At 37.5% G+C, this 123,435-nt stretch overlaps 10 protein-coding genes, 1 long non-coding RNA gene and 4 pseudogenes across 16 annotated transcripts; 6 read left to right on the plus strand and 9 right to left on the minus strand.

The window, feature by feature from the left end:
- The first annotated feature begins 949 nt into the window (after window positions 1-949).
- On the plus strand, window positions 950-3,779 carry LOC109052825 (annotated as a pseudogene).
- A 2-nt stretch (window positions 3,780-3,781) lies between these two features.
- Window positions 3,782-4,562, plus strand: LOC122144669 (annotated as a pseudogene).
- A 790-nt stretch (window positions 4,563-5,352) lies between these two features.
- On the minus strand, window positions 5,353-23,677 carry cgnb (cingulin b). 2 transcript variants are annotated; one of them, XM_042755789.1, is made up of 21 exons: window positions 23,513-23,677; window positions 17,037-18,062; window positions 16,458-16,558; window positions 15,713-15,782; window positions 12,415-12,539; window positions 12,173-12,305; window positions 11,794-12,006; window positions 11,438-11,565; window positions 10,612-10,638; window positions 10,029-10,125; window positions 9,712-9,924; window positions 9,353-9,442; window positions 9,010-9,252; window positions 8,422-8,592; window positions 7,991-8,152; window positions 7,740-7,829; window positions 7,582-7,665; window positions 7,258-7,376; window positions 7,068-7,176; window positions 6,751-6,914; window positions 5,353-6,399 (listed from the first exon to the last, which is right to left on the minus strand). In XM_042755789.1, exons 2-21 carry the CDS (start codon window positions 18,051-18,053, stop codon window positions 6,267-6,269), a joined length of 3,489 nt encoding a protein of 1,162 aa, XP_042611723.1. In that variant the 5' UTR covers window positions 18,054-18,062; window positions 23,513-23,677; the 3' UTR covers window positions 5,353-6,266. The 2 variants fall into 2 exon arrangements, with proteins under 2 accessions (XP_042611723.1, XP_042611724.1); XM_042755790.1 differs by lacking the exon at window positions 10,612-10,638.
- Window positions 23,678-26,384: 2,707 nt separating this feature from the next.
- Window positions 26,385-30,755, minus strand: LOC109052777 (annotated as a pseudogene).
- A 6,897-nt stretch (window positions 30,756-37,652) lies between these two features.
- Window positions 37,653-43,507, minus strand: LOC109094356 (protein S100-A1-like). 3 transcript variants are annotated; one of them, XM_042755819.1, is made up of 4 exons: window positions 41,862-43,507; window positions 39,812-39,867; window positions 39,380-39,533; window positions 37,653-38,601 (listed from the first exon to the last, which is right to left on the minus strand). In XM_042755819.1, exons 2-4 carry the CDS (start codon window positions 39,832-39,834, stop codon window positions 38,398-38,400), a joined length of 381 nt encoding a protein of 126 aa, XP_042611753.1. In that variant the 5' UTR covers window positions 39,835-39,867; window positions 41,862-43,507; the 3' UTR covers window positions 37,653-38,397. The 3 variants fall into 3 exon arrangements, with proteins under 3 accessions (XP_042611753.1, XP_042611754.1, XP_018963637.1); XM_042755820.1 differs by lacking the exon at window positions 39,812-39,867; XM_019108092.2 differs by having other exon boundaries at window positions 39,380-43,507.
- Window positions 43,508-43,660: 153 nt separating this feature from the next.
- Window positions 43,661-52,167, minus strand: LOC109093896 (protein S100-A16-like). Its single transcript, XM_042755818.1, has 4 exons — window positions 52,024-52,167; window positions 51,816-51,890; window positions 46,282-46,414; window positions 43,661-45,755 (listed from the first exon to the last, which is right to left on the minus strand). The coding sequence occupies exons 3-4, from the start codon at window positions 46,399-46,401 to the stop codon at window positions 45,381-45,383; spliced, it is 495 nt and encodes a 164-aa protein (XP_042611752.1). The 5' UTR covers window positions 46,402-46,414; window positions 51,816-51,890; window positions 52,024-52,167; the 3' UTR covers window positions 43,661-45,380.
- LOC122144683 lies at window positions 52,069-53,145 on the plus strand. The gene is made up of 3 exons (XR_006159814.1): window positions 52,069-52,197; window positions 52,767-52,937; window positions 53,062-53,145. It is a non-coding gene; the product is annotated as an uncharacterized LOC122144683 (long non-coding RNA).
- Window positions 53,146-53,620: 475 nt separating this feature from the next.
- On the minus strand, window positions 53,621-55,061 carry LOC122144670 (protein S100-A11-like; the record flags this gene model as incomplete). Its single annotated transcript, XM_042755795.1, has 3 exons — window positions 53,621-53,897; window positions 54,747-54,806; window positions 54,978-55,061. Coding segments are annotated over 3 exons (279 nt in total), but the record flags the coding sequence as incomplete, so codon positions are not given.
- A 1,927-nt stretch (window positions 55,062-56,988) lies between these two features.
- On the minus strand, window positions 56,989-64,430 carry LOC122144671 (annotated as a pseudogene).
- Window positions 64,431-75,756: 11,326 nt separating this feature from the next.
- Window positions 75,757-82,133, plus strand: LOC109052788 (LIX1-like protein). The gene is made up of 6 exons (XM_042755798.1): window positions 75,757-76,396; window positions 78,240-78,403; window positions 78,609-78,749; window positions 79,647-79,742; window positions 79,824-79,901; window positions 80,857-82,133. Exons 1-6 carry the CDS (start codon window positions 76,063-76,065, stop codon window positions 81,109-81,111), a joined length of 1,068 nt encoding a protein of 355 aa, XP_042611732.1. The 5' UTR covers window positions 75,757-76,062; the 3' UTR covers window positions 81,112-82,133.
- A 2,132-nt stretch (window positions 82,134-84,265) lies between these two features.
- mrpl9 (mitochondrial ribosomal protein L9) lies at window positions 84,266-88,621 on the plus strand. 2 transcript variants are annotated; one of them, XM_042755804.1, is made up of 8 exons: window positions 84,266-84,361; window positions 84,474-84,593; window positions 85,190-85,349; window positions 85,428-85,552; window positions 86,079-86,132; window positions 86,274-86,375; window positions 88,244-88,327; window positions 88,424-88,621. In XM_042755804.1, exons 2-8 carry the CDS (start codon window positions 84,486-84,488, stop codon window positions 88,535-88,537), a joined length of 747 nt encoding a protein of 248 aa, XP_042611738.1. In that variant the 5' UTR covers window positions 84,266-84,361; window positions 84,474-84,485; the 3' UTR covers window positions 88,538-88,621. The 2 variants fall into 2 exon arrangements, with proteins under 2 accessions (XP_042611738.1, XP_018925756.2); XM_019070211.2 differs by having other exon boundaries at window positions 84,298-84,593.
- A 1,606-nt stretch (window positions 88,622-90,227) lies between these two features.
- On the minus strand, window positions 90,228-95,595 carry prcc (proline rich mitotic checkpoint control factor). The gene is made up of 6 exons (XM_042755791.1): window positions 94,929-95,595; window positions 94,806-94,853; window positions 92,599-93,090; window positions 92,419-92,511; window positions 91,279-91,425; window positions 90,228-91,188 (listed from the first exon to the last, which is right to left on the minus strand). Exons 1-6 carry the CDS (start codon window positions 95,157-95,159, stop codon window positions 91,036-91,038), a joined length of 1,164 nt encoding a protein of 387 aa, XP_042611725.1. The 5' UTR covers window positions 95,160-95,595; the 3' UTR covers window positions 90,228-91,035.
- Window positions 95,596-96,843: 1,248 nt separating this feature from the next.
- On the minus strand, window positions 96,844-98,553 carry mrpl24 (mitochondrial ribosomal protein L24). 2 transcript variants are annotated; one of them, XM_019070212.2, is made up of 6 exons: window positions 98,393-98,553; window positions 97,976-98,162; window positions 97,595-97,690; window positions 97,403-97,506; window positions 97,181-97,311; window positions 96,844-97,075 (listed from the first exon to the last, which is right to left on the minus strand). In XM_019070212.2, exons 2-6 carry the CDS (start codon window positions 98,156-98,158, stop codon window positions 96,939-96,941), a joined length of 651 nt encoding a protein of 216 aa, XP_018925757.1. In that variant the 5' UTR covers window positions 98,159-98,162; window positions 98,393-98,553; the 3' UTR covers window positions 96,844-96,938. The 2 variants fall into 2 exon arrangements, with proteins under 2 accessions (XP_018925757.1, XP_018925758.1); XM_019070213.2 differs by having other exon boundaries at window positions 97,976-98,159; window positions 98,393-98,541.
- Window positions 98,554-100,807: 2,254 nt separating this feature from the next.
- On the plus strand, window positions 100,808-105,289 carry LOC109052795 (DNA-binding protein RFX5-like). Its single transcript, XM_042755797.1, has 9 exons — window positions 100,808-100,948; window positions 101,199-101,232; window positions 101,403-101,485; window positions 101,698-101,817; window positions 101,965-102,081; window positions 102,472-102,550; window positions 102,768-102,966; window positions 103,454-103,551; window positions 103,961-105,289. Exons 1-9 carry the CDS (start codon window positions 100,857-100,859, stop codon window positions 104,957-104,959), a joined length of 1,821 nt encoding a protein of 606 aa, XP_042611731.1. The 5' UTR covers window positions 100,808-100,856; the 3' UTR covers window positions 104,960-105,289.
- A 4,639-nt stretch (window positions 105,290-109,928) lies between these two features.
- On the minus strand, window positions 109,929-117,941 carry LOC109052796 (ubiquitin carboxyl-terminal hydrolase MINDY-1). Its single transcript, XM_042755799.1, has 9 exons — window positions 117,847-117,941; window positions 116,870-116,927; window positions 114,459-114,523; window positions 113,407-113,565; window positions 113,234-113,336; window positions 112,990-113,132; window positions 112,231-112,422; window positions 111,806-111,952; window positions 109,929-110,490 (listed from the first exon to the last, which is right to left on the minus strand). The coding sequence occupies exons 2-9, from the start codon at window positions 116,907-116,909 to the stop codon at window positions 110,422-110,424; spliced, it is 918 nt and encodes a 305-aa protein (XP_042611733.1). The 5' UTR covers window positions 116,910-116,927; window positions 117,847-117,941; the 3' UTR covers window positions 109,929-110,421.
- Window positions 117,942-123,435: the final 5,494 nt, after the last annotated feature.

A 123,435-nucleotide genomic window follows, 5' to 3' on the forward strand; every position in this document is an offset into this window, starting at 1 on the left:
AAGACAAGTACTTCTTTTTCTCCAGTCTGGATTTTGTACTTGCTATTAGTTCTGAAATTATGATTCTGAATATTGAATATTAAATATGGATCAATACTGTGTACATAAGAATTTCAATATACTATTTTAAATTCCTTTATTATGCAAGCACTGCCTAATGCAGCATCTGTGTTAAATCATCTTAAGTCAATGTCTTTTTAATTATACTGACACATTAGGATGTTTTGGGCTAGGTTTTATCTAGCACAGATGCTGAGGGGAAAATGTAACTGGCTATTGGGCATTCAAAAGTGCAGCTTTAAGCTTCCTTCAGCCATCAAATCAATTAAACAAATATAGACAATTTTACTTTAACAGTCTGTTCTCACTGCCAAAAAAAATCTTGCATCAGCTGAAACAGAGACACAGAGACCATCATTTCATCTTTGACTCTCAAGGAAGATGAATCTCTTTTAAAACACTGAATGAATGAACCTGTGTGTATTACAGTATATACTGTCTTGATCTGAGTTATTGTATCCCATGTTTTTAACAGTTTTATGTATTTAAAAATGAACCATGGTCTCCTTCTTTCATTTGGTAAATATTTCGTTTTAACAGACTCTTTTGAAAACAGAATGCATTATTATTATTACTTATCAAATATGAAGAGCAATACCTTTGATACGCAAATCCTGATCATGCACCCTCCTTAACCTTAGTACATCTTCCATAAGTAGACAAATAAACTATTTTGTAAGAGGTTTTTCCTAATGGTGAAAGATTATAATTTATAAGATATGTCTTACAGTCAACATTATAATTAAATATTACCCCATATAAAACTGCCAGATTCTGAAGCAAGAGATGGAGGACCCTGATAAAAGCAGTGGGATTCAAAATGAGGATAAACAAGAAGAAACTGATGGTATAGATATAAGTGTTCTAAATATTCTGAAGTTTTGAAGTTAATGAATAATTATGTTTATTTGTCTAAGCCTAATGATGGGTTTCTATTTCCAGCTGGTTCAGAAACGGATATATAAATGGCTTAACTTTGCATTGCAGACATAACTATGGAATCCTTGTTAAGGGATCTGGGACTAGAAAACCACCTGAAGAATAAACTGACTTTAAAGTCTGTGTTGAAATTAAGGAAACTGTCAGATGTGGTTGAAACTGCACATAGTCTTAGATCTTTGCCGTGGCTTTTTCCTCAGAAAGCTCATGATGGTCAGTTCATCAGCCAGAATTATAAAGTGTGCTTCAAACAGTAACCCTCAAACATGTGAAGAAAGCACCAACATCGATGAAGAAAGAAAGGAATCCATCCACTAGATTTGATCACAGCTCTGTTCCACTGTGCCGATCCTTTCCTCCAGCAAGAAATGGCTCTAAAAAATGTCATTGTGTCAGTTCTCTGTGCCTTTGCTGCTGCCGAATTGTGACACAGATCAGTTTAGAGGAAGGCAGTATTGTGCTGACTGATTTGCCCCTGATCTCTTTCGTCAGACTAAGAAAAAGCAGTATGTCCAAATCTGAGTTCTTAAACAAACTCCTCAGCAACAGACAGCATCATCATGACACTTTTTTCCACAAGCAACTGGACAAAGGGAACATTCCGAGAAAGATCTCTAATGGGCTTGTTGAAATGAGCTGGTATCTCCCTGGCTGTAAGAAATCAAATGACAAATTCAGAGCCAGTAGCTGTGGCTAATCTCCGTGGGGATATTTCTGATTTTATGGTGCAGTTCACTTTTCTGAGTCAAACGTCATCTGCAGTTTTTCTGTTCTGTGATGATTTGGACTCAAATCAGGTATTTCTGAATCCCCTGCAACTCAAACCAAAATTGGTTCTGGTTTGCACCACAAATTATCAAACATTACAAAACAAATTGGAACAAAGTTTGGCACAGATTAAGCTCAACACAGACTCAGTTATCCTCAAGGACAGGAACATGAATGATGCTAAGTTTGTTAATAAACTACAGAAGGCTGTTGCTAAACTACTTGCAGATTCTACAAAAGTGAATATTGAGTTGTCAGAAATTGCACCTGATCTGGGGATTCGTGTAGATGAAAACAATACCATTTGTCAAAAAGCAAAGGAAAGGGACATTGAAAATATACCTGAATATAAAATAAAGGAACTCCCTTTGCAAGGGAAACCATGGAAAGAGATATCTACACTGGAGAAAGAGATGTGCCGGCTTAAGGCAAAGAAACAAAACATAGTGTTCTACAAGAGTGAACCTAAAAGTAAAATCCACAATCTTAGAATGGAACAAGGAAGGCACGGGTTAAATGAAGCAATAAATCAATTCATCAATGGCTTGTTAAGATCCACGAATGAGCAACTGTACTTTCTCAAATGGATGAAATGAATTTGGATCATCTTACCAAAAAACACCTGTCCAGGCTTGAGGAACAATATAGGGAGGTATGTAGAAATCCCACAGAAGATAAAGAATGTTTGGATAATCAGTTTGCCAACAGCTCTTTAGGAGTCCAGCACTTTATGAGAGAGATAAGCCAACTCCACGAGTCTGCACACTTCCAAGGAAATTGGAACCACCCTCATCTTAAAAAAACTGCCAGAAATTTGTGCTCAGTTAATGCTAAATGGATTTCCTCTAGTACTTATTGATGGAGATGCATCAAATATGCCCATGACATGGATTAGAGATGTGCTTGTGGTACTCAACAAACTGACATCACCTAACAACAGAATATAAATTGTGACAGTTTTAGGAGTTCAAAGCACTGGGAAATCACAATGTTTGGAGTTCAGTTTGCTGTTAGCAGCGGCAGATGCATGAGAGCCGCCTTCATGCTTCTAATAGCCGTATCTGAGGAATTCAGATCAGAGCTTCAGTGTGACTATATCCTTGTAATCGACACAGAGGGATTAAAATCTCTAGAACTGGTGAAGCTAGCTGATAGTTAGGAGTATGAAAACAAACTTGCTGCTCTGGTTGTTGGACTGAGCGACATTACAATTGTCAACATTGCCATGGAAAATGCTACAGAAATGAAAGACACTCTGCAAATTGTTGTCCATGCCTTTCTCCGCATGAGAGAGGTGGGGGAAAAGGCCTGTTGTCATTTTGTGCATCAAAACACTGCAGATGTTGTGTGCGTAAAAAGATCTTGAGAGAGAAAAATATTTTCTTGGACCAGTTAGATGCAATGACTCAAGTAGCTGGACAAATGAAGAAAATGGGCAACAGCAAGAAGTTTACAGATATTTTAGAGTATAACATTGATAAAAACAACTGGTACATACCTGGATGTGGCTTGGAACTCCTCCAATGGCACCTGTTAACACTGGCTGCAGTAAAGAGGTGATTAACTTAAAGAACGGCATACATGACATTTTCAAGACAACAAAATTCTCAGCACAGGATTTTGTGGCATTTGCTGAATGGATTCGAAGTCTCTGGACTTCTGTTAAATTTAAAAAAAAATATATATTTTAAACTTTCGCAACACCATTGTCACTGAAGCGTACTCCAAACTTTGAGTTTAACACTTGGGAATGGGCTTTCAAGAAGCACATGATTGACTGGTACACAAAGTTTGAAACCCAAATCACCAACATGGATACAATGTCCATGAAGTCAATGCATGCCATTGATTTTAGCACACAGACATTTTTCCAGTGTTCGCTTTTAAAACAGCTGCTTCAGAATGATGACTTCAACAATATTTGTGAGTATGTGCAAAATTATGAGAAATTTGTAACTGAGTGGATTTTAGAGAAGAAAATTTTTCAAAGGAAGATGCCTTTCTCAAGTTAGAGATGAAGCATTTGAACATCATCATCACCAAAATCAGTGAAGCTGTTGTAAGTGCACAGAAAAATACATGCATCTTCCATAGCAATGACAGTGGAGATGAAACAAACATCCACAGTTTTATAACCAGTATCTTCACATATCTTGATAAAGCGTTGGTCACACCATCTGACACCCTCAATGCAACTTTGACTTTAAACAATTCTAATTCTACTGAGTTTGCAGATTGCCTTAAATTATCAATAGACAAACTGCATCAGATATTAGAAGATCAGCTACGCAGTGTAAGTGATGTGAGATATAAGTTAACCAGACTCTCAGTGAACAAACCTCAAGAGGAGCTCTTCAGCAGAGTGTTTGGCTGTGGGGAAATGTGTCCATTCTGCAGCTGGTGGAAAAGACCATACTGAACAGTTTGCCTCGGTTCATCGGCCAGAAGGTATTGGTTACTACAGCTGGGTTGACACAAACAAATTAGTCCCTGACTTATGCTCATCTCTCATCGCTAGCGAAAAACAATTCCAATGTAAAGACACAGGACATGAGTGGCATCCATAAAAGGAATACAGAGAGATCTATGCTGACTGGAGGATACAGCCTGACGATACTGTTGAAGCCACTGATTTCTGGAAGTACATCTTTACCAAGTACAACACAAAATTTGCTGAGAGATAAAATTTAAAACTAGTCGACATACCTGCTGATTGGCATTGCATCTCTGTACACCAGGCAAATGAATGCTTGGATGTTAAAAACTTTTTTGCTCAATGACAATCAGTTGAGAAAAAAGCCTTGAAATCAAGATTGAGCTTGTAAGCATCTATTAAAGTTTGTAACCAAAATATTGATTAACACAGTACAACATTTTAATTATTATTTATATTACTATCAAACATTGCTCGGATAAAACAAAATGAATGACCTTTTGTCACTTATGTCTTTCTCACACTGACTGTGGCAAATATTTTATACTATGAACAGTGTCAACATAAATTTTGAAATGTTTTATAATTTTACATGTGTGTACATCATGTGCGATAAAAAGCATTTAGGACCATTTACTAAATAGAATTATAGAAGTTACTTATAAAGAAAAACAATAAAGCTCTTAAACTTCATTAATTGGTCTCTGAAGTTTGACTTTTTAGAGTTGAAAGCACTGGCCTTATATGTTTCATAATATAAAGCACTTATCCATTTGCACATACAGTACACACAGTTTACAGTTTATTGAGCTGTACTAAAACTGCACTCAAACATATTTCATTTTTCAAAGCAGCAATAGTCAAAAAGATTCTCTACACCAAAAACTGCAGTCCTAAATAACAAAAATGGTTCATTTAAAGACCTATAAAAAAACATATATTCTAAATTCAACCTAATACTGACAAAATAAAAATGCTTGCAGTTTATGGTAAATATATATATATATATATATATATATATAAAAAAAAAAATCCTGCTTGCTGTCTACAGGAGGACACTGACCAAAGTTGAGAAATAACTGACAGTATAAAAGAGAGATTCAATAACACAAAGAGAGAAAAAAAACCCTGGCAGAGTAACATGACAAAAGTTTGAGTAATTCAAAACCTTTACTGTGTAGTGGAAGAATGAACTTTAAACAAATGATAGTATATACAAAACATATCTAATATTGTTCAGTGTAATATGAAACCGTGTTCCAAAAACATGGTACCTTACCATCGGACAGGTAAATACATTCTGATAAATCTGGAAAAATGGTCAAAAAGCAACTTAAGTTTTATTAGCTTTCTAAATGAAAATTGAAGGCAAATATGTTTTTTTCAAAGCCAGTACATCAAAAGAGTTTTCCTTTTTCTGTCTTGGCACAAAAGGTGTCATTCATAGTGCAAGTTTATTTCTCACGTTAAATCAACACAGAAAAGAATCCTTCTAAATATCCTTCATTATAATTTTCACTAGTGTGTAACATTAAAGATAATAAGGAGAACACTTACCACAGTGTTTCATTTGAAATTTCAATTGTCATTTAAAGGAATCAAAATCATTTTTTCAAATTTCACTTTCACAAATGAACTTGCAGGATTTATACATTCCATCATGTATCCTTCATTGATATTTTTTTCCATTACCAAAGGAAATTTTGGTAATATGATTAAGGATGTCAAAAACCCTACCAACATCTTATGCAAATTCAATTTACTGCGAGCATTCCTAAAACAAACAACATGACACTCATAAACAGAGTAAGAACAAGCAACTTTTCTTCAAAATTAACCAGTTTTAGCAAAACAATACTAAAGGAGCTTTTGGGTGACAACTCTTCACACTGACAGCTTTATTAGGTCTTCAAACCCATCTATCCCATCCCATCCCACTTTTTTTTTGGACTGTGTTGATGTCACACCAATTGTAACCTTCATGTCTCTTTCATTATTTTTACATTTACTAGAAAACTCAAATCAAATGTGTGCAACAAGGTTTTCTCCTTCTATAGTTGAGTCTTTAACAGCTGGTGGTCTGAAGTGGCGTTTCAGTGAGAATAGACCTGATGCTTTTAGAGTCAGAGTAACTGTCCTCTTCCTCAGAGCTCAAGGTGCTTTCCAGAGTTGGGCGTCGTGATTGCTGAACCTTCCTCCTAACAAACAATCACACACATTATAATAGAGAAACCAATATCAGCCATAGGCCTGTCAATAGTTTAGCATTGTAAGTGTACCCTCTAGTGGCCAGAATGTTCATTACAACTAATAAAATGGTTTATTCAACAAAACCGAGGCCTAAATGCATCTGCTGTCAATGGTGGGATGTAACTAGCTAAAGATAGTGACACTACTGACTTCTAAATTTTTCATTAGCTCAGATGTTTTCAAGACAGTGGAGCTTTTTCACATCAGGCACGCCTGACATATATGTGTATCTTTTTAAAATAAATATATTAACACATTATTCTTGATTTTTTGATGTGGATATTTGATAGAAAACTCACTTGAGCTCGTTCTCCAGTGCATTGGCTTTGGCCTGTTGCGCCTCCTGCAGCTCCCGCTGCTCCTCAAGATCCCGCAGAACCTTCCGCCTAACGCCCTCCAGACGCTCCACCTCCGCCTCGCTCTCATCCAGCTGCCGCTTCAGGGCCTTCACTCGCAGAGACAGCTATTAGAGACATGAACACACAGCAGCTGTTTAGATACACTGCTTCGTCCACACATCATTTATAGGAATGATAAATAACATCATAAAAAAATGACCTTTCTATTTTAAGTACATCAAGTACATAGCCTAATGTGCATGTATGTATGTGCTTACCTGGTCTCTCTGTTCAGCATGTTGACTCCGCTCCTGGTCCAGGGTGGCTGTCACTTCCTTAAGTTTCCTGTCCATTCTCCTCTGAGCTGCTAGAATGGTGTTTTTCTCTCTAAATGCACAAAAGACAGATAGATGCTTTATTAATATCCAGTTATGTGCTGATTGTGCTTGTGTTTGTCCAGTTGTTTACTTTTCTTCACTACGCAAACGGTCCTCCAGTTCCTGAATCTTGTTTTCTAGCATCGCAACTCCAGCAGAGGGACGAGTCTGAGTGCCCATATCAGCGATACGAGACTTTAACTCCTTCACCTGAGAGACCAAGAGAGATGATACATGAAATATAGAGGGATGACAGCATGTATGTGTTTTAAACACATACAGTAATAATCTATAAATGTGACTTAATAGTGTCAAAACATGCATTAAACTAATATTTTTCCTAATGTCTTGCTTTCACGGTGTGTTTTCAATCTTCTGATCTAAAGTCTATTAATAAAAAGGTGTCTGTGTGTACCTGTCTCTCCAGTGCACTCTTATCCATCTCAAGATCATGTCTGGCTGAACGTTCCTGCATGAGTTCAGAACGGAGCTGATCCACCTAGATTAAAAAACACATTTATATTAAGCTTATGTTTGCAAATGAATCAAACATAAATACGATAATCTGTGTACCTGCTCTCGACTGCGAGCAATGCGTTCATTCAGTAGCTCTGCTCCACTCTTCTCCTCATCCAACTCAATTTCTAATGTCTTCACTTTGTCCTGAAACAAAAATGTGCACTTTTGAACATATATTACTGAAACAGCCTATTTTTTAATTTCCCGTCACTCTTAAATCATATGGACATTCAGAAAAGCCTCTAAAAAGAAAGACTGGTTGCTGTCTAGTTGGAGAAGTCTAGGTGCCAGACCTACACAGTTACCTCAATCAGACGGATCTCTCTGCTGCGGTCCGTCTGTGAGCTTCTCTCCGTCTCCAGCTCGTTCTCCAGGTGTTTGAGACGGCTGCTCAGCAGTTCTTTATCCAGCTGAGCGCTGTCCCTCTCCTCTGAGCACGACAGTAGTTCTTTCTTCATACGAGACACCTGACAAACACACACCAAAGCACTGAGTATCTATGCTGTGATCTGAAAGGTTGTAAGTTCAAGCAAGAGCCAGATCAAAGGACCAGTGGACACTCATGTCCAAAGTCAATAACAATAGAGGTAAATGTGCTGATGGATAGAAGCAGTGGGAATATTCTCACAGAAAACGTCTTGATTTTCAGGAAGGATGTCATTTTTTTGCCCTATAAACACTGTGTTGTACTTTAGCACTATGTGTATACTATCTAGTGAAAGCTGGTCTGTCTCACCTCCTCCTGGGTGGTCTTTAGGAGGGCCTGCGCTCTCTGCTGCTCAACCAGCCTGTCTTTACTGAGTCTCTGAGCATCCTGCAGCTCTCTACGAGAACGATCCCTGAATTCATCCAACTGAGACTGAAGAACCTGCACCGACTGACGTGAATCTCCCATCATAGTCTCCATCTGAAAGAAGAAAAATGAACATAAAAAACAAATAAATGCTGTTCTTTTATAACTTCTATTCAAAGAATCGTTTCTTGAGCAGCAAATCAGCATGTTAGAATGATTTCTGAAGGATCATGTGACATTGAAGACTTGAGTAATGATGCTGAAAATTCTGCTTTGCATCACAGGAGTAAATTAGATTTTAAAATATATGTAAATAGAACACAGCTGTTTTAATTTTTTATATTATTTCACAATGTTACTGTTTTTACGGTATTTGAGATCAAATAAATGCAACCTTGGTGAGCATAAGAGACTTCTTTCAAAAACATTTTAAAAATATTGCACCAACCCCAAACTCTTGAAGAGCTGTGTTATGTAAATAATTAATAATAATAATAGAAACATTTATTAACTACACAAAAACACACACACCTCCTTATTGATCTTCTCCAGCGATCGGTCCAGCAGTCTCTTCTGCTCCTCAATGTCGCTTTTGCTGCGTCTCAACGCTTCCCGTTCTCTCTCCCTCTCCTCCAACCGTCTGCTGAGCTCCTCTTTCTCCTGACCCAGTCGAGAAGCGGCACGCCGGGACTCCTCCAGCTGGTTCCTCAGGCTCCGGTTCTCGTCCTCCAGAACATCTGAGGAGCTGTCAGGAACACTGGAGTGCAAGCGTGTCTGGAAATGAAAAGTGGAAGACTAAACTAAATCAGAAGAGCTGAATCATTATGCCAATCATTTTAAAGCAAAATGCTTAAGTGCAAAAGGGATGTTTTACCATGCGTGCTATTCTCTCTCGTAAGCGAGCATTGGCCTCTTGAAGTTCTAGGTTGCTTTCAGTACCTTGAGATTGCTCTGATGTGGAGGGCTACACAAACAAGAAGTCAATAGAATAAGGGAACAAATATAACATTATTTTAAAGTACTTTTTCTTTTCCTCAATTAAGTAATAAAGCTGTATAAAGTGACAAAATCCCAGTACATCAAAACATATTTAAAATTCAGCATATCGAGCGAGAGGTTCGACCAATGAGACGTAATCTTTTAAATAGGCCAGTTAAGACAAAAACAAATATGGATGAAATAGGATTTAATGCACCCTGATAGCTTTTTAATAATCATCATTTCAAGAATTACCTGTTGTGTTTTCTCCAGCACTTTCGTGAGTTCCTCTTTGTCTTTCTTTGATTGATTTATTAGTCTGTCAATCTCTGCCTTCAGCTCCTTCTCTCGATTCTCATTGGCTCTTGATACTGATTTAAGCTCCTCCTCCCTTTTTGCTGCATCTGCTTTCTGTTTTTCCACTTCTGAAAGAGCTTTCTTCAAATCATCCTGGCACCGCTGCAGCTCCTGAAAATGCAAAATAACTTTTATACCAGGCTAAAAAACATATCTAAGTCACAACGAACCATAGAAGAGATTAAACAGATTGTTGCATTGTATTTGTATCTTACCTTCATTAAAGCATTTGAATCAGTTTCATCTGGTTGTTTCTTAACTGTGTACAGCTTCTCTTCCAGTTCTTTCTTCTCCTGCTGAGCCCGCAGCAGCCTGTCCAATGAGACAAACACAAATTAAAACAAACCAACACACACTATCACATTCAGCTATTCACTAAAACAATTTCATCGAGTAGAAGAATCAACATCCTATAGAAGTCGGTTATATCAGAATTAAAATGATTTATGACATAAAAGAAAAGATTTGATAAAGATTTGTTTGAGCGTCCATTTGGATAACCTGCACTAGAACTTTTGACATATATTAGTAGAAGTGTATATGATGCACCAGCTCAGATAGTGAGATTAAAGGATTTTATTTTGATTAGTCTTAATTATAGCCGAGTAATTTTATAACCTGCAGCCAAACTGAAATCAGGTTAATAGATTCTAGTTTAGTGTGTCAGTTTTCACCAGGGCCAGATTTTACAACAAGTTACTGATTTACACTAAAACACTTCATCAGTTATAGTTAATTGATGATTAATTTCTGCCAGTGGTGTCAGTAGTTATGGCCTACTACAGGACTCTGTCTCACTTTTGAAATGCGCTGCACTGCCCCCGTCTGGCAAACAAGAACATAGAAACAGAAAGACAACAATAAACATTTAACAAGCACAGCTGACATGGACATGTAGCATGAAGCTCATAAAGCACATGAAAAACGCAAACAAACTAAGACAACATATAAAACAGATAATGAAACCTGTAGGACAAGATTATGAGTTATAGTTCAGATCAAATCCTGCTGTAAAAAACTAAATGTGCTTTAAAACATCTGTTTTCAGTGTATTTTTGATCAAATAAATGCAGCTTTGCTGAGCATAAGCAATTTTACAGACCCTAAAATTTTAAACAGGAGTGAGTGTGTGAACTGGATACAGGATTAATAACAGTATCTACATGTGAAGTAACACATCAGGCAAATGAAATGTGGATCTTTTATCCTACAGGACCAGAAGCCAAGCATGTATTAAACGTACTGAAGTCTGAATGTAGAAAAAGGGTGTTGTCACAAGATTGTTTGTATATGATTACAGATGATGAGTCTCTTAACTCCTTAGACAAATATGGACTTGAACCTTGGAGTGACACCTTAAGATCTTACTAAACAATTTATGAAATTATTAAACAATGTTTTATGTGATTCAGGCTGCATAGCTATGGTTATGTTACTACAATACTGTAATTTTAACTGATGGTTGTTAATCATAGTGCTGGATGTCCTAACGTTACTGGTGGGCTTCAACACTTATTTGCATAAAATTAAACATCAAGTTCACATCACATAACCGAGATTCACCAAAAATTTGGAATCACTATATAAATGTTTTAGAAGTTGATGTTCATGTGTCAGAGCTTACTCCCGGTTGGCTGAGCCAAGCTGCTCCTTCCATTGGTCGCTCTGCTCTTTGTATCCCTCCAGCTCCTCCTCCAGAGCCAAGATGGAAGCATTAACCTTCTGACGCTCCTCCTCGATTTCCAGCTGAGACTGTGGATAAGGCCAGAGGAAAAGACAACAGGTATCAGTGAAAACAATTCAAGATTGCAAAAAGTTCTTCTCACAACGGTTTGGACAACAAAACAGATCACACATCAATCTGAATCAATCCAGCCTAGGTATCAGGCATGATGTGACAAGTGATAAAACATTTCTCTGTGAGGAAGGGACTCAGAACGTGAGACACAGGCAATAATTTGTCTTGTAGTGTATGTTCACCTGTGAGACAGTCTCCATGCTGTGACGCAGGGCGTCCATGTCTTGACTGTACTGCTCTCTCAGGGCCTCCATTTCTTTATCATGTGACTCCACCTCATCCTTCAGGGCTCCTTTCAGAGCGGTGAGCTCTCGCTCTCTCTGCCTCAGGGTGTCCTCCAGTTTCTGCTTCAGCATCAGAGACTCTGACAGCTCTGCCTGCACCGTCATCAAGTCCTGCAGAGAAAAAGTGTGTTTAAGGGAAAACTAAATTTCAGTATCAAAATCAGGTTTATAAAGAATAGTATCTTACAAATGATTTTTTGATAGCTGAGTAAGGGTCATTAATAGCAGACATCGCAATCATTCTGTATCATAATCATAATAATTTTTGTGTGCGTACTAGCTGCATTGTGTCGGACTGAGGTGAGTTTTCCAGCGTTCGTCTGAGCTCCTCCTGGAGCTGAGCTAGCTGATCCTCCTGCTGCCGTAAGCGAGACTCCGCTGCCTCTCGATCCATACGCAGCTCCACCATTCTGAAGAGAGGAAGTAAATATTAGACAAATCTAATTCAAACTCCACAGGGTTATATTTTCTGTTGGAAATGCACATTTGCTTCTTGTTTTAATGCACATAGAGACTCACTGGTCCTGGTTTTCCTGTAGTTCTCTCTTGGCCTTGTCCAGGAGTTGCTGGAATTGTGTGTTTTTGTTGAACGCCTGCTCCAGTTCAGACTTCAAATTGCTGTCAGTCACTAAGATCTGCGGACCCTGTGGAGCACAAAACCCCAATGAGCTTTAACAATTACTGTAATGATTTGGGTTCAAAACAAATAAAGCTGTACTGACTGAATGCTGAAAATTCACACTTACAGTAATGCATTTACAATCAAAATCTATGGGTTTAAAATGCTCAAGTTTTCATTAAAACGCGTGTCAAAATGTGTGTCTTATGATCAGTAAAGTTATTTAAATTATCCTTGTAGCGATGGGGCTACTGTTCAAGGCAGCTGAGCAGGCCGTACATTGTTGACGTAAATCCCACAAAAACTCCTTCCTGTTGTCTTGCGTGCATTATGTGAAAGTTATAGACTTGGTTATGTCAGGAATTATAAGACTGAATAACTTTCCACAGACAAGATTGGTTAAGTGATTTTATCACACAGTCTCATGTCAACACCGAGTCAACTGGAATTAGCCTGAAGTGAACAAATATCCAACTTACATTGTAAGTGTTAAATCACCGTAAAATTAAAATAACAATAATAATAAAATAACATTTTTGCACGTTTTCACAAACCGAGGGGAAAAAAAGAAATCTTTAATCTACAATTCTCCAACATTATAAATAAATAGGTAAATATTAAATAAATACATGTAAAACAAAGACTTTCCTGATTTAAACATGAAATATATAAATGAAATAAAAATTACTACTGTGCTGGAACCATATATTAGGATTTGTTTCCATTTTTATTCATTTAACTATTGAACAAAAAGTCTTTATTAAGGCCTTATTAAACCAGAACACATGTAGCTTTGTTCCTACAAGCTGCAGCACCAAAACAAACATGCATATTTCTACAAAGGAGAGGTTCGGTGTCATCTTGAGGCTATGCATTTATCTTACAGCAATAATTTTTCTTCAAATAGCCCCTCAGGAATCACTACATTCTGTCTGAGCTATACATTACGCTAGTTATTCTTACTGTCAGTCACATGATTGTGACTCCTGATACAGATACGCCTAAATGAATCATCTTATATCTGCACATGGCTGATCTTAATTTAATGAGGAAACATAAAACACGAATAATTAGATCTGAAACATCCACACAGCCAGTAGGCAGCTGTGTGCTCCTCAAATAACCCAGTCCTCTAGGATATCGCATCAGACTATTCAACTGCTGTTGCCATCATTATAATGACCACACATGGCTACTGCGAGGTCATTTGAACTGACCTCTTGTGTTGCAGGGTCTTAAGTTACTTTTTGAATAAAAAAGATCTCATTAAATTACTATTAAAGTCATCTTATTAGAAGTAAACCTCCAACACCAATGTAAATCAGAACAATTAGACATGTAGATAATTTTAGGAAGAATACAACCTGATCAGTTCAACTGATCATCATACACTACCATACACAATACACTATGTTTTTAAAAGAAGTGTCTTATCACCAAGGCTCTATTTATGGGATCAAAAATAGAGTAAAAACATTAATATTGCTTAATATTATTACAAATAAAAGTATTTTTTTTTATTTGAATATATTTTAAAATATAATTTACTTCTGTGATGCAAAGCTGAATTTTCTGCATCATTCTCCAGTCTTCAGTGTCACATGATCCTTCAGAAATCATTCTAATATGCTGATTTGCTGCTCAAGAAACCATTTTTATTATCAATGTTGAGAGCAGCTGTGCTGCTTAATATTTGTTGAAATTATGATGCAGTTTTTATTTTCAGAACTATAAATGTACAAAAGAACAGCATTTATAGAAACAGAACTCTTTTGTAACATTATAAATGTCTTTATTGTCATAACTTTTAATCAAATTAACGCCTCCTTGCTTAATAAAAGTACCAACTTCTATCTGAACTTCTATCTCCAAGTGTCTGAAAAGGTGCACTCCATGCTAATGAGCTTAATTAACGACAGTCGCAACGTCTCCCAGCAGTACTGCCCACAACAACAACAACAGAGTTTATCATGCATGGACGAGCGCTCAGTGGGATATGACAGCATAAGAGGCTGTACACTGAGTGGCCATTAAAACCAAACAGACAGGTTGAGGGGAAACCCTCCATCTCAGGCATCCATTTTCATTGTAACTTAATTATTGATGGATCACAAAGAGCGAGCTCTCAACCACGTGGCCCTAATCAGCTTTCCTTGTTGAGGCGACGGTTGCCAAGAGACGGCAGGAGGATATTTCACATGCAGGAAGCTTATGCAAACACGTAGGCTAACAATATTATACAGACACACACGCCCATGCATGGGTGTACGTACAGGAAGATACAGAACCCGTCTTTAAATGGATATTTATTCTCCAAATTAAAATTATTTGCGTACTATCATTTTGTTCTAAAGCATTAAAGTATCATAATGTCTTCTGTAGTCATAAGATGGCTTTGTGTTAAACTTTTTTGAAAGTTGTTGTTGTTTATTGATAACCTGCTATGAGAACCAGATCAGTCCAATTCATCGCTCAGACCGGTTTTGTGAACTAAATGAAAAACATCCAATTCAAAAGCATGATTCGTTAACAAACTAGACAATGGACATCTCTCTCATCAACAGCATGCTAGGAAAAACAAGTGAATTTAATTTTAGCCTGAAATCTCTAGCAAATGACTTCAGAAAACTGAAATAAAGAACTTAAGTCATATGTACCACTTTCCTGGTATTTTCATGGTGCTTTTTGTCATTTTGGCAGGCCCAGTTAATAATTAAACTCAATAAATTATAATAAAACTCAAATTAAGAATTAAAATTATATTACACTGGCCAACAATTAAAAAAAAAAAAGTCACCTTTTGTGTTCCATGGAACAAAGAAATTCATATAGGTTTTGAACAACATGAGGCTGAGTAAATGTTACTGGAATTTCCCTTTTGGTGCACTGGCCCTTTAAATAAAGCCTCTTCTTAGCTGACCTACTTTTTTTTAAAAATTCATAATAATGATCATTGTCTCTTTAACAAGCATGCTAATTTCTTCACACACAAAAAAACTTGTCTTGTTGCTGTTATCTCCTCTCACTGTCTCAAAATATCTTTCTCACAATCATGCAAAACAGGGATCGATATGCAAACCATGGGCATACACACACACACACCCTCTCTAGATGTAGTTTCGTCATTCAGCAGACACTGCTGAGCACTATTCAGTGCTGGGAAATGCAAACTGATTTATTGAATAAAAGCGTGCTTACCTTCACCCCACAGAACCTTTCATGAATGAGGCTTGCTTTGTGTTTGATGGCTGACTCACTCTCAATAGACCTAGTGTTAGAAAATATGAAGGGAATATGAATGAGCCAGAGACAGACTAGATTATGGCATGCTCTAAAGAAAATGTAAGAGGTATATGCCAGGGCTGCTAGGGTGTTTTAAGTGGTTTTAAGCATGTTTTAGGCTATTCTGGTTGAATACTACTCCATGCTAAAGTGTGAGTTGTATTCAGCATGTTGATATTTGTTGAAGCCCATATGAGCAACACATTTAAAATAGTATAAGTTTACAAAATATTATTCAGTTTATCTCTCGAGTCACTCCTACAATATTACAGCTGTCATCAGTAACATTGTTGTGTGAAATCAAGCCAAGCCTTTCAAAAAAAGTAGCATAATGTATGTCTAATAATGCTAATTCTCAGTATTAACTAGTTGCTTATTAGCATGCTTATTATTAACATATCTGCTGTTTATTAGTACTTATAAAGCACATATTCTGCATGACCATACTCTACATCCCTAATCCGACCCAATAACTATCTTACTATTACTAAGCAGCAAATTAGGAGTTTATTGAGGTAAAAGTTGTAGTTAATTAAAATAAAGACCTTAAAATAAAATGTGACTGTATGTCTTTATGAATGTACTTCACCAACCGGATGAATATTGAGAAATACATTTATAGGCAACTTTAAGGCTCTGTAAAATAAGAGAATTATCATACCCCTCTTTAAGTATGTTGTAAATGGCTTGTTTGGTCTGGGTATCCTCTCCATTTCCGTTCTCTGCCCTCGTGGTCTGGCTCTTTATGAGGTCAGGGGTCACCTGGAAAAAAGACATATCAAACATGTGTTACTTTTGAAATACCATACATAAAACTGCTCCTGAAATAGGTGCCAATCAAAAAACTTTGAGGCAGTTCTCTAACCAAAGGTGTATGTTTAGCGCCTTTCAAAAGCATGCTTGACATCTTCAGCAATCCCGTATGTACAAAATGATTAACAAGCAGAAAGCATTTTCAATTGGCTGGGGAAAAAAGCATGAATATGTCCCCCCCAAACATTTTTTCCAATGTTTACAGATTTTTAAAGCATGCTTTTCCAAAACCACTTTTAAAGTTACAATGAAAATAATGTGGTAACAGATCTTCTCTTTCATACTGTGAAGAAAATCGGAATGTAATGGACTACTTTTATAAGAAAAATGTAGTGTGGGGACTTAGGTTGTATTGAAAGGTTCCTGATTGGATTTTTAAGGTGTGCCAAATTTATGCAAGAAGAAGAACAATATCTTGAGGACTCACTGGTTTCTTTGGTAGAGCAGGTGGTGCTTCTTCTTTGGGCACAAACAATTTTGGAGATTGGCTGAAGGTGACGGGTTTGGAATTGGGCATAGCGGCCACTTTAGCCACAGAGGTGGAGTCTCGTCCTAGACTGCCGGTTGATGGTTTCGGTGAGCTAAGTTTGGGCACTGTAGCTGGAGTAATAGGAGCATAGGGGTTTATCGTTGGTGATGTTGGTGGGGGCTCATCTGTAGGTTTATTGAGGGCATCCACACTGTGAGACCGGACTCTGTTATCTAGGTGAATTCGAGTTCGGGGTTCTGAGTTTGAAATATCACCAGAACTAGCACCACTAAACCGGCTAATGAGTTTATTAATTGGAGCCAGTGACTTTGTGTCTATAGCTGGGACTTTGTCATCATCCAATGAGGGTCCATTTAGCCCCATCCCTTTCATACTACTCCCAATACCATTCTGCCTGACCTTCCGAAGACCTGCTTCGTTAAAACAATCATCGTCCTTCTTGTCCACCTTGGGAGCCAGAGCAGAAGGGGTGAGATGTTCTGTAGTCCTGGGCTCAGCTTCTCCTTGAGTCCCTGCCTGTCCGTCACCAGGTGGCCTCCTTAAGGGGCTCCCAAAATCCTCATCTGGAGAGCTAGGTTGGTCAGCGGGGATATAGGAACCCTGGGGAGTCCGAGCCCCTTCCCTTTGTCCCAGATGCAGGGTGTTGTATGGGGAGGTTCGAGAGACAATTGGAGCTGAGCTCTGGATTTGTGGTTGAGTCTTCAGTTGTACCCCGTAAGAGTCCCCCTTTTCTCCGTCCTTAAGCACCACGTATGGTTGTCCCGAAATGCCTTGCACCCGCACAGCTACTCCATACTTAGACGGTGAAGGAGTCCCGTTATTGTTGCCACCAACTCCACCAGCCAGTCGACTCCTGTCTGGGAACCCTCCGCCATCGTCATCCAAATCTTTGATGAAGCGAATCTGGACACCATAGTCCAGAGGGGGCTTCCTGTCTGCTGAGAGGGAGCTCATTGTGACCTGCTGTGGTGCCAAGACAAAGAATTTAATAAATCAGTGCACTAGCCCATTTAGAGACTAAACTAAAAGGCTAGATTGTTTGGTGGACTATTTGAGGAGACCAAACAGGGCACAGACACACAAAAAGCCGCAACATGAAAAACAAAGCAATAAACCAAAAAAGGGGAAACTCCATATTTACATTTTCAAATGAAAACAAGGCTGTGTGGGATAGATTTACAGTCTGATCAAAAGATTGTAGAATTTTTAGGTTCAACAGGAAGTGACACTTCATTTTCACAACCTACATTCTCTGGAGTTTTTCTGTCTACTGGAAATTCTTTACAAAGATGTTTTTTCAAAGACAAGTCACCTGAACATTCTGCTGTTGGTTATAAAGTTGTCCAACCCATTGAACATGCTAGTGATTCATGTAAATCACAACCCTAACCCTAACCCATGGCATGGAGTTTAGGGCCCACAAAACATTCACAAGCTAATTTTAAAACACAAAACATCTTCTCAGTGTTGTTATTCTTAACTAAAACTAAAACCATTAAAAATAGTTTCCGTTAATTGACAAATAAAATAAAATAAAATAAAATTTGTTGAAATTGCTGAAATGTTGGCTTGGCAACTAAACTAAAATAAGCAGAAGTACCAAAATTACTAAAACTAAATTTAACACTATGAACACAAAAAAAGCACATACTGAAGCACTGTACTAACACCTTTTTGTATTAATTGTATTTTTTTTACAGTCAGAATGGCAAGCAATTCATTCAAGCATCTAAGCTTTTTCAGAAAAACACTTTGTCCTATTAGATTTGATGCTGTTTTGCTGCTTCCATCTTGTCTCACCTTTCAAATATATGTTGGACTATTAATATTTCCCAAGAGACCATTTAACAAACCATTCTCAACTCCTTGATATAGTGTCACACTTTGGTAAATGGAAATATGAAGCAGTTTTGTACATGACACAGCTATCAGGTATCGGCACAGGTATTGAGAGTCTTCTCACATGTGAAAAGAGAAAGACATTGTTTGTGTGTGACAAACAGGTGTGCCTGCTGGTAGGAGCAGGTTCTAGCACATTCCACTTTGATTCCGGTCTTCCCGTTTTCCTTGAACACAGTTCCAGCACGCAGGAGAGCTAACATTAGCTCAAAAACAGCTTATCACTCCGACGAGAACATTCCTCAAATCATATCAAAGCGCCACAGAGCATGCTTGCATGACGGATCAAAGATGCTGAGTCTAATCTGCTGATTAACTGAGTTACTGGCGTTTAAAGAGATGCATATGTGCTCTATTGTATGAAGCATATGATGCAGAAAACATCCAGAGCTATGCAGGGCATCATCTAAAGCCCACGTTTTACCACCTCATCAGTGTGTGCAACTTGAAGTCTTGAAGCAAATTTCTTTCTGCAATCTCTATATAAAAGTCAACAATTGCTTTGTGTATGCAGTAGTATGTTGCATCCTGTGTTAAACACAAACTTATAATGCACCAGCATAACGCTGTGATGACATTGAGAACTAAAATAACAGTCCACAAACTCTGGTCTATCAATGAATAACTTATTGAAACAGGGGTATTTGGTTACATTATAACTGTCAGCGCCTCTGTTGAGCCATTAGGTGTGATTAGCTACTCAAAGTCATCCATTGTCTTCCTCATATAGACGGGATTCCAGGCATTCCTGTAAAATGGAACCCACCATGTGATTTCTCATCGGTTAATGGAGCAGATTAATTATGTGAAACCTGTATATATTTAACTGTATATTTTTGAATGGAGTTTCTTGTCAAGACAACATGTGAGTGACAAATATGTCTCAGAAAAAAATATATACTTTCACCAAATGAAAACTGTTTAAGGGTGCAATGTTTCCAGGTTTCTCAAATTATTGCATTAGAACCCATGTGTTTACATCCGCCAAACATTAAAGCTACAGTGTATGAAAACAGGTCTGGATAGTTGTGTGGATGTGATTCTCTCCCTCCACAATGCACTGGGTCCAACCTGGCATCAGAATGGCTGTTTGTACTTGGAGGAATGTTACTTAACTAGATCATCAGTTCTCTGTACCATCTTCCATTCATGCAGTAAAATTAACAATACAAAATATTGTGCTGCACATACTCTTGACTACTTAGAAAAGCATGTGATGATTGATTTCTTTGTAATAAACCAAATTACCGCCCCATTTCTGACCTATTTTATGCAACATTAAAGGGATACTCCACCCTAAAATTAAAATTTTGTCATTAATCACTTACCCCCATGTCGTTCCAAACCCATAAATGATTCATTCATCTTTGGAACACAATTTAAGATATTTTGGAGGAAAACCGGGAGGCTTGTGACTGTCCCATAGACTGCCAAATAAATAACAGTGTCAAGGTCCAGGAAAGTATGAAAAGCATCATCAGAATACTCCATCTGACATCAGTGATTCAACCGTAACGTTATGAAGCGACGAGAACACTTTTTGTACATGAAGAAAACAAAAATAACGACTTTATTCAACAATTCCTCTCCTCTGTGTCTCTCCAAATCAGCGTAGTGCCATTTTGGAGAATCTGAGCAGATGGACTATTCTGATGATGTTTTTCATACTTTTCTGGACCATGACAGTGTATTTTACTTTGCAGTCTCCCAGTTTGAATCCAAAATATCTTAAATTGTGTTCCGAAGATGAACAAAGCTTTTACGGGTTTGGAACAACGTGATTAATGACAATATTTCCATTTTAGGGTGGAGTATCCCTTTAATTCTGCCAAAATGTAAAAAAAAAAAAAAAAAATACAAAAACGAAAAAACAAAAAAAAACTAATCACTAATCTTCGAAAATTAAGTCTTTGAATTATAATCATAAAAAGATAACAATCATACTCACTTTAACAGTAATAATAATCATTAACTTTAACTTCATTTCCATTAATTCAAAACACAACCACACTACTGGTAAAATTTTGTTACATCTAGGGTTGCAAGAGTGGCAGACAATTTCAGGTAAATTTTCCACCCCTTTGCAATGTATCACACATAATTTTGTATATTTAAAGTTGCGTTGTAATGGAAGTAGTGACCGATTTTTTCTTTCTTTTAAACTTACCTCCACGAACGTAATAGATGATCAAAAAAGAAAAAATGCATTTAGAAAAATAGATTCATGTCCTGTTTTATATTAATATCAATTAATTTGGAGTTACTTTCCATTTTCCCTTGATTTCTTGAAACAAAAAAAAAAAAAAAAAAAAAAAAAAAAAAAAAAAAAAAAAAAAAAAAAAAAAAAAAAAAAAAAAAAAAAAAAAATAAAAAAAAACACAAACCCCTCGGGAGTATTACATCAGATCCTTTAGGTTTATAAACCACACTCAAATTTCTAGAAATATATTTTTAGCTCTGTATGAATGACTGAATAAAAAGCACATTATGTTAACCCCTCGGGAGTATTACATCAGATCCTTTAGGTTTATGATAACACACTAACAAGACTCATCCCAGCTGCATGTTTCACATGGAAATAAAAAAGGATCATTGACTTAACTCTTGTTGAGAATTGCTCATTTAAAAAAATACCTAAACAGATTTTTTAGGGTTTTATTTACAGTTTCCACTCTCTTTGATAGTATTAGTTCCCTGAGGGTACTTGTGTCTGAATTGGCTTTAATCCATTCGTTGTTTTCTTGGCTGATGCTTCTATGGGGAAATTTATGTCATCACCGTCTTTCACTTTTTATCACTTCCAAAATGTCACCAAATGTGGTCTCAATAATGCTATTTAATTGTACCATGTTTCTACAAAGTCCAATCTTAACCGCGAGTGGCATTGTTACTCTATGAACGTTATGCATGCCAATTTCTCTAAACATTTCCTCTCTTTTTTTCGTTCTGAGACATTTTCTTTATCCACTTTTACCCAACTGTCCCATGGTTATTTGTAGTTTGGATGGAGTAAGTAAATTCGCCTCAAGGCGACATCAACAGCATGAATTATGAACATATTCCACAATAATGTTACTGCCTATTCAAACAGATGAATTTTGGCAAGCAATAATTTGGATTGAATGTGTTTTTCGTTGATGGTAATAAGTTTAACCGAAAATGAAAAAAAAAAAAAAAATAAAAAAAAAAAAAAAAAAAAAGTTATTTACCTCTTAATCTGTTAATTTTTCTATTTTAATTTTATTTTTATATTGTATATGTGTCGCTCTGTCTGTACTACAATTGTTCTACTTTGAGGTTTGGAATTTGAGGCAATGACACTTCATTTTTAGAGTTTATATTGATATAGTGTCACCTAAAACGTAGACCTCATCATGATAATTTAAGCGTATTTCAGGGCTCGTTCATAACTGGACATATTTTAAGCTCTTTCCTTATTGTCATACAGTAATATGATAGCTTTCGGCTATTTTTTTTTGACAAATACACAGTAGCTGATTAACTGCTTATCCAAGCACATAAACAAGAACGACCTATTCATTTGGAACTCAACATTTTAACATAGGATACCCCAATACTCTCACATATGCCAACGAACCACATGTACTTAGTCGTTGGCATTGTTTCACTTGTCATTTATTATTTGTATTTTATTTGCCAGATTAGTTACCACTATAAGGATCGGATAGAATGTGGGTTGAGGCTAGATTGTATTTTATGTGTCCATTCAAATTAGACTAACACTATGTCTGGTTACACTGTGTGGAAATAACCAAGAGCTAAATATTAAATTACACTGAGACAGGCACTTTTAGAGGAGCTGTTTTTGGTCCCTAAGTTTCTCTTTTCAAAGATATGAGTAAGAGAGATGCGGAAGACACACGCAAATGTGCCAGACTGAAAGTTTTTTTTCAGTCGTGTTTAAGTTGCGTCATTACCCACCCATCAGTCAGTCCGTATCGGTGCGGATCGAAACCAGCATGTTATTTGTATAGTACATGGGCATAAAGTTACATCTCATAGTACAAAACAAGAATAGAAAAAAATCATGGCTACAGTTTTGACTTATTGTTTAGTGTGTTGTCCTTTGATTTGTAACAAGATATAGACACATATGCTATCAAAACCCCCCTTTAAATCATATGGGATATTTAAAATTCGCAACTTTCTCGATACCCTAATATATAAAAAACGAATGCTGTCGTTTCTACATGGGAGCAATGCAGGTCAAAGTCATATACCGACTTTTCCTTTTTATAGAGGAGAAAGCCAAACTGGATCAGCGCATCTTCCTGTGATCCAGTTTCCAGCTTCAGACACAAAGACAACAGGTGTTTGCTTTGCTTCGCCAGCAGAACTCCATCGCAATTGTGAAACCGTGGATTAGTGGATTATAATTTTTTTACGAACTGAAAGGCTGGACACAAACCCTCAGCCATGAACCGCAACAAAAACAAAAGCCCAATGCAAAATATCCAGCTGCTGGGTAACAAAGGCATTCCTTTGCCCCCTACCTGTTTTCCGGAAACCTTCAGCAATGACCTTCACTAGGCACAAAACTATAAAGAAGCTCTTTTTAGGTTTGGTGTCAATTAGAAACTCTTCGTTGAGACCGACGATGGACAGTCCATGCAAAACTGTCAGTGCGTTTTTTTCCGAAACAACCTGTTGCCTTTGCGTCGTTGACGATCCTCCCCTTCTGACCGCTGATTGGCTGATAGAGTTGTCCCAAGGCCGGCCGATTGGAACACGTGATTGGCCGAGATCTTATGTCAATCAAATACAATAATTCAGAAGCCGCGTCCATTAACCAATTTAAGAAACGCGATGCCCACATGTTTTTGCCCGTTAAAATTGCATTTTGTTTTTAAAACAACACACTAAAATTATAATAAAGTTGTGAAATAAAACTCCTAAAAATAGTTAACGTGTATAAAGTCAAAAAAAAAAAAAAAAAAATTTTAATTTTTAACGTTCTTTCTTATAAAGATTTTAGAGATTAGTTGATTGTCACATATATTATAATATAAATTTCAGTTACAAATTGATTTTTTTTTACCTTAGTAAAAAACCAAATAGCATTGCAACACTAGAACAAAATTTCATGATGTCCAAAATTTGCAAAATTATGGATCCGTGAATGATTTAGACATCTGTTCCCCTCACATTTCACAAAAATATCCACACACATATCACACTATAACAACAAAAAATATTATACACACAAAAAAATCTACAATTTCGATGCCATGAGTTTACCTCTGACATTTACATTTACAGCCAGATTTTGCAATAGGTGGTTTTGTTTTTTTGAGTAACATAAGTTTGTGCCGTATTACTTGAAGCGACTTTGTGCCTGACTGTTGTTTTAAAAAAATTACAGTTTGCAAAAGCTGCCTAAGTTTTATAAATCATATAGCAGTCATTAGCATAGCAACCTTGTTAGCCAAAGCCTTTTAAAAACAAAGAAGCCCTTCAAAATGCAAGACTGAGATCAATTGAAGTCGCTGCAACAAAACATGCACCTTCGAAATAATGATTAACTCACAGATCTTCCTTTTACTAAATTTTGAAAACACAATAGAAAAACCATGGTGATTAGTCTTCTGTGGTTTGCCCTACAAATTTATGATACTGCATCAATGCCATCACAAATGTTAGTCATGAAATCAGCAGATGCGAATACAAGTGTTTTGATTTAAAACATCTTAAAAAACAGTTGACGCGTCAGCCTACATGACATGAGCATCAAAATGCCTGTTTTTATATACAATATGATATATATACTCTATATATATAGCATATGATAAAAATATGTAGGTTATATATCAATAATGTATAGTATGTATGATATATATATTTAGATATGTATATATGTATGTATATTATATATTATATGTCTATATATTAATATATATATATATATAAAGAAACTTTTTAAATGAGGTTATTTTAAAGACTGCTGCAGCTTGAAATATATAACGTCAAAAAAAAAATATCTTTTAATATATATGCCTTTGTTTAGTTTTTTTTTTTTATCCTATCCATTCTAATACAATAATAAAGGTCACAAAAACTACTTTATGAAAAAAACAATTCAATTACTTCTTTCAGTCACAGAGCCCAGAGGCCAGAAGACCACCCCTCATATTGTTAGCACAATGCTGGCACGATATGGAGGGCACCAGCAGCAAGCACATTGAACTGCATACACACAGGTACTATAAAAAGTAACAAATTCGAAAAAGGCAACCTGCGCACAGAAATGCAGAAATTAAAAAAAAAAGAGGAGAGAAACTGGCAAACAACTTACTCCTGCTCTGCTACAACAATATGATTTAATTGTATTATATTGGTCTACTTCCAAAGCCAGGATCGAAGGACCTAATCGGAACAGTAAATGTAACAATATAAAACAGTTCTTGACGAAGTACTGCACCATTGGTTAAATGCCCATCCAAAGACCCCCACATACATACACTGATATGGTACTGGATTACCACTATCGGCTATGCCACCATCTATCATTGCTCCACTTTTTGTCAAGAACAGTGAGTAGCTGTCATCAAGAGAAACAATCTGAGTTTTAGCTGGGGGGATACACTGAAGTACACGGAGGCAGGTAGACGGGATCTAGGAGGGGGTGGGCAGACAATTTTCGGGTGGGGGCCGCAGGGGGGGGGGGGGGGGGGGGGAGGGTCAATTTCTGTCAGGGGGGGGGGGGGGGGAGGGGGGGGGGGGGGGGGGAGGGGGGGGGTCATGGTGGGTGGGCAAATCAACACAGTGCAACTGTTGATTATGGCGTAGGGGGGGGGGGAGCGGGGGTCAGGCATATGCCTTTTTCCGCAGGCCGCTGCCAAGTTTTCCTTTGACGTACTAACGTGAAATGACGAGATCACTGAGAAGCGCAGGAGAGGTTGTGTAGGTCGACTATACACGCTTGACTTTAATCAAAGCATTCTTAGCCCAGACATGTCAAAATTCCTGAGGTAGCAAAGTGTGCTTCAGTGCTTTGCAAGATCACAAGGTGGATTGTTTAGAAAGAAAAAAAAAAAGATTGCGACAGCCTCTTTGGGAGGCTGATCTTCGGGTATAATCCACACAAAGGTTAAATTCTTTGTACAAATATATTGAATTTTGCTTTTTAAACTGTGGCCAGAAAACAATCTGCGTTCTTCCCAAATGTTGTCACCAAGTCACCAGTTGAAAATGAAGACCTATGAGGTGCAACACAATCAAAGAACAGCTGAATTTTGAAAATGTTGCGCATGATGTTTTATATACAAACATTTCCACATCTGTTTACAATGCCCTTTTTAATCAGATAGGACATGGGCGCCCCTAAATTGCTTATGAGGGTCTGTGAAGAAACCAATTCAAGAAGTAACATCAGCATATCAAGAAGTTCAAGTTTTATACTGTATGTCTCACTCCCCTCTGGTGGATTAATTCTTCACTTCCATTTCACTTTCTCACCATGAAACACAAGACATAAAGCTCCAAGAAATAAATCAAAAATCCCTCTTCCCCATTTTTCTTCTCTCCTTTAGCCATCATTTGCAGCCACCAGCTGTCCGAGTCCCTGGCGCACATAAACAGCTTGAATCTCCTTTGTCTTGAGGCAGTAGTCGCAAGGCACACCACGGCGCCCATCTCTCCCCTAGTTATGCAGCCCATATGCTGCCTCAGTTAGGTCCTGTGCATGTCTCTATGGCACCCAGCGTATAGGACAGCGGGCATCGCACAAGATGGCCTCCTTGCGTCATCGTGCCACGTTCTGACATGCAGAGGCCACAAGGGAACACCAGGGCTCCACCTTAGATTTGGCGGGACCGGAGCCGCCGGCCAAGCCAGAGGGATGGAGCGGGACACTGACGCAAGTGGGGAAGGCATGTTGGGGACGTGGGGGGTTGTTGGCGTGGAGTTGGCGTATGGATGGAGGATTGGGGTTGCTACCTGGGGGCGTGTTGCCACCCACTGGGGCGTTGGGATTTAGTTAAGGTTGTTCTGGTTGGGAGTTGGGTGGCTGGTTTGGCATTGGACCTCCAGAAGCAGTGTTCTGCGCTGGTTGTAGGGTCGCCTGAACCTGCAGCTGGAGTTTTGGCTGGCGTTTGGTTGTTTGCTGGTTGGATGGGGTGTTGGGGCCAGGGCCACCAGTGGAGTTGGGTGGAGGATGCTGACTGGTTGGTGCCTGTTGAGGCTGGGGACCGTTATGGGGGCCAGTGGGAGACGAGTTGGGATTGGGGGGTTGAGGAGCCGACTGGGGTTGTCCTGGAGTGTTGGGGTTGGGTTGTTGGACATCTGGATGACCTGGGAAGATGACCTGCTCATTCAACGGCTTCTGCAAACCTCCTCCAGACGCTGTGGGGTCCAGGTGTGGGGACGGACCGAGGGGGTGAGCATTGTTGGATGGAACCAGACCGGAAGGGGTTAGTTAGGGCCTCTGCTGTTGGAGGGAACCGGGTGACCACCACCTGGACCACCAAAGTTCTTTCCCTCTTCACCAACAGGAGGACTAGATCCAGGGTAAGGGCCATCTTGTGGAGGAGGGAACTGTCCTTGTGGAGGCATACCTGGATGTCCACCTACCATATTACCCCCCACCCCCCCTCCGCCACCCATTCCCATCATGTTCCTTCCCTCCTCCATACCGCCCATAGGGTTCATGGGGCCGTGCGGAGGCCCAGAACCGAGTGGCCAGGGCCCAGCGCGCCAGGTAAGGGCGGGCTGTTGAAGGGATGGCCACCTTGTCCATGTGGAGGCTGTTGCGGAGGCATCCCAAACCTTGGATGAGGTGGACCTCCTCCACCTCCTGGACCGCCACCCATTCCTCCAGGCGACAACATTGGATTGAAGCCCTGCCCAGGGTGCATGGGTGGGCTGAAATTGGGTGGCATGTTATACTGGGATGGGCCTCCTGGTGGAAAACCTCCTCCACCACCTCCTCCGCCTCCACCACCTCCAAAGCCTGGCATGCCCCCAAAACCAAGTGGGTGGTGTGGTCCAGTATTTGGCGCTGGCGGACCGAAAGGGGGTCGTCGGCCAGGCTGTCCGCCTCCAGGTCCACCTGGGCCACCCATGAATCCCATACCTCCTCCCATTCGACCGGGTCCACCATAGCCACCTCCACCTCCCCCTGGACTGGGCAGAAAAGAGGCACCACCTGGACCCCCTCCTCCACCAGATCGCGATGGCGGACCAAAGTCATCATCGAAAGGGTTAGAGGCCACTAGGTGATCAACCATCGGAGTAGGAGGGGGTGCAAACTCAGAGAGGTGAGAGAATGCTGCCCCCTAGCAGGAAATACAAAGGGTGAGAAATAAGTTGGCAATGCTGAATTGCTTTAGTTTCTAATGTTAATGCACTGAATTTATCATTAAATGCAATTTTTTTTTTTTACATTTAGCTTAAAGAGGGTACCAAGTTCATAAGAATATGAATACCTTTGCAAATATCACAACAAAGTTAGGCTAAATATCTAAATATAAAACAAAGCATTAAGAGATTCAAAGATGAAAAAACTAACCTGAGTGTTGGACTTTCTCTTCTTTTTCTCTGGGCTCTTCATCTGGGAACCTATGGGAGCAGAAATGGAAAGGGGGGGAAATGAACAAGAATAGGGTGGGAGAAATTAGGTTAGTTAAACCAAAAGCACATTTATACAAAACTTTTTTTTATGCAAAAATGTGCACAAGATCATTTTTCACTGTAATTTGCCAGGTGGTATTAGGTGGAATTGCTCATTTACATGCCCATTGTGTCACACTGCTAGCATCAACTGTGACCCTGACTGGCATTTGAAGAGATAAAGCAGAGCACTGGTAACAAATAGATTTGATAACTGACTATTTTATTAAACATTGTGTTGATAGCTTTTGTCTAGATCATGTTTTTATTTCTATTATACAACTGTGTGGAAACAACAACCACACATCTCAGTATCTCCAATAAATACATATATTTCTCAAGAACCAAATAAATCAAAACATAAAAATAAAACAAATCCCCATAAAACCTAAATTATCAAAGTCTATCCCATGTTATTAAACATCATGACAAGAAACTGAAGACTAGAGATAGACAGATAATCGGTTTGGCCAATATTTTTATGGATATACAGCAATATTTGTCTCTAAAGTCACAGTGTCTGTCTGTGATAGCCACTTTTTTAGATAATAATAACAATTATTATACAATTTTTTAGATTTACAGCTACACAGCCAAAAAATAAATATAAATCTGGATAATGTGGACAAAAAATGCATACATTTTATAATAATAATAATATTTTTGTTTAAATTTCTATAAAATATTATATTAAATCTCATTTAATTGTAGTACAATTTTGTTGAAAAAGCAGCAATAAAAGAGAATTAAAAAAATGCATACTGGCACTTAGTTAAAGACAATCTGTCGTTATCGGTCTATCTCTGAAGACAAACTTTACAGCTGATGAACTTTTTATGCAACCCTTTAGCGATCCCAAACCCTGATCCCAAGTAAGAGGCTTGCTTTTAGAACAAATAACACCTTGGAAAAGAGTTGAATGCAATGCTTGTTAAAAAAAAAATAAAAAAAAATAAGACTAACCCCAAACGACCACGCGTGAATAGACAAGTGATGCGAGGTTGACATAAAGCTACCCAAAGACAGATCCCCACGAAAACAAGGCCACCGTACACTGAGGCATGTGCGGACAGGGAAAAGGGAGATTTGCAGCCAGAGCTGTGTGGATTCCCGCTCGGACACAGAGATGCGCTGATGGACAGTTTCCTACCTTTGCCTCGTTTTCCTTGACTCTGTCCCGCCTGCTGTCCCGCCATTAAAATGACTGTCGGTGCGGTGCCATGACACCGTTCATTTACAGAAATTAGTTTATTTGACGAAAACCTCCTCGGGTCCAACGAGTATCACCCCGCAGCCCCAGGAATTGCGCGTGAAATGCTTACTTTTTAACTGTACCGATGGGCCAATGAGATCAGGCACCTACTCAGCAACATGTCTGAAGGATGCATTAATGGTTCGAGTCAGATTTACATTTTCTGCACGTTTACACGCATGCACCCCCAATTAATAACGCGATCTGGATGAGCATCGCAGATACGTTTGAGTTATTAACCAAAAGATCTTTGCAAGCACGCAAACCAGCCTTGATGAGAAGTGATTGGGATGGACTGAATGTGAATACACATCTGCCTGCCTGCAATGTGATCACATACAGATGTGTTTCTACCTGGACGGCCGTGGAAATCTCACTCAGATGCGAGCACACCGAGCTCTTCCCCCCATTTTTAAACTGCGTTCGATTCGAAAATAAAGTGCGGCTGTAAATGACGCGTTAAGCGTTTGAATTTAATTCAAACGTGATTTGAATTCGCGATCTAGCTACTGTTAGCCGTTTAGCCATCAGCAAGCAAGGTAAGACGGTAAACGTTGCTCACACAGCTCATTCATATACACCTGACTGTTGCATCAAGACATGGATGTCAACCCGCATATGACAAACAATCAATGTCAAATAGACTTACGATTTAATATTTATCCCCAAACGCGAAATTGGCCATGTTAATTACGGCCTGCTCGTTGCCGGACAAAGAGGGACAGCCGGAGTCGACTCGCGCAGGGCATGTGTGGAAAATAGGGGTGGTCGGGCTAAAACAAATAAGCCATTTTGACTAAATGTTTATGTTTATGGTGATATTATAGAATTGTTTTGTATTTAAATTTATATTAGTGACATTTAGGTGATGTAAACCTGATAAATGCCTGACGCTGTTTCTGTAACTGCTCAATATTTGTTATCGTCGCCCCCCGTGTATCGAACATGTGGACTGATCGAGATCAGACCACTTTTGCAAATAATGCAGGGAGACATTGTATGTTGTGCATTTTGCAGTCAGTTCACTGCGATAGGCATTGTTGTTAATAGGTACAATTAGAATCTATTTATGATCTTGTACATATTGTTTTGGAGGGAATGTTCTCTGACCGTTTTCTAAAAAATAAAACGTTTACCCCCGATTTAGTTATAGGCGCGTCTGAATGCTTGTATGGTTCAGCTGCATGAGTGGATTTGTAGTTTTAAGACTGCCGTTTTATGAAAACAGCTTGATTTAACTTTTTTCCCCCTTCCTCTCTCATTTTTTCCTAAATAACTTATCTTGTTCTAAATATAAAATGCCTTTAAAATAAAAAAAAGTATACTTTTTGCAGTTTTGTAGGCATAATTTAGCTGAAAATACAGGCAAAACTGTGTTTAGAACAAGACAATTAGCTTCACATAACTTTCATTGCTTTGGATCTAAAGAGACGGCTAAAATTTATTATACCACTGACTTATACTGCCCTCTTATTGTCAAGTTAACAGGGCACACACCAGCTCCACCCCTGAACTTGGTTTCTTCACGTAAAAAAAGACATGAGAGACTACAACGGTGCCCATCTGACTAAAAGTTAGTGTCTTGCGGCCTCTATTGGTCATACAGAGAACCAACCCTTCAAATAATATTGGCCCCAATGTGTTATTTGTACCAATCATTTGTAAAAGTAACAGGACAGTCATAGCAGCACTTTCACAGATATTATTGCATCTTAATTCACTGTGATTGTCTGAAACCATTTCTGCTTTGAATGACTAGAGGATACTTCCACACTGCCCTAAAATAGCATGGGCCTATGAGGTAGGTACACCCCTTTGTAATACAGTATAAGTGGTGCATTATATAGGAACTTTTCATGTAGTGTAAACTAAAAGTAACTGGATTTAAGTGTATAAATTCACAGGGACTTTCCTACTCATCCAAATTACATTTTCCAAAAAATCTGTCCATCTGTCTATCTGTCTATCTATCTATCTATCTATCTATCTATCTATCTATCTATCTATCTTGTTTATTTGCTTCTTGCATTTACATTTTAAATTCTCCTATAATTACAATATCAGGTCTGTTGGCTAGTACTGAACCAATTAATGACCCAAAGGTTATTCTTCCTTGTACTTTAGAAAAACTTTGATGTGGAATCATCTTTATTCATTCATCAATGATCAAATCCAACACTTTCTGCCATAATTTTGCAGTCAGTTATCAGTGTTATTTAATATCATTGAGATAGTATTATAGTTTTTAATAATATTTAGAAGTTGTTTTTAATCTAAAAGTTTTATATCTCTTTAACTTATTTTTCAATGCAGAAGTAAGTTTTTCTGTGAATGTGCGAGACTTCCGGTTTATTAGCTGCTGAAGGGAAACAACATAAGACTAAACAGTAGTGCAGTAAATGGTAAAACTGTTAGAGCTACAAATCAGTGTGTTCATAATTAAGATAATACATTAAAATAATATGGAAAGACACAATAGTTTGCTGTTTTGTACAGCCAGCAGTAGCTGAAAGTGGATTGCACTGGAAATTTACAAATGGCTACGCCAGCTCTTACGGGAAAAATAAGATGGATAGTGTTTATTAATTTTTATTCAGTTTTAGTTATTTTATTAGGCCTAAATTAAGTTGAGAAACATGAGAAATGTTGCCTTGGCATCTAGATTAAATAAAACCTTTTTTAAAATTTATATTGCAGTTTTAAAAAAAAATTATTAATTTAAATTAATACTTTATTTCAGTTAACAATCATTTTATTTCAAGCAATGGGAATGGTTTTTGTTTGTTTGTTTGTTTGTTTGTTTTTTTTGTTTTTTTTTTTTTATGATGTCTGATTTAGTTTTAGTTAATAACCCTGTCATTTACTCTGAGCGCCAATGCAAAATGAAGACCGTCCAGGACCAAAGGTGCACGGTCACACTGTCATTCATTCACCTTGCCCTGATGATCCACCCTTGGTCATTAGTTATGAATCTTTTCATTGATATGTCTTTCCCGAGTGCTCCTCATAAATGATTTCTGCATTCTCAGGCCCTCTTCAAGACCCATTAGCGTTAATTTTAGCGTCAGGATTGAGTTCCCGTCTGCATTGTCTTAAATCGAGATGAATTGTTAATCCAGGGCTGCTGTCATAGGTAGGTTAAGATCGCAGTGAAGGTTAGGTGAAGGGGTGACGGAGGCGACGGGGTTAATGACTGTTTGCAGATCAGATGTACACGAGTCTATGTGGCCCCCGGGGTTTAGGGTAGAATAGCAGCAATACGTGATAGCCGAAGGGAATCACGCTGCTAAAAAACGGCCAAAGTGTTGCCTCGGTATCGTTTCCCTGGTATTAAAGACACTTAACGTGCAGGGAAAGGCTTGAATTGACACCAGCCCTCCCCCTTTCCTTTCAGTAGGTACTATAAGATCCCTCTCTTTTTACCTTTCTTACTTCATCATCATGATAGCTGAGTCAGATAAGCGGTCTCTTGTGACGCCTGCTGTGATCCATTTTAAGACCAGAGCCATCCTCCACGAGCATATTGTATGAGACAGACAGAAAAACCAGCCGTTAAAGATACACCAAACACGTCAAAACGTGTAAATCAAAGCTCTCCCCAGAAACAACCAGGCCTTAAAAACAGGCTCTTTGGATTCAAAGTTGATTAACTACAATTAAAAATTAAGTATCTAATCAAATGGTAAAAATATGGTATCCTGTAAGTGTGATAATAAATTCAGTTTAAAAGTCAAAACTTTATAGGCCTGGGAACATTTCACAGTATGATCTTTAGCTGCTAGCAATTAGAGTGTTAGCTGAATTGTAATAGTTTGCAAATGTAGCTCGACAGCTGGCTTATAATTGTGATTTTAACAATGAGAAATTACACTGCAAGCATAGGAAATAAAGCAAGTGAGAGAAATCAAGTCAATTACAATACAGACCATGTGTTTCAAACTTTGTGTTCAGGGTGAGAAGAACTGTAGTTTGCTTCAACCTCAAACTGCAGTGTTCGACCAGAAAAACCACCAGACAACAAATGTATGTTGAAACATTTTCCAAATGACATTTTGGTTGTGGGAACATCATAATGTTCAGTTTGTATACACCACCGTTCAAAAAGTTGGGGTTGGAAAGATGTTTTAATGTTTTTGAAACAATAAGTCGATAAAAACAGTAATATTATGGAAAAATTATTACAGTTTAAAATAACTGTTACTATTTGTGGAATCTGTGCTTAACTTTTTTCCAGGAGTCTTCAATGAATAGAAAGTTCAAATTATTTATTTGAAATACTTTTTGATTAATTTACTGTTCAACTTTTGATTAATTTAATGCATCCTTGCTATATAAAAAGTATTAATTAAACATAAATTACACGTAGTAGATAGTACTAAAAATAATATATATACATGTTGATATATCTTTATATATATCTATATTTTATCTATATCTATAACTAAAATATCTATATCTATATTTTAGTGCTGTCAAAATAAAAGTTTTTGTTTACATAATATATGTGTACTGTGTATATTTATTATGTATATGTATAAAGACACACACATACAGCATATGTTTTGAAAATATTTACATGTATATATTTATATTCAAATAATTTATATTATATGTAAATATATTTAATATATAAATGTAACACACTTTTCTTAAATATATACATGCATGTGTATGTATTTATATCTACATAATAAATATACACAGTACACACACATATACTATGAAAAAAAACTTTTATTTTGGATTAATAGTTATTAATATATATATATATATATATATATATATATATATATAACATAGTAAAACATAGTAGTAGCCTAGTGGCTTTTTACACAATGTACTACTATCCAGTATCAAAAAGTATGAGGAAATGTAGGTCACAGTATAGATACTGGTGTTTGTTATCTATTGGATTATCATCTGTGGCTCTCTGAAGCTGCTCACACACTCTCACGTTTGTCAGTGTAACATTTGCCCTAGAATGTCAAACACAGTTTTACAAATGCATTCCTGTGTTCATACACAGCTAATCATTGCGTGTGAGCTCCTTGTTTGCATCTCCACTTTAGTGTGTAGGAAGTACGTGTTTGTCTGCATGTATGAACACTGATATGGACACTGTTGTCGTTGTTGTTATCGTGAGCACAGATCATCCGTGGAGGGATCAGAAGCAGAGCTGGAGACTGCGGTGGAGACGTTCACGAGTGAGGTAAGCTGAGGTGTCTTTCAGGGCTGGTCCAGATAACGGTGACATTACCAGCCGGACCCGGTCAGGTGACACCACCACATCACAGCTGCAACAACAACTGTCACTGTCCTGAACACTGTCTGTAGTCTGGAGCAGGACAGATATGAAGACAAAATCCTCTAGTTTTGGTTCATACAGGTTTTATGTTATCTAATTGTTTGTGTGAAAGCAGGATTTGTATCCTGCATCGATAATTTGATGATAAAGGAATTAATAATAATAATAATAATAGAATTAATAAAGCAAAACATTTTTTTGCTTTTTCTATCCTTAATGTCCTTTCTTTATTAGCTTGTACTATCCTGGACAATTCACACATTATTGTCTCGTCATGATAATTGCTTGTACTCCTCATTTTTATATCGTTTAATAAAAGTTACTCATAGATTGTAGTATCAAAACTTAATTTATGATCAGTAATTTGCATTGTTAAGGACTTATGGACAATTTATAGGCAATTTTCTCAGTATTTGGATTTTTTTGCAACCTTTAAATTCCAGATATTCAAATAGTTGTATTTTGGACAAATATTGTTCTATCCTAACAAACCCAAAACATTTTTTTTTTTTTTAAGTGCATTTATTCAGCTTTCAGATGATGTATAAATCTCAGTTTCATAAAACTGACCCTTATGACTGGTTTTGTGGTCCAGGTCACATACGCTGTTTTGAACTTGTTATACATCAAAGAATACAGAAAAAATATATCAAGGTTTTCAAAATAAATAATATTTTATAATATTATTACAACATATTATTCCTATTAAATAAAAGCAGAACAACAGTTTTCAGCACTGATAATAAAAGAAATTATTTTTTGGGGATTATATTTCAATAGAAACCAGTTACTTAAAATCATAATAATAATTATATGTCACAATAATACTGTTTTTTTGTATTTTCAATAAAATAAATGCATGCAGCCTTGGTGAACATAATAGACTTTTGAAAAGTAGTGTATAAAATATATATTTTTATGAATGCAAAGTTTAAGTTAGTATTAGGTCAGAGAATAAATACAAACTACACTGCAACAATGATGAAGAGAAAAAAATGTTTAACATTTCTGCATTGTTAACATGCACGACATGCTTCAGCTGATGCAACCCGTATAAAACAATCACAGGTTTGTGGCAGTCTTTCTGCTGATGATTTTATTGCCATTGCATGTGCAGGTTTGTGTCATGTACATCTCAGTGAATGACATGAGGTTATGTAGTGTAAACTTTGTCATAATGCATTCCTGTAGAAAGCACCCTATTTCTGATCCAATGCGTTAAATACTTTTTTTGGCTGGAGCATGATGAATACAGCAACATGTGATCAGTTGCTATGTAACACGAACCAGTAAATGCTTATATCACTGAAATTAAACATACCATTCATAATTGATTCAACATGACTGTCTGGACTGAAGTAATTAGCTCTAAGCTGAACACAAATGTGCTTCTGGAAATATGAATGCAGGTTTCAGCAGACATTTTAATGCTCTTTCTATTTTGTGGGTGCTTATTGTTTCTCGTTTACAGGCCTGGGTAAACATGGCTAGTAGTAGATCAGGTCAAACAGGTTGAGCTGGAAATGAGCAACAAGTCCAGGATGTGCTCCAGCAAGCACCTTTGTAGTATTTACACACATAGCGGGAATCCTCAATGTTATGGATTTACAGTAATATCAGACACTTTAGTCATCGTTAAATAAAGTTTTGTCTACTACATGTCTGGGGTGAAAGCAGCTGACTTTTGAACAATTCTGCTCAAAAAAGACCCAAAAGTTTTCAGACATGATAAGTTTGTGCTTTGCTGAACCAGACAGAATTCTATAATGTACTATTATTGTTTTTGTTAATATTTCAAATTAGATTTTACTTTTACATTTTATTTTATGCACAATTTTTGTTAAGTTTTTTGAGAAATATTATATATATATATAATTATTTTATTTATGTTAAGGTTTATTTTATTTCAAGGAATGACATTTTTTAAGGTTTTAGTTTTGGTTTTACTTAACAATAATAACCCTGGTTCGGGTGCTTTCATACTTTTTGATTTTCTGTGTGAGAAAATTATTAACCGTGAAGACAACCAAAAATTAAATATATATTTCAAAAAATACAATTATGTTATATAACTGGCTTTGTGCTCATTGCACAAAACCAAAGGTAAAAATAATCTTGGAATATAAAATATATATACTTTAAAATTTTAGTTTTTAATATATTATATAATTTAAATATTTAAAATGTTCCCAAAACAATATGCATCCATATTAAAGTAATCACAATTAATTTGATTACTCCAGAACAGATTTTAGAAGCAGGATGATATAACATTATCAATCAAATTTGGTAAATGTGAATGTAAAGAAAAAGGACAGTAAGCCTATTTAATATTTAATCAATATCTAAAATCTAAAAACAATAAAAAAACTAATCATAACAGAAAACCATTTTTAAACATGATAAATCTACAGTATGATAAAAACAAATTGCAATTACAGTACCAAAAATGTCAGACAACGTATGGAGGTCAGTTGCACGTTTATTATAATTAAGATACATATTGATTATTAAATAAAAATAGGCTAAAAAAATAGATGCACAGAAAGAGACAAACCAAGTTCACATCTTCAACAATGAATTATTATAGATTATGAACACTGTTCAGAATTTATGGTAACCATGAAGTAGACGTAATGTTGTTTGCTGTCAACAATAAAGGGTATTTATAATTACATGAAAGATATAAATATAAATACTTCAACATCTGTTTTCAAGTCACAGTTAAGAATTATTAAAAATGAGCATTCATAACTGTCTATAACTCACCACTTTCTATCAATACAGGCTTTGACATTCATTTAGTAGCCACTTATTGCACTCAAAATACACTTTGCTGCTCTATCTTCATCCAAAAACACTACATATAGCTGTATATAATATCTGCACTCATATGAAACAGAAGGCACCCATCCTGAAAGACTTTAACTAGAAAAAATAAAAACAGTTCAGCGATAGACAAACCAGCTCCTGGCACTGAACTGATGAGTGTTTCTATCAAACCCCCAAGTCTTTGCCTTCAGGGTTTGACAGTTTTGCCTTGAAAGTATATTAACAGCTTGGGTTGAATTATAAAAGCAGAGAAAAGTCCTCCAAGAACTAGGTTTGTTGGTCCTGATAAAAGAAATGGATGAAACACACTCTCTTGTTCTCAAACATGCAACCTACTAATACTTTGCTCCGTTTTCTCTCTCTGTTCTGGTAGCATGCGCTCATTACTCTTTCTTTTCCTCTGTTGTGGCTGCGTCGTCCTTGCTCTCGGGCTTGTTTTTGGGTGGCGGGCTGTCCAGGAAGAAGTCATTGCAGGCCACGGTCAGCGCACCCATGAGGATGATGAACTCTGTGAAGTCCACCTCGCCGTCATTATTAGCATCCAGGTCGTTCATCACTCGTTCCACCGCGTCTTTATCTTGAGCATTCTGCATGAAGACAAAAATTTAAAGATGGAGAGTTAAAACTGTGTATCAGTATGTAATAAAATACACTTACACTCCATGAAGAACCCTAAACATCCATGAAACCTTTCTACTGCACTAAAGATTCTTCACAGTTGAAAATGGTTCTTTACAGTTATTAAAAATAAAGGTTCTTTACTGGTATCTATGGTTCCATGAAGAATCTTTAACATCCATGGAACCTTTCCATTCCACCAAATGTTCTTCAAATGGTTCTTTTAAGAACTGTTCACTGAATGGTTCTTCTATGGCATTTGGGTAAAAACCTCCTTTTGGAACCTTAATTTTTAAAAGTGTAAGGTTCATAGTGGAAAAGATCATTAAAATATCCTTCACAATAAGAAAAAAAAGTTTCTTCTGTGTCATTGCTGTGAAAACCCTCTTTTGGAACCTTTATTTTTAAAAATGTATGCATAAAAGTAAAGTCAATAGTGATGAAAAGTGTGTAGCTTGCTTGAAGAACACTGGGAATGTTCATGAAAGGGAACGTGTGTGTTCATTTCAGAAGAAAAAGCCAGAGGCTGGATCCACATACAATGATTAAGAGTCGACTCTTTCTTTTTCGACACGGTGCACTTTTAGATTTAAAACTTTGCAGGATGTTTTCATTCACTTAGAGCTGTGTTACACACTGCATGAAGGGTCATTTTCAAAATCCATAATAGGGGCACTTTAATATCTTCCTTGTGAAACCAAAAGAGGTTGCAAATATTTTATAATTTTGCATATGCTTTCTTCTCACCCCAAGATAATTTCCCAGCTCCTCCGTCAGAAGTTCCCTTAGTTCTCCTCGGCTGAGCGTGTATTTATCTCCTTCCTTCCCGGAATACTTATGAAAGGTCTTGATGAGCATCTGCATGGCGCTTTCCAAGTTGGAGCTTGGCTCTTTGGACATGCTGTTAAGGTGGTTAAAAAGGTCAAAGGTTAGATACAAAGACATGGCGCTCCCCTCGCTAGCCCTGCTGCATGTACGGTCACATGACTAGCATGGGCGGAGCTTTGGCTCAATTAATTCTGGCACAAACACATGTTTTGGACTATGGGTGAAAACAAAATGTGAAATGCTCTCTCAATCATTTGTTTGAGATAATATCCTTACTATTTGATGGGGTTTATTTGATTTAAGAGGAAAATTCTGATTAGGGGTTTGTCACTCAAAAAGCAACATTCTTACACATCACACTTTGAGCGTGGCATCTTGGATCTTCTCTCTCTGGGTTCACCGAGCTACTGCGCATGTAGAAACAGACACAGTCATTTATGAAGCACAACAGAAGAGCATGAACAGAATTTGGCCATGAAAATAAAGCATTGATGGAAGGCTGAACGATTTGCTTCAGTGTTTTTATGGCTGTAATTGGGTTACACAAAGAGGTAACGTTAAACCTCCAAATATTGTGATACAACAGGTTTGGCACTTTATGAGAGACAATGAGATGGAATTATAAACTGTCATTCTCACCCAATGCATGATTATATAAACTGTTAGCATTACACAACTCTGTGTTTTCTTGGAACGCTCATTAGTTGTATGCGAACGCTTCTCTGCTCAAATCATCTGTTGCTCATGTAACAGGGGCCGCATCTCTCAAATGGAAACCACAAGTGAAACATAAAACTGTCAAATTTAAGATAAAACTACGGGCAAGTTCCCAAGGGAAACTTTGTCCAAGTAATCCGAGGCTCTCATGAAGACACACACACACACACAATACACACCTAAAGTTATCCTAAAGTAACTCCATTAGTTAATTTTGAGGAGAGAGGCCAAAGTTTAGAGGGAAAAACAGTCCTGTAGACTGTATAGTCATGAATTTTGCAAAATGAAGCAAAAAGAAAAACAGCTGGAGGATCATAAGACAGTATTAATCAATTACGGGAATTATTCCTTTAATCAATTATAAATTTAAAAGTAATGAAATAAAACCAATTAAATAGCAAAATTCATGTTTGTTGCCCTTTTCACTACATTTCTGAACTATAAATAGCAATGTAATTGAATTGCAACTTTACACAGGGTTACTCTAATGATGCCTCCGTGCTCAGCTCTTTATTTGAAGAACTACACCATCTAATTTAAGTAATTAGTTAACCTAAGAGAGTGCCTAATTAGGAAGCTCAAATGGTGACATGCGGATTTGGAACAAAAAACGGTGAACTACATCTCTCAGGTACTAAAACCAAAAACCATTGTTCATGAAATGGACACTAACTAGAAAGGTCAGAATGGTTTAATGTCCCACAAAAGGCATTAAAAAAGTTCAAATGGAGCATTTAAGGACAAAGCAGCTATAAGGCAGCAGAAGATAGAAGAACAGCAATAAACTATTTAAACACAAGACAGTTTGAAAAATTAAGATGAAAGGTGAAATTATGGCACATTTTTTGTAGGGCATAAGAAAACAGAAGCACAATCTCATTAGCAGTATCAGAACGGTGTAGAATGGACACTGTGACGTGATGGCAACTAAGATGAGAACGGAAATCTAACACCAAGTGACCCAGTGACACTGAGGAAACTGACCGTTCTTTGACATGTAAAGAAGAAGAGATTAATTTATTTACATAAAAACTAATTCTTTCAAATCTAACTCATTCTATAACACAGACCCAAAAAATACATTTACATCAATGAAAATCAAAGACAAAACCATATATTCAGGACAGGATTGTAGTTCGGTGAATACAGGTAAAGTGGGACACTTTAGTGCTTGTATTTTCTGTGTAGAGTAGTAGAGATGTTTCAATGATGTTTATTCAAATGATATTTAAATTATATTCTAAACCATTTGGATTGTATTTTATTATGGCTATATTTTAAAATAAAAGTTTTTTTTTTTTTAAGATTTCACTTTACCTGTATTCAGCTTGGTTCTGGTCCAAGACTACTCCTAGAAATATATATATATATAATTATCACAATGGCAAAATGTGTCCCAATTAATCTTTATTCACCCTATATGTATATGTGAAGGTTTAAACGTCTGTGTGAAATATAAATAATATACATTTAACTTTGAAGGCTATACACATTCATATAGGTAATATCCATATCCCATGAGAAATTCACACAAAAGTAATGGTAGCACTGGCCTATGGACAGTTATTCGAATAAACGCTACCAAAAAAAGTTATCAGTCGATAATCCAATCCAGAAGAGCATTCATTAGCTTTCTGCTTGGAGAGAAAGGAGTCCTTTCTCTCGTCTGAGTTGTCTGTCTTACCTGAATGCCTATGGAGAACTTCCTTTGTCACTAATGAAGCGCAGGGGATAATGATAGACAGCCGGAGAGCTGAGGAACAGATGAGGAGAGAGAGAACCTCTGGGGTTTAAATATCACTCACTCGGCCCCCTCCTTCCTCAAGAGCATCTCCCGCACCCCTCCCGTACTCTCCTCCTTTAGTTCACCTGCCAATATAAAGGCCATTTGACCCCGTCATGCCAGTTGACTCTACACAAGAAGACTCTACAGGCCAGTGGAGTTTGCATTACAGTCCTTTATTGCTGAGTAGATGGAGATGGTCAATTGTACAGCATAGAAAATGAAGGCTGTGTATGTGGTCAGTTGGTTAAATTAATCTATGTACACTTAATGAAATGCTAGTGCATTCGTTTAAAAGACAGAAGAGGTTTTCTGCTACCTAAGAAGAGCTGTTAACTACTGCTATTTATCCTAACATCAATCTTGAAAGTCAACAGCAACATGTTCATGCTAGTGGCTTTTCTAATAGATATCAATACCATTTTCCACGTGTGGTCAAAACATGAATGCTAGCCAAACTTAATAAGATGTGATGACACTATAATGCTAATGTACTGAGTACAAACATCAAATTAACATCAAGTTTGAAAGTCAATGCTTGTCCAATATATATCAAAACAACAGTATACAAACAACATGTGGTCAAAGATTGTTAGCCAAATGTCATGATGTCTGCTGATGTTATAATGCTAATATAGTGGGGTCTAGTAACCCCAGACAGCTGTTTACCAAAGTAAACAGAGGTTTTAGATAGCCAGGATATACATGACAGCATGAGCTAAACGAGCGCTTTTTAGGCAGCGTAGGATTTCACACTGATGTAGGCAATATATATCTGTATAATGGATAATGTAGCATGTATAATGTATTATGTAAGCTGCTATGGCTAAATGGTGAAAGTACCTTGTCTCTTCTTCTTGTGTGTTATGGCTTTCATAGACATTTCATGACGAACAGGAACAAGTTACATATTTACCGTAGCTGCTATATCAAAATTAATCAAATCACTGATAATTAGTAAAAAATTCAAGTATATTAAGGTAAGTTTCCTCAACAGACTTTTGTTACAGGGTTTTCTAGCACAAATCTTATGCAACAGTCAATACATGATGGAATATTATATTAATGTTAGTAATAATGCATTAATCTATCTAACTATCTATCTATCTATCTATCTATCTATCTATCGATCTGTCTATCTATCTATCTATGCATCAAAGAAATGCTAACATGCACTAGTTGTGACCAAATGTGTTTAAAAGAACAAAATATAAGTGAAACCGGTCAGTCCTGCTGTAAATATGGTCTTTAAGAGACTTTAAGACATTTTAAAATTTAACAAAGCTATTAAAATACTTCACACACACTCTAACTCAGACTTAAGAGATCAAACCATTACAATAAAAAAGTAATTAATTAAAATAAAATACACCTAAATATATGCAGGCAAATATAGTCAAAATAAAGTTTAAGGAAATGAATGCATGTGGATGTAAAGGTCTTTGGGGCCTAACTGCCTTATAGTGAACTGATACTCTAGGATGACTTGGGGCTCCTGCTGGGCCACAAGGGTCCCCTGGTGTGGATTCCATCCCAAAGGCATTTAATTATTGAGCGTCAGCTATCATAAGCACACTAAGCATCTGATATTCCAGCTCTTGAGACGAAGCACTAAGATGGACAGCATGTGAAAGTCTAAAAGAAAGACCAGCTAATGGAGGGTGTCAGAGAGAGTTAGATCCAAGTATATGCCATAAAACTACATTATTCAAAAGCAAATTTGTTTATTCTCATGCAAACAAGGCCCAGAAATGTGAACAACAAAGTATGTGGACTGCACTGCGTTCCCATGTGCGCCACAAATGCAAGTCCCACATTTAAATGGTGATGCAGTATGTTAAATTCCTGCAGATTGGCATTTCATCAAACAAAAGAGAGGTGAAAAATTTGCTCTTTTTATGCTTCTGCAACACTGGAAAATACATAGTACATTTACGACTAGCACCGGAGTCGACTAAGTAACCCTGTCCTTAGGAGGTGGCACAAACAAAAAGTAAACATAATGGACTCTTAAAAATGATGTCTTTTTTTAAACATTTATGCAATAAAAATTGTTGTTTTGTAGAGATATTGGAGGGGACACAGTGGTTGCAGTACCCTTACAACAAATCTGGCTCAAACAAAAGGACATAGTGATTAGTTATTGCACCTCTTTGGCCATTTGTCACATTTGCGGCTAGTACATAATAAATCACAGGCATGAATTGATGTGCATACAAACAGAAATTAGTATTACAGTTTTTTTTACAATTGCTAGGACCCATTTCTCAACAGGTCACTTTTTCTTCACATTGAAAACGACAGCAGTCTATGTGGACTAAACTGCAGATCATTTTCCATTGCTTTTGCACAACATGCATTTAATGACTAAACATCTCTCATATTGCATTAACTATTTTCTTACACAAACACAACCATCACCAAAATTCAATGTACCTAAAGGTCAATTTGCACATTAACATACTTTTTTCAAAACTTTTAAACTCGAGTTCAAAACTTGATATAATACAACAAAGAAAGACAGCAATTTGCTACACTTCTAGAGTAATATTACTGTATATTTAAATATATTCCAAATCTTAAAAATGAGATACTATCAAAACAATAAGGTAGCCTAGCTAAGCACATAATCAGTCTTTCATTTTATTCATCTACAAAACTTATGTTATACTGTAATGTTAACATGGTTAACATATAGCCTACTGCAGTAAATTCTAAACAGTAAAGAGATGTCATTCTTGTTTGTAAAGTAATTTTACATAGGAAAAGAGAAAAAATGCTACATCTCTTGTTGGTGTTGGTTTTAAGGTCGTTCTAAGTGACAAAAGGGCTTTTTACACTGCGGTTAACCTCGGGTTAAAGTCGTTTTAAACCGCGTTTTTAGCCCTGGGTAATGGTACATTTCACACTCGTAATATATGAGGGTTTGTGCCCCTTAAACTGGAATAACCTAGATGGAATAATGCTAGAGCCGTTGTGTAAACAGGTCGCGTTCTGTGTTCATTCATTCAGTGACACTGACACCGCAAATAAGAACGCTTACAGAATGATTCAGGGTTAACTATTTCAATTGTAAAAAGCCCTAAAGGGTGTTTGTTGAGCAACAACCTTTACTAGTGTAATGATTTTAAGTGTTTTGTTGTTTTTAGTGCATTTTGGATATGAAATTTACGAAGTGCCAAGCTGAACGTTGGTAAGGAGAGTTTTGAAAAGTATTGAGAAATGCGTCCTAGCCATTGTAAAAAAGAAAAAAAAAAACTGTAATGAGAGGGCTAAGGCTCTTTGTAGTAAAAAAGATTTGTAGTGGATTGGCCAGGTTTCATAAACAGCCTTTGTATTAAAATATCACAATAATGGAAATGACGAACAAAACAAACACAGAAGCATTTGAGATGCGACAATCTCCACTTCCTCAAGCTCCTATGATGCTTCCTCTGTTTTATTCTTCTCTTCAGATTTATTCTCTTCAACTTTCACCCCTTCCTGTTCCATATCTGTTTTTTTCTCTTCCTCTGGCTTCTGCTCTTCGGCCGCTGCCTCCTCGGTCACTGGCTCGTCTTCTTTCTCCACCTCCTTTGCCGCCTGTGGCTCTGCCTGTGCAGTGGCTGCCGCCTCAGCCCGCGTCTCCTGGGTTGAACTCTCTGGTTGTGTTTCTTTTTCCAAAGAACGCTGCTCGCTGACAGACTGAGCCAGATAGCCAATCAGATTCATATACTCCTGGAAGCTGACCTTCCCATCCTCGTTGTTGTCAAGCTGTTGACGCATGTTTTTTACTGCCTCATTGTCCTCTGTGCCCTAAACACAAAGTTCCTCACATGTTAATCAGTGGTTTTTGCTCATGAATAACCTGCCATCACAATGTTTAGGTCTTTTTAAGTGGTTTTTACCATGCTGTCCTCTATGATTCAGCTGTTTAAATATGTAAATCTAAAGCAAGTTTACAGACCCGGTTATGGTCTGCCAGGCAAAAGTATTGCAAGAAACTGCACGATTTGAGATATCATTCATGTCAGCAGCCCAAACAGTGTGAGATGAACGAGCACCACTAAAAGTTTTCCTCTGTAATTTAATGTGGCACCGGAGCAAATAACACAGCAGCATTCTTCATGGTAAATGACTATTTGGACACAAGTTTGTGGTTTCTGCTCAGCTCATCAAAGTCCAGATAATAAGGAACTACTCGAAAAAGAAATAGACCAGGGCCAACCTGTAGCCATGGAAAAAACGAGTGTACTGAAAGATCCTTGACGAATATGGAAACTGAATGATGAATGAATATCAAATAAAGTGTTGCTAGATTTAACAAAAGGCAGCTTCTAACCGTCAGAATATTTTTGAGCTGGCTCTTCACGAGGCTCTGGAACTCCTTCCCTCCTAGGTTTTCCTTGCCCTTGGATGACTTCAGGAACACACTCACCACGGTTTTAATAGCTGCCTCCATCTTTGCTTTCGCTCTACAAGAAGATGAAAAAAGAGAAACATTTACTATACAACTGACATTTGGGTTGCACAGATATTAAAATTACAGCTGATGGATGATAAATTACAAATATTAAAAATTCTACACTATTTTTTTTAAATAAATTGTAGATAAACACTAAAAACTAACAATCATTTTAAAGTCTACAAGTAAATTAAGGCATCGCAACATTATAATGCACATCATGGAAAATGTGAAATACTATATATATTTTTTTTAATTTACACTAGCGTTCAAAATGTCAGTAGGATTTTTATTGTTTTTGAAAGAAATCTCTTATGTTATTTATTTTATCAAAATACTGCAAATATAATTAGAATTTCACATTTATTTATTTTACTATCATTTAAGATTAATTTATTTTTTGTGATGGCAAGATGAAAATTAAAATATTGATAATTCATAATATTATGAAAATATTTGTTTTTATAGAGTAAAGGTAAATGAGCTTTGATAATACTACATTGTAAAAAAAGACCATGAATTTAACGGTAAAAGATTGTAAAAATTTGTAAAATAGTTCCCCTACTACCGGTATATATGTTGAAAACTGTATTGGACATTACATGTAGCTAATTTTACGGTAGTATACCGTTTTTGGAAGTGAAAAAGAATGTATAATTTGCAGTGAACCACCGTAAACTGACATTCCCAGAGTTCCCTACAATCCCCAAATTTGATGTTTTTGTTGAAATAAATATTTCTTCTTAGTTTTTACTTATCAGTTTTGTACTTTAGGATTGTATGTTACATCTAATGTTGTTAAAATAATGTTTATTGCATTATTTCAGTTTCATGTGTTACCATGATGGTGTTTAGTGTTTGTGTGAAGGACACTGTGCACCTTCTATATATGTTAATATTTAAAAGCTACTTGTGATGGGCTTTGGTTTATCCTGTGACTTTCTCATCACCACCTTTTGGTGGTTATCAATGTATTACAAAGGTACAAAACAGATTTCAGTACTTCAATAGATTGGTATATCAACATTTGATCAGTAAATGCAATGATGGTATTTAAATGTAAATTTAAGTTAAAACCATAAAACCTAAAATGTTGCTACTGTCTTTTTATGGTAAAAATTTGGCAATCACAACTGCCATTTTTTTACCGTAAATTTACAGAATTTCTTTACAGTGTAATCTAAATGACAATCAGTCAATCAATGCATGAATAAATAAATCCCTTTCATTTGTTTTTTTCATTTGCCAGGCGAAAGTCAAAAGTCTGATTTAAGTTTAATACTTTAAACAAACCCTAACCCTAAGCTGAAGTGGGATGATTAGAAGCTTCAGGACATTTCCTCATAAAGAGTAAGCCCAACACTCTACTGAGTCCATTTGCTAAGTGTACAGTAGCTGAAAGTCTGCTAGGGTGTGGAGAATGGAAATCTTGGGGGTTAGAAATGAAAGTCAATTGCAGATAAGGGAAGAGAGAAGAAAGAGGCAAGTCGCCAGTGGCTGTCCTGATCTTTGATAGGTCATCTGATCTACTGATGACCAAACCACACAGCGGCTTCATGTTTCTCAAGGGATTACCAACAGCTCAAACATCCCTTCTTTCCTCACTCACTCTTTTTTTTTTAGTTCTGTAGGCTAGTTTGTCCCTCTTGCTCTTCACACCTCTTTCAATGTAAAGAATTCAGTCCTGCTTTCCCCTTTCTTTCTTGACCAGCATTGCTTCTCCTTTGTCACATATAAGATTTCACCAGTGCAGGCACACGTTCACTCTCTCTTGCATTCCACTACAAAATTTTTTACTGATTGGTCAAAGTTTCGAAGGAAATGCCAATAGCCAGTCGCCTTGCCTCATTAATGAATGGCATTACTCAGATTTTTTTGATGAGGTTCATCACTCAGCTATGTTCGGCATGAAGATGAAGATTCGATTTTGAAAAAAAGAGGATCATTTCCGAAAACGCAGCGGCATTAAGACATCAGTAGCAGTGTTTTTATTGATAACTAAAACTATTAAAAATCTATTTTTCAAATGAAGCTGAAATATAATTAAATATAAATATTTGATAAAATTTAAAAAAAAAATTGTAAAAACATTTTTCTTGGGAACTAACTGAAATAAATGTAAGCAGTAATATTACTAAAAAGCAATATAGAAATTTATTTTTTTTAAAACTTTAAAGAAAACTAAAATGAAAACAGTAAATATTAAAATAAATATTAAAAAAGCAAACTGCAATCATTAATAAATACTATATTAATAAATATTTGATGAAAAAAAAAACTTTAAAAAAATTAAGAATTATATAAATAAGCGTTAAGGTAGTTAAATGACTAAAACTAAACTGAAATTAAATTATAGCCATATATAAAAAAATAAATAAAAAATGCTTGATACTAAAACTTAAAAATACCCAAACAAAACAAATACAATAACACTGAAAATTTAAATATAAAAATAAAACCTAATTCAATATCATTCTAAATACTACATTAATAAATATTTCCTGAAAAATCTGTAAAGCTGCCAAACGTATAAAATGATCCGGTTATATAACAGCAGAATGGATTCAAGCAACCAGTGTTTTCTAGTGTGCATTCAACAAAAGGTACATTTCATTGATAAAATCTTGAACAACAGAGACACAACTGAGGGTTTGTCATCCTTTGAATTCCAATCATTGCTCTTTACGAAAGTCATTCACACTTAACCAGAAAGTTACAGCTTGTTTGTTAGATGGGGACTGCACCTTATAATTTGCATAGCTGTACAAACAAAGACGTACAAAAAACAGTGACATCCAGCGGTCACCAAAAAAGCCCTCTGAGCTGTTATTGCTGGTCAAAATCTGTGTAGGTGTGTTTGTCATCCGAGATGGTTTCTGATGCCGCCAAATTAGCTGACGTAAATACACAGAGTTTCCTCTTATCAGCAGTAATAACCACGTCGACAGGTAGTAAGCAATTAAGAAACATGACCATTAGCCTAATTTAATGAGAGAGAGAAGGAGATACTGAGATGACGCAGTACGCATATTAAAGTTTCTGGTTTCATAGGGTGTTTGAAAGTGAGAAGGTAGTTTTCTACTTCCTTGGAACACAGACACTCAGCTAATAATGTGACAATGCAGCAATAAGCTATATTATGCTTCCTACATACTCGCACACCATCTTCATTCGGGTAAATCAATGACTATGTCTCAAAATCTAGCAGACTGCCTTTCTAGACCTCATTTTTGGGCATCAGAAATGAAGGGGGTTCTTCTTAGGTTTTTCTTAGTGTGAAAAACATTTTAATCAGCTGAAGAACCTTTTTTCCATAATAAAGAACCTTCTGAATGCAAAGGTTCCATGGATGTTCCTGATGGAAACGTAGATGACAATAAAGAACCTTTGTTTTTAGGAAACCCCAAAATGCTGTACATATATACCTGAAGATGGTTTTTAACTAGAACAATTGCTGTTTGAAACCAACTTTGAAAAGCTACAAAAGCGTCTAATACTATAAAGAAAAAAAAACATATGCCAAATATTATATTTAAACTTTAGATTAAAGAATACACAAGTTTTAAACATGTATAAAATCTGGTTCTCACATACTCTAACCAAAAAGAAAATGTAAAATAATAAAATAAGTGTAAACACAGTCGTTACCTTTAGGTGCTATTGTACCTGATTTGACCCTTAAAATTGACTTTTGTTGGTGTAACCTAAACAAATAATAGTTTTAACTAGTAAAGATGCCTGAAACAAGTCATACAAATATTGGCCTAGTTTTAAAACATACATGATACAAGTGAGTTTTTATATAGGCTGTGTTTTAAAACTTAGTGAGCTGCCTACCTAGACAGCATTATCATAAACAGATTTCTTCTAAGACCTATTGACTCACAGTTTACTGCACCAGCACGTGTGTACACAGAAAATATCATCCTAACTGAATAGGAACATCTAGGTAGGCGGCACAATACTGTATAGGTTTGAGACACAGCCCCTACTGTACAGTCCAGATACAGTCAGCCCTTATCCACAGTTTGTCTACATGTGCCCTAGATCAAAGGGCTGCTGCTCTGTTTAAGTCAATGCTGTGTTGGTGTCACAAGTCTTACACACCTTGTCTCCACAATCATATTTCTAGTGACTATAGGCACCGTACATTGATGCGGTTGACTCTTTCAACCCTGGGTCTCTACCCTATCCAGTGCCAGTCTGAAGTCGTATGAATTATTGATGTCTTTGGCCCCTGACCTGTCACCTGGCAATTCCGTGCTTGCTACCCTAGACAGTCTCCAGCTTTAACCAAAACTCCCTCAGACAGACAGCACGTGGCTGGGTTAATAATAAGCAATGAAGAGAGATCTTCCATTACTTGAATGACTCTCCAAAATAGACACGACCTTGTTCTGTTCCTGGGCGAAATGAATAAATAAATCCGTGCAAACAAAGTCAAAAAAAGAGAGAAGGGGACACAGACTTATGTAGTTCAACAGCGTGCACCCTACCGTTTCTCTCCAATGCGCAAAAGAGATCGAAAGGTTTGCGTTTCCAAACTGGCGAACGTGATACGCGCGCGCTCTATCGCAGTAATGACAATACCCACCGCTCGCGTGCGCCATTAAAAATTCACACGGGAACAACTCTGCATAAAAACTCGTGGGGAACAATCTCGAGGGAGTTCTTATTTTCTTCACCCTGAAATCACGCGTGGATAAAACACCCTTTTTTTGTCAAACGTCTCTCTTTTCTGGCAAGCGACTCGACTATATATATATATATATATATATATATATATATATATATATATATATATATATATATATATATATATATAAACATTAAGCATTTTTTTAATCCTAATATGTATGATTTATATATTTATATATATATATATATAGCCTATTTGTTTTCTTTTCTATATATTATATTTATTATTATTTATATATTTTTAAAAAAAATATTAAAATAACGTAAACACAGTAATCTTAAAAGATTATATTCAATTTAAGATACTTTTTAAATAACGTAAATTTAACAATAATCTTAAAAGATTATATTCAATTTAAGATAAGTTTAAAATGTCAATGCTATTCAACAGAAGCACCCACAGAAGTTTTCCATCAAGGACATTGTAATTGTTCCCGCTTGCACTCTAATTAAAACGTCCCCATTAACAACGCGTCAAACCACATTAGTAACGTTATATTTACCAATATATAGTTCGGTATATTCATAAAAGAAGACGTATTAACTGTGCAAAAGCGAGGGATGTTTTCAGATTCATCCGGCTGAGGATGGTCGAAGGGTGTTCCTAAAACGTGGCGTTGACACCCTACGAAAACTCTTACATGTTCAAAACTACAAAGTTTTGTGTTTAAATAGGCCTACAAGGTGAAAGAATCGTATTTTAGAGCACTTACCCTAAAATGGGGACAGCACGGATTGAGTTCGCAGTAGCTGCAGTTAAACCTCCTTTTTCCTTTCCCTTTTCTTCCCTACCTCAAAAGAAAAAAAGAAAAAAAAACTTGTCAGACTCGAACCGCTGCCGAATCTCTTCCGTGATTTTTTTTCTTTCTCGTTAAAGGTTTTTTTTGTGCCCCTGACTCTGACAAATGAAAGGGCGTGTACCTGGAGGAGGGGAACTAGGGGACGAACTTATTTGGCTACTTTAAACAGGACATTTGAGTATTGACATGTTTAAAAAGTCGATGTTTCTAATGTTTTCTACTGCTGTAAAATCAACAGTAATGACTTCTGGTAGTTTCACACCAGAAAACCCACTGGGAATCATGGCAGTGGACGGTGAGTTTTGTCTGGGGCTTTAGTGGGAAGTACGAAAACTTTAACCCTTACCTGCACAATGTTTGCACGAGTGTCAAAAATTAACCAGTCCTCGGGGTATAATTGTTTTACCGGTTTACAACGTTGTATATATTTGAAAGTATTACAGTCGTATATAGTGATGAATTAAGTGCCTCTGAAACATGGTAGGTGGTTTCTAGCTGGTAGCTTAAATAAATTAACCCCTACACACACACACACACACACAGAGAGAGAGAGAGAGAGAGGTTAGCTGGATACAAATCTTCCATAATGTGAAAGAGATAGAGGCGACCAATCATTTCTTTAGTTTTCTAATAAAACTACACTGATTGTGTTTTTGATAATGCTTTTGAATATTTATTAATCAATTAAAGTGTGTGTCATAAAAATGACACTTTAGATATTTATCTATGGTTAGAAAATAAGTCTGAAAATGAATTCCAGGAGGCAAATAATAGCCCCTCATAAATTTGAAAAAGTAAAATTGTGACACTGGTATGCACTAAACATGCAATATTGACAGTGCTTTATTTATTTTAATGCCCTAGGAATGAGTTTCGTCAGAATTCTTGCTAATAGGAATGCCTTGCATTGCGATGAATCTTCAGACAGCCTTCAACAGGCCTCAGGGGAGACATATAGGCTAATGAATCATAACCCAGTGCCTGTGCTTTACTGTGATCATCTGTGTTTACAAGAGGCACCGCCTATATAAAGTGGTTTGTATTGACTTGTCACTTTGTGTGGACTATGGTCATGCCTCACAGCTCTGATTATGCTACAAAGTTTACCTATTACTTGATCTTAAATATATTTTTGTTTTTGTTAAAACTGTTTTTGTAGACACCCCACAGGAACTGTGACTGGTTCAGCAAGGTTTTTAAACTCTCTGACCCCTGCTGCCACCTCATCAAACCAGTATGATGGGTTTTAAAATGAAAATCTCAATGCATGTTTTCAGGTGATTTAACATCAATAACCAATGCTCTCTAGGCAATTCAAAATTCTTCTGAGTTTTTGTGTTCGGTTTAATATATTTGCACTTGCAAATAAGATCTAAATCTCCCTTATTATCCAAAAGAGACCAACTCCCTTCCCCCAAGCCACACCTGTAAGCAAAGCAAACTGTCTGCACCTACTTCATATTGTGTGGGAGATTGAATATGTCAATAAGGATGTCTCGTAACTGACTGCATGTCTGGAGGTGAAATTGTTAAGATCTAAAACTAAGACGCGGTGCAATCGGATAGTCGATGGCCTCAGGGTGGTGTTGGGTTACCATAAAATGATGCTATTAAATCAGATGCGTTATATTGTCTACACAAAAGAATGGGAGAGATTGGGGAGGGTGTGTAGAGAATCTTATATGACATGCTCAATAAAGAGGCAAGGCAAGATTACCTAGAGAATAAAACAACGCTTTATTTTATTTGCCGTCAACTGCTTTGGACAATCATTACCTGAAGATTGTTATAATTACATAAGAAAGTCACAAGGTAAAATTAAAGTCATTTTCTTGAAGTTGACTAATACGTCAGGTTTCTTTATTGGCTAAAGCCGCCATGTTGGTTCGCCACGCTGCCAATCAGCTTCCAGAACTCCAGGAACGTCAGCTCGCCGTCGTTATTCTCGTCCAATGACTTCATGAGCTGATCAACGGTGGCTGGGTCAGAGGCATTCTGTGGGAGAAGACAAGATGGACAGGCATTTATATGCACTTGCAGTGATAGTGTCTCTATCTAGTGGTTGTCAGTGGTACTGCGCATTCTTTTCTGCTGACCTATTGGTTTAGGGGGGAGTTCCTGTTCTGGATGGGCCAAACAGAAAATGCTCTGATGTGGCATTTTTCTATTGTATCCAGCTTTTAGTGATCCGGTTCGGATGTAAACATGCTGAAAGCAGCCAGTGTGTTTTCATACTCACTAGCAGTATAAGGTCTGTCTCTGACTTGAGAGTTTTAGCATAGGAAGGATTTGTGTAATTTCCTCTACAAAATCACAAACACGTGACTCACAAGGAATTCTTTAGAGGACTGGGATGTGGTTAACTAATAACTCACACCAGACCTCTGAAATGGTGCTCTTATCCTTTTGGATTCATTCTTCCCAGAAAACAGATATAGCGTACTAAACAAACACTGCCATTAAGGCCATTATTTATTATTCATTAAAATGATCTTTAATTTCATTGTTTAAATAATGGGATTTTAGGTCACAGATGTAAAAACAACTGTAAAATAATTCTATAAAATAATTATTTTAAAAAATTCAGCATTCTTATCCATTTTGGTTCATTTTTCTCAGAACACATTACTAATTAAGCACTGGAATGAAGACCATTATTTATTTATTTATTTATTTAAACAATCTTTAATTTACTTTTCTAAATATTGTGATTAAAGGTCACAGATAAAAAAAAAAACAATAAAAAAATTATACAGTAAATTCTATAATAAAGTTTAGCATACTGTAGAAAATAACCATTTATTGTAGCTGTAAGCTCTTAAAAATAGAGGTTCTTTGCAGCACCTGAGAGTCAGCAGACACTCCTCTTCTTATTAAGAACCATTTTGAGTTGGTTTTATAGTTCTGTGGAGATTTAAAAAAAAGTTCTTAACATTACATTATAGTTTCTTCAGATGATTTTCTAAACAACTAAATGGGTTCTAAATGGACCTTTATATTTAAGTACGTAGACCTGAATTGTGGAATATAGATATGAAGTGGACAAACCTTACTGTAATAACTCAAAAGGCTTACCTTTACAAAGTTTGGTAGCTGGGAGGTGACCAGGCTCTGAAACTCTTCTTTGCTCAGAGTGTTCTTAGAGTCATCTTTCGCTTGCGTAAGTCTTGAACTGGGAGACGAGCACGTTTAAGGGCAGATTCCATGATTTTGGGAGTGGGATAGTTAGGTGGCTAGAAAATTTTAAAAAAAAAGTAATTGACAGGTTAGTCTTCAGAAATGAAGATTCTGATCCGTTTACTTATAACCATCATGCTCCAAATCCATATGACTTAGAGCTATTTAACAGAATGTCTAAGCTTCTTTTTTCCATATACAGTGAAAGTGGATGAGGACCAAGAACACGTGATCGCCATTTACTGTCATTGTATGGAAAAAAGTAGTGGATGCTCTGGTCATTTTTTGTTGTTAGATGCCAAAAAGATGAAAAACAGAGTAAGTAAATAACGACAGAATATTCATTTTTGGTTGAACCATGAGTTAAAAGTCAAAAAGGTACATGCAAACCAAAAAAGAGATTCAATAGAAAACAATAGTATCATGTGCTTACCTGAGCCAAGGAATTATGTTTTGACTGGAGTGGAGTGTAAATGACCACATCTCACCTTATATTCTCTTCGTCTGACGGTCAAACTCAGCAGAAAATCAAAATCACGCCCACTGCTCTATTTCCACAAGATGTTATCATCTCCTGCTTCAATGTTACCATAGCAATGTAGTTTAGGGTCGCTTACACACACCACACACACAACACACACTGCATTTATAGTAATCCAGACAAAATATGCAGTATATTTGGCAGATTAATGGTATTAACCCCACATTGTGGTTTTCGGTACTGAGAAAATGTACTATTTATGTTTGTTTGTGATTATTTCAAAGCGTAACCTAACACATGAAGGTGGATTACTCTACACCTATCAGGTTTCCTAAATGTCGTCAATCCAAACAGCTGTCATCAGGAAAAATTCATCTGATAACGCTGTCAAAACTTACTCAGCATCAACTGACATGCTGGAACAATACAAAGACCTCACGATATGTCTCTTGCAGATCAGTTTTAGAGGTCAGAACTGAATGAGCTTTTATACAGAATATGAAACAAAAATTGTCAAGGTATTGACTAAATGAGACTAGACATCCTCAAGGATCACCCATTTCTGATGTGTCAGTTGTAAAATAAATCTCAATAAGGAGTAGTTCTGCTCATTGCAATGGTACATCATTTTAATAATCATCAAAAAATTGTTCATATTGATACATTGTGGCATTTGGTCTTGTATATTACCTTTCTTTTGAAACGGTATTAAATTGTCTTTCATATTACTATAGCATTGCGCCATATTATAACTTAAACTATGAAGTTCTATTAAATACTTTTTCTTCATATTTACAAATTAGACAAGAAAAGGGCTTAATTCAATAGTTTTCATCCCAAAAGAGTGCAACAAAACAATAGCACAGCTGTAATCAAATGATATTGATGATTTCACTACAATGGCTGTTTTTCCTAAGATAGAAAGAGGATATAAATAAATGGTCCACCATCACCACAGTGCAAACAAAACCATTACTGAAACCTTCTCTATTTTTCATTCCTCAATGTGGTTTTGAGTGAGTTGATTTCAGTACCATCATTCTGTTGCTCACTAGTAAAGGCACATAAGCTAACATATCAAATTCATAGAGGGAAAAAAAAAAAACATTCAAAGATTTTACTTTTTTTGTACTTTCATTAAGTGTGAGCAGAACTTGAGTTGGGGGCAGAAACCCGAACGTTTACAATGACCTCTAAAACCTCAGGTGAAAACAAAACTTAAAAGGAACCATTTTGACAACCAGCTAAGTAAGCAAAAATCATGGGGTAGGTGCCAAGAAACCAGGGTTTTAATAATAAAGATTAAATAAAAAAAAATCTACTAAAAAAAGTTCTGACATTCTACTTCGTTTTTTAAAGTAAATTTTGGGCGTTCAGACAACTATATAAAGGGACATTCTCCACCAATCTCATTGCACTTACCCCAGTTTAGTCTTAATCTGGTTCACAACTCCTTATGTACTAGGTGATTGATCCATCTGCAAGTGAAGCAGTTTCACTCATGTGGCAACACTTAATGCTTAAGATGACTGACACTTTACACAGCAAGCAAGAGTCAAAGGTTTGGCGTTGAAGAACAGGACTAACGGAGGTAGCTTACAACAAAACACCCAACGCACATGTGGGACTTCACTAATGACAAGAAAACTCCTCACACACAAGGCATTAAACTACATCTACAGTCCGTAAAGACCGAGGAAAGTAACAGGTACGATTGTTTCTTTTTGCTTTCCTTCACTTTGTGTATTTTTCCATCCATTCATCCGAGTTTCTGTGGTGGGAGGCAGCACTAATTATGCCGAAGGGGCGGCAAACTGTAGCAGAGCCTCTTTTTCAAACTCCTCCATCTCTTCTTCGAGGGAATCGTTGTCATGCTGTTTGTCTTCTAAACCATCTGCCAGATCTTCCAGGATATCTGCAACATCCTCTGCAAACGCGCTGAAGAGCATTCTGTCGTGAGCAAAAAACACCACCGCTGAAGAACTGAGCAGTGAGGCGGCTGAGAGACTCCTTGCTTTCCTGTGGAACACCATCTAGTGTGTTAGGTAGGTAGACCTCAGAAGGTCCTGAAACTCTACAAGTTTACTGGAACAAGTCCCTCTGCATCAGCGCAGTTGGATGTGCCATGGCAGCGTTCAGCAGGACGTCGGTGTTCCTCCTGAGCTTGCTCTTCTTGGTGTTGTGTGTGTCCAGAAGTCTACCCTGCTCCTGGTGGTGGTGTGGGTGATGATGCTGTGGAAGTTTGGCCTTCCAAGGTTTTTTTCCTTCTGTCTCCTTTCTCTCTCTTGCCTTCTCTCATCTCTCTTGCTGGTCCCACTGACTTCTTTGTACTTCTTGAGATGGTCTTTCTGTTTAAGTGCTTTACCATGCTTCCACTCTTTCCCCCTTTGTCCTCGTCCTTCTTCCAGCGACTACTGTCATGTTCTTTCTTTCTGCCCCATTCCTTCTTTTCTCCTTTGTGCTCTTGGTGTTTCCTCTTCCACTCTTCCCGCTTGCCCAGCTGATCCACCTGTTTCGAGAGTCTCTTCTGCATCTCCACCAAGCTCTCCCTCAGACCCTGTTTCTTCATTCCCTCCAGCCTCTTTCCGGCTTTTCCTCCAAAAGAGTTTGTCTGACGCTTGAGCGTTCTTCTTTTTTATCCCAGTGTTCTCAGTTCCTTCTGGACTAGACGCTCACCAGTGGAAGGCGGCCAGAGTCGGGGAGCTGTTGTGGAAGGTCTCTTCTTGAATTGAAGGAGAAAAAGAAATAGTAGAATACATGCCATATATATTATTCCACATTTCAACTGATGTAGGGTTCTAAAAAAAATGGTTTAATTATAAAAATTCCATACTATCTTGTCTAAACAAAACAGTAAAACTAATATTTGACATTTTTACTACAAGTGAATTCAGGAAGCACTATATTATAATGTGCAGTGAGAAAATGGGATATATGATAAAAGGCACTTAAAAAAAAAAAAAAAAAAAAAAAAAAAAACAATCACATTCAGCATTTTTATTAAATTATTAGCGTTTTTATAGATAAACTTCCAGTCAGGGTTATATGACAGAAAGATAATCTAAAATAAAAACCATTAGCAATCACAATTAAACATCCAAAATTGACAGATACCAATAAATAAAAAAACTTACGTTTAGTAATGTTTATTGTGTGTATAAATATACACAAACATTCAAAAAACTGTGATTGGTGAGATCACAGAAATCATTCTAATATGCTGATCTGGTGCTCAGGAAACATTTTTAGTATTATCAGTGCTGAAATTAGCTTCACATTTTTGTGATATTTTTGTAAAAACATGATATATTCTTCAGGATTTTTTGATTAATATAAAGTTCAAAATAAAAGCATTTATTTGAAATGTAAATAATTAGTACCATTATAGATGTCATTAGTGTCTCTTTAGTGTCCTTGCTGAATAGAAGCATTCATTTACTTTTTAAAATATATTTTACTGACCACAAACTTTTGAACGGTAGGGTAAAAGCTAACAAAAAGCTAACAACCCCTCATTCTCATATGTTTCATCATTTGGCTGTTAAATGTACATAGCCTATCCAAATACATCCAAATTTAGATGCTGGAGTTTTAAAAAATTTAAATACTGTTCATGTGCCACTCCCACTCTCTCATCATAAAACCGGTAAGCTTTGTGAGCTCAGCAACTCTTGCTCTCAGCGTCTGTAGTTCTTCTTTTAAACCAGGCAGATCAGAGAGTTGTTCTTTCAATTTAGTGTTCTCATTTTCCAGAGCACCCTTCTCAGTGCTCTGCCATATCTGCCGCCATTTTCAGAGCCCGGTCCAACTCTTCTTTCTGTGACTGATCAGTGACAAAGACCATATATTCTAAGAAGAGTTCAACATCTGAAAAATGATTTGCCGAAATGCGCTACAGACTTTGCAACCAAGGCCATTTAATGGGAAAACTGAATTCACACAGAAAAAGAACCAAATGACTTTGTATATGAAGTTTTCAATTAATGCAATAAGATTACCTTATGTCATAAGGTCCAAGTTAGAGAATAGAGGAACTGTGCACTAACCTCAATCTGAGCCTCTAATATATTTATTTGTTTTATTCTCTTGAGCAAGTTTATCAAGAAGTTCCTAGAAACAGAGACAAAAGTCAGAGAAGAATTAAACTTGTACATGTCAATGATGAAAACACAGCAAGACAAAAAATAAAGCAGTGCACAAACCTGGTCACTTATTCTGTGCCATCAAAACATCATCTGCGGGAGAGAAAATAGATTTTTAATGTCTTTGAGATTCACAAGACAAGAAGAAGTGAATTACAAAACTGTTAGTGTCAAAAACTGCAAGTAAAAGTCAGTGTAGTTTATGCAACAGCAGCCACACCTTTCTGGAGTTAGGTTGTTTTTTTACAGGCATGTTTTGTCTGGATATATGAACCAGGTCTTTCTGTAACACACTGGAAAGTTTGGGGTCAGTAAGATCCTTTTTTTGTTTTTTTGAAAGAAATGTATAAATGTATTGTGCAAGGATGCATTCATTTATCAAAAGTGACCATAAAGGTGTTTATAATGTTCCAAAAGATTTCCATTTCAAATGCTCATCTTTTTAACTTTCTATTCATCAAACAATCCAGTTTTTGTAATCACAAAAATATAAAGCAGCACAACTGTTTAACAATGACAATAATGAGAAATGTTTCTTAAGCACCAAAATCAGCATATTTCTGATCATGTGACTGAAGTAATGACGCTGAAAATTCAGCTTTGCCATTACAGGAATACATTTTTAAATATTAAAATAGAAAATAGTTTTAAATGACACCATTTTTAATTATAATAATATTTAAAACTATTAAATATAATATTTTTACAATATTACTTTTTCTTTCATCAAATAAACACATTAATAAATACTAAAACATCTTTCAAAAAAAATGAAAAAAATCTTTATGACACCAAACCTTTTTTTTTTTTTTTTTTATACATAAAAACCTAAATCAGATTTAGTAACCCTGGCATTCTCTACAAAAAGCTTCATGTCAGCTGAATCTCAGCATTAAGCCATTTCAGGGTGAGGCAGCCACTACTGAAACTAAACAACTAAAAAAAAACAGATGAAGTGTGTAATTTCTTGTCCCAAGTGACACCAGACTGAAGTCTGTTTGTTTGAGTGGCCTGAACAAAAGTGTAAGTTTGGGAAGCTCCCTGCATGTTTGAGCACTGGAAGAGTGTTTGACAAAATGTGGCCCAGAAATCATACACTTCAACTTTAAAAGGGAAATGTAGAAGCAACCAGCTGATAAGCCCCTTTGTAAAGCAGTGCATCCGCAGTGAAGACACAGGCTGATGATTGAGGCTGCGCTCAGGTAAATGTAGCTTTTTTACCCCACTCATTTGTTAATGTTTGAATATATATGATGGGAACAAACTCTACCATCAGCACTGGAGGACAACTCCTATCTACAGCTCAAACACAAGCATATACTGCCACCTAGCTCAAACTAGGAACCTACCATCAGACAGGTCAACCACAGAACCTGGAGGTATAACAACATGAATGCAACCACTGAAAACGGAAAATGAATGGTCTTTCTCATGTACTCATAACCATCGGCTAAATATGAATTATGCACAACCGATGTTATGTGTGATGTCCATATGACATCTGTTTGATAGGACCAATTACAGAATGTAATTTAGATTTGTGAATTTTTTAAGATTCGTATCAATGTCACAAAAAAACTCACCGGAGAAAAAGAATGATCCAACACAGAGCAGGACCAAAGCTCCCACTATCAGCTGATTCAAAGAGAAACCTCGTTTCTCCTCTTTCCTCGCTGGCAGGTTGAATTCCTCCTGCTTCCTCTTCCTCCCTCGTCTGAGCTTCTCTTCAACAATATGGTAGGTTGCACATGTCTGAGCCTCAGACCATCATCTTCTGCCGAGGTGTCCACTGGAAGTTCAGCACCAATAGATTCTGAACAAAAGTATAAGAAATAAGGAGAAAGGAGAGAAGCAGAAATATGGTAAAACTGGGTAGAAATATAAGTAATGGTGGAAGAAAAAAAAACTCAAATGCATGTTTAATATATTAAAACTCTGTAACATTTACTCAACCTCAGTAAAATTCATTATTGAAATGCATAAAACTAAATAATTATAATACATTATTTTACATAATATATTACAAATACATTAAATATATTTAAATATATATTTATATAATTTACAGTCAGAATTGTTACACACACACATACATATATATATAGCGTGATGAGCAGTATATATATATATATATATATATGTATATATATATTATATATATATATATATATATATATAGTATATATATATATATATATATATATATATAGTGTATATATATATATATATATATATATATATATATATGATATAAGATATATATATATATATATACACACACAGTATATATAAATTGAATATAATATATAATTATATTTATAATGTGCATCTATTTATGCACACACACGAATTATAATGGAGAGAGAGACATGCTCACACAAAAACAAACATTAAAACAAAACATTGTATAAAATTAGTATAATTAGTATAATATATCATTACATGGCTATATTTAAAATACATACTCTGGGTTATTTTACTTACACACAAATACAAACTGTGTGTGTGTGTGTGTGTGTGTGTGTGTGTGTGTGTGTGTGTGTGTGTGTACATATAAATACACCACGGCTAAATATAATGAAAATACATTTATAGGCTGAAAAAAGATTTTCTGGAACATATAATACTTAATAAACCTTTTCTGAACATCATACCCGGCTCTCTGATAACATCTGGGATTTTCTCTGGCAGCTCTATGTCTTCTTTCTCAAAAGTAGCCTCCTCCTCAGTTTCGATTTCCGACCAATGGTTTCAGGGTAAGGGCTGTCAGGGGCGGGACTTTCTATTGTAGAACCAAATCCTGTATCAGTCTCAGAGGGCGGGGCCAGAGGCGGGGTTTCAGGTGCAGGATGTACATCAGCATGAATATCAAGCACAGGGATTGCAGAAGAATCACTGATTTCAGGGATGGGGCTCACAGGGACATCTGGAGAAGAGCTCATTTCTCTGAATGGTTCGGGACTGGAGGTGATTTTGCGCTCTGGTTCAGGGGCGGGCTTTCTTGGACTGGAACATGCTGGCCAGGGAAGATATCAGCAATGTCGTCTTCAGTGGGTTCATCAAGGACCGACTCCTCTGAAAACTGAAAGGCTGATTCTGTAGCGATGCCGAAGGGAACTGCACCCGAAGGGTCACTGTCAGGGGGACAACTGGTGATTGTGTCATGGATGACAGGAGCATGGATCTCAGGATCAAGCTCAACATCAGTATGACCAGACGATGCCACTTCCTCAAAGAAATTTGGAGATGTTTCCTGGCAAATCTGGATATCGGACAACATACAATTTTTAGTCTTTTAGGAAGGACACAGTTTGACATTAAGTATCAAGAAAAAGTCAATCTGAACTTCAAATTCAGATGACAGGCACCACTTTTAGTAGAATTAGTAGATAAACAGAAAAAAATAGGTTTAAAACCTGATTGAAATATTTACATATATATTGTAGTTACAATCTGATTCAGCTTTAAGTTCTTTTTTTTAACATGCATGAATGTACATCTGAACAAATGAAAGACTTAATCACTTTCAAAATAGCAAAATTCAGATTCAGGTTGAATTTAAAGACCAAGTCATACTTGTGCACAATGTGAACAAAGTGTACAAAACAAATACTGTGATATAGAATGATAACTGAATGTCATGCGCTTTACATACCGGTGGTGATGCACTGACCTGGTGACCCTCCTCTGACAAAACAGTCTCCACCATTGGCGTTTCAGGGTCATGTGACCTCACCTCCAAAGAGCTTCCTGAAATAAACACAGTTTCACATTACAAAATCTACAAATTGGTGTTACAACTATAGAGATAATGCCGTTTCGTTCAACAGATCCTATAAGCAGCACATCAATATACACTACAGTTCGAAAGTTTTGGGTTGGTATAATTCTTACAAGTTTTTATGTCTTTTATGCTCACCAAGGCTGTATTTCTTTGACCAGTAAAACAGTAATATTGTGAAATATTAATACAACTTAAAAAAAAACCTATTTCCTATTTTAAGATTTTTTTATAACATCATTTTTTCTTGTGATGTCAAAGCTGAATTTTCAGCAGTCATTATTCCAGGATCATGTGACATTCTTCAATGTCACATGATCCTTCAGAAATTATTTTAATATGTTGATTTGGTGCTCAAGAAAGAATTCTTATTATATAATGTTGAAAACAATTGTGCTGCTTTTTATTTTTGTGAAAACCATGACACTTTTTTTCAGAATTCTTTGATAAATAGAGAGTTCAAATGAACAATATTTGTGAAATTGATTTTCAATTAAATATTTAATCTTTAAAGTCACTTTTGGTCAATTCAATGTGTCCTTGCTGGATACAAATTTTTTTTTTTTTTAAATAAAATAAAAAAATCTTAACGACCCCAAATTTTGAACAATAGTGCAAACAAAAAAAATATTTTACCAAATTCCAAATTTATTTGAATTTTTTTCCCCAATTCCCAAAATAATACTGATCCTTACTACTAATTCAAAAGAAGCATTAAGGAGCAATTAGGTTTATAACCTGCTATTTCCTCTGAAATACTGGGTGCATCTCCAATACTCTCTGTCCCATCATCCACTGGTGCAGCAGGGTCCGCAGCAGCCTCCTAAAAATCAAAAGTGCACATCACTACATCTGATTCATTCATACAAATCAGACAATATCACACAAGCATTTTGATAATATTTTTTGCAAACCTCCGGAGAAAGCAGAGTCCAGCTATTACTGGATCACCCTGCTCCCCCTGCTCTTATAACACACATCCCCCTCTTGTCTCTCCACAAAACACCCACAAAAAAGATAACCACAACAAGAAAAAAGATATATATTACCACCATCTTTTCGCACAGGCCATCACATTCAGCAGAATGAACAGTGATAGCATAAATTAATATTGTTGCAAATATTGCACTGATTTCAGAATTCCACCTACACTCTGCAGACAGTAATGTACAAATGATTGTACTGATTTTGATTGTTGACCGCAATAACACAGTCAACAGATCCAATAACTTTAACATATTAACACTTTGAAATTAACCAGAGATGATCAATTACCACAAATATGCCATTTTAGTAGATTGTCTTTTTGTTACATCTAATGACACTGCATTATCAATAATCCCTAAACCACCCGTCTACAAAGACTCATAACTCAATAATTCATATTGATTAAAACATATATTCAATTCAAGAAACACATAAATAAGCATCTTTCAAATAAACATTAATACTATATCCTGACAGGAATTGTCTAAAGTTTCAAAACGTCCTCTCTTCCTTTTCACAGCTTTGTCACTTCCCTCATTTTAAGTGTTGCAAGCAACATTTGAAACATTTAAAACACAAAATGACCACAAAAAGCTATTTTAATACATGTGTGATGTGCGAAAATTCATTTAGTCACCATTGTAAGATTTTCAATCTTACTGTGGTAACAATAAATGTAGTTGAGCTAGTCTCAGTTCATTCATTCATTCAAGCTAATGCTAGATTTGTTAATACTTATATTACATATTTTACAGAATGTGTTTGTATCTGACAATGATGACACAGTGACAGGCAAGGAAAAACACATTTTGTGAGAAAATGGAGGATGCCTAAACCCCACGCATAGGTAAATACATCATGAAATGAACAGGTTCACAAAACAATAATGCACATAAATGCATAAACATAATTTGTACAGGTTTTTCGTTGCATTCCTCAAGAATCAGTAAAGCAGACTTATTATATAATCCACACTGGCGCACTGTTTTATTCAATTAGATATAACCGATGTGATCAACAAGATAATGATAACAGCTATTACATAACAACAGGCAAACACAAGCCACGAACAATACACAAGAGACTGCTGCAGTCTATAAAGCCACAAATGTGACCAAAAATGGTCGGACGGCCTCGCTGCATTCCTGGCCTATTGTTTATCGCATTTAAATGGACATATTTAATCCGGTAAAGCGCTGTCATAATGGGAATGCACAGCGTAGGCAGCGTATTTACATTGTGTCCTGTAGCCAATTCAGCGTTCAGCAACACCACACGCCATGCAGAAGGAACACAACCCTCTTCCGCATGAAATAGGAATCCTTACCTACTCGTTCCAGGTTATATACACGGATGCTGTTACATAAAACGCTTACCGTGCTTAAAACGGCTTCAGACGAGTTGCGCACGCGTTATGCTGTCTGCAATCGTTTAATTTCACCACGCGCAATCCGTCTCGTGAACTTCGCAACTTCGGGAATTGAGAGTTTGCGTTTCTCTCCAATGGGACTGTGATACCGTTCCGCTTAAACACTAAACAGCCAATGGGAATAAAGCGTCGTGTCGCGCACACAGACAGCTCATTTCAGCTGTGACTGACAAAGGCAGGTGAAAGTGACATTCTGAACGTGAAGTGCTGTCTTATCGTTGACTTGAGGGGAAGTAAAGACTCCCCACAACATGCATTAACTCCCTATATATAGGGACAAGACATGTTCTCCTCCAGCAGTCTAATGACACGTCTACACAACAAGAGCTAAATCTGTTGGGACTTCCCGAATGCCTGACTGTTACAGCTGGATTGGCCTAAATAAACTGTGTTGCAACATGTTCTTTCGTAGACTAATTAACACATAGCTAAAGCAAATAGATATGTATAAAACATTGCTATATTATATAAAAGGCAGCAACAAAAAACACTTTAACCCAACCTTTTTTTCCAGGGGACACTGGAAAAAAAACAATTTAACGACCACCCAACCACCCAAAATCAGTTGTTAAGGTTTTAATAGGCTAAATGAAACCACAGCAGAAACATTAAAATAATTACATTTACAACGATGACAAAAAAAAAAAAAAATATATATATATATATATTATATATATATATATATTGGTTGGGTCACTATACATATGTTATCAGTAACATGTATTATGTTAAATTTTTTATTAAAAAGAAAAAAATAAACCTTACATTACAGATTTTAAATAATTTTTAAGAAAAAGGATACAAGTTAAATTAATGAGTGATTTTATCTGCTCTGGTAATAATTCTTTATGCCTTACTATCCAAATTGTTTAGATTTTTAGAATGCACAGCTTGTTTTAAAAATTTACAACAGTACAAAATGCAGCTTGACTTTTGCATTGGTTTGAGCAAAAACTGCAGACTGGCTGAATGAAAATGTGAATCCGCTGTCTGACTCCAGGTGGCGCTTATGGAACAGCAGAGATAGAGCTGTGTATATGTTTCATATTTAAGGAATAGTGTATAATCGGCAAGTCATTACACACAAAAAAACTGACAGGTAATCAGGGGTGGAGTTTAGGTTTGGATTTAATTGAACCTGCATATTATCTTAAAGCTTTACTAAGAAAAACATTCCACTGCAATGTACAAAACACTGCAACATTACAACAACTGTGTATTACCAAAGTCCTTTTTTGGTATACTGAAGTCCTCTGGGTAATTTCATTACAATAATAAGTTACTGAGACGAAATATGTTTTTGAATATAGCTTTGAAAGAATCAACTGAATCAATTTGTATTGTTTTACCTTTTCCTTCTTTTTTATTTTATTTTTATTTATTTATTCATTTATTTATTTTGATGTTTTTTATTTTACCAGTATTCGGCAATGCAAAGCCTTTTTCCATATACCATTAACGCCACTTGAATCTTGAACAAATTGATTCGCAAAATTCACTCACTGTTTCCAAACATACGAAATAAGCTAAAACATAGGCCAAAAAAATCACAAAAGTTTTAGTATTAAATGTAATTTACAAATAATGTAATACCATTACATATGAAGGGTCTGTAAAATCTGTGTACCTTTATTAATATGTATGGATTATAATAAATAAATAACCGGAATTATAAACCTAAACCGAGATAAAATATAGTGCCTACGAGAGACAGAAAAAAAAGTGTTGCCATCAACAATGGCAAATATTTGTAAATAGCCTATTTATTGCAAAATAATACATAAAGTTATAGTTCCCTATCTGTCGGTCACTACGAGTTATGTCGAACGACATATGGGGTCTCACTTGGGAGGCCAATCATCTCTGAGTTTAAGAGAAAACGCCAATGAAAATTGGCTAGTGGATTTAACATACCTGAGCCACTCCCCGTGCCTACGGGTATAAATAGGCGACAGGTGCATCCACTCATTCAGATTTTTGCTTCGGAGCCGAGTAGTTGATGGGATATCACTAAAAAGCCGTTTCATCTTTATGTTGTGGAGAGCTGTTCCTGGTCGGCGTGACGGCGCACTACAGCGGTGTCCCTGCAGCAGTGATTCCCCTGGGCGCTTCGGCTAAGAGAGCAGTTCCTAAAAGAGCAAATCACGGACGATTCGCGTCTTTTTCAAGATGCCGTTTCGTCCGTGTCCTTCTGGATGCGGTCGTTTCCTGTCCGCGGTTGACGGTCACGAGCGTTGTCTGCAGTGCCTGGGCGTCCAACACGCTGAGGCAGCGCTCGTGGATGACTCATGCGTCTATTGTGGGCGTATGAGCATGGCATCGCTGCGATCGCGTCTCTCACTCCTCAAGGGGAGTGCAGCAGACCCCTCTGTCGCCACCCGTCCCGGTTTCTCTGGCTCGAGCAGAGGACCGCCGGCTGGCGCTCTGGGAGATCTGAGGGTGACAGTGAGAGCTTCTCCCGCCGGGCCACGCCCCACGGACCTCTCACTCCTCCCGCAGCGCATGTCCCGTGCGGCTGCTGATTGATTCTGCTGAGCCGTCTCACGGCGGCCCCCGCGTGTCTTTCGGTGCACCGCCCGAGGATCAGATGTCGATTGCAGCATCGGGGGATGGGCTATCGGCTTCTGAGGATGAGGATTCGGCGGGGCTGCCCCCCTCGGGTGTTGTCGCCACTGCCGAATCTGACTTAGAGTTGTCAGCCATGCTTGCCCGGGCAGCCGTGAGCATCGGGCTGGAGGTGACTACACCGCCCAACCCTGAGCGCTCGCGGGCTGGATGATTGGTTTCTCTCGCGCGGAGCGCGGCTCACAACCGCGTTCTGCTCCGGTTCCTTTCTTCCCGGAGGTGCATGAAGAGGTGACGAAGTCGTGGACGGCCCCTTTTACGGCCAGAAGCCGCTCGTCTCCCTTTTCTATCCTCACCACCCTCGATGGCGGGGGCAGCCAGGGGGTACGTGGACATTCCCCAGGTGGAGAGAGCGGTTGAGGTGCACCTGTGTGCCCACAAAACGCCGCCACTTGGAGGAATCGTCCGCGTCTCCCGTCCAAGGCCTGTAAGCTGTCGGCGGCTCTGGCTGCCAAGGCTTACAGTGCTGCGGGCCAGGCAGCCTCTGCCCTGCATGCCATGGCTATCCTGCAGGTACATCAAGCCAAGGCGCTAAAAGCAATGCACGAGGGTGGTACCGACCCGAGGTTGATGCAGGAGCTGCGCACGGCGACTGACTTCGCCTTACGGGCGACGAAAGTCACGGCGCGGTCCCTCGGGAAGGCGATGTCCACGTTAGTGGTCCAGGAGCGCCATCTCTGGCTAAACCTGGCCGAGATGAGAGACGTCGACAAAGCTCGCTTTCTTGATGCTCCCATCTCCCAGGCAGGCCTGTTCGGCGACACTGTCGAGGACTTTGCCCAGCAGTTCTCAGCAGTGCAAAAGCAGACTGAGGCCATCCAACACATCTTGCCCCGACGTGATCCTCCGGTTGCCACCATTCCGTCGCGGGCAGCGCCTCAGCCTGCTCGTCGCCGTGGGCGCCCCCCTGCGTCCTCCACACCAGCTCCGCCCCGTGCTGAGAGTTCTTCGAGGCCGGCGCGTCGAGCCCCGCGCAGGAGAGCGGCGCCCCCCGTGTCACTCCCGGCTGCGAAGTCCTCGAGGAAGACGACTAAGCGGCCCTGACACGGGCAACTCGGAGATGTGGGAGACTGCTCTTCAGGAGTTGGCGGAAACAGCGCCACTCCTTCCCCCAGGAGGAGGGCCGGGTGGAGAATCTTCAGTTTACATTTCTTTCTGTTCCGCCGCTGGTCCAACGGCCGGCGGCACCCACTTTTTCAATAAAAGAGCAATTTCCCTTTCCTCCGAGTTGCAAGGCTCGTGGGTTGACGATGAGCGACGCACTGCCTCCTCATTCTCACCCACGACGCCCCCCTTCGCCAGCGGACAAGAGGTCGCGGTTCGGAGACGCAACGCCTCTCCACGCGTCTCTGGCCAGTTCCTCCGGGAACACGGGGAGTGTGGCTGTGATGATTCGGAACGCGATGCTTTCTGGGCCATCCGACACAGCTCCCCATCGCTGCACCACTGCGGGTATGTCGACTGTCCCTTTGGTGCCACTTGTACGGAGTTTGGGAGCGTGGCTTGCGCTGCCCAACCCGTCACGCTGGCTCATTCGGACGGTCCGACTCGGTTACGCGATTCAGTTCGCCCGGCGACCTCCCAAGTTCAATGGCGTGCTCGAGACTTCGGTGGCAGTCCGGGACGCCTCTGTCTTGCGCGAGGAGATTGCTGTCCTCCTGGCGAAGGATGCAATCGAGCCGGTCCCTCCAGCCGAGATGAGGACGGGGTTTTACAGCCCTTACTTCATCGTACCCAAGAAAAACGGTGGCCTTCGACCTATCCTGGATCTGCGAGTCTTGAATCGTGCCCTGCACAAGCTCCCGTTCAAGATGTTGACGCAGAAACGCATTATCAAATGCGTTCAGCCCCAGGACTGGTTTGCAGCGATCGACCTGAAAGACGCGTACTTTCATGTCTCGATCCTCCCTCGTCACAGACCGTTTCTGCGGTTTGCATTCGAGGGTCAGGCATGGCAGTACAAGGTCCTCCCCTTCGGGCTCTCCCCCTGTCTCCCCGTGTCTTCACGAAGGTCGCGGAGGGCGCCCTTGCCCCACTTTGGGAAGTGGGCATCAGGATCCTCAACTATCTCGACGACTGGCTCATTATTGCCCGGTCCCGAGAGGAGTTGTGCGATCACAGGGACTTCGTGCTCCGGCACCTCAGTCAGTTGGGGCTTCAGGTCAACCGAGAGAAGAGCAAGCTCTCCCCTGCGCAGAGAATCTCTTATCTCAGTATGGAGTTAGACTCGGTGAGTATGACGGCACGTCTCACCAGCGAGCGTGCCCAGTCAGTGCTGAACTGCCTGAGTTCCTTCAGAGGCAGGACAGTGGTACCACTGAAACACTTTCAGAGGCTCCTGGGGCATATGGCATCCGCAGCCGCAGTCACGCCGCTCGGGTTTGCTTCATATGAGGCCACTTCAGCACTGGTTGCACTCCCGAGTCCCGAGATGGGCATGGCGCCGCGGTACACATCGTGTCACCATCACACCGATGTGTCGCCGCCAATTCAGCCCCTGGTCAGACCTTGCCTTTCTACGGGCCGGCGTGCCCTTAGAACAAGTGTCCCGGCATGTTGTTGTCACAACAGATGCCTCCAAAACGGGCTGGGGCGCGACATGCAACGGGCAGGCAGCTTCAGGGTCCTGGACAGGACCTCGACTGCTTTGGCACATCAACTGTCTGGAGTTGCTGGCAGTGCATCTAGCTTTACGGCGGTTTCGGCCGCTGTTGCTGGACAAGCACGTGTTGGTCCGCACGGACAACACTGCGGCTGTTTCGTACATCAACCGACAGGGCGGTCTACGATCACGTCGCATGTCTCAACTCGCCCGCCATCTCCTCCTCTGGAGTCAGACGCGGCTCAAGTCGCTGCGCGCTATCCACATCCCAGGGGAGCTCAATCGTGCAGCCGATGCGCTCTCACGACAGCTCACTTTCCCTGGGGAATGGCGACTCCATCCCCAGACGGTCCAGCTGATCTGGAGTCGATTCGGGGAAGCCCAGGTAGATCTGTTTGCTTCCCACGAGTCCTCCCACTGCCAGCTGTACTATTCCCTGTCCCAGGCCCCCCTGGGCACGGATGCACTGGCACACAGCTGGCCTCGGGCTCTACGCAAGTATGCGTTTCCCCCAGTGAGCCTGCTCGCACAGACACTGTGCAATATCAGGGAGGATGAGGAACAGGTCCTGTTGGTTGTGCCTTACTGGCACACCCTGACCTGGTTTTCGGAACTCATGCTCCTCGTGACAGCCCCTCCCTGGCGTATCCCCCTGAGGAGGTACCTCCTCTCTTAGGGGCTGGGCACCATATGGCACCCTTGTCCAGACCTTTGGAACCTCCACGTGTGGCTTCTGGATGGGACGCGGCAGACCTAAGTGATCTGCCACCGGCGGTGGTAGACACTATCACTCAGGCTAGAGCCCCCTCTACGAGGCAGGCCTATGCTCTGAAGTGGAGTCTGTTCACGAATTGGTGTTCTTCTCACCGAGAAGACCCCCGGAGATGCTCGGTCAGAGTCGTGCTTTCTTTCCTGCAAGGAAGGTTGGAGCGTAGGCTGTCACCCTCCACCTTGAAAGTGTATGTGGCTGCCATTGCAGCCCATCACGATGCAGTGGACGGCCGGTCCCTGGGGAGGCATGACCTGATCGTTAGGTTCCTGAGGGGTGCCAGAAGGTTAAAATCCTCCTAGGACACCCCTGATTCCCTCCTGGGACCTCTCTATTGTTCTGGCTGGACTTCAGGGGGGTCCCTTTGAGCCGCTGGATTCAGTCGAGCTTAAGTTCCTGTCTCTCAAGACAGCGCTCCTGGTCGCGCTCACTTCCATCAAGAGGGTCGGGGACCTCCAAGCATTTTCGGTAAGTGAAGAGTGCCTTGTGTTCGGGCCGGCCTACTCTCACGTTGTCCTGAGACCCCGGCCTGGATACGTGCCCAAGGTTCCCACCACTCCCTTCCGAGACCAGGTGGTGAACCTGCAAGCGCTGCCCCCCCTGGCTTCGCATATACGTGGACCGCACCCACTGTGTCCCGTAAGAGCGCTTCGCATATACGTGGACCGCACCCAGAGCTTCAGAAGCTCTGAGCAGCTCCTGGTCTGCTTTGGAGGGCTGTCTCCAAGCAGAGGTTGGCCCACTGGATAGTGGATGCCATCGCCTTGGCGTACCATTCCCAAGGCGAGCCGTGCCCCCTGGGGGTGAGGGCCCACTCCACACGGAGTGTGGCCTCCTCCTATGCGCTGGCGCACGGCGCCTCTCTGGCAGACATCTGTCGAGCTGCGGGCTGGGCGACACCTAACACCTTTGTGAGGTTTTACAACCTTCGTGTAGACCCAGTTTCTTCCCGTGTGTTGGGTAACAGGTAATTGGCGGGAAGGACTGGCTCGGTGTCACGCTTGCTGCGCCATTCCCCCTAACACGGGGATGCGAGCGCCTTTCTTCTCCCAGTAGAGTTCCCCGGTTGGTGTACCCTGGTCGAGCATCCTACAGCACCCTCGGCGGTCAGACTTGGCGGAGCAGTCTGGCGCCAGGCCCAGTACTGGTGTTAGCATGCCCGGAGTTCCGGTCAGCCCCTGTACTGGGCTAGGTGTCCATATGGCTTGATTCCCTACGGGTAATCCCATATGTGTATTCTTCCACGGTAAGGTTTCCCTCTTGGTAAACCCCGTGTCTTCCCTTGACAGACCCGCTCTGTCAGTCTCTTCTGGCAGCTGTTCCATCCCTACTCCAAGGTAGGACCTGCCTCAGAGACCCATTCCATATGTAGTACTGCCCCCTGGGTCAGTCCATATCAGTATCTCCACATGTCACCTCCCTACGGGTAGGATGTGGTCTCCGTAGCGACCTTTTCCCTAAGGCTCGCTTCCCCATCGTTCTGCCAAGCTGAAAGAACAAATAGGGAAGATTTGAAGCAATCTTTCACTGAAGGTTGAAATCCCTTCCAAAAACTTTTTGTGGACGGAACAGCAGCATGGCCTTCTCCAGCAGCGATGTACTCACCCTTTTTGGTCCCCTTCGGTACCAAAGGTCAGTGAAATTTGCGCTGGGGCTTTGGGAAGGTCACGACCTTAAGCGTAGCTTTTGTGACACGCTGCGGCTTGTCGACAATTGCAGCGCCACAGGGTTGTGACGGTGTTCAGGTTTGTGGCGTTTTCCATAGGACCCCATATGTCGTTCGACATAACTCGTAGTGACCGACAGATAGGGAACGTCTCAGTTACGTACGCAACCCTCGTTCCCTGATGGAGGGAACGGAGACGTTATGTCCCCATGCCACAACCTTGAACCATTCGCTGTTGCCGGGACACGTTCTCGGCTCCTCAGCGTAAAACCTGAATGAGTGGATGCACCTGTCGCCTATTTATACCCGTAGGCACGGGGAGTGGCTCAGGGATGTAAAAATCCACTAGCTAATTTTCATTGGCGTTTTCTCTTAAACTCAGAGATGATTGGCCTCCCAAGTGAGACCCCATATGTCGTTCGACATAACGTCTCCGTTCCCTCCATCAGGGAACGAGGGTTACGTACGTAACCGAGACGTTACAGTATAAGCAAAGGGTAGCATCATTTGTTTTCAGAGCAAATGCCACTTGATATTTTTCCTAACTAATAAATTAAGGCCTAAACTAGACTAATACAAATTTTATGTGTAGCTTAAGTGTCTGAATAATTTTTGGTGTCACTACTGTCAAAAACATTAATATTGTATTATTTGTTCTGTATATTGTATTATGTCTGGATCTTCTATTCGTAACAGCAACATTCAACCAGACCTCCTCAGGCAGTAGTGCTCCTTTTCAGCATATGGTGACCATAAGACTTCCAGAATGTTCTACTGCCATTACAGAGGGAACTTTTTCAATGTAGGCAACTGGATCATTGAGGAACCACAGAACGATGAGTAATCACTGCAGCTCATTTCAAGTGCTTTGTGCCGTTTCTTTGTGCATACTTTCAGTGAACTTTCCAGAGCTCTTGCCAGTTTTATATTTCAATCTTACTTCTTTGACAGCAAAGAGAAGGCTTGTTATAAACCATGCAGAAGGAGATGGTAGACATATGATCACCCTTGAGACTTCAGCTCAACACAAATTTTCATCAGTAGTGCTCCGAGGCGAATGAAAGAAAATGGCAACACACTCACAGGCTTATACAGAGAAACATGAAAAATTAAAAGGAAGCAACTGACTCATTTTTAATGGATCACATAAACGTGGTCAGTGCAAATTTACATCAAGTACAAAGAGTGCTATTGTCACAGAGGTTGTATATTATACATGTATAAACATCTATAATATACATCAAATTAGAAAGAGAGAGAACCTGCCGATTCAGTTGACGCCAGAGCTGTCATTTAACAAGCATAATAATCAAAAACAAATTATTAATTCATAGGTCACTCCTCCAACTCCAATGCTATTCCAAAATACTTGACAAAACAATAACAACATATTATTCTCATGGCATGTTTACTGTAACTCAACAGCTGAATATCTGATATGTTGTAGGCTATTGCTGATGTTGCATAGGCTTCAAGACATTAGGCAAAAACACCCCCCCCCTTTTTTTGTGCACACATGAATTTTTTTTTTAGATTTTAAGCTATCTTGCCTTTCATAACTTTCTTCAGACTAGTAGAAAAAAAACATTAAGTGTTTATTTTATTACACATCTAGCATCCATTTGCTTCTTTACACTTCAGTTACAATAGGCTACATATGTTTAAAGGCAGTTTTCTCAAAATGGTGAACATTTATTTATTTGTTATTTTATTTTATTTATTACATATTTATTTTGCCTGTTGTTTGGAAGTTTTTTTTTTATTTATGGAGCATTAAAATGCATGAAACAATTCTCTTCATCCAATGCTTATGCTATTCTAAACTCTAGAGAAAAGTGCAACTCTTTATTATTATTTTTTTATTATGGAAGATAATTTTTTTTTTGCATTTTTAATTTGATAATGCAACATTTGCATATTCATAAAACTTTTTACAAAACGTGTAGTAGGCCTACAAAAATTATTTTTATGTGCTGTGAATAATCAACTGGGGAAGTGGTGATATCAATTAGTTATTTTTTTTATCTATTGATCTGTGGTCTCTTGCCCTAAGAAGTAAGGAGTAGCCTACCATCTTGTCATGTTTAGTAGTAGCTGGTTGTTCTCAATGGCACGTATCTTTGTTCGTGTGAGATTTGTAAAGTGGGCTTTATGTAGGCTACACAAATATGCATAAACGTAGCCTACAGCAAATATTTGAAAACGGCGATGTTTAGACTGATTTGGTTACAGGGATTTGTGCATTTGGGAAGGTTTGGCCGGACGAGCCACGTCACACAGCGTGAATCCATCTATTGGTCAAACACAAGCATATGCTGCTCCTTTTTCCTCCCTATGGCAGTTTTACGCCCCAAACAGTAAATAATATTTTTGCCCAATCAGCTTAACAAACCTTCGAGAAACACTTTTATGTTTGTCATATGCATCTTTAATCGGCTTTGCATTCGTTTCTGGCAGTCGTTGCCTTTGTGTTGGTTTCTTTTGCATCACTTTTCGAGACAATGGAGTCTCTTCGCCATCAGCGCTTACAGCCCGGTATCGGATACGGAGCGAGCGCGACCGGGACTCTCCGGTCCCTGCGGCCCGGTGTAACCGGCACTCTTTCCTCGGCTCAGGGTTCCCACATCTCGGTGTCTGCCTCCCCGGGGCCGCCGCCACCACCGCCGCCGCTCCAGCTCCACAGCCTCGGGTCCGGTATCATGGGCAGCGGGTTCGGTTCGGTAGACATGTCGGCGGGTCTGGGTCTGTCCAATCCTAGCAACCCGGCGGTTCTGAGAGAGGCAGTGGACGCGGTGGTCCGGAGCTTTGCCAAACACACGCAAGGATACGGCAGGGGTATGTGGGGTGAACATGGACATGTTTTGCACATGAGAACATAAGAGTCAATGATAAACAACAACATATTTTTTTTGAAAACAATTAAAATGTAAATGTAAAAAGTGATTAGAAATGTATTCAACGTGTATTCAAATTGGTTCTTATATTCAATTTTATACATTTGAGTTTTCAAAATGGCAGTATTTAAAAAGTAGTTTAAGCATCATATAACAAGTAAAATAAACAAAAATAAATGCACATTAAACACACACATCTTTATTTTCACAAATTAGTTTTTGAATAATGAATATCATTAAGTTTTCTTGGGGTTACTTATTTTGAACTGAATTAAGTTTACCCTTTCTTAAAAAATTACAAATATGATATCTGTCTATCTATCTATGTTTTTCAAATATTAATCATATATATAAATGTGTGTGTGTGTGTGTGTGTGTACATTGACTTTAAGTCCTCCAAAATAAGAATTTTAATTCAGAAATTAAAAACTTGATAATTATAGGAGAGATTCTCATCCTCTGTATGAATTGCATTTTTAATGTATTTTTGAATTATTTAATATACTAGATCTGGACAAGAAATGTGCCACTTTATTGACCCACGTGCGAGATATTTCAAGCAACGTAAACACATTCAGAAATCAGTATTAATACTTCTCACGAATTCACACTCAGGCGGTGTCTCAGCAGTAACTGAGCTTTGAATCTCATTTCATTCCAAAATGAAAAGAAAAAAAAATTGTATAAAGCCTATATTTAGAACCATTAAGAGTTTTGCATTTATTATAAATTATATAATATTATTTAAATTAATTTAAATTAAGATGAGAGTCATCGAGAACAATATACAGGAAAGGCAGTGTGGTTAATTGTTATGAAATAATAATAAATAAAAGTTTAATTTTCTTGGAATATATTGTTTTCTTCTGATTTTCAATGTATTACCCAGACATGTTCTTCGTGAGATGCACTCATGCAGCTCCCTAACTAGACAGCATTTTGCAGCACCGTAGGTGTGTTTAAACATTCAATCTGAGCACTCCGATTGAGCCCCATGACATGCTGACCTAATTACATTAAATGGATTATTGTTGGATAGACTGTTGCCAGTGTTCTTTAGAGGCAGGCTAAGTGTTTTAATCTAGCTCCTAGACACCTCAGACCGTCTGAATGTAACCTCCAAGAAGCTTAGTATAAGCTTTATATATATATATATATATATATATATATATATATATATATATATATATATATATATATATATATATATATATATATATATATATGCTTGAGTGTTACGTGCGGCTGTGATGATTTTTACATTACTCCTTTCCAAATACACCACCCTTTATTTCCTGTTAGAAATTAGTATCTAAGCAATTCCACAACAACAAGCTTCCTTTAAATCAGCCATTCAATGAGCATATGCTTTTCATTGTTTACTGTCACAGTCATAGTGAAAGATGAATTTATGAACTTGTTTTGTAAAAGTACCGTTCATCAAATTGTTCCAAACCTGTATGAGCTGCTTTCTTCTGCTGAACACACAAGAAGATATTTTGAACCGAACAGCTGCCAGTAGCCACTGTCAGGTTTGGAACAACTTGAGAGTGAGTAAATGAGTGAACTTTTGGGTGAACTCTCTTAAGCAATATTAAAAACACAACACAAGTTTCTTCAATTTGAGTAGAATTAGCAAAACTGAAGAATTAGTGCATGATATCAGGTGTTTGATGATATGTGAAATGTGACTGCTGCTGTTTCAAGCCACATTTGAACTCATGAGTCTTAAAATAAACTAGAATGGTGTTGTATACTGTGATCTGATGGTCTTATTCCCACAGTGAATGTCGTGGAGGCCTTGCAGGAGTTCTGGCAGATGAAGCAGTCACGAGGTGCTGACCTGAGGAACGGGGCTCTTGTCGTCTATGAGATGGTCCCATCCAACAACCCCCCTTACGTCTGCTACGTCAGTCTCCCCGGGGGAAGTTGCTTTGGGAGTTTTCAGGCAAGCAATATTCTCTTTACATTTTCCAATTCATTTGTCTTGGAACTTCAGATCTTCAGAAATAAATAATTGTGTTTTGGTTGCCATCTGTGTCTGTATATTTTATGCCTAATGTTTTCTCTTGAGGATCTCTTGGAAATTAATTCTGTGAGCATCTTCAGGATTCGATTACAGTGTGGTTAAATAGCATCTTTGATCTTCTCAGTTCTGCCCGACCAAAGCTGAAGCAAGACGAAGCGCGGCCAAAATTGCCCTAATGAATTCTGTTTTCAATGAGCATCCATCTCGACGCATCACAGATGAGTTCATAGAGAAGAGTGTGTGTGAGGCTCTAGCCTCTTTTAATGTGAGTTCTCACAGTTATCTCAGTTTTTGAGTGGATTTTTGTTCTGGCTAAAGAGATAGTTCACCCAAAATTTAAAGCTTCATTTACTGTTTTATTTCTTCTGGGGAACACCATGCAGTTACAATGAATGAGCACTGGAGCTTTAAAAGGGATAGTTCACCCAAAAATGAAAATTCTGTCATTAATTATTCATCCTCATGTCGTTCCAAACCCGTAAGACCTTCGTTCATCTTCAGAACACAAATTAAGATATTTTCAATGCATTCCGAGAGCTCTCTGACTCTCCATAGACAGCAAGGATCCTTACATGATCAAGGCTCAGTACGAGAATACCTTTTGTGCGCAAAGAAAACAAAACTAATGACTTTATTCAACAATTCATCACCCTATAGCGCCATTTTGGAGAGTATCACATATGTAAACAACGTATGTACGCAGATGCGCTGTTTACGTTGATTATGCTTTGATCTGAACGTTAACAACATATCTGCGTACATACGTTGCATACATTGTTTACATATGTGATAATCTCCAAAATGGCGCTATAGGGTGATGAATTGTTGAATAAAGTCATTAGTTTTGTTTTCTTTGCGCACAAAAGGTATTCTCGTAGCTTTGTAAAATTAGGGTTGAACCCCTGATGTCACATGGCCTTATGAAGGTCTTACGGGTTTGGAACAACATGAGGGTGAGTATCAATTACAGAATTTAAATTTTTTGGTGAACTATCCCTTTAAGCTTTGTAAAAATATAAATGCCTTTACTGTCACTTTTTGAGCAATTTAATGCAATCCTTGCTGAATGAAAGAACTCATTTCTCTCAGATCAAACCCAGAACCTTTGAACAATAGTGTATTGTTGACATTGTTGACCTTTACTCATTTGTATTTACTGTAGGGAAACAGAGAAGAAGCGGATAACCCTAGTACAGGCATCGGTGCTTTTCGGTTCATGTTAGAGTCTAATAAGGGGAAATCTATGCTAGAGTTCCAGGTAAGTGAGATCATTATTGGACTTTATGAAAAGTTGTGAGTAACTGTAAATGTGGATTTTAATTTTAAACCTTTTTCTTAGGAACTGATGACAGTTTTCCAGCTTCTCCATTGGAATGGTAGTCTGAAAGCCATGAGAGAAAGGCAGTGCTCTCGTCAGGTAAAGACAAATATACTATTTTCAATAATACTTAAGAGTCATATCATGAGGAGTGATATATACCTACATCTTTTGAAATAAAACCGTTTACTCCACTATGTAAAAACATGCTGTAACTTTCAGATCTCAAATCTTCCTGCTCACTCCAAAAATACCATTCATTAAAACTATTCTGACATGATCGACCTCATTCACGTCAACAACAACTATTCTGAGTTCAGAAACCTGGCTGACTAGTCACAGTGAAATAAAAAGAAAGAAGTAGCATAGAAACTGTTATTCCTAATAATAGGAAAGTAATGAAAAGTAAAATGTAGGAAAGTCCACCAAACTTTATAATGCTCCTGACAGATTTAGGATCAGAGAGATGCTGCAAAATGCAATAAATAAATAAATAGTAACTTAAAAAAAAAAAAGTTTAATAAAATATAAAATAAATAAATAAAATATACAAAAATTAAAAAGTTTATTTTTATATTTAGTTTAACTTGATATACTATAATAACTGAAACTAAAATAAAAATGAATAAAAAACAATATAGACATTAAAAAAATTAATAAAAATGACAAAAACAATCAAGTGCTAAAACTTTAACTAAAATGGAAAAGGTAATACTAAAATGAATTAAAAATATTAACAAAATAACTACAATAGTATCTCAATAATAGTAAAATAACAGACAAAAATTATGAAAAATAAAATATAATTGCATTTTGGCACAAAAAAACTAAAAACAATCTCATTTAACACACACACACACACACACACACACACACACACACACACACACACACACACACACATATATATATATATATATATATATATATTTTTTTTTATTTTTTTATTTGTTATTATTCCTTGTTAGTTTCTTGTAAATATTTATTTGGCCCATTAATATGTTTCACTGACCTGTCTATGGTGTGTATAACAATCAGCCTTTTTTGTAAACAGGAAGTGCTTGCTCATTACTCCCACCGAGCGCTAGACGATGATATGCGCACACAAATGGCCGCCGACTGGGTCAGTCGAGAACACGTTTTATCCGGTACCATCAATCGAGAGATGGCCGCCACCGAGCGCGAGCTGGAAGAGGCCCGTCTGGCAGGACGGGAGCTGCGCTTTTATAAAGAAAAGAAAGACATTCTGCTAATGGCAGTGGGGCAGCTAGGTGGGTCAAACACTTCAACTCTGCCCTGCACATGCTGAAGAGTATGAAGACGTGTCAGACGTGCCGTATGATTGTACCAGATAGCACTCCAAATCTCAAAACAGTCTTTTTTAACTTGTGTTTGTGTGTGAGGAGGAGTCAAAGAATCAGCATTTTGAATGATTCCACAGACAAGTTTCTGTCCTTTTGATTTGAACATGTAAGGCATTTTAAACTTGGAACAGAATTAAGCGCTATATTGCTATTATTACTATACCAGTATTATCCTCCAGTGTTATCGGTTGACTGTACTGGCACATGGACCTAGTATGTCGGGGAAAATCCATTTCGAGGCCTTCTTTGCATTGTACTACTCATGAATCCTATTTTATGTGGGCGCTGCTTTTTTTAGCTAATTCGCCAAATCACTGCCTATTCGCTTCTCTTAGGAGATACAGTTGTGAGGTCAAGTCACCTTCATAGCTACAGATTGATCACAGTGATACAGTTGTTTTCAGTAGTCTGCATTTACATTCACATAATAGCCTTGCTCATTTATTTTGGGAATATACAAGCCTTTGCTTTGTAGTGTTTATGTAAACACACATTTATACAGTACTTTTAAATTAGCTAAACCTTTCTACAAGAGCCAAATGCCTTAGCATAAATGTTTGCTAAGGAAGCAACCTCACAATGTTTTCATAATACAAAGGTCAGATTTTCTTACACACTGTCACTGGCACAGGAAACATAGCAAGGCCATTTCCTCCAGCCTTCTTCTTGCATAGAAAAACTGAATCGGTGCCCTCATTACATTGCCTTCTGTTACTTTCGTGATTGTAGAGCAATCATGCTCAAGGCAACATTTTATTTCTACCTCCTTTCTGAAAGCTTTGGTGAACATTTATTAGCATATACACATAAAAGTGCAGATTGGATTTGTGTTAAAGGAATAGTTCACCCCAAAATGAAAATTTGCTGATAATGCACTAACCCTAAAGCTATTCAAGATGTAGAGTTTGTTTCTATATCAGAACAGATTTGGAGAAAGTTAGCATTACATCACTTGCTCACCAATGGATCCTCTGCAGTGAATGGGTGCCGTCAGAATGAGAGTCTAAAGAGCTAATAAAAGCATCACAATAATCCACAATGTCCATCATATTGATGTCTTTTCAGTGAAAAAAAAACATCCCATCTGAATCAAGAGAGAAATATGCACAAATCAAGCACAGTTTACAAGCAATAACATTTTAAAACAGTTCTAAATAAATATGCCAGTGGTTTTTGATATGAGAGGACAACAGGAGATGGATTTTTTTGTTCTGGAGGAAGTGTTATTATGGATTATGGACCTGTACTTTGTTCAGAAGCAACATTTTAAACTTAAAAACCTTAATGATGGATTTGTTCCTTGCAAACACACAGTTGTTCACTTTACCAGACAGTAATTGATGGACCAGAGTTGTGTGGATTACTTGTGGATTATTGTGATGTTTTTATCAGCTGTTTGGACTCTCATTCTGACGGCACCCATTCACTGCAGAGGATCCACTGGTGAGCAAGTGATGCAATGCTAAATGTCTCCAAATCTGTTCTGATTAAGAAACAAGCTCTTCATCTCGGATGATTGGAGAGTGATTAAATACTTAGCAAATTAGCATTTTTGAGAGAACTATTACTTCAAGATGAGCAATGCTTTGCAATAGGTTGCTTGATTCAGTGCAACAGCAAATAAAACCATATATTGCGTCTTATAGACACTTATTGGTCTCCCAACTCAAAATGGTCCTTATAGCCTGTACTATGCTTATAAATGAGTTGAAATCATAAATATACAATCAAATATTTTAAAAATGTAATCACATTCTTATTCCATCATCATAAATAACTGTATTATAACTGATCATAATGTGTTACTGGGTGAAGTGATGTTGTAAACTTGATTGTTAATGTTGTATCCCAGCCATTTGTTTCAGTATTAGGGGCTACGGTATGATGTCAGATCATTTTAGATCAGGAGAACCGTCACTGCTTTCTCCTTGAACTGAATTTTAAAAGACTAGCTGCTAAATCTTGATCATAACTTCACAATGATGCTTCATGTAGGATGTGCATGGTGAGAAACATCAATGATTGTCATTACTTTTAAGGGCTAATTGTAATTATTTGTTTTCCATTGTGGTAGTACAGTAAACATCATAGTTTAACTGCAGAACTGTATTAATTATTATTTAAAGCCCTGGAAGTTTATAGGCTGGTATTATAATAATGGTAATATAAACAGACTGTATTGCAGTTATTTACATGACATAAGAAGAAAGAAAGTATAGTTAAACTATTCACCCACAAAGTTTATTGTAAAAATGCAGCTATCAATGAAACCTAAAGCCCCCTTTCTTTAAATTTTCATAATGTGCAAGATCACTACAAATTATTTATTCATTTGAGACCATGTATTTTGTGAAATGACAATGAAGATTTTGTGAAAGACGCCCATTACTAACAGTACAATTTCCAATTATATTAATATTTCTTTTTCAGTGTAATTACCACGTTTCTGAAAATAATTTCTGAGTGTTCTCTCAATGTAATTTGTTTGTACCTTGTCATATGATTCCATCATATGCCACTAAAGTGTATTGAAATGTAAACTGCATTGCATATACACTGCATATAATTTTATACAATTTGTTGGGTCTTTTCCCTGCGTTTTTTTACACTCTTGTTTACCAGAATTATTTTTCAAATAATACTTAAGATAGTGAAATTGAATCAGTGCATGTGAATACATTTTATACGTTCTCTATTTGTTTTGTAGTCTTACCATTTTACATGTTTTATAAGATTTTGATGCGTAGCCAGTGTTTTGTTGGTTTATATTCTTTACAAATCAATAAAGCAATTTAAAACTCACCCATTTCACAGGCTGTGGTCCATTAAGGTTAAAAAAATTTTTTTTTTTTTTTTTTAGAAAAACATAACCACGTCGAACATGTTTCACAGTAACGTTAAATACATGACTTTTATTGAGCCAGGGCTTTTATTTTGAAATCGAGTAACTTAGGTGTCTAGTTATACGATGACCGTCATAAATATTTGTATATATATTTCTTTATAATACAAAACAGCAATTTGGGAAATAAGCGCGTTGTATTATATTGGTATATTAAAGCAAGTACAAATTCGACTCGTTAAACAAATTGACGCTCTGATATTTTTGTCAGGCAAAATAAACAACCACCCTTCTAGGGGTCCTGTAACATCCCATTGCATTTCATGTGGTTGTGGAATGACAGTCTGTGAGACATAAGTGCACAAATATATGCGAATTTTGATAGAGTATTAATGCTTTGTTACGGTTTGGTGGCTATGATTAATATTTCCAAATAAATTAATTCATTAATCTTCTATCGTTAAGTCTGTAGTAATCATGTGGGCGGTCGCATCTTCAAGGTTTGTCCTTCAAAGCTGCTGGAATCTAACAAATCTAAAATCTTCCTTGAGTCGAGTACAGAATCTGTCACAAACAGCATGCAAGGTAAGCGGCAGGAAAACAACAATTTAAGCTGAAAACGCAACGCTGATCATTGTGCTGTTTTGCATTTCAGAATACATGATTTCTGACTATTATTATTGTGACGTCGTCTTGCCCAGGTGCAAATAAGACCATTTTTTATGATCTCTTTAAATGATTGATGACTTAAAACACACACACACACACACACACACACACACACACACACACACATACTGCATGTATTTATATATATATATATATATATATAATATATATATATATGTGTGTGTGTGTATTTATGTATGTATGTATGTGTGTATATATATATATATATATATATATATATATATATATATATACATACATACATATATACACATACATATATACACACACACACACATATATATATATATACACACACACACACACACATAAATATATGCAGTGTGTGTGTGTGTGTTTTAAGTCATCAATCATTTAAAGAGATCATGAAAAAGGCTCTTCAAAACACATCAAAAGGTCTAGATGTGTATATATATATATATATATATATAGATATGCATCTACACCTTTTGATGTTTTTCTAAGCAATTATTAATTTGATCTTATTCCAGAATACAGTTATTGTTGAACGCTGCTGGAACGTTCCTTTATCAAAAGAGGGAAAGCCACCCAAACTACATCCCCGAAGACACCGGGTGTACCGCTTGGTTGACGACACAAAACACAAACCCCAGGACAAAATGGAGCTCATCCTCACCCAGACGGTGCCCAGTGAGTGCTTTTGCCTCTCAAAAAATATAAGTATGATTTCAGAACTGGTGGTTTTTGATGTAAATATTTATTTTACAGAGCTTGGTGGACGAGGCGACACAGTTTTTGTGAAAAAATCATTGGGCCGCAACAAACTGCTACTCCAAGGTCTGGCTGTCTATCCATCACAAGAAAACAAAGACATGTTTGCAGAGGAAATAAGGGTTAGTTTCATCTTCAAATCAGTTAATTTGTCATTAAAGAAATAGTTTACTAAAAAATAAAAATTTGCTGAATTTTCTCCAGCCATCCAAGATGTTAATGAGTTTGTTTCTGCATCGGAACAGGTTTGGAGAAATTTAGTATTACCGTAAATCACTTGCTCACCAGTGGATCCTCTGCAGTGAATGGGTGCCGTCAGAATGAGAGTCCAGACAGCTGATAAAAACACAGCAATAATCCTAGTTACATTAAACATAGTTAATGTCTTGTGAAGTGAAAAACTGTGCTGTGAGTAACAGTTTAAAATTAAAAACATCTTCTGGACTCTCATTCTGACGGCACCCATTCACTGTAGAGGATCCATCAGTGAGCAAGTGATGTAATGCAACATTTCTCTACATTTTTTCCAATAAAAACAAACAAACTCATCTGCATCTTGGATGGCCTGAGGATGAGTACATTTTAAGCAAATTTTAACTTTTGGGTGAACATCATTTAAAGTGTTGAGAGTTGGCTTTTTTCCTGTAGCTGCTTCGGGAGGGACGACCCGAGGACAGAGTCCAGACACGCACAGGACAGCTAGTGAGTTAACTTGTGTGTTTTAGACTTTAAAACATTGATATATATATCTAAGCTGTTATGTGTTTGACTACAAAATTACATGTTTCATATTTTTATATTGGTTTCCAGTTGCTTCATTGAGTCTTTGTGTTCATGTTACAGACTGTTGAATTCTTGAAGAAAACTCATCTTGAAGTTCCCATGCACACTTCAATTCAGTACTCGCTCACTAAAGAGATCGTTTGTAGACAGTTTCTTAGACGGGTAAGATAGAAAAGGGGAAGTATATTGGAAGTAGTAATTCTGTCAACTCAGAATCGTAAAAGCATGAAATTTAATAACCAGAAACACCACAATATCACAACACACATATAAATATATAGAGAGAGAGTGGTGTGAGAATTCTTTTGCCCCCTTGCTCTTTTTTTACATGTCACACTTGAATGATTAAGATCATCAAACAAATTTTAATTAGACAAAGATAACCCGAATAAATACAAAATGCAGTTTTAAAATAATGTCTTCATTTAAAAAGAGAAAAAAGCTGTCCAAACCTGCTTGGCACTACATGAAAAAGTAATCTAATAACTGGTTGTGCCGCCCTTTGCAGCAACAACAATCAAGCATTTGTGATCACTGGCAATGAGTTTTTTACATCGTTGTGGGTGAATTTTGGCCCACTCTTCTTTACAGAATTGTTTTAATTCAGCCACATTGGAGGGTTTTCGAGCATGAATGGACTGTTTAAGGTCATGCCACAGCATCTCATTTGGATTTAAGCCCAGACTTTGACAAGGCCACTCCAAAACCTTCATTTTGTTTTTCTTGAGCCATTCTTGAGGTGGACTTGCTGGTGTGTTTGGGATCTTTGTCCCGCTGCAGAACCCAAGTGCGCTTGAGCTTGAGTTCACAAACTGACGGCTGGACGTTCTTCTTCAGGATTTTCTGATAGAGTGCAGAATTCATGGTTACATTAATTATGGCAAGTCATCCAGCAGCCCCAGACCATCACACTGCCACCACCATGTTTGACTGTTGGTATGATGTTCTTTTTATGAAATGCTGTGTTGGTTTTATGCTAGATGTAATGGGACACACACATTCCAAAACGTTCAACTTTTGTCGCATCAGTCCACAGAATATTTGCCCAAAAGTCTTGGGTATAATCAAGATATGTTTTGGGCAAATGTAAGATGAGCCTTTGTGTTCTTTTTGGTCAGCAGTTGCTTTTGCCTTGGAACTCTCCCATGGATGCCGTTTTTGCCCAGTCTCTTTCTTATTGTTGAATCATGAACACTGACTTTAATTGAGGCAAGTGAGGCCTGCAGTTCTTTAGATGTTGTTCTGTGTTCTTTCATGACCTCCTGGATGCGTTGTTGTTGTGCTCTTGGAGTAATTTTGGCAGGTCGGCCGCTCCTGGGAAGGTTCACCACTGTTCCAAGTTTTCTCCATTTGTGGATAATGGCTCTGATCGTGGTTCGCTGGAGTCCCAAAGCCTTAGGAATGGCTTTATAACCCTTTCCAGACTGATAACGTTAACTATTTTGTTTCTCATCTGTTCTTGAATTTCTTAAGATCGTGGCATGATGTGTTGCTCTTTATGCATGCTTCACTTTATCAGACAGCTTCTATTTAAGTGATTTTTATATTCAACAGGTCTGGCAGTAATCAGGCCTGTGTGTAGCTAGTAAAAATTAACTCCGGTTTCTAAAATAATGTGAGTTATCACAGTTCTTTCATGATTTAACAGGAGGGGGCAATTCATTTTCACGTAGGTTTGGACAGCTTTTTTCACTTAAATGAAATCATAATTTAAAACCTGCATTTTGTATTTACTTGCATTATCTTTGTGTAATAAGAAAAATAGTTTGATGTTCTGAATCTTTTAAATGTGACAAATATGCAAAAAAAAAAAAAAAAAACGAAGGGGGCAAAAACATTTTCATGGCACTGCATATGTGTGTGTATATATATATATATATGTATATGTATATGTGTGTGTGTGTGTGTATATATTGTATAAAAATAATGCAGACCCACATTGTTCGCATAATCCGATGCAGTGTTTTATTATGTTGTTTTATTATATTATGTTATTTTGTTTTTACAGTTTGCTGTGTTTCTGTCCACAGCTCGGTGTGTTTGTGCCGACACATGCCTTGACTCTTCCAGAAGAACCAATCACAGGGCCTGGAGAGTACTGGTGTAATGTCACAGTATGTACATTTACTATTTAATAGTTTTATGATCATTTAGCTCTCATATAATTGATTCATCGCTTGCTATCTGAATGTTGTTTTCTCCTCTCTCAGGTGAACGGAGTGGACACGGTCAGGGTGTCCGTGTCTGTGGTGCCGTTTGTGGAGCCCAGTCAACGGCTGCTGATGAAGAAACAGGACAAGCAAGAGCAGTCAGATTCAGAGTAGTGTTTTCTTCACTAAAATGCCTTGCAGGAAACAACTTGGAGAATATACACAAGGAATTTGTTCAAATAAAATGATTTTTGTTAATTTCTTTTTGTGTGGTCTGTTTTTAACATTTTTACACTACTGCACATGATGCATTCATTAGTGATTGTTACGATCCATCACAAGTGTTGGGGAAAGTTACTTTTAAAAGTAATGCCTTACAATATTGCGTTACTCCCTAAAAAAGTAACTAAATACGTTACTTAGTTACTTATTATGGAAAGTAATGCATTACATTACTTTTGCGTTACTTTCCTGTTACTTTTTAAATATGAGCAGGGCTTGATTGTTTTTTAATATGAGAAGTTCAATTTATAGCAAATATAAAAGCCCTTTCACACCAAAAAGTGTAATGAACAAACCTCAGGCTGAAGGAAAAAGTAAATTCACGTCTGTACAGTAGAACACAGGAGAAGAAGGTTCAACACTCTTAAGCAATAAAAAAAAACAATGAAGCACAATGGTTAGTTTATCTAAAGTCATTTTTGATTATTAGTATGGTTGAACTGGATCATTAAAGGTCAGCAGCAAAGACACTGTTAATAAAATGGGAATAGATACATTTGTGTTATTTAATATATTTAGTTATTGCAGGTTTGCGTCATTTTCTGAGTTTGCATTTCACTGTTTTGATTAATTTTGATGAATACTAAAATCTGTTTTGTTTTTTGTTTTTTGTGAGTGGGATGAATTAATGCACATTCACATTTAGTCTAGAACTACAGTAACATCATGTTCACACAGCGCACACAACGCCTCCATACTTCCGATTTCTCCCAATATAGGAGTCAAAAAATGGGAATACAAAGTAACTGGCGTTACTTTTTTGAAAAAGTAACTCAGATATTTTCTTGTAAATTAAAAAGTAATGCGTTACTTTACTAGTTACTTGAAAAAAGTAATCTGATTACGTAACTCGCGTTACTTGTAATGCATTACCCCCAACACTGTCCATCACATAGCATGTACTTAGAAGTATCTTTTCCTTCCAGAACAGCCCAGAGTCGCCGTCTCACTTCAGAATGTCCGTATCAACTTGACAGCATCATAAAGTTCCAGCATAGTTTTCAGCTAAGTGTCTTGTTCCATTCTCTATTGAAAATGAGATCTGAAGTACCAAAAAAATCACTGCCATGTTCACTGTGTGTTATGTGATATAAAATATTGTGGGAAGCATCTGTTTGGAAATGGTTAGTCTGCCCTGCCCTGATGATAAGAGCATGCTGTCCAAGTGCAGTAATAACAGTTTTTTGGCATCAGGGGACCCAATATGTCACCCGAGCAAACTTTCTGCCCTGACAAGAGAGCGTTCTAACATACTTACGAATTATTTAAATAATTTAGTTAGACCTTCACAATGTTCCATCCTCCAGGAACCACTGGGTTTATTTACTATAGTCCAATTCATTTAAATGGGCTAAAAATCAGTATGAAGTTCATATTCAAGTAATTGATATTTTCAACATTTAATTTATTTTATTTTTTTTAAGTTGAGTAAAACACCTGAATTCAATTAATATTAAATCATTGTTTAGTTTAATGTTTTGTCTTGAACTCATTCCTACATTTTGAGACATTTTTACACATTTAGCATTAAAGTCCTGTAAAAACATAGTAAATGTCAAATTATACTGTAAAGAAAATTGTGTGCAAGTTTATGTATTTTTATTTCTGGCAGTGATATATAGGAACTATTTCACACATAAAAGTGTTTTTACACACAAAATGAAAATTGGAGTATATTTTCTACAATTGCAGTGAAATTGTTATACTTTATTCATGGTTCTACGATTAAGAATCAACATTCATAATATGAAAACAAGCAGCTAAAAGATGGAAAGATTCACTCAAAAGGTTTTTTTTTTTGCAATACTTTACAATAAGATTGTATACATTAACATTTAATATTAATTTTGTATACATTAACATTAATTAATGCATTTTCAACTAACAATAAACAGTATTTCTATATTAACACTGACCGAAATGAATAAATGCTATAAAAAAAAATCAACACATCGCATAATGTTAACATAAAGAACCTTATTGTAAAGCGTTTCCAGTTTCTTTCACATTTTCAATCTTATATATATATATATATATATGCCACTGCTCACGATGGCAGTGTGGAAGACAAGACCTTCCCAAGTCAAGACATCCCAATCATTTAATAAACAAATAAATCATGTGAACAAACAACAGCTACTATTATGTTACAGGTGACCCAAAATCCCAATGTAGTTCAAATGGAAAGATAATATTAGGTACACATCTGGGAGCAATTTTAAACATTATAATAGCAGCCAAAGTCCTCAGCTCCTTTCTGAAAGAATGCAAACTGGTATTACATCTCTAAAAGCTGGCAAAAAGATGACATTTCTGTATTGGCTGCAGTCTCTGACAAAATCTGCTTGACATTAGGTAGAGGTGTGCACAACATCTTGACATCCAGTCCATTAGAATCCATACTTGGCTTGTGTTTGTCGTCGAGTTAACTTGTTGTCAGCCCAGTTGTTCTTGAGTTCCAGCTCGCGTTCCTTGGCCTGATGAATCAGATATGTGATCTGGTGCTTGCGTCTCTGTTGTCCTGTTGGCTGATCTCCTCTTTTCTGGAAATGAGATGGAAAAGTCAGACTTTTTCTAACATTTATCTCCTTCAAACAAACCGGCATCAGAAAACGGACACCTGAGGTGCTCACCTTGCTGAAGGACTTGCGGGGCTCTGTCTCTGCTGTCATGTTCTTTGTCATCCATTGCTTATTGCCACTCAGCTGATCGTCTCCTTTGATCTCCAAGAACTTGATTTCTTCTCTTCCACGATTCTGTTTGCCCTGTAGCCGCCGAAACTGGAATACAAAAAAAAAAAAGTTTAACTGAATCTTGATCACCCAGGAGGACTATTATATATAAAATTATATATAAAATTGCAATAAGATGTATGAAATGAAGCATCATTCAAAGATGTGAGATAAATACACAACTAAGTTTAGGATTATAGAGTAAAAAAATCTGATCAGCTAAGGAGAAAATTTTCCCATTCAATATGACATTACAATAATATTAATTATTATTCTTAATTAAATATTTTATTATTTAAATTACTAGAATTCAGTCAATAGAGAGATTTGTTACTGTTGCAATAATACTACTGTACTGCAAGACAAAAAAATCAACATTTCATAAAAAACTTGTTTTATTATTGAAAAGACAAAAAACAAGTCACTATTACTAAGACATATAATATTTATAAATATTATTGCAATAATGTACAATAAAAACAGAGAATTTAAAATCATATTTAAATTTTTTAATTACTAAAATTACAAAAAATAAACTAATTAATATATTACAAAGAAATATATACTATAATAAATATATTACTATATTGCAATAATAATAATACTATACTGTACAATAAAATAATAATACATTAAAATGTTGCTATTGTTCTAAATGATACTTTTATTACTATTTAAATTACAAAAATTTAATTAAAGGAATACATTACTATTGCAATAATAATATTGTACTGTACCATAAAAAATTATCTATATATTTTATTTCAATGTTATTTAAATTACAATATGTTACTACAACGTCAATACTATAAAATGTTTAGAAATGAGAAATTAAAAATACCAACACTATTGATGATTATTTTATTTAAAGAATGATAGTAAAATTACAATACCTATATTTATGTCTCCAAGTGGAATAAACACATTTTTTATACAAGCGATTCATGTGGGTCATACTTCAGCTTGAAAAATCTGTAAATAATCCATATAAATACAGAACGAACACATCTCTGAGTAATAGAGATACTACAAACAACTCACTGCTTCATCATTGAACAATGAAGAGGATCCTGAATCATCTTCCTCATCAGCCGCAGGGTTCGGGTCTGGGTAATATCCTTCACCATAGTAATCCTGCCAAACATATGCATAAAACATCAGCTGCTCACATGACAAGCAGTATATTGGTGTATGAAGCTTATTCATAATGACAGGTTTTACCTGTGGAGAAGTCTCTGGCACTGGATTTGCAGGATACTGATGTTGATATTCTCCGCTCTCATAGTCTTGCATGGCTCCGGCTGACCTACTGTGACTGTCTGCGTTAGGAACAAAGTCCAGTGGGGTGTCCTCCACACCGGGAGGAGGGTGCAGAGAGGGAACGTACTGCTGAGAATGCAGGTTTTGAGACATCACAGGCTGTGCTGAACTTTCCGGAAGGGAAAAGTAGTTCTCTGGAGCGAGTTCATCGTCACTTCCCTCTTCATCCGCGGCCATTTGTTTGGCTAGCTGCAGCGCCGCTGACTTCGCAGCCGCTTTGATGGCGGACGGAGATGGGCTGGTTCCAGAAAGAGCCTGGGACTTTGCTGGGGTCGCCTTCGGCTTATCTGACCCGGGGCGTTTGGTTAGGGTGTACGGCAGCAAGGGCCGCGCGGTCTCCTTCACCACCAGATTCTTAGGCTGGGGCAGCAGAGAGGACAGACCACCACCTCCCTGGAAGATTATAGAGACAATATTCTTATTTACTATTATGTAAATTCACGTTATTTAACATTATGATGAAAAATGGGCCAGCGCGAGGATGCTGTGGTAATGATGCCACAACCAACAGCTCATTAACATATGCCTTAATCATTATTCATGAGGGAAAGAACTACAACCCTATGAAGCATTGTTAATGACATCATTTAATTAAAAATGATTCATATTAAACAATTGATTTAAATGTGCTGATTATGTGTATAGAAACATGTTTACAACAAAATATGCATACAAATATTTAAGAAGTTTGAGAGCAGAAAGATTTGCTGGTTATGATTCTCTTAGTGCTGTCAAACGATTAATCGCATCCAAAATAAAAGTTTTTGTTTACATAACATATATGAGTGTACTGTTTATATTTATTATGTTTATGTAAAAAAAACACACACATGCATGTGTATATATATATATATAAATAAGAAAGAAATGGGCACATTAGAATAAATATATTTATATATAATATAAATTAAATGAATATAAATATATACATGTAAATACTTTCAAAATATATACTGTATGTGTGTGTATTTATATATACATAATAAATATACACAGTACACACACATATATTATGTGAACAAAAACCTTTATTATGGATGCAATTAATCGCGATTAATCGTTTGACATCAATACATTGGTGGAGATTTCTGCAGAGTAGGTCTGTTTTTTTGTTTCTTGTTTTTAATTTTTTGTTTCTCTAGTCTTAATTGGTTTATAAGTTAGCATTTCAATTCAATTCACCGATGGAAAAAATAAGAAGATTTTTATTTCCAAAACCTGACTGTCGCCCTCAATAAAGGAACTGTAGTAAACGTACTTAATAGTTAATTATAAATAATTTATAGCAAATGAATATATTTATATCTAATTATAGATATTTAATAATACTTTTACATATTTAAATATTTAAAAGGATCAAATAGTTCATTATAAACGTATATCCAATAAATATAAGTACAGTGGGGCTCGAAAGTTTGGGCACCCCTTGCAGAATCTGTGAAAATGTGAATAATTCTTTGGACCCTTTTTAATAGTTGTGTTTGAGTGCCTCAATTGTCCTCAGTGTGAAAAGATGGATCTCAAAATCATACAGTCACTGCTGGAAAGGGTTCAAATATGCAAAAGATGCTGGAAAACTGAAGAATCTGCAGGAACTTAAAGATCTTTCTGAAGAACAGTTCTCAGTTTAACTGTTCAGAACAAACAAGAGACTCATGAACAACCATCACAAAACAAAAAAACAGTCGTGGATCATCCAGGTAACCACACACTGTATTAAGAACCAATGAATAGGGTTATTTTAATAATTTCAGCATTTTTTTTTTCTTTGTGTACTAAATTTAAACATCTTTTATGTACAATATCTTACTCAGGACAGTACTAAATAAAAAATAACATGCATTTAGTACGATCTCTCATATTTTTTGAAAATTATTCACATTTTCACAGATTCTGCAAGGGGTGCCCAAACTTTCGAGCCCCACTGTATATCTAATTATAGATATTTAAGGGTTTTTATATATATATATATATTTTTAAATAGCTTGTTAATTTTAAGGGTCAGAAAAGGGAGAAAATAATAATTTAAAATAAATTACAGCTGTTGTGTTAAAGGAAAAAATTAAATAAAATAAAAATAGACTTTATTTATATTTTTTAACCCATACCTGAGGAGCTGGTTTCTTTCGGACGGGCTCGTCATCATCAGAGTCAGACTAGAAGAGAAAACACCATCAGTCAGAATCAGTTTCAGGAAAATGACGGGGCATTAATGGATCTGTAACACTCACGTCTGCTGGTTTTATTTCAGGAACGGTGATTTTAACGGGCTCTGTGCGTTTCTTGGGTTTGGGCAGATCCAGAGTCATCCTCTTGTGTTGAGGAGCTGGTGTCTGATCCGCGGTCCTCGGCGCGGGGAGAGACGCGAAGAGTCCGCCGATCCTACCCGCGGGGCGAGGAGCCAACGCCGGCGCTTCATCGCGATCACTGTCGTCGCTGCTGTCGTACGCTACCAGAGACATCTCCGCCGATCAGACCCGTTCAGTTCGGTTCAGAAGAGAGAGAAGCAGACACAAGAATCGCTGACCAGCTACTTTCGCATCACTTTTCATCAAAGCAGCTTCACTGATATCCTCCCGTACTCCTAGATTTATATGAACCAATATTGTGTGTGAATATCTAATAAATGTCAGATCTTAACATCGATGAAAAAATTCGCCTCCAGATAATCAACGCTTGCTGTAGGAGCTGTGCTTGCATACGAAATGCAGTTTTTAAATGAATATGTTCCCTGCAAAACGCGAACAACATAAATATATTAGTCTAAACAAACAAGCGATAACTGTAAATAATTATAAATCGTCCCTCTCTAACCATTAGACCCATAAACATTTTTTTCTTCCACCATCGTGGTGTATATCCTCAACATCCGCTGCGCCGTCTCGGCGGATTCCGCAACACTGCCACCAACTGGACCGGAGTGGCATCGCATCAATAAACAACATGGCCAGCCGTGACAGCAAACCAATGACTCAATAAACTGATGATGAACAACTGAAAAAATGAGTCTTGCAAAAAAAAAAAAAAAAAAAAAAACATAAATGACCCACAGGTCTACTCGAGAAACTCTAGATCGAACCCCTATAAATATGATATTTTATAAATTTTTAGGTGGATTAACAGATAAACATATTTTGTTGTTGCTGAGACAAAGAAGCTGGTTTTCAAGTTTACATGTTTAATACTACTGTTTAAACTAGGGCTGCACGATTAATCGCATGCATTTGTCATGCGTGTCTCATCAGTAAAGCCGGTTCCGTGATTAGCGGTAAATGTCTGTCACCTGTTTTCAAACGGGAGCGGCAGTTAATAATACACAGAGCCGTAGTTCACTGACAAGCTACGCAATATTCTGTTCATAATTGAGATTAATCGCATTCGATTATGAACACGATATTGCGTAGCTTGTCAGTGAACTATGGCTCTGTGTATGAACTCCCGGTGCATTTGAAAACAGGTGACGGATATTTACCGCTAATCACGGAACCAGCTTTACTGATGAGACACGCATGACAAATGCATGCGATTAATCGTGCAGCCCTAGTTTAAACTGTTCACATTTGTTTAATACTACTTCAGACATCAGTTGTAAATACATCTGCAAAAAAAAAAAAAAAAAAAAAATCACCTAAAATTGCTTTAGGTCTGTATAGAAACAGTTTCTATTACATATTTAGTAGAGGTTAGTGTTAGAATACTGAGTGCTGTTGGTAATAACGTTTTTGAAAGAATTCTCTTATGCTCACCAAGGCTAAATTCATTTCAGAAATACAGTAAAACAGTAATATTGTAAAATATCATTTGAATAAAGCAGAAGTCATTACTCCAGTCTTCAGTGTCACACAATCCTTCAGAAATCACTCTATTATGCTGATTTGAAACACTTCTTTTTAATATCAATGCTAAAAACAGTTCTGCTCAATATTTTTGATGAAACTTTCTGACATTTTTCAGGATTCTTTGAGTTCAAAATAGCATTTATATGAAATGGAAATCATTTGTAATATTACAAATGTCTTTTTTATGTATCTATCTAAACGTATTAATCGATGGTATGAATGGTAATGCATATTTGTACAGAAAAATAAGCCATGTGTATCAGCTGGTAGCATGCGTCGGTGGCGTAAAAGCAAGGAAACGGACCAAAACGTTTCGTTGGGTTTATTGACAAAGTCTGCGGAACACACAATATTTCTCCATGATATTGTTTGCTAATTTAAACACACAGTCTCTGTGGTAACTCAGTACCAGTAGCTTTTCCGAGGCCTTCTATCTTCCTGAATGTTCATTTTCTCCATTACATCTTCCTCTAGGGTTTTCAAAGATGGTGTGTATGTTTTCTGGAGCGTGTCTTCTGGTGATGTGTCTTTGGGTCCATCTGGAAGGTACACAGACACTCTCAGATTTCTGATAACTGAGCCATATTTAAATGTCTAAAACTCAAGGAAGAAATGCATCGTTTTCAAGCGTTCAGAAACACCACCTTTCCACTGCTGAGGAATGATCCCATCTTTTCTCTGGAAGACTGGTTTGGGAATTATCCGTCCTGTCCTGACCGAAACACGCACTCGCTCGCCCTCTTCAGTGTATCTCCACTCGATATCTGTGGGCTTCCTAAGAAACATTAGACACGAACACATACATTAAGAGCCAGATGCACTGCATTGTTTTATATTTATTACTCTATTTCATGATTGACGCTCACCTGTCAGTAGGGTCAACTAATGTAACATCCTTCAGCAGCAGAGGGGCTTCACTGGCGATGTAAGTACCCCGGTAATCTCCAGATCTGCCAATATACCTGTAATGCTGGAAAAGAGTGTTTGAAACAATTAAAAGTGCTGCTTTGCAATGAAATTATTACTGGAAGAATCTTATTTAAATCTTTTACTCCTACCGTGTTCAGGCCCTCGAGTATGACCCAGTTTCGATGTCGGATCACCTGAGCAACTTTGCCCTGCTTTCCTTTGTCCTTTCCAGACAAAATCTCCACCTAGTTTGAATCAGATTTCAGTGGTATGTTCTATAAATATACAATGTAAAATACTACAAAACATACAGAATTTAAGAGTTAAATGGTGTTAAAACATCCACTACATCTTTTAGATGCCAAGGACCCCCAGATATAATAATAGGGACCTCATTCTAAAATGTAAAAGGCAGTTATATATTTTTACCCATTAAGTGTGAAAAACGAGTGGGTAAAAAAATGGAACAAAACGTCCACTAAATATTAAATGCTTTCAAGGTGTACTAAAAGACAGAAAGGATCACTTACTGTGTCTCCTCTCACGACATGCCAGTCCTCGTTTGCAATAGGTTCAACAAACACTTTTCTTCTTTTCTTGCCGGGTGGATTGAGCCGCTGGGCTGCGATGGTCCACGGTCTGTTCGTGCCATAACGATAATCGTGTGGAAATGCAGCTTTTGCTGCCATAGAGAGCAACGCTGTCAGTCTCATGCTGCTGTGGACGATCAAAACAAGACACTTAAAAAGATGCAGACAATCCATAAATTATATCTGAAATATACACTTGAATTAATATATTTTGTGCATTAAAAAAAGAGGGGATATATTCTTCACTGACAGTTTGCAATGCTACAACGACTTTGCAACCAGCGTTAAAATGATTAACGTATGCGTAAGGTTTTTGTACTGTTCCCTCATAATACAGTGGCATTCTACCTAACTTACCTTAATTATTTGTGTGGCTTTTAGAGGTACATTTCACTAAAATAAGGGCGTTAATTTGTGGTAATGATAAATTCTAACGTTACATCCACAAGGGTCAAATTTGTGTAGAACATGCGCTACTTCCTTTTCCTTTCGAGCAAAGCGACGTAGATGTCAAAATAAAAGTCTCGATTGGCAGCGCACACTTTCAACAAATATATATTTTTTAAATTAATAAAAAAAAAAAATCTTAAATTGAACAGAGTTATTTTAATATGTTTTACGGATTTATAATAATTCAGTAAGTCTTCCTGAAATACAGATAAAAAAGGTTTTGTCGGCACTTTCATAGATATAAAGTTTCCCTATCCATGAGAAGTTATTAGGGGGAATATAAGTTAGTAAGACTTTTTAAGAATTGCTTTTGGGAGAATATGAAAGCATAAATACATGGCTCTTAATTTACTGCAAACCAAAATCGGAAATGAAAAGTAAATAAATTATAAATAATTTTATTTGGCAAACAACACACACAAATTCATGTGACATTACGTTTATTTAAGGTGACTACTGGAGTTTAATAAATCAAAGGAGTGTAAAAAGTTGCTCTTTTCATGTTCCTAGGATTGAGTTGAGCTTGACATTAAATCGTGAGCTGTATTAATGATTAACAAGCTGTGTTCATAAATTTAGTTCTTGCTTTTACAAAGTGTTCCTGCTTTCAGTACATAAAAGTAAATGCCAGGTAAAGACTTGGGCAGTGAACGATTCCTATTACAACAGTAGTATTTATTATTACCAATTACTGTATTAATTCCACCATACAAATCCATAGTATGCATTTTCAACATTTTAAGAAAATACTCATTATGTTAGCCCAATAACAGCTGTTTATGTTTTATGAAAATGTACACAAAAAAAAAGATAGCTGCCTAACAGAATATTAAAAGGATTCTCTCTTTTTTTTTTACTCGCATAAAACCATTAACCAATCAAATCGCCTTTTCATTCTGTATCCAAGCAGGATGACTCAGACCAGCCAATTAGCGTAGAGCTTTGCTTTGTAGTCAGGCAGACATAACACAGTCGTCCAATCACAAAAAAAGACGAAAGGGGATTTTTGCTCTATATTTGTCTCAGGTAGTTTCTTTTTCGTTTATAAAATAAACGATACGATTATTTTGTATTTGAATGAGATATTGCACTAGGTAAACTTTGTGCAATGACAACAGGTATAGTTTATGAGAAAGTCCAGGTATTTTAACGTAATAATCGAAGGTTTTCGAGGCGTACAAGTGTGGCTAGCTAGTTCTATAGCAACAGTCATTGGTAATGATATTAACGATAGCTAGCTTGTGCATACATATACAAAAACTAAAGATATTTTTGCAAATAATGTCGCTAAGTTATGAATTATGTTAAGTAACTGTTCATTTATGTCGGTTTCGTTTAGTCGACGTCTCTTCGGCCTGTTCGAACTCATGTTAGCCATTAGCTGCTATGTCAAGCTCATCTAAACTAGGCTGCTGTGAGGTTTATTTTTAGTGATCAATGAGCATTTGCGTTTGAGGATATGGTTAACTTGCGCAAAAATGAGTTTTTGGTCATAAATAACCAATGGCTTCGTCTAGTTTCTGGTTGGTTAGCCTTTCCATACGCCCACAAAGAGATACACATGGGTGTAATCAGCCAGACCTGTGCATGTCTCATATACGCTAGTCGTTAGATTAAATCATGCATTAAAGTGATTGGATTTGCTCCTGGTATCATGCATACACCGGCTGAACGCTTAAGTTTCTTATGTTGAGGTCTTCATTGGGCGCGTGTGTGCTGAATATGAGGAAATGTCTGGACTGGGGCAGGAAAAACAGCCCTGCAGTATTTGGGCATGGTCGCTATCCGATTGACCTGACAACAGTTTCATGAGTGGCTGTATTTTCGAAATGGGGAAAAATATCTTGAGCGTTTAGACGTGGGAGAATTAGGCGCTTGCGTGGTTTCATTTCGTGTTTACAGTTTGTCGCTGTACGTGTGAACCCGGCCTAAATATGTCAGTTTGTAGTGAAACTGACGATCACTTACAGACGTGTGATGAATTGAATGTTTACCAGTAAGCAGCTTGTTCTAAGACTGTTTTAACATATTGCCTGCAGACTTTAAGTTGTTGTGCACATTAAAGAAATACTATAAAACAATTGTGCCTTTTAAACACTTAATACTACATATGTGATCTAAAACTGCAACACCCTACAACTTTTTCTGTTGTCTTTTAGTTGCATTGATCAAATCTGCAAAGTTCTGGTTGCATGCTGAATAAACCTAGAATTAATTTACTTTTTAAAACACACTGTTGCATATTAGACATCCCCGATTTGAAAGTTATCCAAAACCTTATGTGGACACATACTAACATCTGCCTCATGTTCTAGAGCTTCAGGTCCAGGAGCGTTCTGAATGCAGTTTGTCAGTCCAGTGTGGTTGAGACATGGCAGAAGATCAGTTAAAGGCAGACGCCTCGGCTGGGGAGGGGGAGACCGAGCCCAGTATGCTGCTGCAGAAGCTTAAAAGCAACATTTCGTAAGAACTATTCATTTTTACTCTTTCTTCATTGTGCTTCAGATAGAAGGTTAAATCTTATGTAATGCTACATTTCTCCAAATCTGTTTTGATGAAGAAACAAACTTATCTACATCTTGGAAGACTTGAGGTTTAGTTAATTATTAGCACATTCCTTTTACCCCGAACAATTTATGTCAATGATGAATGCACTATATATGCGTGTATCCAGATGTATATCTAAATATATGCACATTCCATCTTTTCACAGTAAAAATGTGCAGGGCAAAGTGGACAAAATTTTGGTAAGTTTCTTAGAGGATAAAATAACATGAAATGTTAGCCTTAAGAGATTTTATAACTGTCTTGTTGTATAGTCTTTATAGTATTTCACACTCATTCAGCTTATTTGTGTTTTTGAGCACATATTCTTGCCCTTATTCTGTCTTTCTCCCTGTGACATGTCTCCTCTTAGGAAGATGTACAGCGTTTCTCTGACAACGACAAGCTCTACCTTTATCTACAGCTACCCTCAGGTCCAGGTGCAGGAGAGAAGAGGTATACTTCAGTCAGCCTTGATCCACTTTTTAAATCTGTGTATTTTTTAATGTATCAGTTCTGAAAAATGAAATCTGAGTAAATTAAAGTATTTGATGTCCCTTAAGTATATTTTTTAAAATCCCAGCTAATCAGGCTAGCTAGATAATGACAAATGTGACAAGAAGTATCATATGTGACACATTTGCGAACTGCTTCTCTGTGTGCACCAGTGGTGATTCAAACTCGGTCAACACGGCAGACCAGCTTCACACCTGCAACTGGATCCGTAGCCACTTGGAAGAACATCCTGACACCTGCCTGCCTAAACAAGATGTTTACGAGACATACCGGTAAGGACTGGGGTGCAGAATAGCCATACACGCCTCTTAGACTGAGTTATAATTCAAGTAAACACTTGCTGTTTTCCTAGACTTTTAAGGGTGTTTTTTTTCTGTCCAAATTACAATGATTACTTACTGGCTTTTATATCTAAACAGGAAGCACTGTGACAACTTACAGCATCGGCCTCTAAGTGCAGCAAATTTTGGCAAAATCATCCGAGACATCTTCCCAAACATTAAAGCACGAAGACTGGGTGGTAGAGGACAGTCCAAATATCCTTTTGTCTCTAATTTCATTTAATTTGTATAAACGTAGACAAACATTTATGACTTCTAAAACCCTGTCTAGAGCAGTCGAAGACATCTCAGTGAATGTAGATTCACCAATCATGTGAAAACACACATTCAGCTGTTAAAGATTTCTAAATATTTGAGGGATTTAGATGGATTTTTACACATCGTCAGCACTCTTGATACAGTTTTTCTCGTAATGGTTTCTTTTAGAGACATTTTTAAGATGTATTTATACTTTTGACAAGTAAATGTAATCTCATGCTTTAAATTCATTCAAATAATTAAACTAAATTCCAACTAAGTGTCTTATTGTTTTATTTAATGAAACCTAATGTATTGTTCAGTGTCCCTTAACATAATTGACAGCACATACTGCTATAGTGGGATACGTCGAAAGACCGTGTTAAACATGCCATTACTGCCCAACCTGGACCTCAAAAATGACCCGGTATGACTGTCTTCTTACTGCTGACTTTTTTCTCTAAATTACTTTCACAAGATTGAAATATTACAGGTCAGTGGTATTTAACCCTGTTCCCCTGCCCCCCCACACACAGGGTTGAAAGCCACTGATATAGGTTGTCAATTATATTTTGTCTAGAAGAAAACCATAAGTTTATGCTTAAATGTTCTGTTAATGTATCTGTGTGATGTGCCACCTCCAGTCTGAACTGACAGAACTGGTGCAAACCTACAAGCAAGAGGTCACCGAAGCAGCCTGTGAACTTATCTGTGACTGGGCCCAAAAGATCCTCAAGCGCTCTTTTGACACGGTGGTAGAAATCGCACGCTTCCTCGTACAGGAGCACATCGTCAACCCACGCTGCAGCCAAGCCGAGCTCGTCACTTCAGCTGCTCTGGCAGGTACGTGCAAGTGAATAGTAAGATGACATGTTAAGATTTTCTCAGCATTATTGCGGTGTCATTGATGTACTATTATAGTTATTGTTAATAGTTTGAATTAGATTGTATTTTCTGTGCATTCCGAGTTCAAATCCCGGCTCAAGGACCTTTTTTCCCATTCCCTCTCCCCTCTCTCTCTCCCACTTTGTTTCCTGTTAGATTTAAACTGTCCTATTATAATAAAGGCAAAAACGGCAAAAATAAATCTTAAAAAAAGAATAAATTAGTGTTTTGTTTTATATTAGTTTTTTAAATAAAGTAGTTTTATCAAATTTTAGTTTAATTAGAATTTTTTTAGTAGTTAAACTAAAGAAAATTAGAAATGTTGCATTGGCCACTAGATGACTTAACACATTTTTTTTTATATTTTATTTTAATTAAATACATTTTTTAATGTTTTTAGTTATAATAGCCCTGGTTTTGCTACATTGCTTTTTGGTTTTCATAGGCGGACCCTCCAAACCTCATAAAGTAATCAAAAAGATTCCAGCAGCTTCCCGAGCAGGTGGTGGAGCAGAAGAAGATAATGTCAGTACAGAAAATAAGGTAATACTGGAATGAAATTTGAACATTTCAAATTTAATATCTGTGCTTCTTCCCATATATTTCTCCCCCGAATCATTTTGATCTATAAGTCAATAATTTTTGCGCTAATCTCTGGAATAGAGTATTCTCAAATATTTTTGTATAATGACTGTATAAATGATAATAGTCCCAGTCAGTTGATTTCCTACATATCTGTGCCACTTTTATATTTCTCAACTGAAATCACTATGTAATGGCTTTTTTTGGGGTAAGCAGCCATGTCAAAAGTGGGATAAATTATAATCAGCCAATCAGTTTCACAGAACAAACCCAATAAGGGCATGCTGATCACCTTGTCAGGTTTGTTTTATGACAGCAGTATTGTATACTCTAAATGGTAAATATAGTACCATTGTGATGTTTTTGGCAGCAAAAAGAGAAAGACGGTGTGGAACAGCCACCATCCAATAAGCAGCAGGTCAGTGAAAAACCAACCAATAAGGTTGAGTCTGCTCGAGTGGAGGCTTATATGAAGAAGCTGCCTCAGCTCCTTCCCAGAGGCACCGTTCCAGAGAAAACCTCTCCACCGTGTCTCGCACCAGCCGATTCGGGCAGCGTTCAAGTCACTCTGCCTATCACAGTCACAACGATACCCTCTCAACCAGGCGGCACCGTCCCTGTTATGATTCTGCCATCAGGCATGAGTCTTTCTTACCCAGAGCGCGAGAAAACATCAGTCACGGTCGCCACTTCTGCTACTCCGACTCCAGTCGTCCAGAGAGCGCGGCCGGCGGTTCCGAAGCGGGGCCCTGACCCCACCACCTCAGTGTCAGCTGCTGGTGTTGCTCCGAAACGCAAAAGAGGACGTCCCAGAAAACAAAGACCAAAACAAAAAGAAACGCAACCCCCATCAGCCACAACCCCAAACCCAAATCCAAATTCATCACTACACAAGAAAGGATCAATCCAAAAGGCCTTGCCTTCCTGTGCACCCACCACTCCTTCACAGTTGGTGGAAATCGTGATCCAGGACCAGCCAGGCTTGATGCTTAGCCAACTTCCAACCATCCAGGAAGTGACAGACGCTGAGCATAGAGGTGTAGTGGTGCAATGTCAACCTGCAGCAGAACCTGAGAAGCAGCAGTCAGTCCTGCTAATGCGAGGGCCCAACCAACCGGGTTACGAGCTGAGCCGCAGGATGGTCATCCAGCGTGCGCCGTTATCCAGAGAAGGAAGGCCGGCTCCACAAGAAGTGCCACAGTCCACCGTTACGTACCTCCCGCCGGCAATGTTATTAGAGGACAGAGGAGAAGTGGAAATCACTCTGACTCCTGTGGAGCCACAGGTCGATTCCATGCCAAACTCAGCAGGTATTCCCAGCTCCTTCAGCTCCTCGTTTGGAGAAACCCCAAAAGCAGACGCCCCGTAACAGCAGCACAGCACCCGACTCCCTGATCTCAATGTGCAATGCCTTTCCAGTGCATCTGTGAATTGCATACTAGCTTGTAGTCAAACTGAGGTGTACCATCTTGGCTGAGCTTGACTGGGTGTGTCTGCTTTCTGTGTAAAATGATGTACAGAAGTACAACCTGTCATTGTTGCCTTCAAACAGCAACTACACTCATATTTTCATATGATTAATATGAAACATAAATGAATTCCTGTGAAGAGATTATGAATTTAAGTGGCCTAGAACAAAAGTTTTGACAAGAAAGAGCGAATTTTAGAGCATTGAAAACTGAAAATACTCACAAATAACAGTCCCATCTGGTCCAGCTCAGTTATAAAATGAAAGGACATCTTAAAAAAAAAAAAAAAAGAAGATAAATAATCCAAGTTACCAAGGAACTGCTTACCATCTGTTGGCGTTTGTCACCATTCTCAGTGCCATAAGAGGGCAGTTGGTCTTTTTTGCTCTAACCGTCTTTGCATGTTTGTGTTTGTGAAACATGAATTGAGACATTTGCGTGTGTTTTCTAGCTGTTCAGATGACAAAGAGTGGTATTACGGGTTTGCAACTTCAGGGTTCTAAAAAAGTCCCTCCCTCGCCCAGTGAATGGGTTAATAGTTCAGTTTTTTTTAGACATCGCAAATAATAGATACACAAACTTCGAAATGACTACATCGGGTTGCTGTTGTGAAGGTCGAGAACACACTACTGGTTCAGATGGTGCACAGTGTAGGTGGATGGAAAAGGACCTCTAAAGTCCCTTTAAATATGCAAATGAGGCTGTGATTTCGGGATTCTTCTCAAAGCCCCGCCCCCTGCGTTCAGGTCTGTTCAGTCGTTCTCTTACAGCAACATAATCTAGCACTTAACAGATGTAAATAGTTTATCCGTGAGCCCAGAAGAATATCTTCATAGGTACAGCATACCAGAGCTAATTTAAAACTTTTTATTTTCCAAATGTATAGCTGTCGTCACTATATTGCTACTATGGAATATTATTATTAGTTACTAGTAAAGTGTGCACTGTCACCCTAAAAGCATGTACAAAAAAATTTGCAGTTAAATTTCTTAAATTTGATTATATTATTTAAATTTAAACTGAAATAGTACTAAGTATTTATTTATACAAATTTTACAAAGCTTTAGCCACAACAGCATCCTTTTGTGTAGATTATCATGTCTTAAAGGAGAGTTTTGCTCTATTTTCATAGCCTTTAATATTTGTAGCTAGTTGTTTTCAGATATTACACTTGATCTTAGCCAAAAAAAAAAAAAATAGCAATTTAATAATATTTTTGCTTTGAAATTAAATAATCAATGGAATTGTAAAATAGATTTGTTTGTACTAGTTTTATGAATATTATTTGATGCGCTTTATTCAATTTAAAGGTATTGAAAGGCTATGTTTTTGGGGGAAAAAATCTCCTTTAAGGTTCAAGCTCAACAAAGGCTGTTGATGGTTAATAGAGGTTTAATAGGCACTTAATTTAAAAGCAAAGCCACTCTGATTATGTATAAAGTGATTTGAAATCAGATGTTGCTATTTATTCAAATATTGTAGTAATATATTTGAGATGGGAAATTACTAGAGGTGATCATTTTACTATGGAGTAATGGTGCTTTAAAAAGCTAAACGGGTTTAACTAACAACATAAATGATTGTGATTCACATGGCAGTGATTTCACCAATCAGCAGTCTGACTGCACTCACCATCCGCTGCTCACTGGTGCTGATTCTGGTACAATGATGGCAAAATGGCAACTGGCTGTCAGACAGCCTGCTAGCATAAATTACATTTAGGCTCATGAAATGAATGTGCTATATGTGTTATGTTTAATTCTGCTTAATTTACTCAAGGTTTAAAGTTTGACTCTAACCAAAATTAATGGGAATCTTTCTTATAATTACAGGAGCTTTTATTTTGTACATTGTGATATTAAGGCCTGTTGCTTTTTGATCATTTGTGCTCATTATAATTTTTTCCCTCTTAATGGAATCAAGAATCGGGAATCATCCAAAAATGAAAATTTACTCACCCTCAGATCATCCAAGATGTAGATGAGTTTGTTTTTTCATTGAAGATTTTTGGAGAAGTTTAGCATAACATCACTTGCTCACCAATGGATCCTCTGCAGTGGATGGGTGCCGTCAGAATGAGACTCCAAACAGCTGATAAAAACATCACAATTAATGTCTTGTGAAGTGAAAAGCTGCATGCTTGTAACAAACAAATCCATCAAGACATTTTTAACTTAAAACCTTCACTTCTGGCCAAAATACTAATTCATAATCCATAATGACACTTTCTCCTGTGAAAGAGTCCATCCTCTTTTGCTGTCTCACGTAAAAACATTTGTTTAAAAAATGTTTTTGCCAGTTTTCTGTTGTAAACGGTGTTTGATCTGTGCAGATTTCTTTCCTGATTCAGATGAGACTTTTTTTTTTTAAGTTAAAAAATCTCTGGATTTGTTTCTTACAAACATGCAGCTTTTTGTTTGCCAAGACATTAATTAATGGACTGGAGTTGTGTGGATTATTGTGATGCTTTTATCAGCTCTTTGGACTCTCATTCTGACGGCACCCATCCACTGTAAAGGATCCACTGGTGAGCAAGTGATGTAATGCTATATTTCTCCAAATCTGTTCTGATAAAGAAACAAACTCATCTACATCTCAGATGGCCTGAGGATGAGTGCATTTTTGGCAAACTATTCCTTTTACAGGCACAGTGCACAGTTCTAATCTTCTGCCTCATTTGCAGTCTAGATTTTTCAATACTAATGTTATATCTTAATATCCTGACAACAGCAATTCAGTATCCTGTGAAATAAAATATCAGACTTACAATCTTAAGAAGAAAACTTGTACTTTACATTAATAAACTGAAAACAATTAAGAAAATAATTAATTTCGCCCATTCTAGATTGCAACATTCAGAAGAATGATGGAAGAGTGAGATGTTAGATTTATATGAATCTAACAAATTGCATACTGATAGAGTGAATAATCAGATCTGTAGCAGCAAAAGTTCTTGTAAAGTGATTGAAAGCAGTTTGAGCATGTTAATTTATATCCGTTTATGGATATATCATTCAAACCCTCAGTCCATTGACAATGTCATTTTTTTTATTGTTGCAAGTACAATGTCACACCACAGAAATGTAACATGTTCAGTACAACATAGTGCCTCATACAAACCACTGTGCTCTGTATATATCCATTTTCTTTGCATTATTTATAAGGTTGTGATTTCGCTCTGAAGCATCAAGTGGATTATTTGTTTTAATCTTTGGAAAAGGCTCTCAAAACTGTTTCCCTCAGAAAAAGAAGGAAAACCAAAATGACACGCTGATCTCACGAGTGCGTGTGTTGTAATTACCCATCAGTGTTGCTAATTCTCATGTTTCATTGTGACAAACTCAAAAGAAACCAATTGCGAACGTGTCTAGCACATTAACATCTCACCGAGTCATGTAGAATTGTTAATTAGTCGCGAGAACTAGTGTTCATTTGTTGTGCGTGTCAGTACTATGCCATTTCTACCATAGACATCTAACATGTCTAATGTTATAATCTGATAACCACCTTTTTCAGTCAGTCCATGCATGGTTTGTGTATTGAATATGTTTTTAAAGAGTTGTTACAAAGGATCTGATATTCGTTTGGAGTTGCGCCGTTTCTTTCGAAAATATTTGAACCCTGGTGTTTGTCTTGCACTTTAATTTTCTTAACGGAAAGCACACAGGGGGAGAAAAAGATGAAATGCAGCACCTTGTATGTTATTTGTTTTTGTACTTATGAGGTCTTCTTTTTGAAAAGTTTAGCTTTTTTGTATTTCATGTGTTTTTTCATGTTAAAACTGTTCAATTGGACATCTTCCATATATATATATATATATATATATAAAAAGAAATGATCTCTGACTGTGAGCACATTTTCATAAATCAGCACTAATAAACAATATGTATGATGTGTTTATTTATATCAAGTATCATGTTTAAATGATACACAAGTGGATTTAAATGTGTGAAAGGAACTTAAATTGTCTGGTTATCTCGAAGGATACAGATTTGAGTTCAGGTTTACTGAGTTGACCACGTAATAGTCTGCTTTGTTTTCTGCTTGATCACAGAAAATGTTTTAAACTAAAGATATATTAAATTATATATTTGACATAATTATTACTTTTTAAAAAATATATATATAATATAAAAACAATACACCCTGTTCAAAAGGTTTGGGCTGTTAATGTTTTTAAAATGTTAATCCCTTTATCCTTGTCACAAAAAATACTGTAAAGATTGTGATAGTGAAATATTACAATTTAAAATATTTGTTTTCTATTTCATAAAATGTCATTTATTCCAAAGCAAAACTTAACATCAACAATAAAAATAAATCAAACAAACATACTTACTTCCTAATAAACAAACCTTTCTTTTTTCAATCAAAAAAAAAACAACAATAATAATTATTGACCATTTTTTGCAGGATTCTTTGATGAATAGAAAATTAAAAAAGTGTTTATTTAAAATAGAAATCTTTGTAACAAATGCCTTTACTATCACTTTTCATCAGTTTAATGTATCCTTTCTTAATTAGAAGTAATTCTGTTTTCTAAAAAAGTCACCCCAAACTTTTGCATGCTTATGAATATTCCTTGTCTGATTAAAATCAGAGACTTTAATGCATTGGGCATTTTTCCCCCATTTAAATCTGGAAAAATTATTTTTAAAGTTAAATTATGACATAAAAAAAGACACTTTAGTTTCTTTATATATTATAAAGTGACACTTTAATTCTCTGAATCCAAATGTACATAAATTTGTGACATTGATCACGTGTCTCTTTGTACATCAAGCACTAAACGAAAATGATTTTGATGACTCTGATGTTTCTTTGTGTAATACCAATATTCCAGACGTTTCATAAATCAATGGTCACACATTTCCTGTTAACAGAGGTGGCTTTTATTAGCTCAGCTTACAGAATCCAGGGAGCTCCACGGAGCCCTGTGTACTTAGTGTACTGTACATCACTTTGGATGAAAAGCTGATGACAAGTAACTATGTACAGATCAACTTGAGACAGTAGCATTTCAGTGTAATGTTAAATTCTTATTACAATACCTGATTATTTACCATTACAGTCTTCAATCTTTAATGGCATAGTTAGGAGCTCCACCATAGCACTCAAAGAAATGCTCATTAGTGCTTAAAAACAATTGCTACCTTTATTTGGTCCAGTAGACGACGATGAGCAACAGTTCCAACCATGAGGATAAAGGAAAGGTGAAAACGAGGGGTCAACTGTACTGTAAAGGCAGGCTTGGCATTGGGACGACAGGTCCGCTAAGAGTGAAGTCCCATGTTTCAGTAGTGGTACAGAAGAAACTGTTAACTGAAGCCGAACTGGCTTTGAGAGGTGAGTGGACTCTGACCTAGAGAATACAGCAATCCGAGTCGTCCTTCTTTTCCCGGCGCCTCTGTCCTCCGTGCTGACTTCTCATCTGCAGGGATATTAAGAAAGAGTTTATTTTCAGTAAGTCTTCTTTCTGAATTTTGTCACTACACTACTGCAGAAACCTTTAACTGAGTGGGGAAAAATTTACAGCTGCTTTAGGCTTTTTAAAGAAAACTTTCTCATGTATCTCTTGGAACCCGTGGAAGCTTTTTTGGGGAGCGATTTGGACTTTTTTTTTTATATCAGAAAATCATGAGTTCACAATCTCACAATATAGACTTTTTTCAGAATTCTGAATTTACGTTTTACAATTTTGACTTTTTCTTAAAAAAAAAATCTTGCAGTTTTGAATATTTTTTCTGAATTCTTACATCCAGCAATTCAGTTTTTATGTTTTGTTTCTGCTACGGGATTAAATTAAAAAGGGTAATTGTGACTTTTTTTTTTATTTGTTTTTATTCTTTTCTTCTCAATTTCTTTTCTTAGAATTGTGAGGACAAAAGACAAAATTCTGTTCTTCAATAAAATAAAAAGTCGTAATTATTATTATTATTTTTAATCCCATGGCAGAAACAAGCTTCCCCTACCACATCATCACAGACACAGTGCATAGAAAATTTTTGAAAATATCAAAGAATCATACAGATTTGTAACAACATGAGGGTGAGTAAATGATGGTAAACTACTTTTTTTTAACTACCTTTTTTTTCAGCAAGAATGCATTAAAATGATCAAAAGCAACAGTAAAGGCAATGTTACAAAAAAAAAAAATTATATATATAATCTATTTTCTATTTTTCTATTAATCTGGAAATAAATATTAAGCAGCACTCTTTTCAACACTGATAATGAGACATGCTTCTCGAGGACTAAATCAGCATATTAGAATGATTTTGCTTCTGAATCCACCAAAGGAATAAATCTATAAAATGTTCTATAATAAATCTATAAAAGAAATCTATAATATAATAAATCTATAATATAATATCTATAATAAATCTATAAAAGAAATAAAAATAAACTGTTCAAATAGGACACATTTCTGTTAAACTATAATAATATTGCACAATATTACACAATATTTACTATTTTTCTGTTAATCATAATAGACCAAAAGAAAAAGCACTGAACAGGAAAGTCCTTTGAAACAAGTAAAACAAATATGTGTAAATTATTCATGAATCTACTCTTTTGTAAATCGCTGCACTGTGTTGAATACAACTATTCAGCAGTTTATAAATGATTTACTCAGGCATTCATTCTGCTAGGGTTTCATGAATAAAGCCAATTTAATCTCAAAGAATGCTTCCCTGAAGTTTCGTGCACAAGTGTTTTCCTCCTGAAGGAAAGACAGGAAGTACCTGTCCGGCTGACGGCTGGTGCTGGTGCGGTTGTGTTTGTGGCTGCTGGTACTCCTCCTGCTGCAGCTGTCTGGCCAGCTCAAGATCACTCAAGGGTCCAGGAGCTTCACCCTGCTGCTGCTGCAGGGACATCGCCACCAGATAGTCCTGGATAACACATCCAAACATTCACTGAATCCATAAATTAAACCAATGTTGGTATACATTTCAAGATGAAACAGCTTTCTCAAAGCATTTAACTAAACATAAAATTACATAGAGTATTTCTGAGTGAAACTGCATAATCATGGGGTAAGAATGTAGATATGTTTTGTATTGGGATTTGATTGGATCATGAAGAGGTGGAACGTGTTAGATAAGCTGTGATATTATTGGTTACTCTTACACCTATATGACACCTAAAGAACAGGCATATTCTCAATCACCTGGTCGATCTGCATTTGCTGCTGTTGTTGTGGGGAGGGCTGGCTGGCTGCTGAGGGTTTCTGGGAAGGGTGACACAATCTGAAGTCCGAGTCACAGAAATTCCCATCCCCCTCCACATTATGGAGACTCTCCCACACCACGCTCTCCTCCTGCAGGAAGCCCTGATCTGTGACCAGCAGGTAAAGGTGACCCTGCAAATCCACACATTGAACATACTGATCACTGGTCAGCAGATATGATGTTGCTGACCAAATAACAGTGACAAAGCCATTTGAACAAAAAAATCATCACAAAAAGATATAAAAATGCTCTATATATAATTGACACACACCGACTGAACTAACTATTGCAGTCCAAAATCAAAAAAATTGAAAAGGAATTTTTTACACCCAGCCCCTCCTCCTCAGAGACCTACATTCCGGCCCTGAACGCATATTTTCAAAGAAAAAACAAAAAAGGCGTTTCTGCCTGTAGTATCTTGCCTTAAATTTCAACTTTATTATAGGTTTATAATAGCAAAATCTCTGCATTAAAGTGCATCTATCTGCTCGAAATGTGAGCAAAGTGCATTTACTCAAACTGAACGTTTAACTTGGGCTCAAAAAACGTAAGCAAATAAAGACTTCTGTGCTATTTTTACTATAAAAATCTGCTCCACTTTTTTTGGTGGTGGGTTTTAAGCGGCTTGACGTCGCTGGGGTTGTTATAATCAGCTTAGCTGCTATGGAGAGTGTTGGTGTGGGAAGGTTGCTAAACACCTTGTGCTTTATCATAGTGCTGAAGTGGTTGTTCCTGAAAAATACAGACAGTTCGCCCTCCTTGGCTGTCGTGTTGAGCTCACACAGGCCGTGATATGACAGCTGGGTTGCTGTGGACTCCAAAAATTGCTCTGCTATCAAACCTGTCAACAAACAGACATTAATACAATGCTGAGGAGTCTACACACCTGTGATATACAATAACTGAGACATTCGTGTTTGTAAGAAATAACATTAACTGTACCTTCACTGACTTGACTGGTATCTGTGGAGTGCTTGAACTCTATGATCTTCTCCACCAGTTGGTTGTAGCTGAGTTTGCCCACTGCAGACACCACCTCAGGACTCTGAAGAGGAATGGAGCGCTTGTATTGTTACACACAATTCACACGTTATATCATTTTTCTGCTGACGTACCTGTGGGTCGACAAGCCAGCCGTGGTAGAGCGGAATGTCAAGCAGATCAAAGACGATGCACTCAGGAGTGTACTCAAAATCCGACACACCTGTAAAACGCACATTAACGTCGAGGCCTGTGGACAACTTTGGCAGCACAGCCATCGCGTCACTCATGTTCTGTGAAGGGAATGAGAAATACAATTAAAAACAAAATCTTCTGAGAGAAATATATACACAAATACATACAGGCTATGTTATTGGCCTCACTATCTGATATATTGAGATATCTGGGTCAAGTGGAAAACAGTATGAGTAATATTTACCACAAAACATGCTGACTGCTCTTAGCTAACCTATTAAGTTAAAATCACAAAATTGCATTAAAAAATTAATTAAGTTCAAAGTTTAGGGTCAGCATCCTTCAGAAATTATTCTAATTGCTAATTTGGGTGCTCAAGAAACATTTCTTATTATTGTTAATGTTAAAAATTTTTTATTTGAAATATAATTTTTTTTGTAGCAATATGCCTTTACTGTCACTTTGAAGACACTTATTATATAAAAAAAATTATAATAATTGATTATTTTTGTTTGCACTTCTCAAAACAAGCCAATAGCAGACTGTATAAATAATAAATAACAATCTGAAATATTCTAAAATAAATCATGCATACATTTTTATTTATTATTTATTATTTTCGTTTACATTAAAAAAAATATGAATTGAAAAAATATTAAACTAAATATGAGAACATTAAGCTTGAATTATACTATCGAATCCATTTAATTTTCAGTCGTGAGCAAAAAGGAACAGCAAGGGCACATGAACAAAAGGAGGCTTTCATTTGTGCATCTATAATCACAAACACACGTTGTAATTGTTGGAATTGTTAATGAAGGGATCACAAGCCTTCATTCACAGACTGAAGACTCATTCACAATATCTGATTGTTTATGTCTTTTGGTTCTGAGGTTTTTAGCGCCTGTCAGCTGCTTAACATGTTAATTATATTCACTAGACATGTGCAGAGCTGAGCCTGTTACAATGGTTCTCCCATACTATGATTTACCTGCTGGAAATTGAGCTCCATGCCTTCTGCTTTCTCCCGCGGTTTGATGGAGAGCACACATTCACCTAGAACGTGAGAAAAGGTTGGCTTAAGCCTTTCAAAACCACTTCAGCTTCTCTGTCAAAGGTTGTGTGATTTGAGAAGTGTCACCTTTTCATGTCAACACATATTTTGTATTGTTTATGAAACGCACTTCTTGTTTATTCCTCATCACTCAGATCAACATAACATGTTTTTATCTTTCTATCTATAACCTAATAAGAGGGTGATATACAGGGCTCCAAAACATACTTGGACACTTAAGCCACACTTAAATATCATTGCATAGAGAAATGTAAGTAAGCAAATATAAATACTAAGATAGTGACACCAGTTGGTTAATAGGAAATTTTAAAAACTGGATAAGAAAAGTTCAAAGATTTTTTGTATGTGACCTCAATGTGCAAACGTTTCCAAATACATTTTAGGGACACTGTAAAAGCAAACCTACACCCATAACCGATCAAGAGTAGTAGTTAAAGGAATAGTTCACCCAAATTTAAACATTTGCTGAAAATTTACTCAGACCATTCAAGATATAGTTGAGTTTGTTTCTTCATCAGATGTAGAGAAATTTAGCATTACATAACTTGCTCACCAATGGATCCTCTGCAGTGAATGGGTGCCGTCAGAATGAGAGTCCCAAACACTGATAAAAACGTCACAATAATCCACACAACTCCAGTGAAGCAAAAAGCTGCATGTTTGTAATAAACAAATCCATCATGGGTTATGAACAGGGATGTAACGATCCACTCAACTCACGATTCGATTCACGATTTTGATTTCGCGATTCAATTTTGGATTTCACGATTTTATTTTTTAAACAAATGGTTCGAGATTTAAGATAAATTATAAATGTAAATGTGTCCTTTTTGGAGGTACAAAATTACTGTTTTTAAAATTGGACAAAAATGCTGCAACATTTCTTGTGGAAAATTTAAATATAACCTCTAATAATATTCTAATATAGCACTTGCATATTATTGCTCTTTTGTTGTTTTTTTTGTCCCTCATTTGTAAGTTTCGCTTTGGATAAAAGCGTCTGCTAAATGCGACAAAATTTAAATAACAATGTAAATGTACATAACAAAACTAAATGGACATTTTAAAACAAGCCCCAAATCAAATAAATAACACAAATAAAATAAATCTCTTCATATAAACAAAATAAGGCTTTGTCTGTGCTTTTTCCATTTAAAATTAGAGGCAACCGCTGCATTTTAATCATGATCCAAACAAAGATGCTGCATACATGCAACATGAGCAGTTTTTAATTTAAAGTAGATTGTATAATTTCGAAATTTTTTGCAAAAACAGAATGGTTTGACTTCAGTTTTGTGAAACTATACATAAATATCTGCGTGAAACAGCGGACGAGCTGAATGAGATGCAGATTCACTCTCTGCCAGAAGGTGGCGCTTAAAGCGTTTCTTTGGTTTCTACTTTAAACAAAACAGCGCTGCACTTTTTTTTTGCACTTATGAACTTTAATATGCATTATACAGAGGCAAGATGAAAAGAAAAAATACCATATAAACTCTTCTAAAGACAGTAAGTTCCCCTCAGACATGCATTCATATGAACTCCTACCCCTACATGAATGAATACTATGGATTACAGATTTGTATTTTTGGCCAGAAGCAACGGTTTAAAGTTAAATCACTTTAATGATGATTTATTTCTTACAAATGCAGAGTTTTTTCCGATTACTTGTGGATTATTGTGATGTTTAAATCAGCTGTTTGGACTCATTCTATTAAAAAAAAAAAAAAACTTGTGGGGTTATGTTTAAATCAGCTGTTTTGGACTCATTCTGACTGGCACCCATTCACTGCAGAGGATCTACTGGTGGCTACTGGTGAGCAAGTGATGTAATACTAAACTTCTATAACAAATGTTTTAGATGGCTAAAGGGTGTGTTACATTTTTTTTTTTTGATCAAGCAAAATGTTCATTTTTTTTTTTTTTTTTTTGGGTGGGTAACTATTAATAAATAAAAATCTGGACTAGTAAGGATTCAAACCCCTCCAGGGGGTCAGAAAGTATTACCATTGTGTCCCTTGAGTGAGGCACTTAACCTCTAAAAAGCGTCTTCTAAATGACTACTTACACAAAGAGCAGAGACTTAATGGTATATTCCGTGATGGGGGTGCCATTAATGGTACTGAAACACAAATGTTTTTCACACAGTAAACCACACCCCCGTCCTTCTCAAGTCACATCAGCCATCTGTTTCCAACCATAAAGTTTACTGTGGTGCACCACTAGAGATCCTTAACGTATTACAGTCCATTACAATGTATGTAACCTTTAATGTAATTTGATTTGTGAAACAGACACTGCATGTCCAGTGCTCTAAAACATCCTACCAAGGTGAGCCATCAGCTCTTCAGTGGTGACCACTTCCATCTGAGCCGGCAGCTTCACCTGAAGAATACACACAGAGTTCATATAGTTCAGATTTTACATACATATAATGATCTAAAGTACATGAACATGAAATTCACAAACAAATACTTCTGCTTTTAGTCACGGCACACCCTCATCTACATCTTTTCTTCTATTTCACAACACTTTTTTTCTTGAATGTGTTATCAGTATTTCACTGTAACCAGAAACAGTGTTTATACAGTAACACACAGGAACAGATAAGGAGAGTCATAAGACTAACACTAGGTCAGTGAAAAGTCAGAAAGTTTTTTTTCTGGTATCATTGATTACAATGCATTTTATATATTTATTTATATACACTACTGTTCAAAAGTTCTGGGTCGGTAAGATGTTTTTAAAGAAGCCTTATGCTCACTAAAGCTGTATTTTGTTTAATGAAAATACATCAAAACAATAATATTGTAGAAATATTATTTCAGTTTAAAATAACTTCCTTTAATATAAACTTTCATATTTTAATATATTTTAAAATGGGATTTATTCTGTGACGTTAAAGCTGAATTTTCAGCATCATTTCTCCAGTCTTCAGTGTCACATGATCTTCAGAAATTATTCTAATATGCTGATTTGCTGCTTAAAAAAAACATTCCTCAGTATTATCCGTGTTGAAAACACGATGTGATATGTTTTTGGCATTCTTTCATGAATAGAAAGTTCAAAAGAATAACATTTATTTGAAATGGAAATTAACAAATATTTTTACTGTCACTTTTGATTAATTTAATGTGTGGCACTGGCAAAAATCATGTCAGATGATTGCAAAATTCAAAGTAACTTTCACATCAGTAAAACAAACACAGTATAAGTGATGCTTGCATTATCAAACACCACACATGATGTATTTGTACTCAACAGCTCGACTATGACGAGCAGGTAATGCTACTATATGGCTTACCTTCCACCGCAAACAACAGGATGTTCATGATGGGCGATCAGGGGGCAGGGTTCCGTTCTCGCTCTGAGTGATAATGGGCCGTCTTCTTCCCTTTCCAGGTAATCCACTTGACAAAATAATATGCCGGCATGCTAGGCTGTGATGCCCTCGCAGCCCCCGCACAGGCCCCTCCCCTCCCCTGAGAGGGGAACTTGGTTGCCATCCTGAGCAGATTTGGACTAAATCAAAGGTGTCCATCAGGAGGAATCCCATTAGTCCTCCTCGGAGAACTCCAGGCTGGCCATGGAGAAAGTGGGTGTCACCTCTGATTGGCTGGGTGTGTAGGATTTACTATTGAGGATCCTCAGATTCATCGGTTTTGTCTTGGCTTTTACCGATGAATAACAGACTGAGCTGCATTATTCATAGCATCACTCCAAGAGACGTGTGTGGTTTGTAGGAGGCTCTTTGCATGTTGTGAGATCATCTTTCATATACAGGGGAGAAATGCTCCCAGAGGATTGCTCAGTATTGTCTGTCACCGTCTTTTTTTTGGCTGATTTCCTTGTCGTGTGGTGGTCTAGCAGCATCAAAGTCCTCCTCATTTTTTGTTGTTTTTCAACTGCTGTCCCTTGGAAAGGGCCTATAATCTCACCATAACAACGGTGTCTGGGACAAGAATCTGCCATGACCTGACAAGTGAGATGTGTGCTTATAATTAACAAAGCCAATTAAAAGTTTCGGGCTGAAAGCAAATATGACTTTTAGAAAATCTTCAATTGCTGATAAAAAAATAAATAAATAAAAGAAAATCAAGTCAGGCGTCAGTTTGCTTTTTTTCCGAAAAAAATTGTATTTTTGGCTTACTTCATATTACTGGGTTTTAGTTTTCTAGCCTTTTAAAAGCAATCTCTTGCACCGAAATCCAGATTAAATTAAAAACTTAGTACTTTCTTGCTTTCATGCCACACGCACCACTCGTATGCGAAGGAATAAACTGTTAAAGTGGCAGTTATTCGGCACACCTCTGCCTAGTCATGTTGTTTCTGAGTTGCCTAATTCTGGGAACAGCTGAGTCACAGGGAGGCTTTCTGTGGACACACACAAAACACGTCCGCATTTACAAACTCTACATGTACAGAATGCATTTCTAGACATTAAAATATGAGCCTTAGAGTTACAATAGTTTGTTTGACAAAACTATTCCATGCATAATATTTACATAGCCTATACTTAAAGACCCTCAGGGTTAGTTTTCACCTGATCACTGAAGGGTGACACTCTGGAGGTTAAGAAAGTTTTCTGATCTCATATTGTGAATTTCACAAACTCTGAAACAAACAGAAGAACCAATTTAGACAAGATTCACTTGGTAAAAAGCGCAAATGAGCAATTAAGTCAACTAATATAATTAACATTGCAGATGAGTTTGTTAATAAATTAGCTGTCAACACAAGGATTGTGTCCTTTTAGAACCATAAAGTTATTTTATTTGCCAGTTTATTTGTTTTCCAAAAGACGACTTCTCTTCTACTCAGACACAGTATGTGAGTTCGTAAACATACTGTAGTGTGGATTTTACAATCTTGATTAAGAGTAACGTACAGAGCTCCGTTCACCCTGCATTAATAGGCGCAGAAACTACCATAACGACATTTCTGCAAGTCTTAAACAACGTCCCAAAAAACTAAACTGAAAAACACAACACTTCAGCGGAGAGTTACTGGCTGAAATCTTCATGTTTGCTGTCTCTCCGTGCCTGCGGATTAAAGACGCACCGTCACTCTCTTTCTCGTAAGCTTGGTTTTGACTTTCTGCAGCTTCCGGTGCCTGTGTTTGTAAACAGTCACGCTCACGTCTGAAGCTAATATGAACCTTGATTATTATTATTATTATTATTATGTATTTTCTCCTATTTAGCACATTGTTTTGTTTTGTTTCTATGTTAGTGTTTTGTTAATTCATACTGGCAAAAATTGACTGCTTGTAAAAGGTTTATTGATAGTTTTAAGACGGATGGGATAACGAATCAGATTATCCGGTAATCTAGTTGCATCTCGTGGTTTGAGGATTGAAGTGCACAGGCGAGCATGCACAGAAGATGGCAACTCTAGAATATACTTAGAATAGAATCGAATAGAAAAATAATAACTTCTTTCATCAGTTAGTCAACCTAATTTTTAACCAATACGACTTTCTGTCTATAGTAGAATACAAAAGGAAAATTCTAGCAGCAAGAGTGACAGCTTTATTTACATTCACTGTATAGGGCAAATGATGCAATGAAGCAGGAATGGTGACTAGGGTTTTCATTCCCGTAACATTCTGCCCAAAACATGTGCCTTGGTGTGTGCCACAAATATAAATGACATATTTATCTTTCTTTCTTTCTTATAAACTCATCATTAAATACACTTTATTATTAAACCCTTTCAATTTCACAGCAAACAGTATATAACCCTGGTTTAATTGTTTTCTTTTATTTTATTTATTTAAAATGTTTTATATCATTTCACCTGAACTCCTTGGCAGCAAGCACAATGTTGGGGACAAACATGCCACAATTTAGGGAAAGGTTTAACCGTACCCTCTGTGAACACAGGATTGACGTAAGTTTTCTATAACTGGGAATGAAGCTAAAATCTAGTCAGAGGTTAACTCGGACGTGAACCGCTTCAGGACGCCTCAGTGGGCGCGCAGGGGGAACTGAACGAATTCAGTTCAAAAGTGAATTCACGAACCACTTCACTGTTAAGCCAAACGGTTTGATCAAGCCTTTGAAACGAATTGACTCAAAAGAATGAATCATTCGCGAAAAGAGCAATCGCCATTTGCCGCAGAGAAAAGTAGACGGCGACGTTTAGTAATAAACTGAATCATTTATAACTTATACAGGTCCTTCTCAAAAAAATATAGACTATTGGTGCAAAAGTTCATCATTTGCCATAATGGAAATGATAAAATTAAAACTTCTCATATAATTTTAGCTTCATGCCACACCACCTGAAATATTTCAGGTCTTTATATTTCTTGTGTACAACTAACTGATGATTTTGGCATACAGCTCATGAAAACCCAATTTCCTATCTCAAAAAATTAGCATATTTCATCCGACCAACAAAAGAAAAGGTGTTTTTAATACAAAAAAAGGTCAACCTTCAAAATAATTATGTTCAGTTATGCACTCAATAACTTGGTCGGGAATCCTTTTGCAGAAATATGACTGCGCTTCAGTGCGGCGTGGCATGGAGGCAATCAGCCTGTGGCACTGCTCAGGTCGTTATGGAGGCCCGGATGCTTCGATAGGCGGCCTTAAGCTCATCCAGAGTGTTTGGGTCTTGCCGTCTCTCAACTTTCCTCTTCACGCAATATCCCACAGAACATCTTATGGGTTCAGGTCAGGTCGGAGAGTTGGCAGGCCAATTGAGCACAGTAAAATACCATGGTCAGTAAACCATTTTACCAGTGGTTTTGGCACTTTGAGCAGTTGGCCAGGTCGTGCTGAAAAAACGAAATCTTGCATCTCCATAAAGCTTTTCAGCAGATTTGAAGCATGAGTGGTCCAAAATCTCCTGATAGGCTAGCTGCATTGACCCTGCCCTTGATAAAACACAGTGGACCAACACCAGCAGCTGACAAACTGGTACCCCCAGACCCTCACTGACTGTGGGTACTTGACACTGGACTTCAGGCATTTTGGCATTTCCTTTACTCCCCAGTCTTCCTCCAGACTCTGGCCCTTGATTTCCGAATGACATGCAAATTCTCTTCATCCGAAAAAAGTACTTTGGACCACTGAGCAACAGTCCAGTGCTGCTTCTCTGTTAGCCCAGGTCAGCGCCTTCTGCCGCTTGTTTCTGGTTCCAAAAGCACACACCTGTTCACGTTGGCTCTGGATGTTTCTACTCCAGACTCAGTCCACTGCTTCCTGCAGGTCCCCAAGGTCTGGAAATCGGTCCTTCTCCACAATCTTCCTCAGGGTCGGTCACCTCTTCTCATTCGTGCAGCGTTTTTTGCCACCACTTTTTCCTTCCCACAGACTTCCCCACTGAGGTGCCTGATACAGCACTCTGGGAACAGCCTGTTCGTTCAGAAATTTCGTTCATGTTCTGTGTCGTCCTCTTGCTTGAGGGTGTCAGTGATGGCCTGCTGGACACAGTTAACGCAGTCTTACCCATGATTGCGGTTTTTGAGTAATGAACCATGCTGGGGGGAGTTTTAAAAGCCTCAGGAATCTTTTGCAGGTGGTTAGAGTTAATTAGTTGATTCAGATGATTAGGTTACATAGCTCGTTTAGAGAACCTTTTTCATGATATGCAAATTTTTTGAGATAGGAATTTTGGGTTTTCATGAGCTGTATGCCAAAATCATCAGTATTAAAACAATAAAGACCTGAATATTTCAGTTGGTGTGCATGAATCGAAAATATATGAAAGTTTAATTTTTATCATTTCCATTCAGGGAAAATGAATGAACTTTTTCACAATATGCTCAGATTGTTTGAGAAGGAAGCATGTATTTGCATTAAGATAAATTAACGAGAGGAGCGTCGCCCAAAGTAAGGCGACAACGTAAAGGTACCGATTTCCCCCCAAAATTTACTCAGGTAAAAGTAAAATAAGGTAATACCCCATTCTTGAGAAATGATACTCCACTAAAGTATTAGTTAACCAAAACAATGTACAAAAGTATACTGTAACGACAAGGACAATGTCACTCGTTACTACCCACCTCTGAATATAGTGTAAATCATTTACTTTCGTCTCTGTTCTGAAATGAGTTCTGAAGTGTGTTTTCTTGTTTCATGCAAGTCAGTCATTTAATGCTATACCAATTTGATTAAGATTATTATCAAATTAGGCCTCTAATACAGTATTGGATATTGTTATATTCTCACAACCGGGAGGATAATGAATAGCAATGTGTTTTCTTTTCGCACACTACTTAAAAGCTTCTTATATTCCTGTAAATTTCTAAACGTGATTTAATATTAGATCCACTGAAACATTCACAGTCCTGGGCATTCTGGTATTCATCTAAAAATTCACACACTAAAGCCGAGCATTTTATTCCACTGAAATTATCAATTACATTTCGATGTTTGCGTGCAGGACATTCAGTCAGTGGAAATTAGGGTTCAATCGATCCTGCTGTGACGCTGAACTCAGCCAATCAATCAAACAACACACACACACACACACACACACCACAAACACACACCCCACCCACACACACACAACAGACGACTCCACTTGCAAAAACGCAGAGGGGTCGTTCATAGATGGCAATTGTGTACCAGAGATGTTAAAGACACCACAAAACGACTAAACAAAAAGGCATAAAGGCAGGGTACTGAATTTCACCATTTCATTAGAACAAATCGATCAGCCACGCCCACTTGACGCTAGTTAATTAGCACCTGTCAATGGTCCCCCTCAATCGTCCACAGAAGGTGGGCGGGTTGCGAACGCCAATCTTCCACGACGGTCTGTCACTGGTGATGCTGGGTGCGGTTGGTTCATTGCTGAGGCAGCCGGCGAGAAGATTGAGACCAAACAAGGTGCATCTTCTATCCTTCTAATCCGAATTACTACAAACTAGCTTTGAATT

This window comes from Cyprinus carpio, unplaced genomic scaffold, assembly GCF_018340385.1.
Source record: "Cyprinus carpio isolate SPL01 unplaced genomic scaffold, ASM1834038v1 S000006749, whole genome shotgun sequence".
Taxonomy (NCBI): Eukaryota; Metazoa; Chordata; class Actinopteri; order Cypriniformes; family Cyprinidae; genus Cyprinus; species Cyprinus carpio.

Bases quoted from the DNA above. Each gene is read 5' to 3' on its own strand.
- cgnb (XM_042755789.1), bottom strand. From the start codon at position 18,053: ATGAGCTCCCTCTCAGCAGACAGGAAGCCCCCTCTGGACTATGGTGTC. The intron at 16,559-17,036 runs GTGAGTCCTCAA...TCTTTTTTCCAG, and splicing joins CTGCTCTACCAAAGAAACCA to GTGACCCCTGACCTCATAAA. The intron at 12,540-15,712 runs GTAAGCACGCTT...TGTGCTCCACAG, and splicing joins AAAGGTTCTGTGGGGTGAAG to GGTCCGCAGATCTTAGTGAC.
- LOC109094356 (XM_019108092.2), bottom strand. From the start codon at position 39,577: ATGTCTTTGTATCTAACCTTTGACCTTTTTAACCACCTTAACAGCATG. The intron at 38,602-39,379 runs GTGAGAAGAAAG...GTCTTCATGCAG, and splicing joins AGCTGGGAAATTATCTTGGG to AATGCTCAAGATAAAGACGC.
- LOC109093896 (XM_042755818.1), bottom strand. From the start codon at position 46,401: ATGGAGGCAGCTATTAAAACCGTGGTGAGTGTGTTCCTGAAGTCATCC. The intron at 45,756-46,281 runs GTTAGAAGCTGC...CTTTGTGTTTAG, and splicing joins AGCTCAAAAATATTCTGACG to GGCACAGAGGACAATGAGGC.
- LOC109052788 (XM_042755798.1), top strand. From the start codon at position 76,063: ATGGAGTCTCTTCGCCATCAGCGCTTACAGCCCGGTATCGGATACGGA. The intron at 76,397-78,239 runs GTATGTGGGGTG...TTATTCCCACAG, and splicing joins CACGCAAGGATACGGCAGGG to TGAATGTCGTGGAGGCCTTG. The intron at 79,743-79,823 runs GTAAGTGAGATC...CCTTTTTCTTAG, and splicing joins AATCTATGCTAGAGTTCCAG to GAACTGATGACAGTTTTCCA.
- mrpl9 (XM_042755804.1), top strand. From the start codon at position 84,486: ATGTGGGCGGTCGCATCTTCAAGGTTTGTCCTTCAAAGCTGCTGGAAT. The intron at 84,594-85,189 runs GTAAGCGGCAGG...ATCTTATTCCAG, and splicing joins TGTCACAAACAGCATGCAAG to AATACAGTTATTGTTGAACG. The intron at 86,133-86,273 runs GTGAGTTAACTT...TTCATGTTACAG, and splicing joins AGACACGCACAGGACAGCTA to ACTGTTGAATTCTTGAAGAA.
- prcc (XM_042755791.1), bottom strand. From the start codon at position 95,159: ATGTCTCTGGTAGCGTACGACAGCAGCGACGACAGTGATCGCGATGAA. The intron at 94,854-94,928 runs GTGAGTGTTACA...TTTCTCTTCTAG, and splicing joins CTGAAATAAAACCAGCAGAC to TCTGACTCTGATGATGACGA. The intron at 92,512-92,598 runs GTAAAACCTGTC...TATGTTTGGCAG, and splicing joins TGCCAGAGACTTCTCCACAG to GATTACTATGGTGAAGGATA.
- mrpl24 (XM_019070212.2), bottom strand. From the start codon at position 98,158: ATGAGACTGACAGCGTTGCTCTCTATGGCAGCAAAAGCTGCATTTCCA. The intron at 97,691-97,975 runs GTAAGTGATCCT...GATTCAAACTAG, and splicing joins ATGTCGTGAGAGGAGACACA to GTGGAGATTTTGTCTGGAAA. The intron at 97,076-97,180 runs GTGGTGTTTCTG...TGTACCTTCCAG, and splicing joins CATTCCTCAGCAGTGGAAAG to ATGGACCCAAAGACACATCA.
- LOC109052795 (XM_042755797.1), top strand. From the start codon at position 100,857: ATGGCAGAAGATCAGTTAAAGGCAGACGCCTCGGCTGGGGAGGGGGAG. The intron at 101,233-101,402 runs GTAAGTTTCTTA...GTCTCCTCTTAG, and splicing joins GCAAAGTGGACAAAATTTTG to GAAGATGTACAGCGTTTCTC. The intron at 102,967-103,453 runs GTACGTGCAAGT...TGGTTTTCATAG, and splicing joins CACTTCAGCTGCTCTGGCAG to GCGGACCCTCCAAACCTCAT.
- LOC109052796 (XM_042755799.1), bottom strand. From the start codon at position 116,909: ATGGAAGTGGTCACCACTGAAGAGCTGATGGCTCACCTTG. The intron at 113,566-114,458 runs GTAAATCATAGT...TTCCCTTCACAG, and splicing joins TGGAGCTCAATTTCCAGCAG to AACATGAGTGACGCGATGGC. The intron at 111,953-112,230 runs GTGATTGAGAAT...TGTGTTATCCAG, and splicing joins AGCAAATGCAGATCGACCAG to GACTATCTGGTGGCGATGTC.